General features: G+C 40.7%; 6 protein-coding genes across 6 annotated transcripts in view; 2 read left to right on the forward strand and 4 right to left on the reverse strand.

The window, feature by feature from the left end:
• The first annotated feature begins 321 nt into the window (after nt 1-321).
• Nucleotides 322-8852, forward strand: cdt1 (chromatin licensing and DNA replication factor 1). The gene is made up of 10 exons (XM_036583892.1): nt 322-822; nt 2011-2169; nt 3545-3786; nt 5141-5335; nt 5554-5699; nt 5792-5892; nt 6198-6386; nt 6664-6807; nt 7337-7538; nt 7751-8852. Exons 1-10 carry the CDS (start codon nt 322-324, stop codon nt 7912-7914), a joined length of 2043 nt encoding a protein of 680 aa, XP_036439785.1. The 3' UTR covers nt 7915-8852.
• Nucleotides 8323-20227, reverse strand: aprt (adenine phosphoribosyltransferase). The gene is made up of 5 exons (XM_036584430.1): nt 20118-20227; nt 19298-19401; nt 12952-13085; nt 11899-11977; nt 8323-10567 (listed from the first exon to the last, which is right to left on the reverse strand). Exons 1-5 carry the CDS (start codon nt 20204-20206, stop codon nt 10428-10430), a joined length of 546 nt encoding a protein of 181 aa, XP_036440323.1. The 5' UTR covers nt 20207-20227; the 3' UTR covers nt 8323-10427.
• A 668-nt stretch (nt 20228-20895) lies between these two features.
• Nucleotides 20896-76526, reverse strand: galns (galactosamine (N-acetyl)-6-sulfatase). Its single transcript, XM_036584424.1, is given in 15 exon segments — nt 20896-21181; nt 26077-26194; nt 38931-39052; nt 46240-46342; nt 47010-47146; nt 56559-56662; nt 57648-57787; nt 62650-62777; nt 63677-63743; nt 66151-66294; nt 66863-66965; nt 68897-68971; nt 71325-71430; nt 71432-71449; nt 76158-76526. Coding segments are annotated over 15 exon segments (1569 nt in total). The 5' UTR covers nt 76275-76526; the 3' UTR covers nt 20896-21094.
• Nucleotides 76527-76541: 15 nt separating this feature from the next.
• On the forward strand, nt 76542-82337 carry trappc2l (trafficking protein particle complex 2-like). Its single transcript, XM_036584431.1, has 5 exons — nt 76542-76597; nt 78118-78290; nt 79056-79143; nt 79252-79331; nt 82171-82337. Exons 1-5 carry the CDS (start codon nt 76565-76567, stop codon nt 82214-82216), a joined length of 420 nt encoding a protein of 139 aa, XP_036440324.1. The 5' UTR covers nt 76542-76564; the 3' UTR covers nt 82217-82337.
• A 2138-nt stretch (nt 82338-84475) lies between these two features.
• pabpn1l (PABPN1 like, cytoplasmic) lies at nt 84476-91122 on the reverse strand. The gene is made up of 7 exons (XM_036583893.1): nt 90964-91122; nt 89399-89510; nt 88280-88347; nt 87048-87154; nt 86882-86969; nt 84784-84914; nt 84476-84494 (listed from the first exon to the last, which is right to left on the reverse strand). Exons 1-7 carry the CDS (start codon nt 91027-91029, stop codon nt 84476-84478), a joined length of 591 nt encoding a protein of 196 aa, XP_036439786.1. The 5' UTR covers nt 91030-91122.
• An 11446-nt stretch (nt 91123-102568) lies between these two features.
• The window catches only part of cbfa2t3 (CBFA2/RUNX1 partner transcriptional co-repressor 3), an 83781-nt gene continuing 81252 nt past the window's right edge, over nt 102569-105097 (reverse strand). The window contains exon 13 of the mRNA XM_036584421.1: nt 102569-102943. Within this exon, the coding sequence (XP_036440314.1) occupies nt 102569-102943 (375 nt within the window). The remainder of the gene's footprint in view (nt 102944-105097) is intronic.

Raw genomic sequence — 105097 nt, forward strand, 5'->3', positions numbered from 1 at the left:
CTTTTATTTAATAAATAAACGTGTGAAAAAAGACAGAAAACCACACAAAAAAGTAAAAGAACAATACAACACTGACGTCGTTCGCGAACGTCTGACGTTCTGTCCAATCACGTACGAGCAAGCGCTGTTTGATGGACGAGTTGACCAATGGGAGCGCCGCAAGCTTGCGCGCTTTGCAGGGCCTCCCGCCCACAAAGGTCACATGGTACAATTTCGCGGGAAAGTCGCAGAGAAGCGGCAGCTCTGAGGGGAACAACGACAACAGCCGCCGCTCTGAGTTTCTCTTACTTTTTAACTGTTTGTCAGTATTTTTCGACTAAAATGGCTCAGGCCCGCGTTACTGACTACTTTTCCCGCAATAAGAGGGCCGCAGGAGCTCGAAAGGGGCGAAAGGCGAGGGCGGCGGATGGCCCGGTGCTGGTGGAGAAGGACGCCGCCACAGGGCGAAGGGAAACCCGGCTAACCAAAAGCAGAGCTGTCGCTGGTGCTTCGAGACTCTCCACAGAGCCGCTCAGTGGCGTCCATGAGGAGTTTCTGCGGGTGATCGCCGAGGCCGTGGCTGCTGAGCCCGGCGCCGAGAGCGGCAAGGTCGAGCTCCAGCAGCCCGAGGCCGCGACCCCCCGCACGCCGAAGAGGAGCTCCGACGAGGCCGAGTTTGATCTGAGCTCCGCCGTGTTCGCCTCCGCCACAGAGCAGCACAGCACCGCCAAGAAGCGCCTCAGGGTCGGCGGGAAGGAGCAGAGCGGAGCCGCTGCAGCACCAGCAGGAGAACAGAGGAAGAGCACAGCGAGGAAGAAGCTGGAGCTCACAAAAACGGAGCAGGTTAGACTGGGCGCACAAACTGGGAACAGTCACGCTCATACACCTAAAGGGGAAGTTCACCCGCTTTTCTAAATTTCGACCCAGTTCAACCTTAGAGAAGTAAACAAAGTCATTCAGAGTGGTTTGGTGTGAAATGGTTCACTGTACACTCTTAAAGGGTTCTTTAGTAAAGGCAGTGGTTCTGTTTAGGAACCATGAGTACAGCATAGTCATTTGAGAGCCCTTTTTGGTGCTGTATTGAGCCATTGTCTTTCTTAAAGAACCTTTAGATCTTTTAAGAACTTGCAGACTCTGGTGTTTTTAGGTGTGGTGACAAAAGTCTGCAACACACATACAGCTATTTTATTTACTATCCAATCCCACCAATGAATCCACAAGTTTTCTGTGTAGTGTTGATGGTAAAGTAGTGATACATAAGTTTTATTTTGGGACTGTTTTACCTACCAACAACTTTTCATGTAGCTTTTATGTGTTAAACAATACGTTTTAGGACAAAACCTGCTCAAAACTTTAGGAAAACAATGTCTCTGGCATCAAACAGGCTTCAGAAGTGAGCCTTTCACAGCAAACCTCGCTGAATGGCATCTTAATGATTTAAAATGTGCAGGAATTTTGAAAAATGAGTGGGGTTCCCCTTTAACTATAGAGGCTCACAATGGTATACTGGTGTAAGTTCATTTGTTTTAGGGCTGTATGAGAATTTAGACTCCCTGATCAATGAAACCTTAATCGATACCTGAGTTGAACTGGTTTATCTGATTTACAGATCAGGTAAATGGTCAGCAATGTCCAGTGGGGCAGCTTTGCCTTCTTAAAATAAGCTTTGCACCAAAAGCTTTTGGGTCTGTACATTAATCTCACTGATGGACTACAGACCAAGATTGTCCAGTTATCATAAGATTGAGTTTTCCATATGTTGGAGTTGGCAGTGCAGCTGATTATCTAGTACAGTTCTCACATTTCTAGATCAGATGTTTGGAAATTCAGTACAGTAACTGTTCAGACTTATATTCATGTTTAAAACATGTTACATTGTGGTCTCATTGAACAGCCTCTAAACACGAGACCACATTACCATAGAGAACAAAAGGAGTGCCGACTGACCGCAGGCTGGGTGTTAATGCTGGGGTGTAAATTAGGTAAACGATCAGAGGATTCACAGATTCCTGTTATAATCTTTGCACGCAGGCTCCAGACGAAGCCTCGGCCCACACTGACCCTCAGGCTCCTTCACAGGACGTCCATAAAGAATCCAACCGTGAGGTCAATCTTAGCAAAAATAGCTCCCCTGCAGACAAAGCGGGCGGCCACGGCCACAGCAGTCCCAAACAGGCCACCAGGACCAAGGTAGGCTACTTAAAGGAACAGTCCAGCATCTTTCAACATCATTGTCTGTCGTACCTGCAGGGTGTGGTCAGTTGCCACAGATGAGAAGGTGGACGCCTTTCTCTGTAGGTAAAAGAAAGATCAGCGGCTTAAAACACACTTAATTGGACCCAGTGGGAGAAGAATGTGAATGAAACATGTTTTTGTAGATCACTTTGGTGGATATTTCAATGGATTTTTGACAAAAATCATGTAATTTTTGTTGAAACAGTGAGAAACAGGTTGAAGAGTGTAAAAACAAAGGATTATGATGAGGGAAAATCTCTAACATGGCCATTTCAGAGCAGTTAGCACAACATTAGCACCAAAAAAACCCCCAAAAACAGTAATTCTCTATTTTTACCATCATTGTCAGTTGTTTTAAGGAACAGTCAGATGGTTTGAGAACCACAAATTTGAGTTCTTCAGAGGGCTCATAAGAAATGTCTACCACACTGCAAAAAAATGGTATCTTGTCAAGTTAAATTATCTTAATTCTAGACAATATATCTAATTTCTTATTTTGGGATGGGTGTGCACTTATCATAAGATTATTTAGCTCATTTCCAGATTTTCTTACCAGTTTTAAGTAATTTTATTGAGTAAAATTCTCTCACTATACTGGCAGATAACTTAGCTGGTTTCAAGCACATTTCTTACAACGAGGAAATTGTCTGCCAAATTTCCAGTAGCTTTGGAAAGTTTACTTAATAAAATTACTTAAAATAAGTAAAAATGTTTGGAAATAAGTTAGATAATCTTAAAATAAGCTTACCACAATCTCACCAGGAGAAATATTAGATGTATTGACTAGATTTGAGAATTTTAATTGACGATACTAAATTTTGCAGTGTAAAAATATCTAAATGTGTTTTCTGTGTCTTTCTGGAGGAAAGACAATGTAGTAATTTCACATTAAGCTCTGCCTGATTGACAGGGATAGTAGAAAGCCTCAGTAGAAGTGAAGGAAACAGAGCTGCTTTTTTAACTGTGTTGCTTTCGTGTTTGAAAGTTGGATAAAGCCAAAAAAAAAAAGCTCTGGAAAGTCATTTTTCCGCCCTCCTGTGTTGAAGTTTACTGGTTGTCCTCTGGAAGCTTTAACATGGTCCAGCATTTCAAATGTTTCTTCCTGGAGGTCAGCAGCCGTCCTGAAGCTTCAGTTATAAGAGTTTGAAGTCAGTGGGTGATAAATACAGAGAAAACTGTTGAAATTATAATGCGCTGTAGTTAACAGGGCGATTCAGATGGAAGTTGGGTGGAAAAACGGAGGAATGTTGCTTTGGGTCCACTGCAGGGATGTTTCTCTTCCTCCCAGTCGTGTGTTCTCAGTTCTCATTCATCGTCTCTCTTCTTCCAGAAAACCTTCTCCAGAGAAGATGTGGCAGCGCTGAAGTCTCGTCTGCAGAAGCTGAAGAGTCGGTCTGAAAGCGTGACCTCGCCCACTCCTGCCCCGGTGTCCACGCTCGCCGAGCTCAAAGCCAGACTCGACAGCGCCAGAGAGCTTTCGGCCAAAGTCCAGCAGAGAAAAGCTGAACGAGTCGCAGAGGAGGAGAAATCAAAGGAGGAGCAAACAGAAACCCAGCCCGGAGCGGAGGAGGGGTAAGAGGGGTCCTGTTATCATACTGCTGCACATGAACGCTACACTGGGTTTGTGTGAAACTGCTGGCACCCTGTGACAACCCCTGTGGTGTCATTTGGGTTGGCATAATGGCCTAAAACAGGGTCATTAGTTCTGGTCCTGGAGGGTCAGTACAGCACAGTTAGGTGCTTATTCTGCTCAGACACTTGATTCAACTTATCAGTTGAACCAGTTTGGTTCACCAAGAAATCTAATTTACACAATTTCCCCCCCTTAAAGCTAAATGTAGTCAAACAGTCATGACATGTTTAGGGTCTGATGTTTGCCTCTTTAGATTTTCTCTGGAGCTACAAGGCTAATGTAGCCACCAGGTTGTGAAAGTCTGTGCCACCCAAAATCTTTCAGTGACTTGTATCACTTTAGCCTTGTGGCTGCACTGAAGGATTTTGGGTAGCATAGACGTCTGTTACTTGTTAGCTACATTAGCCTTGTAGCACCAGTACAAAACATAAGAAGCAAACTTTAGACACCAAACATGTCTTTGGTAGGTTGACTGTTTTGCTGTAGGGTAAAAATCAGTATGTTTATTATTATTATTATTAGTAGTAGAGTAGGAGTAGTAGTTGTGGTCAGGGTGCCCAATCCTGGTCCTTTTGATTAATTAAGTGACCCTTATTAGTCCCACAACACGGAAATTTCACCTCTGCATTTTAACCCATCCGTGCAGTGAAGCACCACATGCACACTAGTGAACACACCCTAGGGGGCAGTATGGGGCACACTTGCCTAGAGCGGTGGGCAGCCCTATCCACAGCGCCTGGGGAGCCGTTGGGGGTTAGGTGCCTTGCTCAAGGGCACTTCAGTCACGTACTGTCAGCTCAGGGGATCGAACCGGTGACCTTCCAGGACCCGGACCAGGTGTGTTAGATCAGGGTTGTGTTAGGTGACCCAAGGCTGGTTCCCTAACCTCCAGCCCATGACTGCCCCCTGTTTTACCACCCTGCAGAGTTTAGCTCCAACCCTGATCTAACAGACCTATCAGGGCCTTCAGGGGCATCTGACTATGAGCCAGGTGTGTTGGATCTGAACTCTCCAGGGTGGTGGATCTCCAGGACCAGGATTGAGTACCTCTGGTCTAAATCATGTAGCTTATTGTGTTTTTTTTTGTTTTTTTGTTGGTTTGTTTTTTTTCCATAATGAAATAACTGAAGTTCTAAGACTTTCGTTAATAAATATATCCTAAAGGCTTTATAATATTCAGAAAGTTTGATTTTGCAGGACTTTTACATTGTCTTGGCTCTCAGTCTTAGTTACACTGTATTTTTAAGGCTTGTATCTCTTACACATTCGGCGGTGCTGCTTTTCTCATTTCAGAGAGAAGCTTCCTGCTTATCAGCGCTACCACACTCTCGCTCAGGACGTTCCTCCTGGCCTCACCCTGCCATACAAGTACAAGGTTTTGGCTGAGATGTTCCGCAGCATGGACACCATCGTCGGCATGCTCTTCAACCGCTCTGAAACGGTCACCTTCGCTAAGGTCAAACAAGGAGTCCAGGACATGATGCACAAGTAAGAGCAACAGTCTGCCAGTCTTAAAAGGGTCTTCTTTATTTTTCATCTGGGACGTTTTAGAAGTTTTATAATGTGTTTTTGGGCGAATTTGGATTTTTATTGTTTTGTTTTAAACAAGCCTGAAAATGAATCTTTTTAACAAAGGCCTTTCAAAGCAGTTTGTACTGAATTAATGGGGAAAAATGCTCATTCCTATGTCGCTCTTTCCTTGCCAGGCGTTTTGAGGAGACTCACGTAGGACAGATGAAGGCCGTGTACCCGTCTGCCTACACCTTCCGGCAGGAGAAAAACATTCCAAACTTCAGCGCCACAGCAAAGAAATCTGCCTACCAGCTCACTGTGGAGCCTGTCATCGAAGAAGGTAACTGATCTGAGAAAAACGTTTTAAACTGATTTTGAATCAGTCTAGTTGTCTGAATTCTTTCACTCATAAGAGGTTTTGTTCTTCCTCAGAAACAAACGGAGCTCGGCCTGTCCTGTCTGCTACTCGTCTGCTGGAGAGAAGACGCGTGTTCCACCAAAACTTGGTCGAAATTGTGAAGGGACACCATAAGGTTGGTGCTGTGCTTTTACAGTTTCCCATCATATACTGTAAATGTGTCCTGTGCAAAAGTTATTGCACATTTTGTGTCATGTTTTTTTTCCCCCCATATTAAATTTTGGAAATTTTGCACAACGTTCTGCAGAAAAAGTCAGATTTCAGGTTGTTTCTTGGAGAAAACATAACTTGCTTTCACTCATAAAATCAACAAACATGTAATTTGACCAGGAGAGTTTGTTTATGACTGTACATAAAATGCACTGACTGACTTATAAAGACACATTAAACATGAACTAACATCGCTGGTCTGTCCTGCAGGTGTTTCTAGCCACCCTGAACCCTCCTGTGGTCGTCCCAGATGACAAGCTTACTCGCTGGCACCCCAGATTCAGTGTGGATGAGGTGCCAAATATCCAGCCCTGTGATTTGCCTCAGCCTCCACAGACCGGGAAACTGACCACTGCTCAAGAAGTGCTGGATAAAGCTCGCTCACTCATGACCCCTAAGGTAAACATGCTTAGCTTTGGCTTTAAACTACAGCCAGGAGCTTCAGGACAGCAAAGAGAACTTTCCTGAAGTGTTGAACTTCACATTATATTTTGCTAAAACATACAGAAAGGGCTCTGAATGTAAGAGAACACATGCCATGAAGAATTTCAGTTGCATTTTTTTAACACTGTGTTGCTGCAGATACATTCATGCTTGTGTCCAGATGAGACTGCAAACTCTCAAGTCCTTGATCATGTTTTGAAAGGCTTTACAAAATGTTTTGTTTAATTTTCAGATGGAAAAGGCTTTGGCTAATATGGCCTTAAAAACAGCAGAGGCAGCATGTGCAAAAGAGCCGGAGCCCCCAGCGAAACCAGACGTGACCCCTGTACAAACACCCAGTGCTCTCAAAGGGGTCTCCCAGTCTCTGTTGGAAAGGGTATGTATTGCAAACACCAGTCAGTTTAAGTTTAAGTTTTCCAGTTAGAGGTGGGTGTTATGGCAAAAGTGTAATTGCGATACTTCAAGAATTTTTACAGTGCACAACATGCCTGTGTTTTTTCTCACATTTGACAAATTGAAATAAAGCTACATTTTAAAAGTACAAAACCTATGAATAGTTCTGTATTCAACATTTCACATTGAACTAAATCCAGTTAAACAGAATTAAACTCTAATCAAACGTGCAGTTGAGGAGTGTTAGCCCTGATGTCTATAATATGCTCAGAAAAGCATTGACAGTTTATCACAATGACAAATATTGTCATATTGCGCAGCCCTATTTCAGTACACTTGCACACATTGACGATTCTGATCAGTTCTGAGGTTTAAAAGCACGTGACAAGCAGTAAACGAAATGCAGCATTAGTAAGGACATCATGCTCACTGGTCATTCATTGCTGGTCATGTTGGATTTAAATTTCTAAAATGTGAAATCACTCATTTCTTTAATTTCCTTTCACGTTCAGATCCGAGCTAAAGAGGCTCAGAAACTGCAGGCGGCGATGACCAGGAACCCTGAGCAGGAGGAGCGTCTGGCAATGACGTCACGGCTACCAGAGCTGGCCAGGATCCTGAGGAACGTCTTTGTGGCTGAAAAGAAGCCGGCCTTGATCATGGAGATCGCCTGCAATCGCATGATCGCCAGCTATCGCTCTTCTCTCAGCACAGGTGAGCATGATTAGTCTCTCAGACAGTTGTTGACAGTTGTAGTTTACTCTTCATTGCACGAGACTCCATTATAATCAAGGACAATTCCTTTGAGTTGTATTCAGCAAAATCTGTTATCTTTATTTTACTACAACAAATTGCGTTTTAAATGAGTTTGATTACTGATTAGAAATAATTTAGCTGTAAATAACCGAACGGCCTTCTAATTCCAGGGGAAATGGAAAAGCATCTCCGTTTGCTGGCCGAGCTGACGCCCGAGTGGCTCACGATACATCCGATCAGAAAAGATTTCTACCTCAAGCTGAACAAGAATGCGAACATGAACCTGATTTTGGACAAACTGAGTCAGAAGATTAAAGAAGAGGAACGACGCTGAGAACCAAATGAAGAATCTTGGACTTCGTGCTGAACTGTGTGCAATAGTTTTGGAGAATAACTCCATGTTTTTAATCTACAGACTGGCCACAGTGTGGCTTCACTGCCCGTGCTCCGAACACTGGCCTTCGAGTGCTTTAAAAGGAAAATGTTTTATGACAGAATGTGAGAAAGTTTGCTTGAATACTACTTTAGTTTTTTTTTTCTTTTTTTAATAATGAAGCAGGTTTTTGTCCAGTTTGAGCTAAATGCATTATTTTAAGTTGACAGTGGCTGTAAATTTTAAAGACTTGTATAGACGTGGTACACATGACAGTATTTGAGCTTCAAGACCTTAACTGGAATAGCAGCAACAGGTCACTGAATAGTCTTGATCTGCTTAAATGTACAATAAACAAGCTGTTTGAAATGGTTTTCAATAAGTCTTTTAATCAAGACCAAATTACAGCTTTTTGATTTGGAACCGCTTTGGACAACTGCAAGAAATCAATCACATACAAATATAATTATAAAGGCACTGTAAGTAATATTTTCATACTTTGATTTAACAATACATGTTAGGCATGCACACTAATATTGGAGCCAATGGAATCAGAAGACGGCTGTTTTAAACCTCTTAAATTTGACTGATTTCAGTTCAGTACTTGCTGTTTTTATTGTACTTTGGAAGAACAGGAATGTTCAGACATTTCTACTGTGCTAAAATGTCTGAATTGTACTCATTTTACTGCAGATACATTTTACATTTCTATATAATCCGATATTCAGGGTGAATTTAGTTCCATCTTCTACATTTGTGTATTGGCATCAACATAGTAAGTGCATGACTAATACATGGTACTGTCATTGGCCCACAATTCCCATATTAGTGCGTCCCTAATACATATTTTCTACTGCAAAGGTATGAAGTATAATGGAGCGTTCTACTTACCCTAAAGTGGCTTTAAGATATTAAACATGTAATCACACTAATTACACAGGCAGGTCAGACCTCACGACTAATGCCCTCTTTAACTGCTATGCTGTTAAAGTCCCAAAACAAACACAACAGTCCAAAATACAGGGTGATTCAACAAGATTCATCTGATTTCAAAGTACCATATTTTTACAACTGTGAGGTGCCTAGGAACCAATCACATACCAAATGAAAGAGGGGGTCATAGAGTTTCTGACTGTCACCGGAAGATGGCTCCCTTCAGTCTGAGAGGAGATGAGACCCCTGAGCAGAAAACGTTTTACATTCTCCACTTCAATAAGAGTGAATCCGTCATAACTGCAACGTGATTTTTGTCATCAATGAACCTCCAACAGCTCAGAGCGTTCGTCGTTGGTTCCACAACACTGGACGATCTCCGAAATTGCACTGAAAGAGCCGTGAGAACAGTCTGACAGGCTCAATCCAGTGTGGGATGGGTTTGACTATGGCGTTGATGTTGTCTGTACAGCTGGAGGAGGTTCATACTGAGACCTTGTACAATTACATAAACTTTATGCTCATTAAACCATTTACAGTTCACTGCATTGATCTGTAATGATTTACAAGTGAAATAAATCATTTTGAAACCGGATGAATCATCCTGTACAGTACAAACAGATGAACTCGAATCCAGAATCAGGACATTGCTTGTGTAATACTACATGCTACCATTACCGTAATATTTTACTTATTTATATCCCAAATAAAGGGATGAGTAAACAAGGTATTTGGCTGCATACGATATGAACATATTGCTTCTTATTAAGACATGCTGACTATTAAATTTACATTTGAAATGCAACTCAATCATGCATCACTTCACATAGAGAGAGCAAAGGTCCCCTTTAAATAGCACATACAGTCAGGTCAAGTATTTGGACAGTGACAAGTTTTGTAATTTTGCCTCTATACACCACCACAATGGATACGAAATGAAACGGTCAAGATGTGATTGAAGTGTAGACTTTCAGCTTTAATTCAAGAGGCTGAACAAAAAAATACTGCATTAACCGTTTAGGAACTGGAGCCATTTTTACACAGTCCCTCCATCTTCACAGGCTAAAAAGGTGGAAACCACTGAAGTGAACATAGGAACTAAAAGGCCAGTTTAGACTTTGCTAGAAAACATCCAAAAAAGCCTGCCCAGTTCTGGAATAAGATTCTTTGGAGTGATGAAACCGCAGTTAACTAGTACCAGAATGACGGTACGGAGTATGGAGATAACAGTATGGAGAAGCATAGTACATCATCTGGAAACATGGTGGAGGTAGTGTTAAGACATGGGCATATATGGCTGCAAATGGAACTGGGTCACTGGTGTTTTGATGATGTGAGGCAAAATTAAAAAAAGTGTCAGTGTCCAAATACTTGGACCTGACCGTACATGGACCAGCTCAGTGACAATGACAAACGGCTTCTATGACATTTTCAGTTTAAAGAGACAAAACACTTCAGTCTAAGGGATGTGTACTTATTCCCTGCTGTAAACACAGACTTTTTAAGCGGAAATCAGGATGGACTGGTGAGGTAGTATCTGCTCAGTGTTGCACCAAAGAGAAAACAGGGTATGACTTCAGCCTTTCTGCCCCCTTGAGGTCCTTCAGTTCGATCACCACTAAACAGCCCAAAACTTCGGCCTGCTGCTTCTTCATCAGCTCACACGCTGCATACAACGTCCCTGTGCCACAAACAGAATTACAGAACAACAAACAAAGCAAAATCATCAGGTTTTAACCCTTTTGTTGCCAGATGAAGGCTAAAGCAGAGAGCTAATAGCAGGTTTTACAGTGATCTGGCTGTGTGTTTGTGCTGTATTTCTGGGTTGTGTGATGTTAGAGCTGGTTTCTCTCACTCTAGCTAGGGATGGCAGGTTCCTCTGAGTGTTCTGATGTGAATCACGTTGCTATTTTTAACCCTTTGTTTATAATATGAAGGCTAAAAGCAGAGATGTAATATAACAGTAGCGAGTGGGGTTTGGGTGATTTTGGAGCTGGATCTCTGGCTGATGGATGGTCTCAGGTGGACGAAATCACTCTGGATGGTGAAGCAGAATCTAAATGAGTGAAACGTTTCTGTTTTAACCCTTTGTTGGAATATGAAGGTCAAAAATCAGAGCAATAGTATCAGGATTTTGGGTGATTTTCCGAGCCGAATTACTCGCTGATGCTGACGTCACAGCTCAATGACGTCACACTAACTAGTTAGGGGCGGGTCTGCTGAATGTCCTGATATGTGGATCATGTCTGTAGCTTAAACCGTTCTGAAGTTACAAAGACTAGAAGTGACCTGTCGTCCTAAGGGTTAATCCTAATGGTTCTAATGATCTTTTTTTCAGCAGGGCAATAATAATAATAATAATGATAATAATAATAATAATAATATTTAACAACTTCCTATTTAACATAAGACTTTTTATGGTTTAAATAATGACTTTAGAGGTACTCTAAATAATCTAAAAGTAGGCTATGATGCTGAAATTACTGAAACACTATTACCCCACATGGAGAACCACACCGCTAACATCACATCACACAGTGAGTTCTAGATGGATTTTTTTCTAAATTAATTAAGGACAGATTAGATACAGAATTAGATCGGATTCCTCCCTTTTTTCCAATATCCAATCCAGCATCTTACGCTGACAGCACCTAACTGGTACACCTTGTGGGTGTATAATTAAAGACTACAGCTTGTCTTTTTCCATGAACAGTGTGTTTTAGCCATCCTCTTCATCAACAACGTCAGCATCACTGCTGTGCTGACCATGGTCCACCACCCAAATAATACCTGGCCAGTCGTGGTCCTGTGAGGGTCTGTTTCCAGGCTTACGCGTGAATTAAATGACCAAATTACGCAGCAGCAGATGGGCTACAGTCTTTAACTGTAAAACTACAAAAAGCACCTACATGGTATACGATGGCCATTGAGTGAAGGTACCTAATAAACTGGAATATACAGTTTTGTCTTTGTTCTCATACTGAAAAGCTGAAGCACGGTGTATAGACTCACCCCCAGTAGCCAGCAGGTCATCAACGAGTAGAACCTTCTGTCCTGGTTCCACAGCATCCTCCTGAATCTCTGCTTCAGCCTGAAAGACACAGACACAATGAAATTTACCAATCAGGCATAACATTATGACCACCTCCTTGTTTCTACGCTCATTGTCCATTTTATCAGCTCCACTTACTATATAGGTGCACTTTGTAGTTCTACAGTTACAGACTGTAGTCCATCTGTTTCTCTGCATACTTTGTTAGCCCCCTTTTACCCTGTTCTTCAGTGGTCAGGACCCCCATGGACCCTCACAGAGCAGGTACTATTTGGGTGGTGGATCATTCTCAGCACTGCAGTAACACTGATGTGGTGGTGGTGTGTTAATGTGTGTTGTGCTGGTCTGAGTGGATCAGACACAGCAGTGCTGCTGGAGTTTTTAAACACTGTGTCCACTCACTGTCCACTCTATTAGACACTCCTACCTGTCAGTCCACCTTGTAGATGTAAAGTCAGAGACGATAGCTCATCTGCTGCTGCACAGTTTGTGTTGGTCATCCTCTAGTCCTTCATCAGTGGTCACAGGACGCTGCTGGCTGGATATTTTTGGTTGGTGGACTATTCTCAGTCCAGCAGTGACACTGAGGTGTTTAAAAACTCCAGCAGCACTGCTGTGTCTGATCCACTCAGACCAGCACAACACACACTAACACACCACCACCACATCAGTGTTACTGCAGTGCTGAGAATGATCCACCACCCAAATAGTACCTGCTCTGTGAGGGTCCATGGGGGTCCTGACCACTGAAGAACAGGGTAAAAGGGGGCTAACAAAGTATGCAGAGAAACAGATGGACTACAGTCTGTAACTGTAGAACTACAAATGGTTCAACTAACACACACATAACAACCGTAAAGTTCTGTTTGTTTATTTGCAGTCTTTGAACAAATGAACAGCTTTATATATAATTTTGCCCAATACTCTATAAACATGGTACAATGGTAGTGTTGGTTCAGGTGGAGCAAAACACAAGAAATTATGCTTTTATGAACCACAGTAGGGGGCCTTACCGTGCCGTACTCGAGACTGTACGCTACAGACACTGTGGGGCCGGGGAGCTTCCCTTTCTTCCTGACCAGAGCAAAGCCTACTCCTAACCTTTGGGCCAAAAGAGGCCCAAACAGGAAACCTCTGGCATCCAGACCTGCAGCACAAAATAGGTCTTAAAGCACCAATAGTAATAATAATAATAATAATAATAACAATAACAACAGTTGTTGTGCTAAATAAAGTTAAAAAAGGGTAAAAGGGTAAAAATAAAGTTAAACTCAATGTTTTAAATAAAACTGATTGGTGCAGTTTTATATGTCAGAATGGCATTTTATATCCAATTCAGTTAGTCCTGAAATACACTGATAAAGGACTATTATTAAGGAGTTTGTTCCCATTTGCTGCAGTAACAGCCTCTATTCATCTTGGAAGGCTATACACTAGTTTTTGGAACACGGCTGTGAGGATTTGATTGCAGCTATAAGAGCATTAGTGAGGTCAGGTACTGATGTTGGATGGCCAGTTCTGGATCACTCCAACTCATCCCAAAGGTACTGGATGGAGCTCCACCACTCCAGTGAACACAGTTCCACTGCTCCACAGCCCAATGCTGGAGGGCTTTAGGCCCCTGTAGCACACAATTGTGTGAGCTCCTCCTAATGTTTTAAACTGGATTACCAAAGTCAGAGTCTTGTGAAACAGAGTAAAGATTTGTGAAACAAACCAGTAACCCAGAGCCAGATATTTAACAGAGAGCTACCAGAAAACAATATCAGGTACAGTCATTGTGATGAGGCAAACGTGTTGCCCATCACCAGAGGACTGTGTGTGGAATACTTACCTGAACACCTACCTGTAATACTCACCTGTTGTCTGTTTCCTAACACCAGCAGCAAAAGGGAGGCAGAGCAGACGGAGCTCACTCATGAGCGTGCTGCAGGGCCCATGGCTAGCTCATGAGAGGGGTGATGTGTCTACCTAGGGCACAGAAGACAGAGTGAGACAGGCTAGTCAATGCGCGCACTGTATGAAATGTCCCACTGGTAATTTCACGCGTCAAGACCTTGTGAGACGTAATTATGATTTTATTCACCCTTGTTCTTAATCCACTCTTATAGGACAGCAACACCCCTGCAGAGTGGAATGGTTCAGCTCAGGTGATGCAGGGGTGGGGCTAACCCTATAAGAGGCAGGGGAAGGGTTTAGTAGGGGGCTAGCTCGAGGATACTCACCTCAGACTGCGAGGAGACTGAGAAGAAGGAGTAAGAGCTAAGCTAAAAAGAATATAGTCCTGTGGCCTTGCGGCCTGAGACTATTTATACTTACCTGTACTGATCGAGTCGGGTCAACATTTTACCTACCATTTACTTTGTGTTTGTACAGTTTTTCTTTGTGTGTTTCACCTTGTAAATAAATCTCAGTCATTGCAAAGAATCATCCAGAGTCGCCACATCCTCAGCCTGCAACTACATTCCACTACCCATTCAGTCACAAACGACTTCGTGTCTCCTAACGGGGTTCGGGGAAACATCGTCACATTATGGTGGCAGCGGTATCTGGTTCCTTCGATGATCGTCATATTAAAACGACAGCGGAGTCTGGTTCCCACGACGCTCATCGCATCATAGCAGCAGCAGCCTCTACTTTCAATGGCTCTTCTGAGAACCAGGAGGAGCGACAGAGAAGCGGCTGCAGCGATTCACACTGTGGTGACAGTAGTGAGCATGGCAACAGAGAAAAGGCGACAGTGAAGAAGTCAGGCAGGGAAAAACAAACATGGCGGCGTCCATGTAGAGCACGAACGGTGAGAGAAAGGACTCAGAAAACTGTATAAAAAGACTTTTGGTGTAGTTACGAGGCATAGCGGGAGAAAAATGCCTCCTAGAAAAGTGGCAACGAGCTCTCATGCGGAGGAGCAGTATGAGAGCGCGAATGAGCAACGGCAGCAGCCGACGGCGTCAGCTGAAACCACCGCCGGCAGCACAACAGCGAGCATCGAGCAAGTCTGCGAGTTACTCCAGGGCTTCATCGCCGAGCAGAGGAGTAAAGATGAGCTCATACATCGCGAAATGGCAAGACAAGAGCAAAGATGGCGGTCGCTTCAGCATCAGTTTGGACTTTTGCAAGGAGAAGTCCAGAAAAGCCAGCTCGCGGCGAGTTTGGACAGCGCGGGGAGCGAGGAGCAGATTGCGCAACCTCACACACGGATTTTAAGGACTTCACAAACGGCAGTGGCGAGCCAAAGACAGTGGCAGGAGGAGCGACCTACAGCGCAAATGGTATGGCAAGCTCCTAGAATGCCTACTTTGAAAGAGACTGATGACACTGAACACTTTCTGACTACATTCGAACGCTTAGCACAAGCTGCACAGTGGCCTGTAGAGAGCTGGGCACTTCACCTGATTCCTTTGCTAGAAGGCAAAGCAAGAGCAGCTTATGTTGCACTGGACGCTGAGGACGCGTGTGACTATGAAAAAGTAAAGAACGCAGTGCTGAGAAAGTATGAAATTAACAAAGAGACGTATAGGCAGCGTTTCAGAGACTGTGCTGTGAGAGTGGATGACACACCCAGGGAACTGTACACCAGATTGAAGGGACTGTATGAGAAATGAATGACGCCACGTGAGAAAACCAAAGAGCAGATAGGCGACACCATTATCTTGGAACAGTATCTCAAGATGGTGAACCCTGAGCTCCGCAGCTGGATCATCGAACGCAGCCCAACATCAACGGATCAAGCAGTCACACTCGCAGAAGCGTACATCGCAGCCAGACAAGCTGAAGGAAAGTTCCGGCTGGGAGATCTGAGCACGCCACGATACAGCTGTGAACCCGGTAAGTTTGGGGATGGATATGGTAGTGGTTCTAAACCCCAGGTTTTTAGATCATCCACTCAGGGCTACCGGCAAAGCTCAGATAAAATAAAGCCAGAACTTGTAGCATTAAACGCAGTCCAGATAAATTATCAGATGTTCTAACTGTAATCAAGTGGGTCATAAGGCTAACACATGTCCTACGCTTCAGAGTAGTATCAACCAGCTATGTTACACACCTGCAAGGGAAAGAGTTTTAAGCCAAAAGAGTTCAGTAAAGATGTGATTTTAACCGTCAAAGTAGGAGGTAAAAAGCGCAGAGCACTACTAGACACTGGTGCAAGTCAAACGTTAGTGCTAGCTGACTGTCTCCCAGAGTACACAGGAGAGCTCAGAGTTAAATGCATACACGGGGGAGAGCAGATTTACCCAACAGCTGAGGTTAACATCGAGGTTAACGGTCAAACATACTTACTGAATGTGGGTATTTTGCAAGAGATCCTTGGCAGAGATGTACCAGTCCTGGTAGATCTTTTAATTCAGTAGCAAAATAAAGCTGAAGCTATGGTAATGACCCGTGCACAGACTAAAAACACAGAGCAAGAAAGTGCAGCATGAATGAAGGAACTCCCATTCTGTGAAATCACTAGAAAGCATAAATCTAAAGCTGTCAGAAGGCAGGAAAAAGTCAGAGGTACACCCATAGAGGAATGTGTAAAGCCGCTAGAACTAGATGCAGAGGGGTTAATATCTGACATAGCCAAACAGCAAGCAGAAGACCCTACGCTGAAACCTTTGTTTTTAAAATGTACTGAAGCCACAGCTGAAGGTGACAAACAGTTCATTTTAAAAGACAACATTTTATACAGAATTAAGGGTGAGTTTGAACAGCTAGTAGTACCCAAAAACTTAAGGCAGCAAGTACTTAAACTTGCACACTCAAACATATGGGGACAATCAAAACACTAAGCAGGATAGTCACTAGGTTTTACTGGCTGCGTCAATATCAAGATGTGGTAGAATATTGTAAAGCATGTCCTGAATGCCAACTTACAGCCCCTTTGAAAAGTGCAGGCAAAGTTCCCATGATTAACTTGTCTATTGTAGATGTTCCATTTTCATGTATTGCCATGGACATAGCAGGACCTCTTCCAAGAAGAAAGGTCCATTGAGAAAGGTGAAGACAAGGCAGATTGTCAACGCCTTAATCCAACTCATCTCACGGGTAGGAATCCCAAAAGAGATTTTAACGGATCAGGGGTCTAATTTTACGTCCAGGCAGCTCACTGATGTTTTTAAACTACTGGGGGTTAGGGGTATCAGAACCACACCATACCACCCTCAGACTGACGGGCTAACTGAACGCTTCATCCAGACCCTGAAGTCCATGCTACGTCGTTTTGTCTCCGAGGTTGGAGCAGATTGGGACACATGGCTCCCGTATGTCCTGTTTGCATACCGGGAGGTGCCACAAGCATCAACGGGGTTTTCACCATTCCAGCTTCTCTATGGTAGAGAGGTGAGAGGACCGTTAGACGTCCTGAAAGAGGCCTGGGAAGGCAATGACACAGCGCAAAGGCTGAACGTTCTCTCACATGTCCTCAAAATGAGAGAAAAAATGTCAAAGATCACAGAGCTTGTGAGGGACAACATGGAGAAGGCACACCAATGGCAAAAGACATGGTATGACCACACAGCAAAGAACAGAGAGCTCAAGCCAGGTGGGAAAGCTCTGGTTCTTCTGCCAACATCCGATACCAGTCTTTTAGCAAAGTGGCACGGGCCTTATGAGGTGCTCAGAAGGGTCAATCGGACGACCTATGAGTTATCTCTCCCCGACAGGAGAAAAAAGACAGACATTCTACATCAACATGCTGAAGGCATGCAAAGAGGCGGATCACAACAGTTCAGAGCAACTGTGGGTTCGAGCTGTTCAGGACGAGGAAGAAATCACAGAGCAGTACTTCCCAACAGCCAGTGAGAGCAGCTCAGCGCCTGATTTGTCTCACCTCAACAACACACAGCGAGAGGAACTGGAGAGAGCTATCCCTCCAGGACTCTTCAGAGCAGACCCCGGTAGGACAGATGACATCCAGCACAACATCAGACTGCTGAAAGGTGAGCCAATTCGGCAAACCACCTGTCGAGTACCGGCGTGTCTGATCCCAGATCTGAAGAGGAGGTAGAGACTATGCTTCAGATAGGGGTGACAGAGCCTTCAACCAGCGAATGGTGCAGCCCAGTGGTCCTGGTCCCGAAAAAGGATGGTGGACTAAGATTCTGTGTTGATTTCTCAAAATTGAACTCGGTATCAGCTTTTGATCCATATCCAATGCCGAGAGCAGACGAGCTGATTGAAAGACTGGGCAAAGCAAAGTTCTTGTCAACACTAGACCTTTGCAAAGGTTATTGGCAAGTTCCTTTGAGCCCAGAGGCTAAAGAGCTTACAGCTTTTTGTGTACCTTCAGGATTATACCATTTTTCGGTAATGCCTTTCGGGTTGCATGGAGCCGCAGCAACATTCCAAAGGCTGATGGACGGTGTACTGAAGGGTACAGAAGAGTTTGCTGCAGCTTACATAGATGACGTAGTCATCTACAGTGAGACTTGGGAGATGCACGTGTGTCATGTCAGCAAGGTACTACAGCGAATCGGCAAGGCGGGACTGACTGCAAATCCAGCCAAGTGTCACCTGGCAAGAGGTACGGTTTCCTACCTAGGCTACATACTAGGGGGAGGAGTCATCTGCCCACAGGTCGACAAGGTGGAGGCAGTACAGAATAGTCCAGCGCCGAACACAAAACGAAGGGTGCGATCCTTCTTAGGACTGGTCGGTTGGTACCGTCGTTTTATTCCAAACTTCTCCAAAAGAGCAGCAGTTTTAACGGACCTCGTAAAGAAAGACATGCCGCAAAAGGTAAAACGGACTGAAGAGTGTGAAGCAGCATTCCAGGACTTGAAAGACTGCTTATGCACAGAACCGGTTTTACACAGCCCAGACTTTGACAGACCGTTCGTGGTGCAGACGGATGCGTCAGGTTGTGGACTGGGAGCAGTATTGCTGCAGGAGCATGAGAGTGAGCTTAAGCCAATTCTCTATATCAGCCGGAAGTTGTTTCCAAGGGAGCAGAAAGAGGCTTTGGCTGTAAAATGGGCATTAGACTCTCTCAAATATTACCTGTTGGGGACTGAATTCATTCTAGAAACTGACCACAGGTCTTTGCAGTGGATGGCAAAGATGAAAGACACTAATGCCAGGATAACAAGGTGGTATTTGTCGCTGCAACCCTTTAAATTTCAGGTGCGGTACCGGAAGGGAGCGCAGAACACCACCGTGGACTTCCTCTCTCGTCACAATGAGTTGTGACATTGATAAGGGGGGGGTGTGTGATGAGGCAAACGTGTTGCCCATCACCAGAGGACTGTGTGTGTAACTGACGGTGGCTTCGTGTCTCCTAACAGGGTTCGGCGAAGCATCGTCACAGTCATATGTCATTGATAAAATAAATGAATCAAGATAGAGACCAGTGATGGAGCTTGAGTTCAGTCTTACCTACGATCAACTGCACCTCTGGGTGTTTTTGCCTGACATGCTCCTCGAACAGGTCTATAACAGCAGCTAGAGCTTTAGGATCTTTCAGAATGGGGCAGATATCCCTGCAGGGGCAAACATACAACATTAAAGAGGAATTCAACATTTCTGAATAATCCGGTCCTTGAAATATAAACAGAGTCATTCAGAGTGGTTTGGTGTGAAATGGCTCATTGTGGAGGCTCAGATGTCTTTACAGTGGTGGTGATAGGAACCAGGGGTCACCATGACTACAACACAAATATAGGCATATTATTTACTGTCCAAAACCACCAGTGAACCTACACGAGTCTTCTGAGTTTTCACATGTAATGGTGATGATGATTAAAAAAAAAGTCTGAAAAAATAGTTTTCTTTGGGGAATATTTGGCCTTACAACACCCTGCATGCACTCCTTCATCACAAAACTACAGTAAAACAATGTCTGGTGTATCAGGCAGTGAGTTCATAACCATGGCATGTAGTAACTCTGTGTGGGAGCCTTTAGAGGTGGACGTCTGGTTTCTATCACCACCGCTTTAAACAATTCAGACTCTAGAACGGAGCATTTCACACCGAACCACTCTGAATAGCTGTTTACATCGCAATCATTTAATTATGTAGATTTTTTTTTTTGAAAAATGGTGGACTTCCCCTTTACAACCGCCAGTGAACGCTGCACATCACCGTCCTTCCCACGTTAGCGTTACCATTAGCTGCACATTTCTGCTTAAAGGTCATTCGTTTCTAACGACACTGCGAACTAATCCAGATTAATATGATGCACAATCAGGTCACTCACCAAAACAGTATACCTTTGGTGGGAAAATCAGGGAATGGTCTGATTTTCTGGACAACAAGGTCCAGCTTCTCTGAAGAGCTGCCTGCCATGAGTGAAACGCGGACGCTGAGAAGCAGCGCATTGCACAGCAGCCAACAATTCAAAATAAAAGTCCCGCCTTAACAATAAAATTCCCTCACAATCACTTTTAAAAATATATGAAAATTAACTACAAATAAATGTAAAATAAATGTAAAAGTTAAGATTAAACAATAATAAAAATTGACATTGATACTGGTAGGGGTATACATTTATAATAAGGGTGCTCTATGGAATGAGGAAGAAAAAAAAGTGTGTATGTATGTATGTAGACAAGAGTGTCACAGACTTTTTTGTATAATGTTAAGATTTATCTAAAAAACATTTAAACATAAGGCCCAAAGCTATACCAAAAACAATCAATGCACAGATTCTGAGAGGAAATTACACCCAAGCTATTGTTGCTGTAAATAACGTTTTGCTTAGAGTAAGTTCTTATTCGGAATACGTTTAAGAAACTCTATGAAAAATGTAACTTTTGGAAAAAAATACATATATAATGTAATAAACAGACAAACAAATAAAGGAAGATTTTTCATAGTTTGTGTATAAAATACAGTTTTGCACTGTTACTTTATTAACACATTCTTTTGCATTTACAAACAGGTGCAAAAGGTGAAAATATAAATGTGTAAAACTTAGACAATGCTGCATTTCTTGTATTTGTTTATTACGATGTCAAAAAGAGAAAAATAAAAATACAGCAATAGTTTGAAATAATTAAGTTCTTTTAAAAATATTCCCTCCAAAATAAAAAAAGTGATTAAAATCATCATCATGAGTGCAGACAGAATTTTTAGTTTTTCTTTTTTACATTCATGAATGCAGAAGAGATCATCCAGTCTGTGTAGAGATCAGCTGGAGGGTTTAATGTTCTGATCATTTGTGTAGAAGACGCCTCAGTGCGGCCAGTCACACTTCCACGGCTGAGAGGGTGGTGGTTTGAGGCACTTTCCCAGCTGCTTACACCCAGGAGGAGACCAGTTCTGCCAGAAACATACACAAAAACACATTTACATAAGTATATTTACTGTTATTATGAAAGGCCTCCAAGCACAGAGGGGTAATTGAGGAAGATAGATGCACTTGATGTAGCAGAGCTTCCTAATCCTGGTGTTTTAGTCCATCTACACAGCACATATGAGTGTTTTCTGCTCCAACACTGCTGTTTTAACCTTATAAAGGGCTTATAAATGGGCTGATGAGTTTAATCAGGTTTATCAGAGCAAGAAAAATACTGAAATGTGCAGCGATGAGACTCCAGAATCAATCCTGAGGCTGCATCCATAACCATATATATTACTATATTACTAATACTATACTAATGAATGTACTCCTAATCATGCTGTACTGTTCTGTTTAGTGTGGCATTATGCTGTTTTGGAAAACTTAAAACTTTTTTTTTCCATAATTTTGGCTGTATAAGGATGGGTTACGGGAAATCTAAATTCTGGCCAGTTAACATCAGTAAATCTGTTGTGTTTAGATTTGTTTTCTTTCTATGTTGTAAGATTAGATTCTGTATTATTGTGTATGTAAGTATTTACTATGTAACTAGTATGACTGCTAGAGGAATATATCACAATAAATAATAATAAAGTATTAATAATATTATATATAATTATCTATAAAAATGATCATGATTATTATTATTATTATTATTATTATTATTAATAGTAGTAGTATATCACAATAAAGATAAACCGTTGTTGTTGCTAATAGTTTAAACGTTAGTACTACCTACACAGCTAAACAGCTATCTGGGTATCAGTGAATTTACACAGTTTGGAGGCTGTGAATATAAGGATTACTGCCAGTAGAGGCTCTGTGGAGTTTGACATGTCTGTCTATATACACTCCTGTGTATATAAAAGATTTTTAAATATTTTAATTTCATAAACTAGACACCGTATGGCATTTTAAGATGGCAAATTTTCAAGTATTTTTGTATTTTGAACAAGATACTGAGTGTGTCTGCATGCACTTAATAATCCGATAACTGCAGAAAATCAGATTTTGTCAGTAATCCGATCTAGACGTTTACATGCACTCGAGTAATCAGATAATGGGGAAACTACCGGTCTACATGAGTCAGACAGATTTTTGCTTTACAAACAGCCAATAAACTCACAGAAGATGTGATGTAAACGTAACATAAAGGACTCAAACGTCATGCCGCGGCTTTTTTAAAAACATGTTGTTTCATTGTCGCTCCAAAAGTCTTTGGTTGTGTCTCGCGGTAACGCTGCTCGCTTATTTCTCACCTGTTTTCGCAGATATGCAGACTGAGAAATCTGAAAGAAATCAGAGTAAGAGTTCACATGCATTGAAAAATCTGATTACTGAGCCAAAATCCAGCCTCTTTATCGGATTTCTTAATCAGATTTCTAGATTGTAGTGTGCTGTTTACGTGATCATTTGAATAATCAGATCACTCCAGAAAATCCAATTATGATCCGATTATTGACTGCATGTAAACACACTCGCTGACAATATGTTGTTTTTATGCATTTACAGCAGTTTCCTGTTTCTACCTCGAGATTTGAGCACCACTTTTCATTCTGTGTATTAACTTTATCCAGATTCAGATGCAGATTAATTTATTGTCATTCCGAAATATGTTTCTACATAAAGGAAATGAAATGAGGTACTCATGTCCCGTTTGGGTAGCACCAATAATAAATCCAGAAGAAAACACATAAAAACACCATTAAAAATAAAATAGGTAAATAAATCTATAAATATAAATACATGTATAAGCATAAAGCGAGCAGAACGGACAGGAATTAGACCATGAAAATCTACAAGGTGGCCAAGTGGGACCAAATTGCAGCAGTGCCCTAATGTGATCACTCTGGACACTGGAGTTTTCTCTAAAATTAAAAATGAATCTTTTATTCTAGAGCTTCTTAACATCGTACTATTTTTGAAACCTGTGCAGGATTAGCCTATTAGAATAATGTTACATATTTATCTGCAACCACATTGGTTTCATATTAAAAATACTGATTGTAAACTTCGGAAAAGCACTGCATATTAATATTCTATATGCAGGAAAATGGTTTGTGTTGTGTGAATGTGTCTGAGCGTAAAGAGACAAACGACTGTGTGAGTCATGCAGGCCCAGTTTAAGCTAAATGAGTCTGATAATATGAGCTGATTTGGAAAAATGGTCAACATGTTGTATCAGCCTGTAGGGACTAAAGTCCACCTGTCTGCTGACTCAGAGTGCTGCGCTGCACAGGACTGTGGAGTTTGTACAGGATTAGATAAACTGTGCAGGAGTTTGAGCTGTTCTGATACAGTTATTTGGATGCTGTAGCTCCCCCTATTACCCAAAGTGTAGAGCTCTTTAAGTGATTAACTACAGCTCCGTATTTGTTGGAATGGAGGTGTAAAGACTGAACATTATTAACACTGAGAATTTTGTGAGCAGTTTGAGAATATGCACATTTTCGGAAAAAAATAGCACAAACTCTGAAAAAATGAACTCACGGTTTAGGAGTTATTAATTGATTTTACATGTGGAAAAACAGTTGTAACTGAGAAAAGAATGTAATCTCAATGATTAAAATGTTTCCAAATAACTGAATGCATATTCCATACTTACAATCCAATCATGCCCAACAATTAAGTTTAGTACGATAAGGAAAAACACCACAGAAGACGTTCTGATGAAGTAAAGTGATTAAATTATATGTAGTTATACCTCAGAGCAGGACATGCGGCTCTTTTACTGTCCTGTTGTGGCTCCACAGCAGAATTAGATTAGTAGGTAAAAATAAAATAATCCTCCTTTACAGTAAAATAAAGCTCTGCTGATCGTTCAACACAGTTTAACAATAAATGATCTTAAACGCTGGAGTTAATGTAGAACTGCTAATCCATCCTTTAACCCTGATGGTTAGTGCGCTGACTGCTGGTCACCATAGCAACACAGACAACAATCTGTCCTGGCTAGTATCTAACGAAAAGGCAGAGAGAATGATTTAAGATGAACATCGATAATTTGGAGACTTATGGACTTATTTGCATTTATAATCACTCCAGCTGGTTTCCTGATACGATTAATCTGCAACAAGAAGCTGTCAAACACTAAAAAGTCGCAAAGCTTAAGTCAGTTTCACATTCGCCAGCTTCAAATTTTATAGCCAAGATGGTAAAACGTTACTTAAAATGGACATAAAATGTTGTGGCTCTCAAGGTGGTTTGATTTTTGTTGAAAGGACAAAATGGCTCCTCTTAACATTTGGGTTGCCGACCCCTGCCTCAGAGGGACATCTAACAGTGTCCATTTAGATTTTTTTTATTATATGTAACTGTCATATTTTTATTTACAACCAATTTTGGATTTTCTATTGTTTAAAAAAGATGCCTTTTATGATACCATAATAAATGCACACCAATAAGTCCTTGGGCAAGATTTCTAACTCTTCACACTTCTTCCTATGTAACATGATTACATTATGAGTTGCTCTAGATAAGAGCATCAGCCAAATCCATAAATGTAGATGTAATAACTGAAGTGAGTTTTAGCCATTTGATGAATTTGGACTCATTTCTGAAAGATGTGTTCTCATAGATCTACATGTAACATTTCAAATATGGACATTAACAGGTTACTGGCTGCTAATTGGCTGAGAAGAACATACTACTGGCCACTTGGGGGCGCTGTTGTCACACAGCTGTATCTGTGCCGCCTCTGTTCCTAATGTGCTATTAACAGACCAAAACACAACACAAAGGGAGACTCTTCCTCCACTGCATAACAGCTGCCTCATTCTCTCCATTCCGACTCAAATATATAACATTTAAAAAGAAATATGAAGCTGAGGGGTGAGGAGTGCAGAACACAAAGAGCCGTGAAGAATTCAATTCTGACTGACCAGCAGCTCTGGACGCTATATGTGATAAAGTAAATAAACCCAACAAAAAAGGCTGAAAAAGTCAGTTGAGAATAAATAATGTTAATAAGCAGAATAATAAACAGTATATGTATATTTATGTGTGTATCTGTGCACTAAACAAGCTCTGCATTTCTAATTAAACGGCTGAAATAGAAGATTCACACGAAGGTTAATCAATCATCCAGATCAGTTTCCTACCTGTGAAAACTGACTGTATAAAAAAGAAAAAGAACCCTTTTGTGTATCATAACTTCAAATCAATGTTATTAAATATAAAGAGGAAAAGGAGAAAAATAAGCATTACACAATACTCGTTTATAGCTGTAGAGGTATTGATAGTATTCATAACGTATGTGGTTTGCTGGCTGCTTCAGATTGTTTTGAAAGAACACTATATAAATTATATATAAAAACTAAATATTGCTGTTGTCGGAACAAAACCTCGTATCTCCAAAATGGTAACTTTACAGGAGAAGGAAAAACGTACATTACTTTTAATGTAAGTCAATGGAACCAGACGTCTTTCCAAGTCATTTTGGGCCGTTTCTTTTGGTCCATTCATCATGAAATTTGCACACAATGTAAAGGTCAACAGGGATTTTCAAATCATGATAAAAACCAAAAAATGACAAAAATAGAGACACAAGTTTTTGTTCCGACAGCAGCGATATGCAGTATGAGCCCATTTACAGTACTGTAAGTTTCGGTTTGGTGTCATTTTAAGACACTTATAACAAAAACGTCCAATCAAAACAAGTTAATCAGGTCTGTAAGACATTATTTTAGCACAGAGTAGCAGCACTCAGGAAGCAGGGGTTCATTAACTTGACTGGTGAATTTAAATATCAACTGATCCCATGATATACTTGGAAAATATCACAATATTGGAATGTACTGATACTGCGCAGCCTTAGCTGAGGCAGAGATGAGAACAGGAGATTAAAGCGATAAAGGGATAAAGCAGTTTGTTTTACCATCACTGCCAGGTCACACATGTTCAGCTGAGGCTGACCAGGAATCAAGGTCTTCTGATGCTGCTCCACGACCGAAGTAACACGCCTCAAAACGGCCTGATACTCTTCAGATAGGACACTGAGAGAGAGGGGGGGGGGAGAAGGGTGGGGGAGGGAGGTAGAGAGAAAAGAGAAAGAAATGTACTTGAAGCAGCATGAACAAAACCAATCATACGCACGCCGAAGCAGGGCAATCGCATTGGACCATCAATTCAGCCACGTTCACATATACACAAAGAGCCCGGCTCTTCAGCGGAGTCAAGGACACTCGAGCCATTGCTTCCACCTCCCACACACACACACACACACACACACACACACACACACACACACACACACACAGCCCAGTGAATGGTTATACACTTCAGATGAACAGGAGTCAGGCATGGCAGCACACACTCAAAAGCAGAAGAACAGGGGGTCAGCATGCTTTAGGAAACATTACTACAGCATACGACCAATAACAGGAGTAGAGGAGGTAAAAGAACTGATACCATATATATATATATATATATATATATATATATATGTTTAAGGTGGTGACTAGTTTTCTTGTCTGGTGAGCCTGTGACTAAAAATTGCTTTGCTTCCAGGCAAGAATTCCAGTGCTCCCTGTCCGTCAGTTTCGTCTTTCGGCTACAGTTATGATGAGAATTTCCTGTAGACTGGGATTTCTGCCACTGCCGGTCGACCCGTATGACCGTACACTTCAATACACCTGTAAATTCAGCTACTTTCTTCACACTGTGGCCTTTGGCCGCCCAAATGAAATCGCTCCCTTCCAATCATTAACATCTGCTTTGCAACCCATTTTCCACACACTGAACAAGACATTTACTGCACTGTACCACCTTTTCTCAATCTATGAATCCCACCACACACCCCGCAGGTATTTATAGCCTGATTTATCATCCTTGTGCAACGCCATCTGCAGGAGCCTGTTAGTTACTACAACCTTAAACACACGTTTATATATATATATATATATATATATATATATATATATATATATATATATATATATATACACACACACACACGTGGACATCGGGAAGAAAAATATGTATGCAAATATACAAGGGATGTAGGATATGGACCTTTTAAAGGCTCCTAAAGGGAATTTAAACATGAATATCATGCATTATCTGTACTTTAAGGCTAGACAATATACAGCTGTACACAAAAGTTTGAACACCTCTGGTCAAACTGCACTTTTTCTTGAATGTCTAAGTGTAAATAAGTTAACACATCCTCTACAGAGAATACACTCCTGCACATTTTAATGCACAATTACTGCCTTTTTGCTGAATTTAACCCACTGGGAAAAATACAACATGTGCAAAAGTTACGCCGCACTTTACATTGTGTTTTATTTTTTTCCAATGTGTCAAACTCGGTAAATAATTCGAAATTGTGACCTAAAATGCACCACATATATGTTTGTTCCCTAAAAAGGATGTTCACTTACTTCCCCTTAGAAAATCAACAACTTTTGCCTACAACTGTACGTTTGAAAAATGTATTAAAAAAATGTGAGATCACATGAAAAAGTGATCACATGTGAAAAAGCATGTTTCCGAACATGATGTCATGTGATTACATATTGTTCACATGATGTTGCATGTGTCCACGTATGAACGTGTGAGGTTTTAGACACTTTTCTGTAAGGGTGAAGTTTTTACCGTCGTTGAGGGACGTCGCTGTTACCATGGAAACTCAGTTAACCATCACCAGGCACAGGAGAAGTACTGTTATTTTGCCAAAAGCCATGGGTTCAATAACTTTGACTCATGTTTTAGAGGAAAAAGGTCAACACTAAACATACGCAAACCTTCCTTTCACAGTCATACGGTACATAACATCTTCGCTCAGACACATCCGAAACTAATGGACTGACCCCATTCTGCTTTCATTCTTTGTGTGTTGGACAGCCTGCTGTAAACCTGGGCCACACACACACACACACACACACAGAAGACCCCCCGTGGCTCAGAGAAGAGCTCTGTCCTCTATAGGACCTGTAGGGTTAATGGGATCCTCAGAGCATGCGAGTGCACACACACACACACACACACACACACACACACACACACACACAGTAGACAAATATCACCACAGCAATTACGCCCTTAATACAGCGGCAGGCAGCACCTGTGTCAGCTCCGTCCCTCCAGCCCCCCCCCAAACATCCCTCCGAAGCCCCCTCCCAAACGGAGCCTTCTGATTGGCCCCTGGGGAGTGTGTGTGCATGAGTGTGCCTGTGCAGGGTGAGAGGTCAATTAGTGTAATAACCCTAGGCTCTGTCCCATTCACACCTTCACCCCGTTCACTCCTCCGTCTCCTGGGGGGGAGCAGGGGGCTTCCGCCACACAAGAACACCTGCTCCTCCTTCTCTATATCACTCCTCTTTCACTCCATCACCCCTCTTGCTCTCTATCACTCTACCACTAATGTATCGCTTCTATATTGCTATCACTCCCCAGTCACTATTCCACTGCTCCTCTGTCACTTCTATCACTCTATTATTCCCCAGTTATTCCTGTATCACTCTTCTGCCACTCCTCTATTGCTAAACATTTACTCTTTCATGCCATCACTTCCATCTCACTCCTCTATCATTCTTCTATCACTATTCTATCACTGCTCTGTCACTAATATCTCTCCGCAATCACTCTTCTATCAATAAAATATCACTCCTTTGTGACTCACCTCAAAGCACTAATCTTTCAGTCTTCTATTGCTAATATATCACTCCTCTATCACTGATCTCTCACTCCTCTATCACAAACCTATTTTCTATCACTCCCTTTCACTAATCTATAACTCTACCACTAATATATCACTCCTCTGTCAATAATACAGCCTTTCTCTGTTGCCTCTCCATCACTAATACATCATTCTTCTATCCCTCACTATCACTCTATCACTACTCCATCAGTGCTCTATCACTCTTCACTTTCCACCACTAATGCTCTTCTATCACCCTATAACTAATCGAATGCTCCACTATCACATTTATATCAATAATCCATAACTAATGCATCACTCCTCTATCACTCTACCACTATCACTCCCCTATAATTAATCTACCACTTCACCACTAATCTATCAGTCCTCTATCACTCTGTTATTCTTCTACCACTCATTAATCACTCTTCTATCTCTTTACCACTAATCAATCGCTCCTGTATCACCCTATAACTAACACTCAACTATCACTTTTCTGTCACTAACGCTTCACTCCTCTATCACTAATCTATCAGTCCTATATCACTCTATTGTCTTTGTACCACTCATTTACCACTCTTTGTACCACTCTTCTATCTCTCAAACTCTAATCTAACACTCCTGTATGACCCTATGACTAATCTAACACTCCACTATCACTCTGCTATCACTAATGCTTCACTCCTCTACCACTCCTCTATCACTCTATTGTTCTTCTACACTTGTTTATCACTCTTCTATCCCTTTATACTAATCTATTGCTTCTGATTCACCCTGTAACTAATCAAACACTCCACTATCATTCTTCTATTACTAATGCTTCACTCTTCTATCACTAATCTATCAGTCCTCTACCACTCTATTGTTCTTCTACCAATTATTTATCACTCTTCTATCTCTCTACTACTAATCTATCGCTTCTGTATCACCCTATAACTAATGTAACACTCCACTATCAATCATTTCAATAATCTATCACTGAAGCATCACTCCTCTATCACTCTACCACTATCACTTCCCTGTCACTAATCTACCACTCCTCTATCACTCTATTGTTCTTCTACCACTCGTTTATCACTTTTCTATCTTTCTACTACTAATCTATCGCTCCTGCATCACGCTATAACTAACACTCCACTATCACTTTTCTATCACTAATGCATCACTCCTCTATCACTCTACCACTATCACTCCCATTACTAATCTACTACTCCACTATCACTTTTCTATCACTAATGCATCACTCCTCTATCACTCTACCACTATCACTCCCCTGTCACTAATCTACTACTCCACTATCACTTTTCTATCACTAATGCATCACTCTTCTATCACCAACCTATCACTTTTCTATCACTAATGCATCACTCCTCTATCACTCTACCACTATCACTGCCCTGTCACTAATCTACTACTCCACTATCACTTTTCTATCACTAATGCGTCACTCTTCTATCACTAACCTATCACTTTTCTATCATTCATCTAGCATATTTTGATCCGGCTGGATTATACAAAAAAGTTCATAAAGGTTCTGACTGTGCTAAAAGTTCCTGAGGGAGCAGGACAGTCTGTTTAATCAGCTGTTTGAACTTAGGCCTGTGATACAAATCTGGAGTCTGACAGAGACAAACAGGATGTGAAACGGAGCCAAAAGCAGCGTCCTTCATCACTTCATCACCTCCCGAGAGCGAATGTTTGATCCATTCATACATTAGAAAGATGGAAAGATGTGATCAAGCGCAGTGAAACGCTGGGTTTCATGTACAGTAGGTGTCAGATGGTTTGACAAAGGATCTGGCGTCTACATTTACTACAGCGGACTGAACCTCTGGACCCTTAAAGTCCTGAATCAATAATTAATGCCAGCATGTTTATTTATGCTGAGGGTCCAGGCGAACAATGAAAAATCCTCAGTCAGCACGGTTCGTTAGCATCACTTCCAGTCCTAACCCACAGATTCCCCACTGCAAGCGCAGAGGCATAAATTATAATAACACTGCATGCAAATGCGGGCTTTTGATTTATAATGCATGGCACCCAGGGGGCAGGGGTATTGCTCAGGTGTCACCAAACTGATTAGTGATTCACAACCCCTCCACTACCAACACTCGCACACAAACGCAGTACTTGCAAATGCTCTACTGTGCAAGGGGAACGCAATAAAAACAAGTACCCCATATCAGCACTCACGCGAACAAAACACAGGCACAACTGAGTGGATAAATAAAAGAAGTCAACTGACACGTGCATACACTTGGCAGAAGACGGGGGAATTGAGCTGAAGAGACAATCAAATACCTCTGCCCTTTCTCTCCCCGTCTCCCTCTCTCCCCTGTGGAAATTGAGCAATTCAGTGAGGACTATTGATTGGAGGCTGAAACGCTTGTCGGCAGCAGATGAGGCTCGAGCCGCTGGCTACATTAGCCGCAGGGCTTAAGTGCTCGCTGCAGGGTGGCAGGGCCACTGGGTGGGGTGGGGGAAGTTGGGGCTGAGGATTTAGGCAGCTGGGACAGGGCCTGTGTCCATTTCGGTCAGTCATTCTGGTTAGTGTGGTCAGAAAAGAGGTCAGAGCAGCGCTAACCCTCTCATTCATCATCCCAATGACATCCAAGAATGGCCCTGTTATAATAACGAGGTAGAGTTGAGGTGAAAGGGTCTTCAAATGTAAGGCAGTGGAAGATGATGGAATACGTGATCAGTTTTTGGGTTTTGTGCTCAGTAAAACCCCTTTGAGGAGAAAAGAATCCAGTGAGAATAAAGGTAATTAGCATTGACGAACAGGCAAAATGACCTCAGTATCCTTCATAATGTGGCAGCAGTAATGACCAGTGTTGGATGAAGCAGTGTGGGAGAGAGAACGTTGGGCTGGGATGTGCAGTGGTTGGGTGGCAGTGTAAAGTTTGGACAGGGGTGTACTTTGATTGGATGGGATACACCGTGTTGAGCTTGGATGTTGGGATGAGACATGCTGTGTTGGGTTGGGAGGTGCCAGGTTGAGCTGGGATGTGCTGTGTTGGGTTGGCATGTGCTGTGTTGGTTTGGGATGTGCTGTGTTGGGTTGGCATGTGCCAGGGTTTCAGTTTAGGATAAGCTATGTTTTGAGTTGTGATGTGCCGTGTTGGCTTGAGATTGCCATGTTGGGTGGGAATATGTTGTTTTTGGGTCAAGATGGGTTGGAATGAGCTGGGATGTTCTGGGTTTAGGTGGGATGTTGGGATGAGATGTGCTGTGTTGGGCTGGGCTATGTTAGTTTGGAATGGGCGGTGCTGGGTTGTTGTGTAAGGATGCTATGCACTGTGTTGGGATGGCATGTGTCGAGTTGGAATGTGGAGTTCTGAATTGGCACATATGCTGGGATATGCTGTTTGGATTAAGATGTGTTGTTATGGTTGGGATTGCTGTGATGGGATATGCTGTCTGTTCTGGGTGTGCTGGATTTGGTTTGGGATGTGCCAGGTTGGTTTGGGATATGCTGTGCTGGGATGGGCATGTGCTATGATGGGTCCGAGTTGTGTTGGGATGTGTTGCAATAGGATGGGAAGTGCTATGTTGAGATGAAATATTAATTTGAGATGTGCTGGGATGAGCATGGGCCATGTCTGGTTGGGGGATGAGCCAGGTTAGTTTGGGATGTGTTGGATTGGTTTGGGATGGGCTGTGCTGGACTGAAATGATGATGTTGGGTTGATATGTGCCATGTCAGAATGGGATGTGCCAGGTTGAGATGGGACATGTTATGTTAGGGTTGGGATGTGTTGGTGTGACGTACTGTATTGTGTTGGGATATGTACAGTGATGTGCTGTGTTGGGTTGGGATATGCTGCACTGTATTGGGCTATGCCATGCTTGGCTTGGATGTGCTATCAGGATGGGAGGTGTTATGCCGAGATGAAATATGCTATGCTAGGATGAGATATGCCATATTAGGTTCATATGTGTTGGCATGGGCATGTGCTGTGTCTGGTTGGGAGATGTGTCAGGTTAGTTTGGGATGTGTTGGATTGGTTTGGGATGGGCTGTGCTGGATCCCAGCTCATTCCAACCAACTGATTTGGGATGTTGTGTTGGGTTGGGATGTGCTATGTTGTGTTGGGATATGCCGTGTTGGTTTGGGATGTGCTGTATTTTATCAGGATATGCTGTGTTGGTTTGGGATGTGCCACGTTGTGTTGGAATATGCTATGCTGGGTTGTGCTATGTTGTGTTGGGATATGCCGTGTTGGGTTGGGATGTGCTGTATTGTGTTGGGATATGCCGTGTTGGTTTGGGACGGACCACGTTGTGTCGGGATAAGCTGTGTTGGGTTGGGATATGCTGTACTGTGTTGGAATATACCGCGCTGGTTTGGGATGCGCCGTGTTTGGTTGGGATGTGCTGTCAGCCTGCCACAGGACTGGAGGTATGTGTACAGACAGGCTCTACATCATCTTAAGTGGCTCTTTAGGTGCAGACAGAGATTAATGAGCTCGGCCGCTCCAGCTGGGAGCCCAGGGAGCACAGGGCCTGACAATGGGACAGAGAGAGAGAGAGAGAGAGAGAGAGAGAGACAGAGAGAGAGAGAGAGAGAGAGAGAGAGGAGAGAGAGGAGTGCAGAGCCCACTCAGGCATTTCCAAAGACGCCTTCCTCCAAACACACACACACTCACAAACACTGGAGGAATGGGGAGGGTTAAAGTGCGACACTGCGAGACCACTCTCTGAAAGCCAGCCAAATAAATTCTCCTGCGTTCAACACAGTTATTGATTTCTTTGGAGAATCTTTTTTCCCTCTCGCTCTAGTGGGGCTCGAGTCCAGTCAAGCAAAAAGGGATGGAGAGATCAAAAACAACATTAATGTTTAATTATTCCATCTCCCTTCAAGAGCGAGAAGGAATGGGGGGGCTGTTGAGGGGTAAAAATGAAGAAAGAGACAAGAGGAAGAGGATAGAGGATAGAAGGGGATAGAGGAAAAAGGAGGAGAGAACGGAGAGGGTTAAAGAGTGAAACAGGGAGAGAGTGCACTTGTGTGTATGGGCATGAGATGCCTTTACGAGATAAAAGGGAAGACTGTAATTGTGTGCAGGAAAGAGAGATAGAGAGAGAGAGGCAGGGGGACAGATAAATAAAGAGATTGTGTGTGTGCATGTGTGTGATAAAGAGAAATCGAGAGAAAGAGCAAGAGTAAAAGAGAAAGAAAGATATAGAGATAGAAAAATAGAGAGGGAGAGTAAGAGAGAAAGAGAGAGATGGAGAGAGAAAGAGAGAGAGAGACAGAGGAAGAGAGAGGGAGGCAGGAGGACAGATAAATAAAGAGATTGTGTGTGTGTGCATGTGTGTGATAAAGCTGGAGAGAGAGAGCAACAGAGAAATAGAGGGAGCAAGAGTAAAAGAGAAAGAAACAGAAATAGAGATAGAAAAAGAAAGGCACAGTAAACGAGAAAGAGGGAGAGGGAGAGAGAAATATATATATATATATATATATATAGAGAGAGAGAGAGAGAGAGAGAGACAGAGAGAGAGAGAGAGAGAGAGAGTGTGTAAGAGAGAGAGAGGCAAGATGATTGATAAATAGATTGTGTGTATATGATAGTTTGGGAGAGCGAGTGAGGAAAAAAGAGATACAGAGAGTGGGGGAGAGAGAAAGAAACAGAAGGAGAGAGAGAAAGAACAAGAGAGAAAGAGAAAGAGAGAGCAAGAGAGAGTGAGACAAATGAGACGGAGAAGGAGTAGAGAGGGAGAGAGAAGAGAGACAGAGAGAGGGGGAGAGACAGAGTAAGAGAGGAGAGAGAGAGAGAGAAAGATAGAGAGAAAGAGAGAAGAGAGACAGAGAGAGTGGGAGAGACAGAGTTAGAGAGAGAGACAGAGAGAGAGAGAAAGAGAGAGAGAAAGAGAGAAGAGAGACAGAGAGAGTGGGAGAGACAGAGTGAGAGAGAGAGAGAGAGAGAGAGAGAGAGAGAGAGGCAAGATGACTGATACACAGATTGTGTGTATGTGATAAACAGTTTGGAGTGAGAGAGAATAAGAGAGGGAGAGAGAGAAAGAGAGAGGAAAAAGAAAGACAGACAGAGGGAGAGGCAGAGAGAGAGAGAAGGAGGAGAAAATAGAGAGAGACAGAGGGAGAGACTGAGAGAGAGGGAGAGAGAAAGAGAGCAAGAGAGAATGAGACAAACGAGACAGAGAAAGAGAGTGAGAGGACGAGAGAGTGAAAGGAAGAGAGAGAGGAGAAAGAAAGACAGATAGAGAGAGAGGTAGAGAGAGACAGAAGGAGGAGAAAATAGACAGTGTGAGAGCGAGAGAGAGAGAGAGGAGAAAGACAGACAGAGGGAGAGGCAGAGAGAGACAGAAGGAGGAGAAAATAGAGAGACAGTGTGAGAGAGCGAGAGAGAGAGAGAGAGAAGAAAGACAGACAGACAGATAAAGGGAGACACAGAAAGAAGGAGGAGAAAATAGAGAGAGACAGTGAGAGAGTGTGTGTGTGTGTGTCTGTGTGAGAGAGAGAGAGAGAGAGAGAGAGAGAGAGAGAGAGAAAGAGGGTTAGACAAATGAGACAGAGAAAGAGAGAGAGACAGACAGAGTGGGAGAGACAGAGTAAGAGAGAGAGAGAGAGAGAGAGGGGCAAGATGATTGATACATAGATTGTGTGTATGTGATAAACAGTTTGGAGTGAGAGAGAAAAAGAGAGGGAGAGAGAGAAAGAGAGAGGAGAAAGAAAGACAGACAGAGGGAGAGGCAGAGAGAGACAGAAGGAGGAGAAAATAGAGAGACAGTGTGAGAGAGCGAGAGAGAGAGAGGAGAAAGTCAGACAGAAAAAAATAGAGAGAGACAGTGAGAGAGAGTGTGTGTGTGTGTGTGTGTGTGTGAGAGAGAGAGAGAGAGAGAGAGAGAGAGCCCAGAGGGATGTCAGTAGCCTGAGGATAGAGAGCTAATCTCACTGAAAAAAGCGAACAGAGGCAGCTCAGCTCAGCTCCGTCAGTGAGCAGACAGCATCAGGGTTGGAGGTTGATGGTAAATCGCGCTCGTCTCCACAAAGAGAACCACAACATTAAAGCCAGAGTTCATCACACACAGCTGCTTTAAACACACAGTGCCTTCTAATGCGCCGTTTCATCTCAAAGCCTTTTCCGTATTCATGACTATCTGGTCAGATTTCCGTTTTCTGTGACCTCTGCATTTTCAAGTGCGTTTAACTCTGACCGGACCGCGCTTGGATGACCGCGAGAGTGTCCATTAACCAGCATCTCCTTCCATCTCCGTCAGAACAATCTGTCTTGCAATTTTATCCGCCGGCGGTGCGTGTGCAGATAGCGATCTTTAAAGGTGCTGTTTGCAATCACAAAGAGCGGCGATTAATCAGCCTCCTTCAGACTGCACGGATCAATCTGCAGCGCTCGGCCAGCGCCGGAATCAGTATCGATCTGACAGATTCAGTCCTGCGCCCCCCCTCACCTCCTCCTCCCCTCTCACCAGCAGGCTGTGGTCAGGGAATGAGTCAGACAGCAGTAGGCCTGCAACAATCACTGGACCAATCTGATGAGGTGTGGAGAACACTGATTATGCAAAAGTTGATTGTGTCATTTACCTAAAAATAAAAGCACAACTGCAATACAGTGTAGGGAGCAATGTGGCCTCAAGTACTTCATTTAAAAGCACTCTATAATGCTTTATAATGCTCATACAATCCACAGATTGTAAACACAGGCAATGTGGTTTCTATTATATCTTTTAAAAAGTGATTTATAATGTTTATGTGATCCACAAAGGCAAACCAGCAGATTGTGAAACACCACAGGAGCCAGAGGGGGCGATATGGCTTTAATGGAATAGTTAGCTGTTAATGTAGCTGATTGGCTGAGACGTGTTTAGAGTCTACATTTTGCTTCTTTAGTTTAAACGTGAGCTATGAGGCTAACATTGCTAACAAACACTAGGACTCAATAGTCACCCAAAATGGCCCGAATCGCCTCCATAAAAATACATCAACAAAACTTTTTTCACAAACCACCTCAGGAGTCAGAGTGCTGATCTAGAATCATTGTTTGGGGCGATATGGCTTCTATCGGTTCATTTAAAGCACTCTATAATGATTTATAATGTTTATAATGATCCACAAAAGCAGATTGCGAAACACCACAGGAGCCATAGAGGGCGATATGGTTTATACTGTTCAATTTAAAGCAATAGTTTGGCGGAATATCAAATTTACACAATTTGTCAGGTACCCAAGATGGTTTCTTTAGTTTAAAACGTGAGCTTTAGTTTAAAACGTGAGCTATGAGGCTAACATTGCTAACAAACACTAGGATTCAATAGGCACCCAGATGGCCCAAATTGTTTCCATAAAAAAAAAAAAAATCACAAAAAGCTTCAGAAAGATACACAAACCAACTCAGGAGTGAACTGGAACCATTATTTGTGACAATTATACAGAGAAAATATCCAAGATCAATCCTGAACAGGTTTTCTTCATTATTACAGCTCACAGTGAGTCATTTCCAGCACTAAACCACCTCGGGAAATCTAGGGTTAGGGTTAGGCATGACCTTTACAGATTTGGGCTATTTGGGTGACTATTGAGTTCTAGTGTTTATTAGTAAAGTTACCCTAGTAGTTTGAGTTCCACACCATAAAAGAGAAATTTGGACATCTTGGCTGCTGAACTTCATCTGGGCTAAGATTTTTTACTGTTCCTTTAAGAAGTGCTCTGTAATGTTTTTGTGATCCAAACAGTCAAACTGTCAGATTGCAATAGTTATAGGAAGCATATCGATCATTATGGCCTCTATTATTTAATTTAAAAATGCTCTATAATACTGAACAATTTTTAGTTGATCCACGTGGTCATTCTGAGAGACTGCACAGAAAGCACAGAGGGTGATATGGCTTCTATCGGTTCATTTAAAGAGCACTTTACAATGACGTATAGTTTTTATATGACCCACAAAGGCAATCCAGCAGATTGCAAAACACTACAGGAGCCATAGGGGGCGATATGGCTTATACTGTTCAATTTAAAGGAACAGTTGTGCAAAACATCAAATTTACACAATTTGTCAGGTACCACAGATGTAGCTGATTGGCTGAGACGTGTTTAGAGTCTACATGTTTCTTCTTTAGTTTAAAATGTGAGCTATGAGGCTAACATTGCTAACAAACACTACGACTCAACAGTCACCCAAACTGGCCCAAATCGTTTCCATGAAAATACATCACCAAAACATTTTTCAACCTGCTTAACACACATCCAGGTCTCCATTAAGATTCATAAACCACCTCAGGAGTCAGAGTGCTGATCTAGAATCATTATTTGGGGGCGATACGGATCAGTTCATTTAAAAAGCGCTTTATAATGATTTATAATGTTTATTTCATCCACAAAGGCAATCCAGCAGATTGCAAAACACTACAGGAGCCACAGGGGGCGATATGACTTTTACTGTTTTATTTAAAGTAATAGTTTGGCGAAACATCAAATTGAGACAAATTTTCTGGTACTGCAGATACGTGTTCAGTTTAAAATGCAAGCTATGAGGCTAACATTGCTAACAAACACTAGGACTCAATAGTCACCCAAAATGGCCCGAATCGTCTCATCACCAAAACTTTTTTCAACCCACTCAAACTGCTTCCAGGTCTCCATTAAGATTCACAAACCACCTCAGGAGTCAGAGTGCTGATCTAGAATCATTATTTGCAACAGACCTTACCAGAGTTGGGCTATTTGGGTGACTATTGAGTTCTAGTGTTTATTAGCAAAGTTACCCTAGTAGTTTGAGTTTAAACTATAAAAGAAAAATTTAGACACCTTGTCTGTTCAACTACATCTGGGCTTAGATTTATTTTACTATTCCTTTAAAATGTGCTATATAATGTTTTGGTGATCCAAACAGTCAAACCGTCAGACCGCAATATGTTACAGAAAGCATAGGGAGCGATACAGCCTTCATTATCATTTCATTTAAAAAGAGCTCTGTAATACTTCACAATTTTTAAGTGATCCATGTGGTCAGTATGAGAGACAGAAAGCTCAGGGGGCGATACGGCTTCTATTGGTTCCTTTAATAAGCACTCTATAATGCTCTACATCTATATCAACATCGGAGTCTTACCTGATTGGGTATTTCTCTCCAGGGTCCCGCCCCAGGTGGAAGATGAGCGGCTGCATGGTGTGTTCCTGCTGGGTGTGTGTGGTGACCCCAGCCACCTCCTGGCCAGGACAGAAGTTTATGCCCTGTGTGCGAGAACAGGATGAAAACACTGAGCTCTACACGTCCTCAATCTGACAATGTTGAAGTGCCCTTCAGGAGAGAATTCACTTAAGAGCTGTGATGGATGGGGACATGCAGCGACACATCAATAACTCTGTGTCTACAAGCAGGATCAACATCCACATCACCACATACAGGCCGGCGGACAGGCCGAGTGAGGAGGAGCGTGTCTGAGTGGGAAACCAGAGAAAAGCAGACCCGACATAAAAGTCAGGAACAACAAACAGCTCCTGATTTTATGGCTCATATTTGAAAATTGAAATCTGAAAACTGAATCCAAGAATGAATCCAAGCAGGAGAATCTTCAGTTCTGCCTATTAAAGGGCCTGAATTTTTCTCAAATTTTATCTTCTTTGAAATAAACCAGTTTGATGTAGCATGTAATCATTGGGTAAACTTCCAAACCGTACCCTTCACTTCCCATAATCCATGTATGGAAATTTAGTTGCAAACACAGTCTGTTTTGAATTCACTGTTTTTGTGATGTCACAAAAACCATCACATTTATAGTCATACATTAACGTTTGGTCATGACCTGGTCAAATAAATGTTTTGATGATTTTCTAAGTTAAAGTAAGTCAATGCATCCTCTACAGAGAACACACAAACTTTTCTGCAATTTTTAGTGCACAATTTCTATTTGTTGCTAAACACATTGGAAAAACAAAACAAAACATAACATTAAACGTGTCAAAAATTCTGCACAGGCCACATTTTATGTTTTATTTTTTCTCCGATATGTTAAATTCAGCATATAAACACTAATTGTGTATTACAATGTGCTGGTTATGAGATTAAAGGGGACAGATTTTTCAAATAGAATCTGCATAATTCAATTGTAGAGATGTAAACAAAGTCTTTCTGTGTTTTTTAATATAAAAATAATTCTTTGAAACGTACTGAGCCTGGTTTCTTCACGTACTGTGATGTCTGCAGCGGCAATATAGCCATTTTGTTTACTCTCCAAAACAACCAGTGAACCTACACGTGTCTTCTGAGTTTTTATATGTGGTAAATCTGAAAAGAAAGAAAGGAAGAAAAAAAGAAAAAAATGTTTTCTTTGGGGACAAATTTTGCCTTACAACACCTGGCATGAACTTCTCTGCCATGAAAGTGTTTCAAAAATACATTCTGGGACAAAATATTCTCTCATAACTATCATAAAACAATGTCCCAGACATCAGGCAGTGAATTCATAACCATTTCATATAGTAACTTTCTGCGAAGGAGCTTTTAGAGGTGGACGTCTGGTTCCTATCACCACCACTGTGAACAATTCTGTTTCTGTAAGTTTCTCTAGAACGGAGGATTTTATACCAAACCACTCTAAATGACTTTGTTCTCTTCTTAACTATTTAATTATGCATACATTATTTCTGAAAAAATAGTGTAATTCCCCTTTAAGGTTGGACAATTCTTATTGCATATAATTACTTACTCTTATTGTTTTATTATTGTCCAATATGTTAAACTGTTCTGCACTAAAATTTGCAGAAAAACAATATATTTAAGTGCGTCTCTGTAGAGGATGTGTTCACTTATTTTCACTTCAAAGTCAATGTCATTTGACCAGCCCAGAGGTCGACAACACAAATGTCAAGAAGAGCCATTCTGTCCTTTCAACAAATATCAAACCACCTTGGGAGCCACAACATTTTATATCCATTTTACCACATTGGCTGTAAATATGTCTCAGTATGTGCTGATGTTCTAGTATAGACTAAAAAATATAATATTAATGAAAACGCAAACCTACTTTGCTCTGCTTTAAGCTTTAGCTCAGCTCTAGCCGCTTTTCTCACATCTCTGGCAGGAAACCTTTCCTCAAAAGTGGAACAGTTTTTTGTTAAATTCTCTCAACGTTCGACTCTTTATGAGGTTTAAGTCAGCGTCTCATTCACCAGCTTTTTGTTTGAATTTTCCCGCTCCACCTTAAATAGCACTAGAAAGTATCTGCTGCACCATTTAAGGTGGAACGGGACAATTCCAACGAGAAGCTGACAACGAGTTTCTCATTGCAGGATAAACGTATCAGGAAACCAGCTGGAGTGATTATCCATCATTAGTCCATTCATCTCTAAATGATCAACATTCATCTTAAAACTCTTTGCCTTTTCGTTAGCTACTAGCTAGGCCAGGTTGTCTGTGTTGCTATGGTGACCAGCAGTCTGTGCACCAACCTTCAGGGTTAAAGGGTGAATTAGCAGTTCTACATTAACTCCCAGAGTTTAACTGTGTTGAACGACCAGCAGAGCTTTATTTTACTGTAAAGGAGGATTATTTTATTTTTACCTACAAATCTAATTCTGCTGTGGAGCCACAACAGGACAGTAAAAGAACCACATGTTGCCGACCCCTGGACTACGGGTATTCAAACTTTTGCACACAGCTGTACATATGGGACATGTTTGTATGACCCCACGTCCTGACGTCGTATAAAAACAATAAAAGCAAGTCTGCCTTTGTGTATGTGTGTATGTTTCGGTATGACTCATGTCTGTGGCGTCTGTTGTGGATTCTACCTGCTGGTAACGCTGCAGGGCTTGTGTCCCAGAGGGAGGTCAGAAGAGTGTTCTCTTAATATTTTGATGTTCTCTCCACACAAGCATGTGTGTGTGTGCAATCAGAGGCTGTACAAGACCACCAGGGGACCAACCACTGGGCCCGCGCATGGCAGGGGGCCGGAGAGACTCACATACACACACAGTTCAGAGCAGTAGTTCAGTCCCCTGCGATCTGGCCTGACACTCTCTCTCTCTCTCTCTCTCTCCCTCTCTCTCTCTGTCTCTCTCTCTTTCTCTCTCTCTCTCTCTCTTTCTCTCTCTCATCTTGGAGGCATGAAACAACCAAAATCTCACCAGAATGAATCCAAGCAAGAGAAGCTGCAGTTCTGCCTATTAAAGGGAATTTTTCTCAATTTTTTTCTTTTTTGAAATAAAACAGTAAAACATGCTCTTCACTCTCCAGTCTGTATCGTTCATATATGGAAATTTAGCTGCAAAAACAGCCTGTTTTCAATTCACTGTTTTTGTGATGTTAACAAATTATCACATTTATATTCATACAGAAATGTAATTTATCGCCCGATCAAATGAATGTTTTGATGCTTTTCTACGACAAAATACACTATGTGGACAAAAGTATTGCGACACCTACACATTTCACCTACAGGAGCTTTTATGACTCCCATTCTAAATATATAGGCATTAAAATGGAGTTGGTCCCCCTTTGTAGCTACAACAGCTTCCACTCTTCTGGGAAGCTTTCTACAAGATGTTGGAGAGTGATTGTGGGAATTTTGGCCAGTTCATCCAGAAGAGCATTTGTGAGGTCAGACACTGATGTTGGACGAGAGGGTCTGGCTCACAATCTTCGTTCTAGTTCATCCTAAAGGTGTTTGATGTGGTTGAGGTCAGGGCTCTGTGTGGGCCAGTTGAGTTCTTCCACACCAAACTCACCCAGTCAGGCCTTTATGGACCTTGCTTTGTGCACTGGGGCTCAGTCATGCTGGAATGGAAAGGTTCTTCCCCAAACTGTTCACACGAAGTTGGAAGCAGACAATTGTCCAAAATGTCTTGGTGCTGAAGCATTAAGATTTCCTTTCACTGGAACTGAGGGTTCTAGACCAACCCCTGAAAAACAACCCCATATCATCATCCCTCCTCCACCAAACTTTACAGCTGGCACAGTGCAGTCAGTGAGGTAACGTTCTCCTGGCATTCACCAAACCCAGACTCGTCTATCAGACTGGCAGATAGAGAAGTGTGATTCGTCACTCCAGAGAATACATTCACTCTGCTCCAGAGTCCAGTGGTGACGTGCTTTACACCACTCAATGAGCTCATCAGTACAATCCATTCTACTGCCAGTGCTTGACTATCGAGACTGCAAGGCTATGTGCTTAATTTTATCCACCTGTCAGCAGTGGGTGTGGCCAAAACACCTGAACTAAGTAATCTGGAGGTGCGTTGCAATACTTTTGTCTATATAGTGTAAGTTACCACACCCTCTACAGAGAACACATTTTTCAAATTTTCTGCAAATTTTAGTGGACCATTTTTATTTGTTGCTAAAAATATTGGAAAAAAACAAAACATAAGATAGAAAATGTGCCATAATTTCTGCACAGACCACATTTTATGTTTTATCTTTTCTCCGATATGTTACATTTAGCATATATACAATAATTGTGTATTAAAATGTGCAGAAGTGTGTTCATTTATTTACACTCAGAAAATCAACAAAACATGGAATTTGCCCAGTGGAAGAGGTGCCCAAACTTTTGCATAAGACTGTATATATATAATATATATATATATAATATATATATATATATATATATATATATATTATATATATATCCGGCTGAAGCAGGACTGCCTTTTGAATGAAGCTCAATACAGGGCAATACAGGGGAGCCTATAAGAATAGAGTTAATTTATATATTTACATACAGTTTGAAAGGCACAGTAAGAAAAACAGCCTGTTTAAGGCTGTTCTAAGGGAAAACAGAGGTCATGTAAAACAGAACCACTCAAACATTGTAAGTGTACTTTTAGGGAAAAAATAAGAGAATACTGTAAAATATGGGCCCCTCAGTAATACAGCAAAGACACAGCTTTAAAAAAAAGAACAGGTTATTACAGTGTTACACTAGGAGAAAGGAACGTTTCTCTTCAAGGACGCCTCTTAAGAAAATGACTCACAGAGCATCTTACGCACCAAAACCTTTCTGAAATACCAAGCCAGTAGCTAAATAAGTTCTTTAAATGTCAATTCTTTTTATATTTCAACAGCACGTCGCAAAATTGCGTTAAGTGCTTCGGGTAAAAAGCTACGTTAGAGGGCAAATCCGTAACAGGCCGCTAAACGTGAGCTTGCCCAGCAACAAGCTGCCAATCAAAGCCCATCATTAATAGCTTGTGAACTGAAATTCATAAAAGAAGCGACATATACATAATCCAGCCGCCCGTCTAATAGCGGCTGCAGCACGAGCCGCAGTATTTCATATTTCATTTTTTTCCCTCCTTCGACTTCTGTCAGAAAGGGAGCATCGGATGCAAAAGCACTTATTCTGTGAAATTTCTCATTTCGCACTTCACTGACCCTCGTGGGTTTGGAGAGGAAGGCGCCTGCGTGACCGATACTATTAAGCCATCATTTCAACCAAGTTTAAGAGCAAACAAACCGGGAGGGAAAAAAACGGCTGTTTTAAAGAGGCGCTCAGGAAAAAAAAAGGCCTAATGCAGTTTGTCTTTATCCTCGTGTCGTCCGAAAATCATCCAGCACCGCTGGATCTCTGGATTACCTCACCGTTGAGCAAGTTGGAGCAGGTCAGGGCTCAAAGGTCGGAGCGCGTGGCCATCTCTGAGGCCCCTGGCGAAGACCCCCCTAAAAAACACATTAACTGTGAGGTGGAACGACCCAAGCCCTCTCCTCTCATCTCCTCTCCTCTCCTGTCCTCTCCAACCATCCTCGGCCTGCTCAGCCAATCGATAGACAGCTCACAGGCAATCAGCCGCCATTATTTGTGAAGTTCCACTCCAGTTCACATGAGCTGATAAAGGAGGTGGCTATTGATTCAGGCCCTCCAGGAGAGAGCAATTTAAGCGGCCGATGGGCCATAAAACAAACTCGGAGGAGAAAAGCCCAGGGCCAGGCCTGTTTGAGGAGTGGACACGCAGAGCATGGCTTCTACGGATGAAGAGACACGTACAGTGGCGTGCAAAAGTTTGGGCGCCCCTGGGCAAATGACGTTTTGTTGACTTTCTAAGTGAGAATAAGTTACACATCCTCTACAGAGAGCACACTTATCTGCTGAATTTAACTTATAGGAAAAACGATAAACATAAAATTTGGCCTGTGCAAAAGTTGTGGCAAAGGTTTCTCCCCAATATGTTAAACAAATAAACAGAAATGTGCATAAAAATCTGCAGGAAAATGTCATATTTAAGTTCACTTGACCAGGGCGCCCAAACTTTTGCACACGACTGTACATTCCTCTTCTTCCTTAGAAGCTGTGATTTGCATGTTTGTCGCTTTCCACCTTTCTTTCTGTTTCTCTCTTTCCTTCTCTCGACCTCTAAATCCTTCTTTTTATTCTTCCCTCTTTCTATCTCTCTCTGATTCTACCCCTCTCTCTCTGTCTTCCGCTTTATCTCTATTTCCCTCTCTGTCCATCTTTCTCTCTCCTTTTTTCTTTCTACCTCTCTCTCTCTTTCTCTTTATACCACTCACTCCTTCACTTTGTTTTTCTCTCTTCCCCTTCTCTATTGCACTCTCTACTTCTGTCTCTGTCCGTTTTCTCTTTCTTTTCTCTCATTTTCTCTTTCTACCTCACTCTCTCCACCTTTCTCTCTTTTTCTCTTTGCACCACTCACTCTTTTTATCTCTCACTTCCAATTTGTCTCTTTTCCTCTCTCTATAGCACTGTCTGCTTCCCTCTTTCTCTCTCTTAGTTTCTATCTCTCTTATTTTTCTTTCTACCTCACTCTACCTCTCTGTGTATTTCTCTTTGTTTTTTTCTTTCGCTCTCTCTTTCTACCTCTCTCCCAATCTTTATCTCTCTCTCTCTCTCTCTCTCTCTCTCATTTTCCTTCTCTCTCTCTCTCCCCCCATTCTACCTCTCTTTCTTTCTTTTAATCCCCCTCTCTCTCTGAGGAGAGCTGTGGGAGAGCTGCAGAGTGAAGGATGGCGGCGGCGCAGTCGGCTGACAGATGATGCGTGTTCGCTGAAGTGTGCCCCGCTCATTAATATTCATTAGCGCCTGACCTTCGAGGCTCTCCGATAAGGCATCGTGATGCAATGTTTAAAAATAATAGTTCACAAATATTTTGGAGATTTATATGCTTCGTTTCTGAAGAGAAGAGACAGACAGACAGACAGACAGGCAGACAGACAGAGAGAGAGAGAGAGAGACAGGAGACAGAGTGAGTGAGTGAGTGAGTAAGAGAGAAGAGACACGGGGGGGAGAGAGAGTGAGTAATAAAATCAGGGCATAAAGAGTGAGAGAGAGATGCAGTCATATTAATAACAGGTGATCTTAACTGCAATTCAATTCATGCCAATCAAGCTATTTGAAATTGACAGAGAGAGAGAGAGAGAGAGAGAGAGAGAGACACACGCCCAGAAAAGGTTAATTAACTCCGACCTTCTTAAACTCCTCCCATGAGTTGCTCCATGTCCAGTAGTGAGCCTTGTAGATTCCAACCCGCACCGCCATCATCTGGTTGCCGCGGTAATAGAAGACGGGCCTGTAGAGAGTGACAGGATCGGTGTGTGTGCTGGACCTTAGTGATCAACTAACTCACTCCTATACGGCCTACACTCTATATGTCTCTCTCTCTTTCTCTCTCTCTCTTTTCTCACTCTCTTCCTCTCTCCCTCTTTCCCTTCTCTCATTCTCATTCTCTCTGTCTCTTTTCCTCTCACTTTTTCTCTTTCTCCCTCAGCATCTCTCTCACTTGCTTTCTCTATCCTTTTATCTTTTTCTCTCTCCCACTCTCTTCACTCTTTTCCTCTCTCCCTTTCCATCCATTTCTCCCTCAGTATCTTTCTCACTCTCTTCTCCCCCTCCCTCTTTCCCTTTCTCCTGACCTAACTCTCTTTCTCTTTCTCCCACCATAACACTCTCTCTCTGTTACTCTCTCTCTATCAGTGTGCTGTACTCATCTGTACGCTCTCTCTCTCTCGCTCTCTCTCTCGCTCTCTCTCTCTCTCGCTCTCTCTCGCTCCCCCAGCAACACCTCGGCCTCTACACCTCTATTTATCCAGCTCCTATTGGGACACAGCCGTGTGGTCATCAGGGTCACTACTGTTGCTATGGAGGTACATCCTACAGACTGAGGCATGTGTGTGCGGTGTAGGGGAGTGGTGGGGGTGTTAGTGTGGTGGGGGGATTAGTTGGGGGGGTGTTCTCACCTGTCTGTCAGCGTGCTGTTGAACAGGGTCGGTCTCAGGTCCAGGCCGTCAATGACCCGATCGTCAGGGGCAACGAGACCAGCCAGAGCGAGACTGGTGGTGAAGAGATCCATCACAGTACCCACCTGAGAACTGACCTAGAGAACAGAGAGAGAGAGAGAGAGAGAGAGAGGGAGAGAGAGAGAGAGAGGAGAGAGAGAGAGAGAGAGAGAGAGAGGAGAGAGAGAGAGAGAGAGAGAGAGAGAAACGAGAGGACAAGAAAGAGAAAAGGGGAGAGAAAGGTAAAGAAAGAAAGACAGAGAGAGAGATAGAGACAGAAAGACAAAAAGGCAAAGGGAGAGAGAGAAAGAGAGAGAGTGAATGAAATAAGAGAGAAAGAGGAGAAGACAGAAACAAGGGAGAGGGAAGGAAAGAGAAAGAAAAATAGACAAAGAAAAATGAGGGAGAGAGAAAAAATGAAGAGAAAGAAGGAAAGACAGAGGAGAGATGGCGAAAGAAAAGTAAAGAGAGAAAGAGAAGATAAGAAAAAGGGGGGAGAAAAAGAGAGAACAAGAAGAGAAGAATAAAAAGAAGGAAAAAGAAAGAAAGAGAGAGAGAGAGAGAGAGACATATGGATAGAGTTGAATTTGTATTTGCAGGCTAAAATTTTGAAATTTTGAAAAGTGAAATGTTTGCGAACAAAAAAAAGCAATAAAGAAAGAAAGTGGGTAGTTTTCAAATTGAGTTTTTAAAAATATTATTAAATTTATCTGCATTTTGAAAATAAACAATACAACACAATTTAATACACACAAATTTAGTCAGTTATATACTGTATAAAATATTACTATTTATATGTTATAAATATTAATATGTTATTGTTCTCTCATTGGAGTAGGGGGCTGGGCTAGGGTAACTTTCTGGTGGGTAACTTGAGCCTGCGGACCCCACTTTGGGCAGGTGTGGTTTAGACCCTAAAGGCTGTTCTATAGAGTGATCAGAGCAGGACGAGCGCAGTGACTCATGATCACACGGACTGTGATACAGTACATCCTCCCCTACATCACACCCACAGCACAGCAGCGGCACAGCAGCGCGCAGGCCGGCCGCTCGGCCTCTCCCTAATATACACACGCACTGCAAACGAGGAGAGAGGAGAGAGGGCGAGGGCGAGAGAGAGAGAGAGAGAGAGTGGGAGAGAAGGAAAGAGAAAAAAGGAGAGATGGGACAGGGCTGCTGTTTTATCTCTCTCGCCCAGTCCCGGCGCAAAAAAGAGCTTTATTTTATTTATAAACTTTGAACTATTTTCCGATAAAATGCCATTTTTTCGCTGTCATCCTTGATCTTCCATTCCATTCTCTCCTGAGCGGCCCTTTGAGGGAGACGGCACGCTCACAATCAGATAACGCTATCAGCCCCGAGCAGCTGGCTGCGCTACACACACACACACACACACACACATACAGAGCCTGCATCAGCCTCCCTGGATTCTCCTCCTCCTCCTCCTCAGTGAGGGAGGGCCTGGCACATTCCATTATCTACACACACACACACACATACACACACACACACACACACACACACACAGTCTTACAAAGATAGGAAAAGGAGAAATCAAAGAAGACAATTAATAAAGTTGACTAGCCGCTACCTCCAGCAGCTCTTAGCCAACTCTGTGCATCACAGACTAAAAGAATCAGACTGAAAGAAAAGAAAAGAAAAAACGGAAGTCTGAATATTTTAACAGGCACATTTCTTTATCTCACATTCACTTCCATTCCCACTCCCCCTTTTATTCCAGCCTCTCTTCATTTCTTTGGTTTTTTTCTCCTTCTGTTTCTGGCAGTGCGTTAAAATATTCACTCAAAATAGCGACTTAGTTTCTCAAATATTGACTTGCTATGCTGAAATAATGACTAGAGTCTCGTAATAGGTCACCGGTGATTTTCCATAATATGGAAACCCTTTCGCTCCAGGCAGGGGAGACATTTTTCCTCCATCTCCTCTGTTCAAAATATTGACTTAGAAACTCAAAATAATGATTTTTCTTGAATATTGACTCACTAGGTTGGAAAAATGGCTTACATTCTTGAAATTTAGGCCCAATCCCATTTCACCCCTCACCCCTACCATTTAGCCCTACCTCTCCACTCTGCGCGTTAATGTCTAGAAGTGGGGTGTCCTGATTCTTGTTGAGATAGAGGGGTAGGGCGAAGTGTTAGGGCTACATGACCCTCCAAACTGAGGTTTTTCAGAGACTCCAAACAGAGCAAAAAGAAAAATCGGCAAGCTGGCTGAACAAGAGACCAAAGAAACCCACAAATGTGAGTTTTCTCTGTTGAAAATTACAATAATCACTGTATTATCTTAGTTTAATGTAATTTTAGTGTATTATGGTCCTTTTCTTCATAAGCATAGAAAATCCCTAGTGGTTTGCTGATGTCTCAGTAGCTGGCTAAATTTCCTGTTCCATCTTAAATAGTCCAGCACTTCTGACGCCTGAAGCACCAGAATGTAAGTGCTGCACCATTTAAGGCGCAACAGGAAAATTCAAACAAGAAGCTGGTGAATATCTGACTTCAGCTTCATATCACTGAAGAATTAGGGGTGGGTGATAATAAATTATTGCCCCCCTCTTTGAAGTCATATGATGCCCTAAATGTAACTAAAGTCCAGCAGTGAGGAGCTGAACTTTACCCTCCTCTGCTGTCACTGCAGACTGGCAGGGTCGCCTACAGAGCAGCGCTAGTAGCTGTTAATGAAGGAATGCTCTTTTTATTTGAGGGTCCCATTTCATAGGGGAAGATTTCAAACACTACCCCAGTTCCAAGGAGTAGTGAGTCCTTAATAACTCACTATTTTGACACCATATACAAAAGTTTAAACAATTTCAAATAAATGCTTAGTCATTATTTGACATGCTAAGTCAAATAAAAAGTCATTATTTTGAGATACTAAGTCAATATTCTGAGGAGGAGGAGGAAAAAAAAACAGATGTTTTTTTCTCCTCTATCTGGCAGGAAGAGGCTTCCATAAGCTCTTATTCAGCTTTACGCGAAAAAAAAAACAAAAAAACACACACACTGGACTGAAAGAAAAAAAAAGAAGTTTGAATATTTGAAAAGGCACATTTCTTTATCTTCCATTCACTTCCATTCCCATCCTCCCCCCACCACCCTTTTATTCCAGCCTCTCTTCATTTCTTTATCCCTTTTTTCACTGTTTTTTTTCCGGCCACGCTGTGCTGTGTGTGTTAAATGCTGGTGGTAGTTATCTGAGGAGACAGACTGCTATCCCTGTCTAATGCACTCCAGCCCTGTGCCTTCAGCTGATAAACACAACACAAGAGATGAGGCTGGCAGCTTTAGGGGGTGACGGCTCACGCCCCCCTCCTCTGTGTGTATCTGTAGGAATGCCTCTCTCACTGCTGTTTACTGCCAGCCCATTCCAGCACACATCTCCAGCCAACTGGGCCTGCTGGTGCCACTCAGACGCCCAGCTACTGTGATTCTGTTCGAGTGAATTCTCTTTAGGTCATTGGTTTTGTGATGTCACAAAAAAAAATCTATATATTTACATACACTATATGGCCAAAAGTATGTGGACACATACATCACAGCTACATGAGCTTGTTGGACATCAGAATCCAAAATCATGGTCATTAATATGGAGTTGCCCACTCCTTACATCTATTCTGGAAAGGCTTTTTCAGAGCATTTGTGAGGTCAGGCACTGATGTTGGAGGAGTAGGTTTGGCTCACAATCGATGTTCCAGTTCATCCCAAAGATGTTCAGTAGGGTTAAGGTCAGGGCTCTGTGCAGGCCACTGGAAAAAAGCTCTGAATCATTATCCCTCCTCTACCAAACTTTACTGTTGGCACTATGCATTCCAGTAGGTCAGGGGTCGGAGCCACAGGTGGCTTTTTTACCGCCCTGTTGCGGCTTCACAGCAGAATCAGACTTTTAGGTAAAAAATAAAATAATCCTCTTTGCAGTAAAATAAAGCTCTGCTGATCGTTCAACACAGTTTTATGCTGGAGTTAATGTAGAACTGCTAATTCACCCTTTAACCCTGAAGGTTGGCGTGAAAACTGCTGGTCACCATAGCAACGCAGACAGCAGTCTCACCTAGCTAGTAGCTAACGAAAAGGCAAAGAGAGATTTAAGACAACGATAATCTGGAGACTAATGGATTTAATGGACTTCATAAGCACTCAGCTGATTTCCTGATACGTTTAATCTGCAACCAGCAACTGTCAAACACTAAAAGGCTACACTTCTTGTTTGCCAGCTTCTCGTTCAAATTTTTCCGTTCCACCTTAAATGTTGCAGTGTTTACATGCTGGAGCCTCAGGCACCATTTAAGGTGGAACGTGAAAATTCAAACAAGAAGCTGGCGAATGAAATAAATAAAAAGTTGAGACATTTTAAAAGAAACTGTTCCACTTTTGCGGAAAAGTTTCCTGCTGGAGACGTGAAAAAGCAGCTATAGCTGAACTAAAGCTTAAAGCAGAGCAAAGTAAGTCTGCGTTTTTGTTTATATTTTTTTGGTCTATACCAGCACATCAGCACATGCTGAGACATATTTACAGCCAAGATGGTAAAATGGACACAAAATGTTGTGGCTCCCAAGGTGGTTTGATTTTTGTAGAAAGAACACAATGGCTCTTCTTAAAATTTGGGTTGCCGACCCCCGCGGTAGGTAGCATTCTCCTGGCATCTGCCAAACCTACACAAGTTCATCAGACTGCCAGAGAGTGAAGCATCATTCATCACTCGAGAGAACTCATTTCCACTGCTCCAGTAACACTGTGCTTTACACCACTCCAGCCAACGCTTGGCATTGCACATAGTGATCTTAGGCTTGTGTGCAGCTTCTTATCCACAGAAACCCATTTCATGAAGTCTTTAACATACAGTTCTCGTGCTGATGTTGCTACAAGCAGTCTGGAACTCTGTAGTGAGTATTTTTTACACGGTGTGCACTTCAGCCTTGCTTCCATTTCACAACAACAGCACTTACAGTTGACCGGGGCAGACCTAGCAAGGCTGAAATTTTACAAACTGGCATTCATGTGGCAAAGGTGGCATCCATGGTCAATGTTTGTCTGTGCACATCACATGGCTATGTGCTTGATTTTATACACCTGCTAGCAATGGGTGTGGCTGAAACACCCAAATTTAATAATTAGGATGTGTGTTCTTATACTTTTGGCTATATTGTGTAGGATCGCCTATTGACCTATAGAAGTTTAGCCCCGCCCATTCAGTGTTTCAGCCCAGATTTTTAAATGAGGCTCAATGCAGTGCAGCTAATAAATGGATGATGGTGATAAAAATGAATTATGACTGTTTTTAGTAAAAAAAAAACAAAAAAAAAACACAGGTGCCATCAGTGGACCTCTGGGGAAAGCTGGCACAGACATTGCAGTGTGTGTGGTGCTGGCACGAGTGTATCAGACACGCGTTGTTGCTGGGGTTTTTAAACATGCTAGGTTGAGAGTGGACCACCATCCAAAAACATCCAGCCAAGAGCGGTTCTGTGATCAGAAACTGACCATTGATGAAGGGCTAACACACACTGCTGGCTACAGATGGGCTACAGTCTCTAACTGCACAGCAGCAAGGTGTCTCTGATAAAGTGGCTGGGTGTTTGTGGGACATGAATGTTAACAGAAACGGTGGTATCAGTGTGTCCCACATGACAGCAAGGAGGCAGCCTGAAATCCAGCCAAATCTGCCAAGCAGCTGCTGGGCAAAACCTTAACAGCATGAAAACACCTGCTTACCCTCGCCATCCTCCACCAGCCTGTCAGTGCCCAGACACCTGGCACCAGCACGGGCAAAGCCTCCAGCAGCTGCCAGCTTGTGCCCTCCAAATCCACACACATACTAGAGCAGCACGATATGGATGAATATTCTAAAGCGAAGTGAAGATTCTTCTTAAACGAAGCGCTTCAATTAATGATAGCTGTTTAAAACTGGTAGTTTTTAAAGAAAACGTATCAGTATTGTTCGATACTTAAGATTTCAATATCGGTATTGGTGAAAAGTGACACAGTGCCATTGCTAATTACGATAATATTGCTTCATATGGCAATATGCCTAGCAATATATTAAAAGCACACTGGCATTGTTGAACTCTTGAAGGAATGGTTCAGCGAAACTCTTCCACTGACTCGAGGCAAGGCATGGCAAGGCAAGTTCATTTACAGCGGCAATTCAAAGTGCTTCACACAAACACAGACAAATAAAAGCATTGAACAATGTTTAAAAAAACAAACAAACCTTATGATGTCCTGAGATCGTACTCCAGATGTAGATTTTGCTTCTTTAGTTTAGTGCTGGAGCTACAAAGCTAACATTGCTAACAAACAGTAGAAGTCAATAGTCACCCAAATCTTTTGTTACAAATTTCAGTACCCCCACTGTTGAAAATAGTGCATGGTGGGGTTAATTTTTGAAGCTCGTAGTAAGTTATACTATATCATACAGTGGGCAATATGGCATAAATTATCATATCATTATAATTAAAGACAATTTATGCTTCACAATATGGATCACGATATTTTGACACACACCTAGTACACTAGATACATAAACTGCTATCAAAACCTTTTCGGGCAAAATAATTTTTATTTAGCATTTCATATATTGTACTGTACTAAATTCAATTGCTCAGGACTAATTATGTTCTATTTGTAATGAAACATGTTGGTCAGTGTTCCTTAAATACTGATGACGTCCATAATGTGCTCACAAAAGTATATTGTTTATCACAAAAAAACAAAATTTATCACAATAAAAATAAAATATTGTCATATTGCCCACCTCTACTGTCCTAAACCATATCGACTTGTCTGAGTAATGTAATGTGTCACTTAATGCAGTGAAGTTTTGGGGATGTATTTACAGAAGAGATTTGGGTGACTATTGAGGTTTGGTGTTTGTTGGCAACATTAGCCTCATAGCTCCAGCTCTAACCTAAAGAAACAAAATTTGGACAACAAACTGTTGGCTAATAATGTTAAATATAATAGAAATATAATATTACGTCTGGGGTAAGAAGTAAATTGTGTAAACTTGAGTTTCCACCCAAACATTCCTTTAAAATGATGATTGACCTGCATTATTTTGACCTGAACTATGTATTTATTTTTGGATCAAGTGAATATGCTCATTTGCATACTGAATATTGAATTGATTACAACAATATTCAATAAATTAAGCTCAAAAAAAAATTTCCAATGTAAAAGTCCCCCACAAACAGTGCATCTACTGAGTACACAGTTTCACATTAGTGTAATCAGTGTATAATAATTCTAAGTCATACCAAAGTAACTGAATCCAAACAAATAAAATTATTTAACACGAATTAAATGAATTTTTTAGCAAGTGATTCATTCATTAAATGAACTGAATCACTTACTAAAGAATCATAAATGAATCAAAACACGTCACAGATTCACAAGACATTCTTATAGATAACATTTAGCAAACGATACATGGTGCAGCCCTAACACACACAGACATACACACACAGCCAATGCACAGCCTAACCCCCCACCTCCCCACCCGCTCCCTCGCTGTCCTTTATCCCACACGGCTGGCATATTCAGATACAGGAGCCCTCATTACAGCTCAATCCAACCTCAGCAAACACACAAACAGATTAGCCGCTTAAGACGCTCCCAATCCCCCTCTGCCTCGCCTGGGCTCTGCGCTATCACAGCCCCGCACACCCCTCAGATAGCGAGCCGGGGGCACAGCTTAGCTCCAGCTCCTCCAAAAAAATCCCCCCAGCGCCACAGCCCCGTGTCACAGCTGCCCCTAATACAATTAAAAGTCATTTGCAGAACGCACGGCTTTAGCGGATCAGGAAAAGGGGAGGCTTCCTCTCAGCCGCAAAAAAAGAAGACGGGGGGATACGGGGGGGTATGGAGCACCTCAAAACTTGAGGAAACACACACACATTCATGCAGATGATAAATTCCTGTGGTTTGAAAATCTTCCTTTCTTGTCCGAGAGGTAGACTCGAGCTTTCCCGGAGCATCCTCTGAGAGGCAGGATTGAATTACAATACCTGATGAGGCCATTAACACTGATTCAAACAGTCAAAAACAATTAAGAGGCTGAGGAGAGGATTACTGACTTTCACCAGACGCACTGAGAACTGCTCTGAACTCTTTTATTCATTCCTCCACCGCAGGCCTGGAGACACTTTAATACACAGCCCCTAGTGTTAACAGATCACCTTAAGATTAAGCAGTTTAAACGAATTTAATTAATACAATTTTCAACTAAGCCAAGATGTATTTGAATAGCAGAGGCACGTTTGGAGTTCAGGTTTTGCTTCTTTAGTTACAACTAGAGTGGCAAGGCTGCAATTGCACTAGAAGAAAAACACTAGAAGTCAATAGTCACCCAAATGGCCCAAGTTGTTTCTGTAAAAATACACCCCCCAAACGTCATCCAGGTCTTCATTAAGGACACAAACACTTGTCGATGTGATTTAGAGCACAGTATGAGTTACTGAGCGAATGAGCAAAACTGCAGGATACTTAAAAATGAGCAAATATATTGTTATACTGAAAAGTTTTTATTGTTAAATCCTTTTTAAAGCGGAATTTGTACATGATTTTTGATATGAAGTTGTAGTTGTGCTGTCCATTTTATCTCTTAGTGAAGAGAATTGTGAATTGTTTCCACAGCAAGGGGTTCTCAGCCCTCCCCTTTCACTTCTCATTGCTCACTAGCAGCTCAACACACATTTTACACACAGAGAGACAACAGTGTCCTAGTTAGGCCCAATCCCATTTCACCCCTCGCCCTACCACTTAGCCCTTACTCCTCCTTTTTGCATGTTCATGTCTAGCGGTACGGTGTCCTGATTCTTGTTGAGATAGAGGGGTAGGGCGAAGTGTTGGGGCTACATGGCCCTCCGAACAGAGGATTTTCAGAGGCTCCAAACAGAGAGTTATGAAAAAAAAAGAAAAGCCGGCAAGATGGCTGCGCGAGCGACCAAGAAACCCACAAATTTGAGTATTTTCTCTGTAAAAAAAATACGATAACCATTGTTTTATCTTAGTTTAATGTCATTTTAGTGTATTATGGTCCTTTTCTTCATAACAAGCATAAAAAAATCACTAGTGGTTTGCTGATGTCTCAGTAGCTAGCTTAAATGATGCAGCAGTTATGGCACTTCAGGCATCAGAACTGCTGCACCATTTATGGTGGAATGGAAAAATATGAAGCTGGCGAATATCTGACTTCAGCTTCATATCACTGAAGAATTAGGGGTGGGTGATAATAAATAATTGCCCCCCTCTTTGAAGTCATATGATGACCTAAATGTAACTAAAGCCCAGCAGTGAGGAGCTGAACTTTACCCTCCTCTGCTGTCACTGCAGACTGGCAGGGTCACCTATAGAGCAGCGCTAGTAGCTGTTAATGAAGTAATGCTCTTTTTATCTGAGGGTTGTTTCATTTCGTAGGGAAGATTTCAACCACTATCACTCTGTAACTGTTCCAAGGGGCATAATAAAACTGTCCATCTATGGAGATTCCTACCGTGCCTGCAGGGATTCGTCCCGGCCACCAGGCAATAGCTGGCTCCCTCATTCCTCCTTCGAAAGTCGTCTCCTTTCCGCACAGGAACGGACCGTTACTGCCACCTGGGAATGAACACGGAAAACAAAACACACAGTTAACACAGTGCGGGGAGAGATGGCTGAGATTAGGAAAGAGATACAGCCACCAATCACTGACTCTAATCTGAGACTGAAAGCAGTAAGATTAGTACCACCAGTAAGAACACTAATATTAGAATAAATCAAAATAATCCATCGTGTTTGTTCTGTATGTGTGTTAGGTGACAGGAACCAAACCTGTGATGATCTAGCCAACATTTTCATAACTTCACTGAATACGAGACACCTTTGTTATGTTTATTATTTTCATGTTTCTTTGTATTGATTATAATGTTATGTAGTGTCTGTACTGGCAAAATACATTTCCTGCCCAGATACATATTTCTGAACTACTTACAGTTGATCATGGTCACATGATCAAAAAAACTGAAATGTGCACTAAAATATGCAGAAAAATGGCAAATACAAATTAGACTGCTATGTGCGTATGGAGGATGTGTATATATATATACATATATATATATTAGAAAATATATATTATATATATTTTCCAAGTAATTTTGGGCCATTTTTTTTTAGTCCATTCTTCATGAAATTTACATACAATGTAAAGAGCAACACGCATTTTCAAATTATGCCAAAAACTGAAAAATGACAAGGTTTTCCTCAGACAACAGCAATATATATAAATATATAATATACATATAGACATTAGACATATGGGACATTATTACTATACACTTTATATATATATATATATATATATATATATATAATAAAATGTTTTGCACTAACCAGAACAAATCTCATATATCTCGAAATGTTCTTGGCTAATAAACAACTCTGGCGCTCTGGTCCTGGAGTTGTCCTGTCCTGTGCTTTGGTATTTTGGCTGCTCTAGCACAGCTGCTTCAACTGATCAGCTGATTTACAGGCCCATCCTGAGCTGAAGTGGCTGTGTTAGAGCAGGAAAACACTGGTTCTGGGTTTAGTCTGAACTGTTACTCACTCTGATGAGGTCCAGATGTTAATGCAGCGCCGTTGTCAGAGGTAAAGAACACAAATGTGTTTTTATCGATGCCCAGTGTGACCAGCCAGGACAAAATCTGCCCGACACTGTAGTCCAGCTCCATCACAGCATCGCCATAGCTACAGAACACAGCACCACACAGACTATCAGTGTCAGCTCAACCATCATTTACAGAAACAGCTCAGCAAATCTGACTTTTCCCTCATCCCAAAAATCCCAAATCAAAAAGGTTTGGTGCTGAAGTTAAGTATGTGATGAATTTTAGTCTATGTTTATAGATAACAGTGTGTCATACAGTGTCAGACACCACATAAACAAGCCTATTAGAGATACTGACCAACTCAGCATGATTTCAAGCAAGCGTGGGATGATTTACGCAGTTTTCTGAAGCTAACTGGAGCAGAATAAGCTTTCATTACTTGGTAGATTCTTGTTGCCGATCAACTACACTTGAGAAAAAGGAAAATTGGGTAAAACTGAATTTTTTATTAAACTTTTCAACATCACATTCAAACGTTTGAGTGCCCTGGTCAAATTTCATGTTTGGTTGATTTTCCTAGAGAAATTAAGTAAACTGATCCTTCATGGCACATTATTGATCCCATGTTTTATTCTTTTCCAACATGTTAAACTCAGTAAATAAGTAAAATCTGTGCACAAATAAAATTAGATTAACTGGGAACACGTTCAGGAAGTGACAACGTTTTGATTTACATTGGGAACAATTTTGTCCTTCTGGAAGTCCTCGATACATCACTGACGCTGCACATGAGCCATAGTCTAAACAGATTTGACACATACAATGTGTTTTACAAGCTTCAAATGTCTGTGTTTTCTGGTAAAATCAGCAAAAAAGTAAAACTGTGCACTAAAATACTTACTTTGACTTAGAAAACCAACAAAACATGTTATTTTGACCAGAAGTGTTCAAAGCATATAACTGTATCTCTGTTTAAAATTATGCACCCCTGTTCAAGTTTTATTTTCATATTAAAAATGACAATTTTTGATTGTATTTATATACATATAAATTACTCTGTGGGTCCTGACCACTGAAGAACAGGGTAAAAGGGGCTAACAAAGTATGCAGAGAAACAGATGGACTACAGTCTGTAACTGTAGAACTACAAAGTGCACCTATATAGTAAGTGGAGCTGATAAAATGGACAATGAGCGTAGAAACAAGGAGGTGGTCATCGTGTTATGGCTGATCGGTGTATATATATACTGTGTCAGAAAACACATAAGCAAGTCTATTAGAGATTGTAAATTCAAAACCAAATTTGTTGAATTATCAAAAACTGTGATTCCAAACCTTTGAACTGCGCTGTAACTAATATGATATAATGTGCCAAAAGCATCACTGTAATGAAGCTACTTCCCCAAATAGATGCAGGAATTGGTAGGAAAATAGAGAGATCCACAGAGAGGTGTGAGATAGCTGGAAGCGCTATAAGCATGATCCCTCTTTCTGGAGAAAATATCTCTGGGGCCTGAGCCACTCCTCTGTCAACACAAACCTCATTTGGCATTCTGAAGAAACGTCTGCTTAGCGAGGTCTGACTCACTGTGAGGAATACTAAGAGCTCACACACGCGCGACATCAGCCATGCAGTCCTTCCCCTCGGCCCAACCACAGGGCTGCCAAAAATCAACATTTAATTAAACTGTAATTTGCATTGGAAAACAGGGGTGTTCACTTAATTACGAACTACTTCCTGGGTTCTCCTCCCGCATTTGATTTGGTTATGTATAAAATTACATCTGCATGATTTATGGAAGGTTCTGATCTGTGGGAAGGCCACTTTTTCTCACTCATCTCTTAAAGAAGTCACCTTCAAGAATAAGCCATGACCATAAAAATACAGTGCAGCATTTTGAGATTGTGGGATTTGATTGGTTGACTGATCTGAGATAAAGGGTCATTTTGGAAAATTTCCACATACAGCACAGACTGAAAGGTCATAGCCTGGATGTTCACGTCAGCTTTCCGTGACAGGACACAGTCAATGACAATAACAACACGTTGCCTGGCTGCGTCGATTAGCAGGTTTTGTTATTTCATTAACATGGTGGGTAAAAACAGGACTATTATTACTGTAATCAATTACAGAAGATCATTCACTCCACAATTATTACTGTCAGACTATAAAACTACACACACTGCAGATTCATACTGGGATTAAAATCACTCCACAATTATTACTGTCAGACTGTAAAACTACACACACTGCAGATTCATACTGGATTAAAATCACTCCACAATTATTACTGTCAGACTGTAAAACTACACACTGCAGATTCATACGAGATTAAAATCACTCCACAATTATTACTGTCAGACTGTAAAACTACACACTGCAGATTCATACTGGATTAAAATCACTCCACAATTATTACTGTCAGACTGTAAAACTACACACACTGCAGATTCATACTGGATTAGAATCGCTCCACAGTTATTACTGTCAGACTCTTAAATCTTAGTACACACAATAGTCTTCTGTAGTTATCTTATCACTGTGTTATGCCATGTTAGCCTGGTGGGTGGAGTAAAGTGGCGTATCTTTAACAAGACTAACAGGAGGTGAAGGTAAACATAAACAAGGATCCCATCCTGGAACTTTTTCAACAGGTTTTTCTCAGGTATGTGGGGCACTTGCATTGATGATGCCATCACGTTCTACATACATGTTAAGGTTATTTGTAACAGTACGACAGTAAAACTATTACCTATTGCACCTTTAGTGGCCCATTTCCTACATCTTTTATGCACTGAAATTGTTCCCTAATGTCCACTTATGACATCTGTGTGATTTTATGTACCAGTCAGAATTCATTTCTACATGACCATTTTCCAACTTCTCTTCATCCACTAGAATTAAACAGGCTGTTTTCGTTCCTGTGCCTTTAAGACTGGTATATGTAAACAATCTTTGTTCTGACTGGCTGCCCTGTATTGTACCTCATTCACAAGCAGTCCAGGCTGAAATACCCCTTATAACTTCAGTGTGAATGGGCGGAGCTAACCTGCTGTAGGCTGAGTAGTTGGATATATGTAAAAGCACTGGTTTTCTTAATGTTACAATACAATAAACCCAAAACAGGCCAATATTTCAGCTTCATTTTCATATACGGACAGTATGTAATGGTACATTTTGAAACATGTGGCAGTATGAAAATCAAAATTTTAAAATGTCCATGAAATCTGAGCTCTTTAAATGAGCAGAGGTGATAGATCAGTAACATCAGGCACTGAAAACTGATCACTTTGGACCCTAGATCTGTCATACAGAGTTTAGAGACTACAGATGAATATAATTTCAAAAGAAATCACACACTCTGTGAAAGTAAATGTGCTATACGTTTTGGTCTTGCATTCTTCTGCTTGTGTTTAAGGTAACACAGCAGAGTTTGGCTGATTAGGGGTGGATGATCTGGGGTGGAGCCTTCTAGGCTTTCACAGAACACCTAATGATTGTTGTGGATTAAAAATTACATGTTAGTCATTTTCAATTTGTTTTCATTTCATAATCATCATGCTTGTCGTATTTAAGCTCAGCAATTATTGTAGTTCTAGTCTTATTTCATTTTTAAGTTTTGGTTGAAAACAGCAGGGTTAAGATCATGAAATGCCCAACAGAAAACTGTCCAAAAGTGTCCAATATTTTCTCCACCATAGTATTTAGGTAGATACAGCCAAGCCTAAGGCCTAATTCACACATACTACTGTGCGCTACAGCTCAAACGTGCTGGCCTTTCATACATACAGTGTTTACGCTGCAGAGCGGAGCAGCAAGAAAGTTATACAGACATTCCTTTTCCAGATGGATAAATGGTCACATCAGTCACTCTGCTCAATAAAAACATCATTTATAAAAGTGCACAGTATATTTGTTTATCCTCGACCAGTTCTGACTTTGTGAATAGGCAAAAGTTTCAAGTCTGGTAGAACAACCGGATAATCTGTTGGCAGCACAGAATGTTCATCATGAATTAAGTTCCATTTCAAAAATTGCGTTTTTAAGTTTATATGCTATTTTCTGTTTAATTTTCATTGATTTTCTCGGCTTATTTTAGTGCATTTTGCTACGTGACCTGTGCATGGCACCTGGTCTTTTCTCTAAATACCACGCTGTTTCAGTGCAGCATCCGGGACTCTACCGCTTCGCATGTGCAGCCTGTGTGAAAGCGTTGACCACTTAACCTGGGCATCGAAATGAAAAGCAAGACTTTCCGTGTCGGCAAGTGGCAAGTGCCCCATATACCAGAGAAAAACCTGCTGAAAAAATAGAGTTCTGAGATGAATCCTTGTTTATGTTTACCTTCACCTCCTGTTAGTCTTGTTATAGATACGCCACTTTACTCCACCCACCTCAGACCACAGAGAGGCTAACATGGCAGAAGCAGTATGTGTGAATCAGGCCTAACACTTTAGATTTACTAGCATCACTATCAAGAAATGACAGAGGCATCAACCAGTGTTTCATTTACAATGGGTGGGAACAATTTTGTACGAAAAACTCTAGGCCTTCTGGAAGTTCTAGATACATCACTGATGATGAATACGAACTGCATTCCCACGCAAGTTTGACATATCGAATGTGTTTTACAGGCTACTAATGTCTAACATACCATTAGAAACCCCATAGGTGCTCCAGCAGAAACTGCCATTGGTTTTCTTCTCATTTTTTGAGTTTTCATGTTAATGGTCCAAATGGAGAGTCATGGCTCACCACTGAATAATCTCACATTACAGCGTCTACGTGTGAAAATGAGGAGTGGAGGGAGTAAACAGAAGGAAAGTAGTTTGTATTGCTCACAATAATTTTTTCCCTTTGTCCAGCACCTCATTAATACTGAAATATATATGCACGGATCCTTTCTCTAAAGAAATGATTGTCAGGATTAGAGAAATACTGATATCCCTATCATTCTGCTCACCACTATTGTCGGAAAACACAATAGCTCCTGGTCTTACCGTCCTCTCTGGCTCTTTCCCAGGAAGCGTTTGGAGGCATAGACGGGTGCGTGTGTGGCATCCGCCGCCCAGTACAGGAAGAAGGGCTGTCGTGCCATGGTCTGGTGACGGATGAAGTTCAAACCTTCCTGAAAGCAGATGTGAGAGGAGATCACAGCCGTTACATCAGAGAGTTCAAATCTCAGTCAGCAGCAGCCAACCAATCAGGGCAAGTCTTCCAAGAGCCTCACTGCACATACAATACCAGCCAAAAGTGTGGACACTTGATCAAATGCACTTTTTATAGTCTTAAAGATATTTTGGTCTAAAGATTTATGCTTACATCATTTCAACACATCAGCTGTCCTTTACATTGTGTGAAAATTTCATGATGAATGGACCAACAGAAATGCTCTAAAATCAACTGAAATAAAATCTCTTTACATTGACTTACTTTGAAAGGTAAGAGTGTTTTTGCCTTCTCCTGTAAAGTTGATATTTTGGAGATACTTATTTCCTTTTGGACAGCAACAAAATACTAGTAATACTAGAAAACCAATTAAAAATGACACTGTGAGGTCAAATTTATACATTTTTTCCTGAACAAAAATGTAAAGGTCATTTTTTAATGCCATTCCACCAACCCCACCCCAGCAGGTTCTCAGCTCATGAGGAGCTTCTTCAAGCCTGTTAGAAAAGCCTCCCAAATTAGAGGTGGGAGTCCAAAATTAGCCATAACCAGCCAAGACTCCAATTATGCATTCTTTTTAATTCTACTTATGATATTGTTAAATACACAATTAATTTTCGATTATTTTTATTAGTTTAAATATCATGATATTGTAACATTACTGTCCATTGAGTGGAAAATTTTGTGAAATTTCATAGTTTTTAGTTTTCATTGTTTTTATGTCTGAACTATTATTCTAAAATGTGTGAAACCCTTTCTATGACTAGGTGTACGTGTAAACTTTTAATCCTAAATTTAATGCTATAGTTTTGTCCTAAATTAGACAGTGATAAACATTCAGTCATTAATGAAACTCACCTCCAAATAAATTTGTGTGAGATTTGATTCCCCTGTTTTCTCATTGATTTCAAACTCCTCATAATATCTGCAAAAATACACAAGTTAGTTCTAGACTTTAATTGATCTCCAGAGAAAGGGTGTGTAGTGCACTGTCAACCGCCGAAAAATGCGGAATGTTATACACTGTTTGCATTCAGTGACCACAGGCTGTCACAAATAGCAGAAAGGAGAAGCCATCAGAGGGAGTGTAGTGTATAGTGTATGAACACAGTGTATAGTGTAAGAATATAGTGTACAGTGCGCAGCGTAGTACATAGTGTAAAAATATAGATAGTGTATAGTGTCAAAATAGTGTATACTGTAAGGATGTAGTACATAGCATAGTATAACAATAAAGTGTACAGTGTAAGGATACAGTACATAGTGTATAGTGCAAGAATATAGTTTATATTGTATACTGTAAGAATACAGTTTATTGTGTACAGTGTAGGGATATAACGTATAGGGTAAGAATATAGTTTATAGGGTACAATGTAAGAATGCAGTTCATAGTGTAAGAATCTAGTGTATAGTGTAAGGATATAGTACATAGAGTATAGTATGAGAATATAGTATACAGTTTAAGACGTAGTATCGATGTATAGTACAAGAATATAGTTCATAGTGTATAGTGCAAGAATATAGTTTATATTGTATACTGTAAGAATATAGTTTATTGTGTACAGTGTAGGGATATAATGTATAGGGTAAGAATATAGTTTATAGGGTATAGTGTAAGAATGCAGTTCATAGTGTAAGAATATAGTATACAGTGTAAGATATAGTACAGAGTATAGTACAAGAATATAGATCATAGAGTGTATGAATATAGTTCATAGCATATAATGTAAGAATACAGTCCATAGTGCAAGAACCTAGATCATAGAGTATATGAAAATAGCTCAGTGTATAGTGTAAGAATACAGTGTATAGTGTAAGGATATAGTACATAGAGTATAGTATGAGAATACAGTATACAGTGTATTGTGCAAGAATCTAGATCATAGAGTGTACAAATATAGGTTAAAATGTATAGTGTGAGTATATAGTATATTTGTGTAAGGGCATAATACATAGCGTATAGTGCAAGAATACATGGTATAAGCATGTATTGTATAGTGTAAGAATACGTTTCACAATATATAGTATAACAATACAGTGTATAGTGTAAGAATATAGTTTATAGTGTAGAGATACAGTGTATAGCGTAAGAACAAAGCGCACATGTATAGTGTATGGATATAGTGTATAGTGTAAGAAACTAGTACATATTGTACAAGAATATAGTATATAGTGTAAGAATACAGCATATAACATAAAAACACAGATAGTGTCAGAGAATCTTAAAATGCATCAAATTTCACATTACAGAGGGTTTTTTCTGCTGAGGAGCGTGAAGTTCCAAAGAGTGATTAAGAAGTGAATTTAGTGATGCACACACTGCAAGTCTCTGTAGAGTCAGAGTGTGTTATGAGCTGAAGCGTGTTGCTGCTTCGTTGGTTCGCATGCTCCGGCTGTTCCAGGTGTCCCAACACACCGTCAACGCAACCTGTCGTCTCCTGGGTGTGTGTGTGTGTGTGCGTGTGTGTCTGTGTGCTCGTCTGGCCAAGCTCAGGTACGCCACACTCATTAAATCCACTGCTAAGCACAAAAGTATCACACTTGCTAGAGCCAATGACCCCGAATGCACATATGGCTGTTTTGGGAGAACAAACAGAGAAAATTGGAGACCCAAACGCAGCTGGTATAAACAGATTTACAAAAAAATCTGATTAATTTAGCCAGGTAGCTGCAAACTCAGCCCAGATACTCAGGGGAAAACAGGCTACTGTCCCCCAGAACACATTTACAGATGTGACTGAAGCCATTAGACGCATCTCTGTTAGTGCTGGATTAATTTTACCCAGAGAGGTATAATAATTTAAGCCATTATCGACAAGATCTGTGATTTTTATCCAGTATGAATTCGCAATATGAGTATATTTCAACAGTCTGACAGTAGCAATAGTGGAGTGATTTTAATCCAGTATGAATCTGCAGTGTGTAGTTTTACAGTCTGATGGTAATAATTGTGGAGCGATTTTAATCCAGTATGAATCTGCAGTGTGTGTAGTTTTACAGTCTGACAGTAATAATTGTGGGGCGATTTTAATCCAGTATGAATCTGCAGTGTGTAGTTTTACAGTCTGACAGTAATAATTGTGTATTTGTGGGAATTTGGGGAATCAATTGGTTAAGCAAACCAACAACAAATTACATTACACAACCTCCTTTGATAAAACTAATCCATCTCCTATGTTAAAAGTCAGATTTAGTGTTTTCTCTAAATGCACTGTTTTTTTCCCACGTAGCTGATTAGTCTGATCAGGTGTGCTAGAACAGGAAGATCAAAAGAATGTGCAGGGCACAGGTACTTTAGGACCAATGCTGGTATACCTCAGTGTGAAACATACCTTCCTATCATCTGGGAGTTGTTGTAGACGGGGATGTTGGGCCTGTAGGTGTTGTTGTAGGGTCCAAAGTGACAGTTTGGTGCTCCAAACCACTGATCGAACCCATGCTTCAGGGGCAGGAACTGCTCTCTGTGCCCGAGGTGCCTGGCGTGGGGGCAGATGTTAGAAGATCATCATAATAGGCTGATTTTAGTAGTTTAGAGTCAGTGTTCTTTAAATACATTATGTAATACAAAGGATGTTTTTCCTTAACGCACAAAACATCTCCTCTTCTACTTACAAACACAAATATTTTATGGATTGAAACCTTAGAATGTGCACTTTCAACAGAATGTATCCTATGAGTTGCAAATGACAGTACAAGTATAAAATTAAGAATAAAAGTATAAAATTGAATAATTATTATAAAAACACAAGCCTTGATGCTGTGATCACTGCAATGGATCAATGATTTTAGGCCTAGAGGTAGATTTTAAGTAATTTTGACCAATTTCTGTTGGTCATTTATCATGAAATGTTCACACAATGTAAAGAGCACCTGGTGTTTTTTCGAATGATGCAAGAAAAATGAAAATGTGAAAAAAAGTTTTTTTTTAATGACGGCGGCGATTTAATTTGCATTTTAATGGGTCTCTAGGTGGCTGCCCACCTTTGCCTGGTGTAAAGTTCAGCCCTGCATCATCATAACTGCAATTACACTGGAGGAACTCACCACTTGCCGACGATCTTGCTGACATAGCCTTTTTTCTTCAGGATCTGAGGCAACAGTATCTCGTCTTTTGAGATTCCTCCCACGATCTCCTGAGGAGTGTAGGCTGTACGAGAAACACTTGTTACACACGACGCTCAGAGACAAGAGCAGCAAAATGAGATTAACAGACAGTAAAGGTGGAAAAATGTAGTGATCTGCAGGCAGCGAATGTTAGAATTAGAACTGATTTAGTCTTAGAATTCATTTTAAAAATATAAAGAATGCGCTCATTTTCGGCCGAAATAAACTTCTCAGGCTATTTTCAAACAAAACAAAAAAAATCTCCCTAAAAAGCTTGTTGTGTTGTGTTTATATTTCTGTGTAAACTGTTCTTCCAGTCATATCTGTGTATTCAGTGTACTTTTAAAAATAATTCTGACTCTGTACCAGAATAACTGAATCAAATCAAGTATCAAATCAAGAAGTTCAGTGATGCAATGTAATCATGAGGTCAGAACTGTACATACTTAACCCTTTACTGCATGAATTACGAAACTATAAAAAATATGTTTCTGTTATTTGGAAATTGGAAAAAAAAAAACATTTTTGGGGGTGCTGTGCATTTTGTTGCCATACGGCCAACATCATGCAATAAAAGACCTGTAATCTGCAATGCTTACAATGAGAGCAAATCAGCGCATTAGCATAGCATAACAGCCATTCATGCATATATGTTTAAGAAAACAGAAAAGTATGAAAATAATAATACTGATAAAACCCTCAAATGGTAATGAAAAAAAGTCGATTCAATTACTCTCATTGTGTGACTGCAGGTCCATTGCTGCACGCTGTTGCCACACTGAAACCCATGAAATCTGAATTGGTTTTATTCATGATAAACAGATTGTGTTTAATTTTTTTTCTTGAAGTTCTTGCAAACAAATAATGAATTATATACAAACTTGTGTTTTTGAAAAGAACTACTGAATGTAACAGGAAGACGTGATCAGAAAAAAGTGAGCAACTTTACTCAGAAAACCTTCAGCTTCGCAAAGGACAAAAAAGACTTTTATAGTGTAGTCAGGCAAAAAATATGTAAAAGTTTCGGCCACCCCTGGTATAATGACGTTTTGCTGATTTTCTAAGAGAAAATAAGATAACACAACCTCTACAGAGAACACATATCTACCTCTTTAAACCCACAGTTACTATTTATTTGCTGAACTTAACAGTCGGGAAAAAAAAAAATGTAAAAGTTATGTCACATTTAATATTTTATAATTCCAATATGTTAAATAAAAAAAAATGATATACTGCATTAAAATTAGAAGAGAATGCCATATTTACAATCAGATCTCTGTATAAGATGTGCTAACTTATTTTTACTTAGAAAATAGTTAGGGTAGAGTTAGGGTAGATCATACTATTATGAAGTTATGTCACATTTAATATTTTATTTTTTTAATAAACTGAATAAAAAAATAGATACACTGCGCTAAAATTAGAAGAAAATGTCATATTTACAATCAGATCTCTGTAGAAGATGTGCTAACTTATTTTCACTTAGAAAATCAGCCAAACATAATTGGAAAATCCAGTTGTTGCCACAGGGCAACGCCACGCAGTAAAAGGTTAAAAGAGAGTGGCAATGGTAGAGTTATAGTAGAGTTACGTTAGATCGTACCGTGATGAAGTTATGTAAAATTTTATATTTTATTTTTTTCCAATATGTTAAATATAGATATGCTACACTAAAATTAGTAGAAACTGCCATATTTACAATCAGATCTCTATAGAAGATGTGCCAACTTATTTTCACTTAGAAAATCAACTAAATGTAATGGGAAAATGAACGCCATGCAGTAAAAGGTTAAAAGATAGTGGCGATGGTTACAGTAGATCATACCGTTATGAAGTTATATCACCTTTAATATTTTATTTTTTTCAAAATGTTGAAAATCAAAAAAACATAATGGGAAAATCGAGTTGTTGCCACAGGGCAACGCCACGCAGTCAAAGGTTCGAAGACGATGGTAGAGTTATGGCAGGTCATACCGTTCCTGGCGTGTGCGTTGGTGGTGTAGAACCCGTTGCGAATTGGAAGTCTTCCAGTAAGCAGGGCCGCTCTGGCTGGAGGACAGGAAGAAGAGCGAGAACAGGGGAAAGACGTTTTCAGTCATTTCACTTATAAACCACAGGAAATCAGAACACTCTGGGAAAACGAAGCGAAGGCAGGGAATGTGCTACTCATCACGGAAAGCATCTCAAGCATGAAGGAAACATATTACTGCAGAGACTTGACCGTCCTCGCGAAATAAAAGTTTGAACATCTAATCGAAAAGCAAAAAACCTTCCTGAAGAGCAAATCTGAGCTGGTTTAAATTTACAAAATCAGCCTGCAAATAAGACTCTCATTTCAAAGAGCGAGAGAGGGAGAAGAGAGAGAAAGGGGAGCTCACCCTGCGCACTGTGATTAGAAGACCCTCGCCCTATCTGCTCTGTGATTAAAATTCTAATTAAGGTTCTGAGGAAGTTTCTCTAATACTGCCTCCGCGGCGCTAATACAGAACACCAGGTACAGAGACTTCCTCCAGGCGCCTTCATCTCACTCTCCAGATTAACTATCGATTAAGCCTTATTTGCTTAAATATTAATTAGAACTGAGAAGGGCCTAACGGTACATCTTCTGCATAACACATTCGTTCAGATTCCCAAATTATGTATAATTTGCATACATCAGTAGTGTGAGCATTAGCCACATTAGCATAATGAGTTCTATTTTCCTGCCACTCAGTGCCAGCGGTTCTCACGTAGCGGTGCGCTTTAAACTGACCAAGCCAGAGGCTAGGCCGCTTTCCTCTGGACGTGTCATTTTAAATCAAGATCTCCCCCCAAAAGTCGTACCTAAGCTGAAATATCAAGCGCTTCTGAGATATTATAGTGCAACAGCTACCGTCTTATACAGAACCAAAATGTACACATAGTTCCTCATACATGTGATAAATACAATTGCGTGCAAAAGTTTGGGCGCCCCGGTCTACAGACATGCTCTTCTAGGTGAAAATAAGTGCAGATCCTTTACAGAGGCCACATTTTTTAACGCACCATTACTGTTTATTTCCTGAATTTAACATATTGAGAAAAAAATAAAACAACACGCAGCCTGTGTACAAGTTACGGCCTATTTTATATGTTAATAAAGAGAAATTTTGCACGAAACTTTGCAGCGAAATGCCCACATTTAATTGTGTTTTCTATAGAGGATTTGTTCACTTATTGTCACTTAGAAAATTAACAAAACATGTAATTTGTTCAAACTTTTGCAGAATACTCTGTGCTAGTATATGTTTTGTCTTAGCACTGAAATCCAAAGAATTATGTCTTCTCAGACTTAAACACCATTTATGCCGTATATGTGTTTTTATTTTACTGTGGTGCAGAGTATGTTTATAAAAATGACCACAATTGGCCAGCATTGGACTCCAAACACGTGATCAGTAATTAGCCCACTTATTATTTTAATATCTGCCCATCTGTGTTGTAATTTTTTGACATAAGCATTGTGAGGCAGGTAAGTGCTCTCTTTATCCCTTAGAGTTGAACAGGTTTTGTTACTGTGCCTTTAAGAGTGATATGTAAATGAATATTGTAAATATGTAAATGCATTCTGTTCTGATTGGCTGCCCTGCATTGTACCACATTTTTTAAGCAGTATGGGATAAGCCAATCCTTATGACTTTAGCGTTAGTGAGTGGGCGGGGCTAAATTGCTGTAGGCTGAATATGCAAATATATGCAAATACTCTGATTTTTATGACATCACAAAACAATAAATTAAAAACAGGCTGTTGCAGCTTAATTTTCGAACCTGGCGGGGCTGAATTCTATTTCATAACTTTAAAAGTAAGGAAAATTTGGTTTGACATAATACAGGACATTTATACATTTTAAATGCCAATTTGGCACTTTAAAGAGAAAGTATTGTTATTTATATTATGACACTGGCTAACAGAATGTACTGGAAATGAGATCTCATGACAAAAATATTGGCCAGTTTTGCTGTACAGAAATTGGCATTGGTCATATAAAGTCATGATCTGTGCACTTCTAACAATATCAGGATTAGGATCATCTACTATGAAGAATTTATCAGTTAGTAAGTATATTTAGTAGTTATTACAATGCAAACACTAAATACTTCATTGCAATGTTCATGTTTATGCTTATACTAATAATTAAAATGTACTGCAAAGCTGTCTCTGGGTACACTAAATATGTCCAAAAGTTTGTAGACACCTGCACATCTATGATTCTACTGAAAACAAGGGTATTAATAGGGAATTTGCAATGTGTATCAGCAATGTGTGCACTTTAATATACCTGAATTCACTCATTAGAAGGGCTGTCTAGATACTTTTGGACATATAGTGTGTAGACATGTGTTCTGATAGCAATTTAAAGGCAACCTCAGTGCAGACACGCACAGGGAGAGCAGAGTGGGTTTGCGGTGTAGAAGTTAGGGAACAGCATCCCCTGAGAAGCCATCAGGTCCAAGTTTGGAGTTTCCATGGCGGGCTGACCAAACACCCCACAGATCACCCCATCCCATCTGAAACAGAAGAGGAAACAGGGGAGAATGCACCATGTGAGCCAAAACAGAGTAGAGTCATTCCAGGAGATCAGCGCCAGACGGATGTGGTGATTTTAAAAGTGTTTGTCAATTAATCACATTTTTTGTCCTCTATAGTTTTAATTGTGTGTTGTTTTTCCCTCAGTAAGCGCATCGTTTCCTCTGTCTTTAGTGTGAAAAGGTGGACATTTCACAGCAATACACACAGTTACATACACACAGTCAAATACACACAGTTACATACACAGTCAAATACACACAGTTACATACACACAGTCAAATACACACACAGTTACATACACACAGTCAAATACACACAAATACACACAGTTAAATACACACAGTCAAAGTGCATGTTTTGTTGATTTTCACAGTAAGTGCACAGTAAGTTCACACATCCTCTACAGAGAACAAACAAACATGTCAACATGACTGTATACTCGATGGACCCAGTCAGGGTTGAAAAAACAGCAAATTATTAATGTTGAATAAAAGCAAAATGTATCAGCTTTTGAACTTAAATCAAGGTCATTTAGGCCCAATCCCATTTCACCCAACACCCCTACTACTTAGGCCTTAGCCCTCCGGTTAGGTAGGGTGTCCCAATTCTTGTTGAGATAGAGGGGTGGGGTGAAGTGTTGGGGCTACATGACCCTCCAAACTGAGGTTTTTCAGAGACTCCAAACAGAGTGATATGAGAAAAAAAGAAAAACCAGCAAGCTGGCTGAACAAGAGACCAAAGAAACCCACAAATGTGGGAATTTTCTCTGTTGAAAATTACAATAATCACTGTATTATCTTAGTTTAATGTAATTTTAGTGTATTATGGTCCTTTTCTTCATAAGCATAGAAAATCGCTAGTGGTTTGCTGATGTCTCAGTAGTTAGCTAAATTTCCAGTTCCACCTTAAATAGTCCAGCAGTTCCAAAGCCTGAAGTGCCAGAATATATCTGCTGCACCATTTAAGGTGGAATTGGGAAATTCGAACAACAAGCTGGTGAATATCTGACTTCAGCTTCAGATCACTGAACAATTAGTGGTGGAAGATAATAAATAATTGCCCCCCTCTTTGAAGATCATATGATGCCCTGAAATGTGACTAAAGCCCAGCAGTGAGGAGCTGAACTTTACCCTCCTCTGCTGTCACTGCAGACTGGCAGGGTCGCCTACAGAGCAGCGCTGGTAGCTGTTTATGAAGTAATGCTGTTTTTATTTGAGGGTCCCATTTCAGAGGGGAAGATTTCAACCACTACCCCTTGTAACTCAGTTCCAAGGGGCAAAGTGACACTTGAAAACAGGGGTAGGGGTAAAAGTAAGAAATGGGATTGGGCCTTTTATATATTTATCTTTATAGAGTCACTTAATGTGACAGTGCATTGTTTTTATGGCTAAATTTCTTGCCGTGACAAATTGGAAAGCAAAACATCATAATTACTAAATGTTTTCTTACAATTAACATGTTTAAATTACTAGAGATACAGCAGATATTAAACCACTCTAAATGTAGTTTACCCAGTTTTGAGTGGCTTATAGTGTTAAGAAATTATAGTGTAATGAAATTCTTAAAATACATGGTTCTTCAAAGGTTCTTTAAATGGTTCCTTGTATGGTGAAATGGTACTTCAGACTGATGGAGAATGTTTTGTTGCATATGCTTCTATAAACAGCCTTTTTGAAAACGGTTCTATATAGCACCAAAAAAGGGTTCTGCAATGTCAAGCTTGTAACAATAGAAGAGCCCTTTTTAAAAAGGCTCTATATAGAACCATACACAACACATTCTCCATCAGTCTGAAGAACCATCTCATTCTGCAAAGAACCATTTAATCACGCAAATGGTTTTTAAATGTGTTCATGGTTCTGTACAGAACCACTGTCTTTACTAAAGAACCCATGAAGAACCATGTTTTTTAAGAGTGTAGCGTGACAGATGATTACAGCTGAATAATGTATCAACACATCTTACTATCAGAATTCGCATCATCACATATATTTCATGTGATGGGGCTGCTGAAGGAGCTCGAGCGTCGACAGGAAACTCTGAGTGATGCACTGAAAAAATCATTAACCTACTTCAGTCATAACTCTATTAAAATACACCATTATTAGCCAGTTAACAACATTTAAAGTAAAGTTTTCATTCCAGAGCAGCTGAATGTTTTCTTGTTCCTCTTTCCATGAGGCCACATTTAGCTTATTCCCCAGTTTATTATTTGAATTTTCCGTTCCACCTTAAATAACGCAGCGGGTATCTAGTTAGTGTACAGGCGCAAGAATGTAACTGCAGCATTAAGGAGGAACGGAAAATGCGAATAAGAAGCAGGGAGAAAAAATGGCACTTCAGCTACTTTCTGTGTAATGTGTAAACAATATCGTTTACTATGGTTTTTCTTTTCATTCCTTACATACAGTTTTGAGTCCTTGTTTGTTGCAGCCCTAATCATGAAGAAAATCACGTCCCCCCCCCATAGCAGAGTCAGAGTGCAGAGTAGGGGTGTACTGTAGAGTAGGGGTGGGCAATATGATGACATTTTGACATTATCGTGCTATAATTTATTACAATATGCTTTGCTGAGCATATTGTGGATATCGTCAGTTCCTTAAAGAATACTGACTGACTATATATTTAATTACAGAGTGAGCAGAATTAAGCCTGTTTAACTGGATTTAGTGCAGTTTGTAAAAGACTGAATAAAGATCACTGTCATTGTAGGCTTATTATTATATTATTATTATTATTATTATTATTATAGTATTTTTAAATGTGGCACTACAGGTTTTATTTTGTCTGTTCCAACTTATTAAACCTCAGAAAAACTAAATATCGTGATGCATATGGAGTATAAATGCTTTGAAGTATTGTGATAACATTCTTGCCGTATCGCCCACCCCTACTGTAGAGGCAGACGTTTATATCAGTGCCTGGTGAGCAGCACTGGATTATCATAAAGTTGGTAAACACCTTAGCAACCACCTGGGATACCACAGCAACCACTTAGCAGCTTCCCAGGAACCAGCTGGGATGCCATAGCAAGCGGCCATAAAATACCATAAAATACCACAGTGACTGCCTGGAAACACCCTAGCAACCACCTGGAAATTGATTAAGCTGCGCAATCTGTCTGTATTTTCTTCAGGAAATGCACTTTTCTAGTTAGAGGTTGCAGACTGCAAAGCAACAACAACAACAACAACAACAATAATAATAATAATAACAATTATTATTACTATTATTACTATTATTATTATTATTATTATTTTTATTATTATTATTATTATTATATGTGGCACTACAGGTTCTATTTTGTCTTTTCCAACTTCTTAAATCTTATTAAATCTCATAAAAACTAAATATCATGATGCCTATCGATTATTCTGTGGCAGACGCGTTTATCAGCAGCTGATGAGCAGCAATGGATTATAATAAAGTTGGTAAACAAGCGCACTGGAGTTGAAGAACTGACTCTTTCGGAATTGACTCCCATCACTAGTGGAAACATACTTTGAGCATAGAAAAGGTTTCACGTTAAAAAGGCTCTATATAGAACCATATACAACACACTGTCCGTCAATCTGAAGAACTCATTCTGCAAAGAACCCTTTAATCATGCAAATGGTTTTTAAGTGTTCATGGTTCTGTATAGAATCACTGTCTTTACTAAAGAACCCTTGAAGAACCATGTTTTTAAGAGTGTAGCTTGACAGATGATTATACCTGATTAATGTTTCAACACATCTTACTTCAGTGGTCACCAACCCTGGTCCTGGAGATCCACCTTCCTGCAGATTCTGGTTCTAATTCTGCAGGAAAGTAGACTTCTATGAGGACGGTTGGTGCCCACTGGTCTATACGAACATGTCAAAAAACGCACATCATCCTAAAAAATATGTAGAAAAGCAAACTTTTTTCATTTACAATGAAATATTTTCGTCCACCATGATGAATTCATATGTTTAAGCTTGGAAAACATGTGATACCACATTCTGGTGTGGACTTAAATGACACTCTTTTCATGGAATTACTTAGAACAGAAACAAGCTGCACAAAATAGAGCATCAGCACCTTAAACTTTGACCAGAACTACAGAAATTCAGCTGGTGGTTCGTCCACAACTGATAAGATGGATGCCAAAGGACAGAAGTACAGAAGCACCAGAACTGCAGAAAGACAGAAGTACAGAAACACATAAAATACAGAAACACATAAAGTACAGAAGTACAGAAGCACCAGAAGTACAGTAGTACAGAAGCACCTAAAGTACAGAAGCACCAGAAGTACAGAAGCACCAGAAGTACAGTAGTACAGACGCACCAGAAGTACAGTAGTACAGACGCACCAGAAGTACAGAAGCACCTAAAGTACAGAAGCACCAGAAGTACATAAGTACAGAAGCACCCAAAGTACAGAAGCACCAGAAGTACAGTAGTACAGAAGCACCAGAAGTACAGAAGCACCCAAAGTACAGAAGCACCAGAAGTACATAAGTACAGAAACACCCAAAGTACAGAAGCACCAGAAGTACAGTAGTACAGAAGCACCAGAAGTACAGAAGCACCAGAAGTACAGTAGTACAGAAGCACCAGAAGTACAGTAGTACAGAAGCACCAGAAGTACAGTAGTACAGAAGCACCTAAAGTATAGAAGAGTACAGAAGCACCAGGAGCGGAGTTACTTTAAAAGACTCACATCATCCATTAGCATGATGATGATATTTGGAGTGGACACATTCTGACTGTCGGTGGCTGTAAGGAAGCACACAGTCCAGAAAAGGATGGACGCACATTTGATTCGCTGGACCCCCATTTCTCTTCATCTCATCTCATCTCCAGTTTCTGCTCATCACATGCCTCGGACATTGAGGAAGTGCGCACAGTAGCGTCCTCTGAATGTGAGTCGAAGTTTAAAGAAGTCTGCATAAACACTGCAAGAGGTCCACGGATGACATATTCTCGGCACACAGGACTGCTAACAAAAATAGCGCCTCGTTTAAGCAAAAAAAACCTTCCAAACCTAAAATAAATCAAGAAAATAAACGCCGAGTCTGCGTCACGTCACGTGTCGTGGGCGGGGCCGTGTGTCGTCACCGTCTCAACATGGCGGTGTGTGTGGCGGTGATAGCGAAGGAGGTAAACACTGAAATATCTTCTTTTCTTGCTTTTATCTCTGGTTAAAATGCGTTTTAAGGATTGGGGACATTTAAAAAGACATAAATGTCATAACCGGGACCGTTCAGTCGCGATGCTGGGCTGTGTATAATGGAGTTTTAGTATCGTGAACGCTGATGTTGTCTGTCAGTGGCTCAGAGAAGAGGAGCTCCAGCAGCTCCACCATTCACTTACTAACAGACTTTATTTGGATTTTCCAGCTGTAATCATATTTATTATTATGTCAGACATTGTTTTTCTGATATGTGGAACTCAGTCTGGTTTATCTGTGGTGCTCTTTGGCTGGGATTTCCTCTAACAGGCTTTCTATTTGTAGTGAAACTCGTTTACCTACAGTAACTGCAGCACAGTAAAGGGGAATTCCACCATTTTTTACAAAATTCTGAATGATTACATGGTTGAGATGTAAATAGTCATTCAGAGAGGTTTGACGTGAAGTGCTCCATTCTAGAGAAACATACCGAGTCAGAGTTGTTTACAGTGGTGGAGATGGGAACCAGACGACTAAAGAATTTAATGCCTCTAAAAGCTCCCTCACAGAAAATGATTACATGCAATGGTTATGAATACACTGCCTGATATATATACATTCATAGTGGAGAGATACATGCAGGGCACCGTGAAGCAAAACAGACCCCAATTTTTCACTATTTACTTCCATTTCACCATCAGCATTGTATAAAAATTCAAAAGACCGTGTAGGTTCACTGGTGCTTTTGGATAGAAGATAAAATGGCTATATTTGTGGTATAGACATTGCAACCCCTGGTTCCTATCACCACAACAATTTAAAAAAATTTCTCTACAGTGCACTCATTGAGGTGCAGACATTTGAGAACTCACTGGAATTCCTCTTTAATATCCACACTTTATTCATTAAAACCTCTCGGAAAATGTATTTACCTGCAGTAACAGCTGATCTTTTCTGCATGATTATGACCCCCCCATCCAAAAAAAATGAAAACTGCATTGTATTTTTTTAGTACAGCGTTACATTATTAGGATTTTGCAGTGCATCTGTGTGTTGGCAGTAGGACTGCACAATATTGTGTTTGTTAATAAGTAGTATTTAACACTTGCAGTGCTGATCACATTGCACTTTGTAATAAGTAAATGAGAGTCTACATTTCCTTTTGCACATCCTCACCGACCTCAGAAGAAGAGTTTATGTGGTAGTTTTGATATATAGATATAGTCACATGGTAAAAATATGTATACTTTTCAGAATAATGCAGGCAAGTCTAAACCATGTCCATCTCAAAGGCTCATCAGTGGACTTAAATACTCATTTTTTTTTGCTTCTTCGATATCCAGTCCAGCATGTTCTGCTGATATTAGCCTGATACTGATACCCAGTGTCGGATATGCGTCTCTAGTGCAAAATGTACTTTTACTGCATGCTTTTATTTACAGTTGTAAATGTGCAAGGTTTTCTTTTACCTTCGCGTCTTAGCGTTTGTGCGATTTTGTCCCCTTTACAGAATTACCCTCTGTACATACGGAGCGTCCCCTCCCAGAGTGAGCTGAAGTTCCACTACACTGTGCACACTTCACTGGATGTAGTGGAGGAGAAGATCTCTACAGTGGGGAAAGCCATGGCTGAGCAAAGAGAGCTGTACTTGGGTCTGCTTTACCCGACAGAGGACTACAAAGTGTATCCTTCACATGATGTGCTCACAGTCTCCAACAACTACTGTCTTCTGCCCCCTGAAAACAGCTAATAAATAAATAAATAACGATATTGGAAAACGATGAACTGTTGAACTAGTTTGCTCATAAATGGAAACTTTTGCTGTGTATATTTAATTCTAATTCACTTTTAACAATGCTGGCCACAATGTAGCATGATGTTGCTATTGGGACAAAACTTCATATTTCTATTTTTGCCGTTTTTCTTTTTTTGACATAATTTGAAAAAGGCAGTCGCCCTTTATTTTGTGTCAAAAACGAGGGAGGGAAACCAGGTGGGCTGAGCTGCTGTGTTTTAGAGCTAGCGTACATTAGCCACCAGAAAAATGGAGAGAACTACGGAAAGCAGAAAAAAAAGTTCAAGAAAGGCTGTACGGCCGAGAGTTTGACACATTTGCTAACAGTGGCCATTTAACGTCAACCGTTTCGCTTTCCTTAGTTCCAGTGTTGCTCACCGTGATGTCTGTTCAGTGAGTGCGGCGCCCGAGGGTCTGAGTTGTGAAGGGAAACGTGAATCGGATGCAACACCGGCAGCTTTATGGAGACTCGCAAGAATCCTCACTTAATCAGTCCAACATCTTTATTACAAACTAAGCTTGTTACAGTTTGGAAACGTGTTTACATTTTTGGTATATTTTATTATTACAGAACAGTGCATTTCAGCTGTTAATGAAAAACAAGGTCTTAGGGGGGGAGTTTCTCTTTAAGGTGTCCTTAACTGAAATATCAGATATGGCTATGTGACGAACTCCAAAGTGAAGTTTGTAATTGTCGTAGACTCTTCAAACACATCACTGAGAGACAACGAGATACGAAGCGTAAGCTAACATGTCTCAAAGTCTTAACAACTCTTGAATGTCATGCAGAGTCATTCTGGATTACCACATGCATAGAAAGTCATCTTACCAGTCATTCTGTCTCCACAGATGTTCAGAAAATTGCACAATTCCTTCACAGATGTTATGTGCAATCCCTTCTACAACCCTGGCGATCCAATTCAGTCAAAGTAAGAACTGGTTTAATATTAATATACTGTGGGTTAGGCCTGCGCACTATGCTCACTGGCCACTTTATTAGAAACACCTACCCTGTTTCCCTGCATAGTTTGTTAGTGAGTGATCTTTTACTGTGTTCATTAATGGTCTGGACCCCCACAGGACCACCACTGAGCAGGTGTTGTTTGGTGGTGGATTATTTTCAGTTTTACCATCTAATGAGGTTTAATCTAACATGTAACAATGGGCAGCTAAGATTTTATACTGTATTTTTTACTTTTTATGTTGCATGTAATTTTACTGAAGGATTAACAGTTTTTAAACTTAAAGCCTAACTCAGAATATCACTGGATTAGCCAGTGAGCAGCATCTAATCCAGTGATACTCTGATATTCTCAGTTCGTGGGGTGGTTGTTAAAGCCAAGTTCCTATGTAGGGCCATGTTTACGTTGGTTTCAGGCCTTTTTTTCCATATTCACATAAAAGGATGACCAATTTGTGACTGAAAACATGCATCTATCATGATAATCCTGCACTTTTTCCTCCTTCAAGCTGAGCCAGAGTATCCTACCTTACAAAGTCTCTGGCTGCACACAAGTACATTTTACAGAAGAGAAAAGTATATTAAAAATCCTATTATGATATTTTGGGCATTGATTCAGAACCTTTCAAAAGAAGGAAACTCGATGCTTCTAATAATTAATTATTTTTCTCACAACTACTAACACACCACCACCACATCAGTATCACTGCAGTGCTGAGGATGATCCACCACCCAAATAATACCTGCTCTGTGGGGGTCCTGACCATTGAATACAGGGGGCTAACAAAGTATACACACTACAGTCTGTAACTGTAGAACAACAAAGTGTACCTCTGTGATAAGTGGAGCTGATAAAATGGACATTAAGTGAAGATACAAGATTGCTATACCTAATAAAGTGGTCAGTCAGGCCTGGCCTTCACAATACTGTTAGCACAGAAGGCTGCAATATGCAAATGAGTCTCTAACCAATCGCTGAATGTTTTATTGTGTGCCTTGAGCATCCTGACCTGATCCTTGAGCATTCTAGATAATTGATTTAAAAACCAATATTGCTGAATTGAGGCTCAAGGTGGTGTAATTGTTCAAATAACTGGTTTTATTTTAAAATACACTGCTCAAAAAAATAAAGGGAACACTTAAATAACACATCCTAGATCTGAATGAATGAAATATTCTCATTGAATACTTTGTTCTGTACAAAGTTGAATGTGCTGACAACAAAATCACACAAAAATCATCAATGGAAATCAAATTTCTTAACCAATGGAGGCCTGGATTTGGAGTCACACACAAAATTAAAGTGGAAAAACACACTACAGGCTGATCCAACTTTGATGTAATGTCCTTAAAACAAGTCAAAATGAGGCTCAGTATTGTGTGTGGCCTCCACGTGCCTGTATGACCTCCCTACAACGCCTGGGCATGCTCCTGATGAGGTGGCGGATGGTCTCCTGAGGGATCTCCTCCCAGACCTGGACTAAAGCATCCGCCAACTCCTGGACAGTCTGTGGTGCAACGTGACGTTGGTGGATGGAGCGAGACATGATGTCCCAGATGTGCTCAATCGGATTCAGGTCTGGGGAACGGGCGGGCCAGTACATAGCTTCAATGCCTTCATCTTGCAGGAACTGCTGACACACTCCAGCCACATGAGGTCTAGCATTGTCCTGCATTAGGAGGAACCCAGGGCCAACCGCACCAGCATATGGTCTCACAAGGGGTCTGAGGATCTCATCTCGGTACCTAATGGCAGTCAGGCTACCTCTGGCGAGCACAGAATGCCACCCCACACCATTACTGACCCACTGCCAAACCGGTCATGCTGAAGGATGTTGCAGGCAGCAGATCGCTCTCCACGGCGTCTCCAGACTCTGTCACGTCTGTCACATGCTCAGTGTGAACCTGCTTTCATCTGTGAAGAGGACAGGGCGCCAGTGGCGAATTTGCCAATCCTGGTGTTCTCTGGCAAATGCCAAGTGTCCTGCACGGTGTTGGGCTGTGAGCACAACCCCCATCTGTGGACGTCGGGCCCTCATACCATCCTCATGGAGTCGGTTTCTAACCGTTTGTGCAGACACATGCACATTTGTGGCCTGCTGGAGATCATTTTGCAGGGCTCTGGCAGTGCTCCTCCTGTTCCTCCTTGCACAAAGGCGGAGGTAGCGGTCCTGCTGCTGGGTTGTTGCCCTCCTACGGCCTCCTCCACGTCTCCTGGTAGCACCTCCAGGCTCTGGACACTACGCTGACAGACACAGCAAACATTCTTGCCACAGCTCGCGTTGATGTGCCATCCTGGATGAGCTGCACTACCTGAGCCACTTGTGTGGGTTGTAGAGTCCGTCTCATGCTACCATGAGTGTGAAAGCACCACCAACATTCAAAAGTGACCAAAACATCAGCCAGAAAGCATAGGTACTGAGAAGTGGTCTGTGGTCCCCACCTGCAGAACCACTCCTTTATTGAGTGTGTCTTGCTAATCGCCAATGATTTCCACCTGTTGTCTATTCCATTTGCACAACAGCATGTGAAATTGATTGTCAATCAGTGTTGCTTCCTAAGTGGACAGTTTGATTTCACAGAAGTTTGATTTACTTGGAGTTATATTGTGTTGTTTAAGTGTTCCCTTTATTTTTTTGAGCAGTGTATAAATAAATTGTAGCCCCAAGTGTAATATATCTTTAAACCCAAGGGAGACAAAAATGGACATTTCTGTAGAATGGCCCCTGTATCATACAGCCCTCTTGTGCACCTTTGGCTGAATTTACAGATGAATCCCCTGAACTAAATGTTTTCTCTTGTTTCAGGGCCTTTGACAGCATGGTGTCAACTATGATGGTGCAATCCTCCTAACTATGTCTGTTCTTACTGTAAATACAGCAGCTTCTGTGTCCCCCTCTCTGCACTCATGTCCTGAGCTGTATATGTTTGTATACTGTGTGAAATAAAAAGTCTTTTGAGTTACACTTTAAAATCGACCAATGTTGATTTATGTAATACAGGCAAAAGGAAAATGAATCCATTTATTTATTTTTTCTCCATGAAATTCGTTCAGTTATTTACAGTAAAGAATAACCACAGAAGATACAAAATTAGAAAAAAACAATACTTAAATTTAAAGGCATTCCAGCCTCTAACCAGCTAGTCAATTTTAAAGAAAGGACATCCATAAAATATAAATAAAATAGTAACAGTCCATTAGTGTAAACCAAGTCTTCTCCATTGTTGCAAGTTAAGTGTTCATGCTTGACATCAGTGAGACAAAATGAGCTATACACAAAATATATACTTAATACTGTACAATGAAAAATGTGCTTCATAGATAGAGTCCTGATAAGGGCAGGGCTGTGGTGACACTAAACAGTTAGCACCGATAAGTGCTTAGGTGACCATACAAGAAAAGAAAAACAAACAAATGGGGGGAAAAAAGAGAAAGTTGTCTTCATTCTGTCAATAAGGAACATACCAAGGCTGGGCTCTTCCACCGCCCCTGAAACAAGGTCAGTAAATCTGTTCTTCACAGGAACAACATACAAAGTCTACATTATACCCGCATTTGAATTTCTCCCCTATTTATGGTCCACTTATTACATGTGGTTTTATGTGCCATGAACATAAAAAAGGTCATTCATTTCTACATCATTTTCCTGCCTCTCTTTATCCCTTAGAACAGGGGTGTCAAACTCAACCAGTAAAAGGGCCATATTTAAAAAAATCTCATCAAATCTGTGGGCCAGAGGAAAAAATTTAATTCATTTTTAATTAAATGTTGTGATGTAACCTGAACTGGCCACTGTTTATTCAAAATATGCAAAAACGTCAATAGTAAAATATAGACACTTGTAGACCTTGAAATATTGCATGGACACTTGAATTGTCCAAAATTTAAATGTCTCCAAGTGGTCGGTCTTTTAAACCTATCTATTTGCTTGAACTAGACGCCTGGCATCCTTTATTTGCAGCAAGTTTATTAAGACTTGGGCTCAGTTTTTGAGCTGCTGAGTTGACATTAAGTGTTTATGTTGGTTAAACTGCAGCTGAAATGCATTTGGTGATATGACTGGTGTGGAATTGCGCAGAACTGGGTAGAATTGAGGTGCAACCGCTGTCCCATAGACTGTTGTTGGAGTAGGAGAGTTGGGCACATTATGTTGCAGTGCATGCTGGGGACTGTAGTGCAATGCATTGTGAAACGGGCTAATATTAATAGAACATTAAAGTACTTCTGCGGGCTGGATAGGACTGTGTGGTGGGCCTGATCTGGCCAGCAGGCCTTGAGTTTGACACATAGGCATAGAATAAAACAAACTGTTACTGTGCCTTTAAGACTGAAATATGTAAGCGAGGTCTGTTCTGTCTGGGTTGAAACAGTCCTTATAACTTCAGTGTGAGTGGGCAATGCTAAACTGCTGAAGGCTGAATTGGTACAACACAAGTAATATGGTGTTTTTTTGTGACATCACAAAAACAGTGAATTCAAAACAGGCTGTTTTCACAGATTAGTTTTCATATATGGACTGTACAGACTTTTTTTAATGATGTGTGCTGTTACAAAAACATTTATAGAATTAATAATTTACCTGATTAAGATGATCACACAGCCTCAACAAGTAAAGGAAGCAACTTTTGAAATAGTTTCAATGCGTTTACATGCACTTAATAATAATCCGATAACTGCAGAAAACCAGATTTTATCAGTAACCCGATCAACACGTTTACATGCGCTGTAGTGATCAGATAATGGGGAAACTCCTGGTCTACACGAGTCAGACAGTAATCAGATTTCTGCTTTGCAATGAGCCAATAAACTGTGATGTAAACATAATGTAAAACTCAAAACTGCATGCTAAAGCTTTATAATTTTTTATTTATATATATATATATATATATATATATATATATATATATATATATATATATATATATATATATATATATATATATATATATTAGTGCCACTTTATATGAAAATATCAATATGCATCATCTAGAAGATGAAGAATATTTAAATTCTTCATTTCGTCAAGTAGTGGTTTCAGTGTCGCTCCAAAAGTGTTTTGCTGCGTCCCGTGCCAACGCTGCTCGCTTATTTCCGGTACCGGTCTGTTTCTGTTACACTGCAGACTGGGAACTCCGAAAGAAATCAGAGTAAGAGTTCACATGCACTGAGAAATCTGATTACTGAGCTAAAATCCAGCTCTCTTTATTAGATTTCTTAATCAGATTTCTAGTCCTTACTCTGATCTAAGAAATCGGAGTGTGCTGTTGACATGACCATTTCAATAATCAGATAACTGCAGAAATCTGATTATGACCGGATTATTGGGGTGCATGTAAACACACTCACTGTTTGCACTCGACCTACATCAGACTACACACTGATGAAATAAGAACGCTGCTGCACTGAGTGAAGCACTGACCTGATGAATCCGCGAAACCTGCCGTTGTTAAATCTGGAACCGCGGAAGCCTCTACCTCTGAACCGGCCGCCCCGCAGGAACCCCCTGTCTGTGGTGCTAATGCCCGGCATGTTGGTTCTTTTAGGTAATACCTGTGGCCAAAATACAGCAGTGCTGAGTGATACTGATATTTTCCAAACATGTCACAGTTTCTGATATTTTAAGTGTGAGTTAATAAAGTTAACGAAGCCTAAAACAATGTCTTACTACTCTGACAGCTTGTTTGGACTATTTTGTTCCACTGTCCTCCCTTAAAATCAATGCAGAGGGAGCATTACACAGTATCGTAAACTTTAACTAACCAGAAAGGAAACACATCGTTGCTGTCGCGACAAAACCTCATCTCTCCATTTTGCCGTTGCCCTGTATGTTGTGTAAAAATGTAATGATAAATAGACCAACATAAATAAATATAAACAAATCATAGTTCTCCTTTTACTTCCATTAAAAGTTAAGAACGTTTTTCTTTCTCCTGTAAAGTTACCCTTTTTAAGATACAAGGTTTTGTTCCGAGAGCAGCGATATGTACAGACGTATGCAAAAGTCTGGGCACCCCTTCAAATCATGTTTTGTTGATTTTCTGAGTGAATCCAAGTTAACAGATCCAGCCGGGGTGCTCAATCCTGGAGTTCAACCACTCTGAAGAGTTCAGACCCAACACACCTGGCTCATATTGTCAGATGCCCCTGAAGCCCCTTGAATACCTGGATCAGGTGTGTTAGATTAGGGTTGGAGCTAAACTCTGCAGGGTGGTAGATCTCCATGACCAGGATTAGTCACCCCTGCTCTACAGAGAACACACTTCTGCACAGTTTAATGCACAATTACTGTTTATTTGCTGAATTTAACATATTGGGGGGAAAAATAAACAAATTGTGTCTACTTTGTCTTTCCAATATGACAAAATTTTAGTGCACAATTTCTAATACAATGACATATTTAAGTGTTCTTCATAGAGGATGCTTTGACTTATTTTCACTTCATAGTACACGTTTTGTTGAGGGGGTATAGGGTGTTCAAACTTTTGTAAATAACTGTAGCTGCTCAGTATTCATGCATTTTGAGCTGCTCTTTCAACACAGAAATTGTCACAGATTGTCACAATTGTCACAGGCGCTCTCACTGCTGACACTCTTCATATGAATGTAGCACTGTTTCCACACTGGACTAACACTTCAGATGCATGGACAGATGCCCTGAGAGCCATGAGCTTGTCACAGTCATTGTGGCATATTGTGCTGAATATCCAGGAGGGTCAAGCAAGATAACGAGCCTGACGTACGAGCTGGAACTCACTACAGGAAACACTAAAGCTCAGCTTGCTGGTGTCATTGGAAACTTTTACTTTCTAACCACCTCCACACCGCCTGCAACTGTTTTACTTGATTTTTACTATTATTGTCTTATTTTCATTATTTTAGTTATTTAATTTTTTTATTGTTTATTATTATAATTATTATTATTCATATGATTAAAACAAGAATAAGGATAATTATTTTTTGTTATTACTTCAGTCATTTTAATTAATTTTAGTTTCCTTTTTTGATCATATCCTCCTTTTGTTTTATTTATCTTCTGATTTTATCAACTTTTACATTTCAGTTATGCTTTAATTATTGTTTTATATTTTCTACTGTTTATGTATTTTACTTACCGGATTTGAGTGATTTTTATTATTTGATATGTTCTTACACATCAATCCCTTTTTTCCTGTATCAACTCGGCAACATTGTAAATGAGGGTCACCCTCAATGTTCTCTGAGGTTAAATAAAGGTTGATTGATTAACTGATATTATCTGACAACAATGGGAATCATTTTAAAATTTCCCTTCACAATTTTAAGACAAGCTTTACAAACAATAATTTTTATTTAAATGAAAACTATTCAACTGTCTGTGGCCTCGAGCTTGTTATAGCTCCAGTCACTGAAAGAAGTGTTGGAGTGTTGGAGCTTAACAGCAGGAAGCCACTCATCACTGAGAAGAAAAAAAACCCCAATATTTAGCTCAAAAAGACTCATCCTAACCATTAAAAAGGCTGTATGGCGTTCACTCTCACCTTAATGAGGCGCCCTCTGAACAAGGTTTCGTCCAGGGCCATGGCCGTCCTCACCGACTCTCTATCAGAAAACTCAATGTAGGCAAACCTGATGAAGAGTGAAAGAATGTGGATCCATAAAGCTCGTTCACTGTGCTAAAACAGACGAATGCAATCCTGTCCTCACCCTTTAGGATGGCCAGTGAATTTATCACACAGGATGGTGACCCTGTTAACGTGACCACAGCCATTAAAGTGGATCTCCAGTTCGTCTGCGGTGGTCCCGTAATCCACCTGTTTCCGTTCAAAACAGCACTCGCAGTATTTAAGTTGCACAGGACAAACAAGACAGAGGAAGCTTGTAGTGCTTGTGTTTACAACACAGTAAGCCTATTTACACTCTTCATCTCTTCTATTATTATTTTATCTAGAACAGATTCCTTATATGTAGGTCAAAAACCTCACATGTCCAAAACAGTAACTTTACAGTATAATTAAAAAAAGCATTACTAACTTTTAATGCAAGTTAATGTAAATAGTTTTTTTGTTGTTAAACTTTCACACAATGATTTTTCAAATTATGACAAACTATAGAAAGAACTAAAAAAAGAGATACAAGGTTTTGTTCTGATCACGACGTTATGTTTATCTACACATTTGTTTTATTTAATTTTCATTTATTTTCCACATGAATGCATCTGATAGAAAAATAAAAAACGATTTATCAGTGCTGCTTCTCCCAGGAACAACAACGACAACAACAACAACCTTTGTTATGTTATCCCAGGTGGTTGCTAAGGTGTTGCTAGGCAATTTTTATGGAATCCCAGGTGGTTGCTTAGGTTGTGGTATGAAAACCGAACATGCAATTGGTCCCGAAACCAAAGCATACGGCTCCCAAACAGGCTCTGCAAAATTTGATGTGTCTCGTGAAACACCACACAGGACATCACATCACCCAACATGTTTGAAAGTGAAAGTTCCGTAATGTTCATGTGTGGAGTTATTAGTGTCTTCCTATATTTTGCATGAAATAAATCAATAAATAAACTTCTTTTTAATTAGCCTGGCTGTAAACAATTTATCACCACCACTGGGGGCTGTAACTAAATTAACTGTTGCCTGGCACAGGCCTAATTTTCACTAAAGCGCAGTTCTGTTTGGGAGGAGTAAAGCTGAGTGTGGCTTGAAGAAACGGAATGATTTTCACTTGACCCAACTGCGTCACCAATTCTGCTCAAAACACCTTGCGAAGTGTCAGAGTGATCAGACAGCCACCTTTCTCTGTTTTATTTACTTTTGCCCTTTTCAGGGTCAAACAGCTGTTCAATCAGCCAGAGTGGCTAAGTGTAAGCAGGCTCACAGAAAAGTTTATGGTGCATAAAAAGGAAAACTCCTTAACAAAACAAGAGGCCTTACGTTCCCCACATAGACAGATCTGTTGTCTGCATCTATTCTCTCCTCATGGGTCATACTGTAGAAAAGTCCTGGGGAAACACACAGATCCTCTGCTGAATACATCTGAATACATCTACATCTGAACACAACTGCACCTAAACACACAGCGCAGAAAAGGTCGTCAGGGTAGCTGTAATATTCATGTTTAATATTCAAGTTAATAGATTTCCTTTTTGTGTCTCTGGTGCTAAGGGTGGGCAATATGATAAAAATATTTATCACAATATCTGAAGATGCTTTCAAGATTCATGGTAGATCGGTTGTACCGATATGAGGACTGTGGGCCGATGTGGATATACAAACATTTATAAAACGTAAAAATTTAGGAACTATATATACCTCGAGAAGTATTGTGGAGTAACACTCATTTCTGTGGGGTTACAGATGCAGTAAAAATCAATAACATGCAGATATTTTGGCTCTTCTCTAATACAATAAATACATAATCAAATACTGGTTTGAAATTTGTCAAATCTAAACATCTGCCCTACTGTGCATTCCTAAAGCTTAGGATTTTTACCACTTTAAAAAAAAGCTATGAAAAGCTATGAGTAAAATGATAATTTTTATTAAATGTATGCAAAAATAAACAATTTCTGAAAGAAAGAAAAAAAGAGAGAGAAAAAATATCAAACAATCGGTTTAAAAAATAAAATAAGATAATTACACAATATGCTGACATCCAATCATACTCCATTACTGTGCCTTAAGTACTTATGAAGCTACTACACACTGGTTGTTTACATTTTTTATATAACTGGAAAAATACATCTATTTTTCATGATCCATGCAGATGTAAGCTGTACTTACCAAACAACTGATATATGCAGAAAAACCTATCGCAGCCACCTCACTTGTCACAATAACATATTGGCCACCCTTAACCGAAACACTGAAAGGTGCACAACTGCTACAAAAAGGCCGTCCCCGCGCTGACAGCAGCGTCTTTAGCTAAGAGCGCGCCGCAGGCAGCAGGAGAGCCCTTCTGGGGCACGGCTCATTGGGCAGCGATGAAGCACATGTGAGAAGCACCGCGGCCCAGCAGATGGGCTCAGGTGCAGGCCAGCTGATCGAGCTCACCTGCCTGAGGGCTGTAGAGGAGCTGCTGTCTCTCTCCTCCGTACTGCACCTCCCTTAGCTTCTCCGCCTCCTCCTCCATCTCCATCACACGGGCCTTGATGGCCTCCAGCTCCTGACAAAGGGCAGGAAGGGAAGATTTGGCAAGTGAAATCATCTTAAAATGCAGGATTTCTAGGCATTTTTACTTGTTTCGAAGGGGAATTCCACCAACTTTTACATTTTCAGGTAAACCAGTGGGGGTGATAGGAACCAGAGGTTGTGAGACCTACAACACAAATATAGTTATTTTATTTACTATCCAGAGCCACCAGTGAACCTACACAAGTCTATGTTTTTGTATGCAATGTTGATGAGAGCAAAATAGTGGTAAATCGGGGGTGGGGGTGTGTATATATACATACATACATACACACACACACACACACACACATACATACATACATACATACATACATACATACATACATACATACACACACGGAACAAAGCCTCCTATCTCCAAAACAGTAACTTTATAGGACAAGGAAACAAACATACTCTACTTTTAATGTAAGTCAATGGAACCAGATGTTTTCCTAGTAGTTTTGGGTCTTTTATTTTCATCAATTTATAAAAGGCCAACATGCATTTTCAAATTCTGTCAAAAACTGAAAAATGACAAAAATGGAGATACAAGGTTTTGTTCCAACAACAGAGATATATATAGGTAAGATGTCTGGTTCCCATCACCACGACTGTGAACAATTCCGAATGCGTAGGCTTCAATATCCTAAACAGGACAAAAAGGACAATGTATGCTTTTAATCCATATGCAGGTCTAAAAGTCAGTGTAAATCTGACCAAGATGGAGCCCAAAAGAGACTGAAGAGAACAGCTCAAAGTTAAAAGTACTGTTCTTTAGAAAGGGGTTTGGTTCTGTTCAGAAATATGAGCTCTATATAGAACCATTTCATGCTTATACTATTTTTTTACATAGTGAAATGGTTCTTCAGATTGATGGAGAATGTGCTGTAGATGAAAAGGGTGCTCCTACTGTTACTCTGTCAAGCTTGTTACAATAGAAGAACCCTTTCTGGAGCTATATAGAACCCTTTTACAATGCAAAGAGCCCTTTAATCATGCAAAGGGTTCTTTGAGTGATCATGGTTCTGTATACAGCCATTTTCCTTACTAAGGAACCCTTGAAGAACCACCTTTTTAAGTGTGTACAAGTCTGATATCGTAACAAGAGCAGAACCATTTTCAAAAAGCTGCTATATAAAACGACATACCACACATTCTCCACCAGTCTGAAGAACCATTTGATTTCATTTGAGCATGAAATGGTTATATACAGAACTAAATAAACAGAACCTTTCTCTTTACTAAGGAACCCTGGAGGAACCATCTTTTTTGAGAGTGGAACATGAAACGGACCGCTTTGCATCACAGTTAACAGCTCAGTATAGCCAGTTAGCAAAGCCTAGAGATAAAAGCCTCCACTTCTCCTCTTTTAGAAGCAAATACACGCCACACAGCCTCACCTTCACAAACTTCACCCCCAGTAAACTCATGTAGGAACTTACTGGATCCTCCGCGAACTGATTTCCAGAGTTCAGAGCTCCTTTAATGTCGTAAATCTGCTCCGCCATGTCAATAAACAGAGACACTCGCTTCTCCGCTCATGCCACCTTGAACCCAGCTTCCTCTTCTCAATTAGGACGGGACTAAATGCGCCCAAAAACACGACTTATCTTGTAATTAGGTCGAAAATTCCTGAACTGGCGCAAAAAGAAGGGACTAATGGTGATATTTTGCTAACAGGCTGAGGGAAAAGTGTCTTTCTTCACGTTATAAACAGTTAGCCTAGCTGTCAGCTAGCCATGGAGGACCCGGGCGGCTTTAATCAGCCATCAGCTCAGCTGCAGGTCATGTGATCCTCCATAAATCTGCTTAAAATCACTAAATTTATAGAAATGTTCGAGTTTTCGCATATTAAATGAAGCCAGACTGGATTAAAGCGGCATATTTTCTGTATAATGACATGGTTAAGGTGTAAACAAAGTCATTTAAGGTGGTGTGACGTGAAATGCCCTCAAATGCTCCATACAAACTAGAGGCACAGTGGTGGTGAATGGAACCAGACGTCAGAGGGCCTAAAAGCTCCCTAACAGAAAGGAAATGGTTAGGAACCCTGCTGAAAATTGACCATTAGAACCATCATGATTCAAAACGGATGGTTTTGTAAAGGAAATTGCCTTACTAGACAGCATTAGAGACCACTAGTTTCCTGTAGGACCCAATACCTCCTGCTAGAAAAACCAGCAAAACCAGCATATGTTGTGTTTTGGATGCTGCTATGCTGATCAACCAGCATGACCACACTGGCTGACCAGTGCTGGCTAAACCAGCACTTGACCAGTGCTGGCTAAACCAGCACTAGACCAGCAAAAACATGCTTATATCAGCTTAGAACAGCATGGAAATTTTTTTCACCAGGGCAGAAATCTGATATATTGCCATATATGCATATATATCAATGGGTCAGGTATGTATTTCAAAATACATGTACTTATGTATCACATATTGGACATATATGAATGACAGGCTACATGGACGATGCATATGTCTGATACATGGTTTAATACATGCCAGTACAGTTATAAATGTTACTGTGTTGTTTCCTTTAAAGACGTATGTGGAAGAAACAAAGATGTATAAAAACCTTAGACAACATGAAGCTGGCATATCTGAGTAGTATTTGTCATCCTCCATATACGAATAATACAAATAATAATTCCGGTGGGCATTCATGCTTTCTAGTGATAACCAGCTTGGCCTTGAAGTGGAAGAGGTGCTTGATTTCTATTTATTTGCTATACATAATAGAAATATTTAAAAAAAATAAAACAGAAAATACAAAATGTCATAACCTTTGCGCAGGCCATTTTCCCCCAATATATTTTCCCCTATGTATGCACTATATTTTAAGTTCAAGCAAATAAACAGTAATTGTGCATTAAAATGCGCAGACATGCGCTCCCTGTAAAAGATGTGTTCATTTTGCACTTATTTCTGAACTTATTTTCATTCAGAAAACCAATAAAACATGTCATTTGGTGTGGGGTGCCCAACCATTCACATAGGACTGTGTATAAAAGATGCACATATACAAATTTATGTATAAATATATATTTCCACAGACAGATCAACCACAGATCTCCACTTTTTGGCATTATATATACTACAATCAAATAAAATTCAACTTAATGATTTAAATTTTGTGGTCAGGGGCTTCCTTAAGACAGTTTAAAATGATAAATATCACTCTCTTGAACAGTTAAAATATTACACAAAACAATTTTCCAGCTTCAAACTGCACTTCATAAAAACTGGTATATAGTACCTAATTCAGCTCCATCCTCTGGAACTGCCGCCTCAAACCAGTGTTTATTCTAGCATCTTACTTACCTGCCTTATTACCCCACTTATTGGACTGTCACCTCACTGACCCCTTTCTCTGCCACTATACACCCTTTAACTGCTGCTGCACTCAGCACTTTAACTTTAGACCCATACTTTGCACAATGTAAGGTTTACAGGTATGACTGTGTGTGTGTTTGAGTGAGTGATGGTAGGAATGCATGTTTTATTTTATTTTCTTTATATTTTATATTTATTTTATTTTATTTACTACATGCAAATGTCTGTCTGGTACTGTGAGCTCCTGTAACCAAAACCAAATTCCTTGTATGCGTTAGCATACCTGGCCAATAAAGCTTGATTCTGATTCTGATTCTGATATGAAAATACATAAACAAATTCAATGTTTGGATTTCTGAGGGTTTAAATAAGGTGCTGTCTGTTTCAAGAGAAAGCAGTAAGTTATTGATGGAAGGTTTATGATACTGTTGCCCCAACACTGACTTGCATACTATTTGTTCAATTATCATTTATATTGAGTTCATATTTTGGGACCATCTCCAAAAAAAATCACCTCATGACCTACAAAAATATATAGAGTAATGAATCTTGAAATTGTGAGTTTAACAGGGCAATTTTTTAAATGTACATTAATGAAAAAGATGGTTCTTCAATGGTTCTTTAGTAAAGAAAATGGTTCTATATAGATCCATGAACACTCAAAGAACCCTTTGCGTTATTAAAGCGTTCTTTGCATCGTGAAAGTGTTCCTCAGATTGATGGAGAATGTGTTGTAGATGCTCTAAAGCACCCAAAGGGGTTCTTCTATTGTTACAAGCTTGACACTAACAATAGAGGAATGCTTTTAGGTGCTATATAGAACCCTTTTCAAAAAGGTTCTATATAGAACAATCTACAACACTCTGTCCTTTAATCTGAATATCCCTTTCATGATGCAATGAACCCTTTGATCATGCAAAGGATTCTTTGAGTGTTCATGGTTCTACATAGAACCACTAAAGAACCCTTAAAGAACCATCTTTTTTAAGTGTAGTGAAAGGTATTATGCTTTGCTACTTTCCACCTCTGCAGATAAGAACACATACCTGCAGCAAGAGATTCTGCAGACTCGAGTGGATGACAAGCCGTAAAAGCTGCATTTGAGCACTTGCTGTCATATGAGACCTCATTTCATTCAGCACATGCAGATGACCAAACTCCCCTGTTGGCAACATCATGGTTGACTGCGCAAGAAAGGAAGCTGCCCAAGAAATGACACGACGCAAGGGCTGTTTTATATTTCACTGTCTTTTTTAATTACACAGATACGTATCTCAACACAGACAATAACCTGATTTAGAATGTTTACAGCGTCACATATCCAACAAAGCGCACAGTAAGGGAGGGGAGGGGGGCAGCAAAAGAGGGAGGAGAGCATGCAAGGAAAAAAAAAATTATAATAATAATTAAAAATCAAAAGTTTCTCCTGGCACAGTTCACTTCATCTAGAGACTGATAACAGGACCTTTAAAGAGGAAAAAAAAAACATTTTCTTCATCACACCAACCTTTTCCTACAGAAACCATGTCTTTTCTGTAACAATGTATTGCACAGTACAGTAAATAATGTTTCCCTAAACATGTCAAACCAAGCCTTCGTCTTTTAGGTTAAATTTACAAAAAAATGCCGAGCGTTCGGGAGATCAAGCGTCCACTCCAGCTTTGCTAACGATAGCGTCTTATTAGTGTGAGGTTTGAAGTACAATAGGATGAGCCGTGTCCACTGGTGAAGGGTCCCTAAATGGAGATAGAAAGGCTTTGGAAAGGCCTGCATGCAGCTTGGCTGGCCAAACATCACAGCTATACCCCTCATGGATGCTAGAAATAAAGAAAAAGTTTGCTGTTTATCTCAGGATAAATATATATCGGATGCTTAAAAGAGTAGTTCACCCAAAAACGATAATGCTAACAGCGCACCAGTTATGACTTAGCATTAACAAAATGACATCATGCTAACTGCTAACTAGCCCCCACTAGCATTACTGGGTGAGCTTTTTCTTTTCGCTAAATGTACCATCGTTTGGGTTGCTTTCATATGCACACTTTAAAAAGATGGTTCTTCAAGGGTTCTTTAGTAAAGCCAGTGGTTCTATTTAGAACCATGAGTTCTCTAAAAAACATCAGCGTGCTTAACTGGTTCTTTGTGTGGTGAAATGGTTAACAAAAGAACCTTTTTTGGTGCTATATAGGCACATACAGATACAGCACATTCTCCATCAGTCTTAAGAACTATTTCACCACACAAAGAACCATTTACGCGTGAAATGGTTCTATTTAGAATGCATAGTTCTAGATACAACCATTGCCTTTACTCAAGAACCTTGAAGCCCATTTTGTTTAAGTGGGTTAGTGTAGCTTCTGCACTGATGTGGATGTAAATTTCTCTCCAAGGGTCCCACGATTAGCAACAGCTTTAGCACAGCTAGCTAACAGGCTAACAAGGCCAAGAATCTCCCCACCCCCCAGCCCCCCCAGCACCACCACCACAACAAATCTGCTCAGAGAACCAGCACCCCCTACACACACTGTGCCAAGGACAGTGGAGATATATACAGATGCATTAGCATTTTTTCCCTTTTTATTTGGTTCAACTTTGGTTGGAGACACAATGAGCCACAAATTAGATCATATACGGCTGGCTCGTATATGAAATAAATGTGACGAGCTAAGCAGACATGCAAAGCGCGGAGGAAGAAAGAAGGGAGCGAGCGGAGTGCATGCTCTTTCTCTGCTTTAATTTTGCTTGCGGGTGTTGTATTAAAGCTCTGGAGATTCAAGTAGTTCGTACAGCAAAAGATCATGAATAGAAAGCCTCTATCTCTCTCAAGCACACATTCGAGCCGCACATTCATCCCCTCTTCACGCAACTCATTCGCTCTCACAAATAATATCTGTTACATCCTTCAGCAAGGCTAGCTTCGTGGAGTTATCTGATGCTTTGGGTTTGCAGAAACAAGCAACTCTCTTCTTTTATAAGCTATGCGTGTTTGGTGCCGTCTTGTGCTTCGAGCGTTCGGTTTATCCCCTACACTTTGGTTCACAGTTCACGCAAAGTCCAGACTGCTAACGCTGCGCGCAGAGATGCTTTGGTCTGTGCTTTCAGTTGTTTGGGATAGCTATGGGATGTGTTGAGCTACACTGAATGTTTGAATAAAAATAAAATGTGTTTAAAATTAAATATGACTTGAACGGAGTGTGACTTTTTGGGTTTCTTAAAGATTTTATGCCTCATATCTCTGACAGTATAAAGACAGTATGACTGTGTTAAAGGGCCACTTCGGCCTAAAACTAGCATTTAATACGCTATTTGTCGTGTTTGTCGCACTTCACTGCAACCCTCAGCCTCATCAGTTTGACAGAATGCACTATTTTGTATCCTTTTTGTGTGATATTCGGCTTCTAGCTGCTAGCAGTAACGTTAGCTATCTGGCTACCTTGTGCATTAGGCCAGAAACATACTTCATGCAAATATGCAAATGCAAACGCTTTGCGCTACACAAACATTGCATTCCAAAATGCAAGTGCAAGGTGCATTCTGAGCGTTTCAGCAAGAGGGCGCTATAGTGACAGTCAAGCCTGGTTGTTGAGTCTCTAATGACTAGTCAGCACGTATGAACATTCATATTGTATGTCCAAAAAAGTATCTTTACAAGAGAAGGAAAAAAGCTGCTTAACTTTGTGTAGTTTGGTGTAACAAGAATTTATTTTAAGTCATTTTGGACCGTTTCTATTGGTCCTTTTGTCCAAATTTTATACAGTGTAAATGAACACTACTCTTAAAATTACATCAAAAAATGTAAAATATCAGAAAAGGACATACAAGGTTTTGTTCCGACAGTGACGATATGATACATCATCACCTCTTCAGGCTTGTAGTTTTTCATAAGCTCCTCCCACCTTCGAGATACATCATCAGAAGGAGGTTTTCCTAATCTTTAAACCGGGGAATCTCACGTTCAGGACCATTGTGGCCCCACTGTAGGAGGTGAATAGGGATGTTTACAACAGATTTAGCAATTTTTGCATATTTTATTTTGGCCGAAGTGTCTCTTTAAATATGAAGACACACTGGTTGTATTGAAAGTGGCCTAAATTTTTAAATATGAGACTCACGTTTATTCAACTCTTACAAATAAGGGTTCCTAAATGGTTCCTGGATGCACAGTTTTATGAAAAAAACCTTCAACTGGTATAAAAGCTTTACATTATGTGAAGGTTTTTCAAACTTTAAGGTTCTTTACACACTCAAAAATGTCTCCTGAAAGGTTCTTCAGGGTAACAGAAGTGTTCTTCTATGGCAAAGCACTCCAAAGAAGCCATTTAAGCACTTTTATTTTGAAGAGTACTAAAAAAAGCACCATATACAACATGAATGTAAATGCTTAATGATGAAGGTGGTGGTGGACGATGGCGCTCGGTTTGCATGTCTGCTAGCGGCACCGTTCTCTGAGCAACGTGTGGCTCTCTCGCACTCTTGGACAGGAGGTAGCTAATGAGGAGAGAAGCGGAAGGGTGAGGAGAGAGGAGAAAAGAGGACCGACACCTCAAAAAAAAAAAAATTAAAAATGCGAAAAATGACCCCCAGGTTGGAGAGAATTGCCAACACTACTGTAGTTCAGATTATCTGCTCTTACACTCACTGTAGGAGGATGTAAAAGTACCATGTAGCTAAAAACTTGAATATATTAATTTAGATTATGAAATAAGAAAATATATAATTCAAATATGCACTGATAAATTAAACGAACTGTCAATCAAAACATCAAAATCGCTAAAATATGACAACAACACAATAAACAATAAAACCTTCAAGTTTTGGTCCATATCGGAGGTACGGCATGTGGACAGGACGTTCCGAGTGCGCAACTGCCCGTTCAGTCGGTCAATGGCGGGCAGGAACCCTTCACTGTAAAGCTGGAGTGCTTTTGGTTTTTGTTCAGATGACCAAAAATCAAGGATACAAACTTCCCTTCGCTGCCAAGGACTCATATTTTGGGCACCCTTAGAAACAACATGGCCCTGTGCTAGCACATCGCTAGCATAATGATTTTAATCAGACCCTTTAGTGTAGACCACCACAACTCCATGTGTGTCTCCAGACTTGGTTGTGCCATGGGGGACTCCACTGCCTCCACAGAGGGGGCTTGCTACTGCATCTGCATGTTAAATTAAGCGTTCAGTCAAATAATGCTAGGAGTTCTAATGCTAATGTTGCTAACAGTGAATGAAAGCGAATAGCTGACAGTTAAATGTATGCAGAGGACATCATGTTTTAGTAGCCACCAGCTTCCATTCATTGTTAGCCATGTTAGATTGTTTGGTCAAGCTATTTATTTAAAGGTTTAAAGACAAAACTGGGGGAAAACTGAGGACCCAGACTGGCTAGCTAGCTATGCACTGCAGCCCTGCTAGAAAAACTAGCATAGCCCAGCATAGCTGGCCACCAGCACCGGACCAGCATAAACCAGCTCAGGCCAGGTTAAACCACAGGGATTCATACTGGTTCAGCAGGGAGTTTCAAAGTGTTAGCTTGACTTAGCTTGATCCTGGTGTACGGCTCTTGGACCATGGGCAGGTTCAAGGTTTGGTTTAGTTTGTGTTTGCGAGGTTATGGACCACCGGCCCACTCCAGCGAGAGCTTGGCTAGCAGGACCACCATCAAGAGAGGGGTTACCTGCACCTTATTTACATGGTGGTCACTTTGCTTAGGTGGGAAGAGGGTCAGTCAGCAGCAGTAGGAAAGCATCTTAGCAAGTCCATTTGACCATTTTTCACTGCTTTTATTTCCTAAGTACTACGTGGATGGGGTTAGTTTTGCATGGGGAGGGCAGGTAATGTCATTTTCCATTACATAATGGAAGAGGCTATTTGATTTATGCATTGACTCCACACCAGTAGTAAGTTCTATATGCAAAACGTTTGGCTGCTCTCAAGCAGAAAGCACGTCCAGTCACTTAGTTAATCATGCTTTTGCTTACTACAACCATCTATCTAGTGGACTTGTGAATGCAGTGTGCCATTAGCATAGCATTAGCTTTAGTCCAGAATGTTTTTTTTTTGTTTTTATAAAGGAGTTTGAAGCAAGAAGCGCTTGTTTTAAAATGTGCCCAGTCCATACAGTCCACATATGGAAACTAAGCTGGAAAGTTAATGCTTTGAGTGCCTTCAAACTCTCCTTTTCCACAGGATATGATGGAATATTTGGGTCATTCTACAGAAACGTCTGTTTTTGTGTCCCTAGCGTTTACAGATATATTACACTTAAAAACATGTTAGGGTTACAATTTATTTATACTTTTAAATAAAACAATAAGTTATTTTAACAATTATCTTCTTGAGCCTCAATTCAGCAATATTGGTTTTTAAATCAATCATATAGAATTCCAGGCACCGCAGAATGCTTGTCCCCACAGACATGTGTAAAGGGTGAGGCCATATTTTGAGGTAAAAAAACATGTTTTTCTGTTATTTTAACTACAATAATTTATACATGTTTAAGAAATATATGATTTAAATCACATAAATAAAACAAATGCCAAATAAATATTATAAAATATATAATGAAAGTTGTGGTCCCCAGGAGTCGTGTCACTGGTGTTACTGCGTAACACAAAATCTCTTATTTTAAAATAAAGATCACACTGATGACATCACTCGACTTCCTTTTACCTGTTTTCTGAGGATCTATGAAGAAAAGCACATGGCGAGTCCACTGTGTCTTTCAGTTATCAGAGATTTTCTCATTTAGCTCATGATTTCATATGAAGCTTTTAGCTGACGTCACTGGTGTGACCGACTTTGTTCTCTGGTAATTGTGAAAAAATAGAAAACAAATGGATTAAATTACATATTTTAGTGGATATTCCATGATTGACAACATGTGGTTTGATGCTCTGTAGCAGCCGTTTTGTAAAATGCATTTTTCATTAAAAATGTCTCTGGTGTTACCTTTCTTATGTGAAACACCAGTGACTCCTATGGAGAGATAGAAAAGTGGACGTTTCTGTAGAATGACCCATTTTCCAACACACAGGGGATTAATGTATTAGTATGACCTGTGGTTATTTATGTGGTTCGTTCTCTGGCAGGTAAAGGCTTCCTGATGCCAGAGCGTGCCGATGCGAGAGCGTGCAGTCGGATTCAGGGATTATATAATAACAGTAATAATAGTAATTACATTACCCTAAAACTGACCCCAATAGGAGGTAAGAATGTAGATTTGTCAAGTTTTTGCTCCACTTTACTACACCTGCTGACTAAGTAGGCAAAATGACCACAGCACGAATAAGACAAACACCTGATCTGAGATCAGGCCTGATTTTTCTCTCTTCTTGCCAGAAACACTGCCATTGACACTGCAGTCAACTAGTAGGCTGCATTCACGGAGCATCACTGCACTCATCCTAAAGGAGTGAGTGTGGGGAAATTTCAGCACATCAATCAGCGGAGCCCTCTAGCAGTAATCTATACGAGCAGTGATGAGAAAATCACTCCCAAACCTTCCTCCCCCGCTTTTACCTACGTCTAGATTACATACTATACAGAGTAAAATACGAGGGGAGGGAAGGGGGGGGGGTTAAAAATGCAGAATGAGTAATTACAATTGCTTTGATTCGGAAGGAAAAGAGTGGAGAGAAATTAAATTCTAGACATTATACTTTAAAGGTTTCTGTTATTTGGCAAACACATTTTTTGGACCTCTTTTTAAATACTATATACATTCACATTAAGTTACTGTTGTTATTTTTAAATATATTTATATGTATATTTATAATATAAGGTTACCCTAAGGGTGGTTTCTGAGGTTCCATTCAGTAGCTGAATTCTCTTCTCTATATTGCACCTCCGTCCTCTCACTGTCTCACAATGCGAGCCATATAAAATACTCTACATGAGGATTTCTCTTTTTCGTCATCAGTATTGATACAACAAATCGAACAATAAGGTACAGCACAACCTTTCCTCTCCTCGGAGTGTCTCTTTTTTTTCTTTTTTTTTATGTCCCGCTTCATCGTTCAGCCCGAAACTGAAGAAAGAAGACAAAGGAAGGATAAAAGAAGAAAAAAAAAAAGTCCCTTTTTTCCTTTTTTTTCTCCCCGGAGTACACACAAGGGCGGCACAGACAGACAGACAGTAGAGACAAAGACATAGAGAAACAGAAAATAAAAAGGAAATATCTACACGTTTGATCCCTTCTTACATATCCGCTCTGTTCTGTCAAAGAGGGGCGGGGCTTCAGAGCAGGAGAGGAAAAGAGACAAAGGAGAAGGGGGGGAGGTAGAAGGAGAAGAGAAGAGAAGAGAAGGTAGAGCGAGATAGAGAGAGAGCTAGAGAGAGAGAAGAGAACCTTAGAAGAGTCTACGCCACCTTCACGAGGCGCATCAGTCCGCTTGTCATGCTTTGGAAAATACGAGGGAGAGTGAAAAGATACAACTCAATGCAAAAAGGTCTCAGCATTCAGAGAGTTTTTTTGTTGGTTTTTTTTGCTGCTTTTTTTAGGAAAAAAAACGTAAATTTGCTTCAGAAGGAGGAAAAAAAGCTCATCCTTAGTGTACAATCCTTGCACGGACAGTCTTTTAGGTTTTGGCAGTTCCCAATGCCATGTCTTTTCGTTTGAGGCCGAGAGTGCGCTTTTCTGTAGCTCAGTTTCTCATTTCCATCTTCTTTTCGTCGACTCGTCCACTTTGCCCATCCTTGCCTTCTTTCTTTCTCTCTTCGAGCGGGTCAGTAGGGGTGGTGGGGGGGTTAATCCGCTCCTTTCGCTCTCCACAGAAACCATACTCAGGGTTGAGGAGGTGAAGTCGTTTGCGTTTGGTTACGAGACGAGTGCTTCTCCTTGACTCTTAGTAACTTTGGCAGTGTATTAAAAAGGTTTGGATCATGTTATCGTAAAATTCATTTGGGTTCGCGTCAGAACAGAGAGGTGAGTCCGGTGTAGGTTTTTCTTGGCTCGCTAGCAAGGTAGTTATCAGGTCTTTAAGCATTATTATTATTATTATTATCATTATTATTAGCATCGTTATTATTTCTTTTGGATTTTTTTTGGACTGTTCTTCATTTGTCGTTAAAGCCAAAAAACAAACCGGTGAACGAAATCTTTCGTCGTGTGTGGAATGGAACGGAGCGCTGTCCAGATGTGGTCTGTGGAGGGGGGGTAATCCAGATGTGGTTTGCTGCCCCTCTGCAGGAGGAGTTGAACTCCTATTCGTCCAAAAACTTCCCATCACTCTCTCTGAGGAAGAGTCCTGGGTGTGGGCTGCCTCCATGCATGCTGGGCTTAAATTACTGAGGCCACTTATTAGCATAGCCAAGCTTAAAGATCTCTCTGTTGATCTTTTTGTGCCTTATTTTTAATAAGACATGCTTTATAATAAATTCTGCGCATTCTCTGGCGCATTCTCAGTGGCCTTCGGTAACATAAACCCTTTCTAATATTGTGTATATTTGTAGACAGCTGGGAGACCAAGAGCTGTTTTCCTTTTTGCCCCCTTCTACAGTCTTTCATTCCAGAGGTTGACGCTTCAGTTAGCTAGGGAGCTAAATATTACGCTGTCCGGTCCTGTGGGCTTGTAAACAGGGTAAACGCGTGTGTAAGTGATGGTGGAGATACTTTTGCCAGCTCGTGTTTTGGAGCAGAGAGGGTGCAGAAGAAGCAGCAGCAGCAGCAGCAGGTATGTGTGTGGGTCACGGGGGGGTCAGAGGTAAAGAATCAGCGCGACGAGGAGTCCAGCAGGGCCGGCGTGGCGGGGGTCGTGGAGCGCGAGGCACTGCTGGAGCTGGAGCTGGCGTCCTTTGGGCTGTTGGCTGCTCCGGCCAGGCTCAGGGGTCCGGAGGGGTTGCTTTCGGAGTGCGTGGGTGGGATGCTGGCGGACGAGGAAGAAGAGGAAGTGGATGTGGAGGAAGAGGAAGGCGTCCCTGCCCCCAGAGGGACGCCGCTGCTGCTCCCAGGCAGACCCTGCAGACCCTGGCCGCACACGTGGTGGTGCTTCTCCCAGTCCTTGTGCTGGCAGAAAGAGCCGCAGTAGCGCGCCGTGTTGCAGCCGCTGCAGGTTTCGCTGGCTTTGCGGCCGCAGTTCCAGCAGCTCTGCAATATAGAGGAGACGAGTGCCTTAGCAGTGTGCACATTTTACACCAAAATAACCCTATCAAACCCAACGTTATGACTTCGTCAGGGTGGCCTCTTTCTGCAGGCCCCCTAGTGGCCATCTGACCCTTGACTCAGATATTTTTTATTTTATTTTAATTAATGCAATAATGAAATATGTAAATCAATCGTTTCCTTAAAACTTAGTTGTTATCTAATTTACAAGGACGCTGTTGTCTGTGTGTATGTGTGTGTGAGACGCTCTGTGTTGAGCTGCTACTGAGCAATGAGGGGCAAAAAGAGAGAGATGAGAACCCTCTGCTGTGAAAACAGTTCACACCTCTCCACAAATAGATAAAACGGACACCTACAGCTTTCCACATATCAAACAATGCTGTTGAACTGCTACTATTTAAAAATAAAATTAAAACACAGTGAAAACACACTTATAAGTGAATGTGTTTATATGCACTCAATAATCCGATCGTGATCAGATTTCTGCAGTTATCTAATTATTCAAATGGTCATGTAAACAGCACACTCTGATTTCTTAGATCAGAGTAAGGTCTAGAAATCTGATTAAGAAATCCGATAAAGAGGCTGGATTTTAATTCAGTAATCAGATTTCTCAGTGCATGTGAACTCTTACTCTGATTTCTTTCAGATTTCTCAGTCTGCCCATGTGCGAAACAGACGCCGGAAATAACTGAGCAGTGTTGCCACGAGACGGCAGCAAAACAGTTTTGGAGTGACAGTGAAACCAAACACATGCTTGACAAAATATACATACATACATCATCTAAACCGCTTATCCTTCTGGGTCGCGGTGGGGTGCTGGAGCCTACCCCAGCTGTCATTGGGCGGAAGGCAGGATACACCCTGGACAGGTCGCCAGTCCATCGCAGGGTGCTCGACAAAATGAAGGATTTAAATATTCTTCGTCTTCTAGATGTATGTTCATATTTTCAGGTAAAGTGCCGCTGTGTTTTAAAATAAAAGCTGTGGAATAAAGTTTGAGTTTTGCTTTACGTTTACATCACGTCTTCTTCTGTGAGTTTATTGGCTGGTTAGAAAGCAGAAATCTGATTACTGCCTGACTCATGTAGACCTGGAGTTTACCATTATCTGATTACTCAAGTGCATGTAAAGGTGCTGATCAGATTACTGACAACATCTGATTTTCTGCGGTTATCAGATTATTAAGTGCACGTAAACACACTCAATGTCGACTTCCAAAGACGAAAATCTAGTTAGCTTCCCATTTTGTTAATCGTACACATTTCCGTCACATAGATGTTATTGAAAAAATATAACTTCAGTTCAACTGAGGGACGTCCAGAAGTGTGCGGAGCATTTTACAGCTACTGTGAAAAAGGCTTAACTCATTAAAATCTGCTCCCAGAGTAGTTGGTGAGCGAACATGTCCACATTGGTTTTTCTGTGTGCTGCCCTGTTTCCTATCACTGTGTAAAAGAAGCTCCATGCTGTCTTTATTACCTTTAACATGTACTGCACTTGAAGTCGTTCAGCCAAGACAGGATATTTGATCCTTTAGTGTTAACTAAAGGACAAGCTGACACTTTTATTCATATTTATAGATAGCAGTACGTCATTCAGCATCAGAAACCACGTAAGCAAGTATGATGCTTGATTTAGGCATGCAGTTAGCACTATGCTAACTGGTGGGGCGTAAACAGAGGTGGGCAGTATGATATTTATTATTATGGTGATAAAATGACCAAAATGCTTTTTTGATCATATCTTGGATATCAGATGTACTCACAGGACATTAACCAACTGTGTGTTTCATTACAAAGAGAGATTAGTTAGGCTTGATTAATTGGATTTAGTGTAGATTCTATTCGTATTTCTAGTTGACAGTATTTTTAAATCTGGCACGACTGGGCCTTTTTTGTCTGTTCCAACTGATCGGATCTCAGAAAAATGAAATATTGTGATATTTATAGCATGTATCCTGCCTTGAAGTATTATAATGTTTTTGCCATATAATCCAGTTCAGGTATAAACATTCATTATTTGTTCACTATATTAGCCTCGTAGCTCCGGTGCAAAACTAAACAAGCAAACTTTAGATACCAATCATGACTTGGCTGACTGACCACATTTGGGGTGAGGGGAAAAATCTGTAAACGT

The sequence above is a fragment of the Colossoma macropomum genome, unplaced genomic scaffold, assembly GCF_904425465.1.
Source record: "Colossoma macropomum unplaced genomic scaffold, Colossoma_macropomum, whole genome shotgun sequence".
NCBI classification, from domain to species: Eukaryota; Metazoa; Chordata; class Actinopteri; order Characiformes; family Serrasalmidae; genus Colossoma; species Colossoma macropomum.

Bases quoted from the DNA above. Each gene is read 5' to 3' on its own strand.
- trappc2l (XM_036584431.1), top strand. From the start codon at position 76,565: ATGGCGGTGTGTGTGGCGGTGATAGCGAAGGAG. The intron at 78,291-79,055 runs GTATCCTTCACA...CTGAAATATCAG, and splicing joins CCGACAGAGGACTACAAAGT to ATATGGCTATGTGACGAACT. The intron at 79,144-79,251 runs GTAAGCTAACAT...CTGTCTCCACAG, and splicing joins GAGACAACGAGATACGAAGC to ATGTTCAGAAAATTGCACAA.
- aprt (XM_036584430.1), bottom strand. From the start codon at position 20,206: ATGGCAGGCAGCTCTTCAGAGAAGCTGGACCTTGTTGTCCAGAAAATC. The intron at 19,402-20,117 runs GTGAGTGACCTG...TTGCCCCTGCAG, and splicing joins ACCAAAGGTATACTGTTTTG to GGATATCTGCCCCATTCTGA. The intron at 11,978-12,951 runs GTAAGGCCCCCT...TGTGTCTTTCAG, and splicing joins ACAGTCTCGAGTACGGCACG to GCTGAAGCAGAGATTCAGGA.
- pabpn1l (XM_036583893.1), bottom strand. From the start codon at position 91,029: ATGGCGGAGCAGATTTACGACATTAAAGGAGCTCTGAACTCTGGAAAT. The intron at 89,511-90,963 runs GTAAGTTCCTAC...GCCCTTTGTCAG, and splicing joins ATCAGTTCGCGGAGGATCCA to GAGCTGGAGGCCATCAAGGC. The intron at 86,970-87,047 runs GTGAGGACAGGA...ACTCTTCATCAG, and splicing joins TTCACTGGCCATCCTAAAGG to GTTTGCCTACATTGAGTTTT.
- cdt1 (XM_036583892.1), top strand. From the start codon at position 322: ATGGCTCAGGCCCGCGTTACTGACTACTTTTCCCGCAATAAGAGGGCC. The intron at 6,387-6,663 runs GTAAACATGCTT...TTTAATTTTCAG, and splicing joins GCTCACTCATGACCCCTAAG to ATGGAAAAGGCTTTGGCTAA. The intron at 6,808-7,336 runs GTATGTATTGCA...TTTCACGTTCAG, and splicing joins CCCAGTCTCTGTTGGAAAGG to ATCCGAGCTAAAGAGGCTCA.